We start from the raw sequence: 144,179 nt of genomic DNA on the forward strand, positions 1-144,179 counted from the left end.
GCAGGCCTCCCAAGTAAGCGGCGAGCAGCAACTCAAGCATTGAGACCTGGGGAGAAGGGCAGACGATCAGCCACACCAACAAGGAGGCCTACCATAGCGGAGAAGGCCTAGCGGCATTGATGGGGTCGGTGAGCGGGCCTAGGGCTTGCCTATGCCAGGGACTAAATATGCAAAACAGGGGAGAGAGCCCCCAGGGCACGCGACCTCAGGGATCACACCGGTAGAATGCAGAGCCCCGCAGGTGGGGAAGAAGGGTGAAGCAAGTGAAGCGGGCAAGCTAACTAGAGTGCGGCCTGAGAGCTTGAGGTGGAGCAAGCAATAACCTGAACAGTGCATAATGGTGCATAAGGCCAGAACACGGCGTAATCCGGAGACCCTTGGCAGACATTGAGGAGAGTGGACTCAGGCCCACACTGAGACTATAAAGTGCACTGGAAAGGCCTGGTGAAGAGTGGCGGGAACATTAGGCAGAAACAGATGCGACTAGCCTAAGTGCGAGTCGGACTACATAACCGAACTTGGAGCGCTCACCCGAAGAAGAGAACCCACGTGCAACGAGGACTACCTCGAGTGTCCTATGAGCACACGCTGCACCAGAAGCGCCACAGATCAAGAGGACACGATGGGGAAGATTCCCCAAAAAAAGGACAGATAAGAGGTCCCAACCGAAAAATCGATGGAGGAGAGGGGGAAGACCCAACCACAGGCGGAGCACTCTGGAGATCCTACGCTGCAGGACATTCTACAGGCCATCACCTCCTCGAAACCAAAATCGACTTGCTGGGTCTAGATTTGGGCCTGCTCAGAGACGATCACAAAACGTTGGCAGACCGCGTTAAGACAAACGAGGGCCAATTATCTGAGACTCTGCCGGACATAGTCATAATGAAGCAACGATTAGCGGCGCTTGCACATTGAAATTCAGAGCCTAAGACTCAGAATATACATCGCGAGGAAGCAACCTTAGAAATATAGGTCTACCGGAAAATATAGAAGGCCGCAACATGATAGCCTAATGGGAAAGATGGCTGCGAGAGGGAGTAGCGCCAGACAGCATATCGAGCTTCTTCGCCCTGGAGAGGGCGCATCGAGTCCCTGCGAAACCACCTGTACCAGGAGCGCCACCGCGGGTGGTGATAGCGCAGCTCCTCCATTACAGGGACAGGGACCACATCCTTGCCCAGGCACGCCTCAAAGGGGATAAAGCGGTGGGTAATGCAATGGTGTGAATCTTCCCAGATTTTTACCGGGAGGTACAAAGACAGAGAGGCTCCTACCGGGACGTGAAACAGAGGTTGCGGCAACTGAACTACAAATATGTAATGCAATGCCGGGCCACATTAGGAGTAACCACGGAGAATGGCACGGAGTTCTTCAAGACCTCGCAGGAGACATCAGACTGGCTGGAGAACACGAAGGGATGGCACCGCTATGGGATCCGGAGAGGAGAAGAAGAAGAGAGAAGAGCACCCGAGGCCGGCGAGCCTTGAGAGAGACTCTAGCCCTCATGCAAGAAGAGGCACAGCTTGCCGAAACGCGATCCACGTGGTGGCGTTGATCAGTGGTACAGGGAGCAGCCCAGCACCCCCTAGGAGCAGCGCGACTGCAGCAGATTCTGGTTCAGAGCAAGGGTCCAGTGACTCAGAGGCACAGAGTGTGGCACTCTCAGATATAATTCCGCAGACGGCGGACGATATCACCTAGATGAAGAAGGCTGAGACCCACTATGAGCAGGTCTGGAATAACACTGGATGCATATGACCCAACAATGAGGTACTGGGGTTGATGGAGGGGGAGCGCTCTGGGGTTCCTTTGGGACCACTGAACTGAAGGGCGGCTGCAGAGACTGGGAGAGCGGCGGACGAGCAGCCTTCACCCTTTGCAATTGACTGATAGAACTGCAAGCAGTCACTTGCGGACTTATAACCTTAGTTTGGATGGGGGGTGTTTTCCTGCTTATCCTGGGGAGTGGGATTTGGGGGAAATGTTTAAAGTTAATATGGGGTGGACACCTTGAGTTGCAGCAAAAGTGCTATATGGGATCGAGTGGAGAGAGGAGGCAGATGATGGTGCATGGGGAGGGTGGCTGGCTGGCCAAGAATCGTAACATCATCCAATGGCTGATGCACAAAAGTACAAATGCATGACTTGGAATGTTAGAGGTATGCACACAATGACGAAAAACCATAAAGTCCTCTTATACATTAGAAGGCGGGGAGCCCAGATATCCCTATTACAAGAGACACACTTAACACAGAAAGAGGGACAAGCCTTACAGAGGCAGTGGTGGGGCCAGCTCTTTTATATTACCTACTTGGATATGGATCCAAGCAAGGGTCCCATTCCAATTGACGGACTCACTGATAGACCCAGAGGGCCGCTTTGTAGCCATAGAAGGGTGATTAGAGGACAGAGAAATAAGTATAATTACCATATACGCCCCAATGCGGAACAACCAGCCTTCTTCGTGAGACTGAATCACTGCCTGATGCAATATCTGACTATTGTCTCAATTGCCTCACATACTGTAATACTAATTGTGACCTTCATGCTACAACCCAACCCTCTGCATCCAGGCAAAATGACATTTGGGAGCCTCTTAAAAACTGCTTACTGGCGATTAGTGCCACCCCTATTTCACAACAGCCTGCTGGGATAGTCCCCACTGGGGTGGGGTAATTCATGTTCCCAACTGCTTAATTGTTGTGTTTATTATGTCAAGGAAAGTGCAGGCCAGACAGTGAGGGAGAGCCCGCTGGTCTGGGTTGGTCAGATGTTGATATCACAATTTATGATATATATGCTACCCTGAGACATCGGTGCGTTGCGTGCTTGAGTACACTTGTTTTGCAAATTATACTTGTCTTTATCCTTACTAGATTTCCATGATCACAGTGAATGACCATGCAATGTTGTAAGCAATATGAAAATAATAAATAAACGTATAAAAAAAAAGCTGTCACTTTGTAAATCATCGCCTAGCAGTGTCTGGGAGATTTGTGGTCTCTTTCGTCAAGCAGTGCATGCCAGACATCTGTGACATGCTGTGGCATGTGGAAGGGGTGCAAGGTTTGCTATGAAAGAAATCCCTTAATTTGTGGAATGAGACTTTGGGAATGGTTGTGTAAGAAGAATAAATGCATGGGCCAAGTGCCAGAGTGAGAGAAAGGAAGGGCTCTTTGTTTATAAAATACAGAAAATCAAGTGTAGATTTGTGGCATGTAAAAAGAAAAGCAGCATAGAAACAGAAGAAGTACTCACCCTTTTTACATGACACAAAGGCTTTCAGCACTAACAATCTGTACAGAGCAGAGGGGACAGTGGTAGGTAACAGGGACTATGATTGTTTTATGACAAGGGTTCAAACCCCAGCTGGGGAAAATCGTTTATATTATTTTCTATTTTACCCAAATCGAAGATACCCTTTTGTAAATCACCCCTAGCAGTGTCTGGGAGATTTGTGGCCTTTTTAGTCAAGCCAGTGCATGTCAGACATTTGTGACATGCTGTGGCACGTGGAAGGGGGGCAAGGTGTGCTATGAAAAGAATCCCTTAATTTGTGGAATGAGACTTTGGGAATGGTTGTGTAAGAAAACTAAATGCATGGGCCAAGTGCCAGATTGAGAGGAAGGAAGGGATCTTTGTTTATAAATAACGAAAATCAAGGTTTCCTATGAAAAAAATCCCTTAATTTGTGGAATGAGACTTTGGGAATGGTTGTGTAAGAAAACTAAATGCATGGGCCAAGTGAGAGAAAGGACGGGCTCTTTGTTTATAAATAACGAAAATCAAGTGTAGATTTGTGGCATGTAAAAGGAAAAATGGCATGGAAACAGAAAAAGGACATCACCCTTTTTCCAAGACACAAAGGCTTTGGGCAAATAAACTCTATGTAGAACAGATGGTACAGTGGTAGATAACAGCGGCTATGAATGCTTTTTTGACAAGGGTTCAAACCCCAGCAGGGGAAAATCCATTTTTATATTCTTTTCTATTTTACCCAAATGAAAGATGCCCTTTTGTAAATCACCCCTAGCAGTGTCTGGGAGATTTGTGGCATTTTTAGTCAAGCCAGTGCATGTCAGACATTTGTGACATGCTGTGGCACGTGGAAGGGGGGCAAGGTTTGCTATGAAAAAAATCCCTTAATTTGTGGAATGAGACTTTGGGAATGGTTGTGTAAGAAAACTAAATGCATGGGCCATGTGCCAGAGTGAGAGGAAGGAAGGGCCCTTTGTTTAAAAATAACGAAAATTAAGTGTAGATTTGTGGAATGTAAAAGGAAAAACAGCATGGAAACAGAAGAAGGACATCACCTTTTTTCCAAGACACAAAGGCTTTGGGGGGGGGGGGGGGGGGACTCTGTGCAGAACAAATGGTACAGTGGTAGGTAACAGGGGCAATGAATGCTTTTTGACAAGGGTTCAAACCCCAGCTGGGGAAAATCGATTTTTATATTCTTTTCTATTTTACCCAAATGAAAGATCCCCTTTTGTAAATCACCCCTAGCAGTGTCTGGGCGATTTGTGGCCTTTTTCATGTCAGACATTTGTGACATACTGTGGCACGTGGAAGGGGGACAAGGTTTGCTATGAAAAAAACTCTCTTAATTTGTGGAATGAGACTTTGGGAATGGTTGTGTAAGAAAACTAAATGCATGGGCCAAGTGCCAGAGTGAGAGGAAGGAAGGGCGCTTTGTTTATAAATAACGAAAATCAAGTGTAGATTTGTGGCATGTAAAAGGAAAATCTGCATGGAAACAGAAGAAGGACATCCCCCTTTTTCCATGACTCAAAGGATTTGGGCAAACAAAATCAACACAGAATGGATGGTCTAGTGGTAGCTAACAGGGGCAATGAATGCTTTTTGACAAGGGTTCAAATCCCACCTGGGGAAATTCTTTTTAGGTCTCGCCTGGCGTAAGACTGCAGACATGCGCAGTCTTGCTGGCGAGATTTCATGTTTTGGTTAGATTTCTTTAGTGGGCTTTAAGCCCCACCCCTTCTTTCCATTGGCTGGCATCACCGTTTATGCTAAACGGTGGCCAGCCATTGGAAAGGAACGTCTCGTGACATACTTTTCGCTTTTAGAGCCGTCCCAGTTGGACTGGCTACCCTGACTTACTGCTGGCGTAAAAGGTTTTCTTATCTTTATGGGGCCAAACACATGGCCCCATAAAGATAAGAAACCAGTCATGCGAGTCAGTCCAACTGGGACGGCTCGCGAGCCAGTCCAACTGGGATGGCTTCTTTCCCCATTTGTTCATGTCTTTCTTAGCTTCCCTTTCTCATGGTTTGTACCCCTATTTCTCACGCAGCCCCTCTCTCTTTCTCCCCTCCCCTACTTCTCTCTACATGTCTAATCTTATCTCCCATTGAAATTCTCACCCCCTCTCTTTATCATCTCTTGTTCTGTTTCTCGCCCCGGTTTCCGCTGCTGTTGGCGGGGAGGTTGTGTTGTCTTTGGCTCCGGAAGTCGTTGCCGTGCTCCAGGCTCCCCCGCCTTTACCCGTTCTGAGTTTGTTTCATTCGGTGTGCAGTTAAGCGACGAAGAAAGGAGACCCGACTGCCGCCATGAGCTTCCTGTTGTGAGTGATGCACCTCTCGCTATTATTTTGAAGGGACGCGACCCCCCTCCTCACTCCAGCCCATATGTGCCCATCACTCCTCTGTCCGCGGGTGCATGGTCACCTGCACCAGTGCTAACTGTGTTAGAACCTCAGTGTGTGAACACCTTGGTGTGCTGTTTTGTGGGCTCTATGGTAACTCTTTGTATGGCAACCTTGGACAGCAGGGAAGTAGGAGGGGGTGGGAGCCAAATTGGGCATCTAGTGCCTACACTGGCATTGTGCAATTACTCTTACCACTCCATTTCTGTTAGGTTATTGGTTCTCTCTTATTTTGTCCTGTTTATGCCTTGAGGTGAATCATGATTTACGACAGTGTTATTTTTGGTGTTGGGCTTTAGTATTTAAACTATACTTACTGCCTTTGTTTACGAGGACTCTACTAAGGATCTTTACGTGGCATCGTTCTAGTATTTTAAAGACTTGAAGTTTGTAACTAGAAGTTTGTTATGGATTCGTACGTATATGTTATTGCTGTCTGTGACTAGTTTGAAACTATTGTTCCAGCAACGGATCCTGTCCTAAGAATGGTTCGCACAAAAAGCACATTTGTTTATTAACCTTTTCAGTCTGACAGCACTTTTAGCCTTTTAATAAAACATGCTGAAACTAGGTCTCGGGAAATCCTCTGAGTGACAGTCGCAAATGCAACAACGTTTTATCATCCCACCACATGACAAAGACACACACGTTAGAGATCACTAAGAGGCCTGAAAATAATAACTATCTCAGGACTAACCTACTGGGAATGCATCCAGTAATTCCAGGACTGAAATTACCTTCCACTTTCTCTGACTCCGGACGTATACAGTGAGGCAATTTTTAGGTCTCGGCTCGAAGGCTGCGCTTGCGCAGTCTCGATCCGAGATTTAATGACTTGGAGAAGAGGGGCTTGAACCCGCCCCTCTTCTCCCCTGTTCTCCATTGGCTGGCCTCTTCAATGCTGGCCAGCCATTGGAGAAGAGGTCCCGTCACTCCGATCAGGCCCCGTCCTTTTCGGATCGGGGGGCGTGTTTTTTGCAGAAAGTCTAATTATCTCCTCCAGCCAATGGCTGGAGGAGATAACAGCAAAACACGCCCCCGAATCCAAAAACGACACTGCGTTTCTCCGAGGCATTTCTGCTTCGCCTCGGAGAAAGGTGGCGGCGCTGGGACTGATTTCTTTAGGTTTTAATTTTTTTCTTAAAACAGGCATCCCCTCTCCTCGCTGCTTCCGTCCCTGGCCGCCCTCTCCGCCTCGGAGCCCGTCAGCCCGCAGAGGAGCCTGGTGTGGGGACATCGTCATGCCCGTCAGGTACTTCTTCGTCCAGGCCGTGAGCCCCGAGGGACGGAACCTGCCGAGCTCGCCCTCAGGTACCGATGCACGCGCATGCCCCTTTGTGACGCTGCTTGTCTTATAGCGCTGGTGGGACGCTGCTTGTTTGGTCATTCCAGCTGGTTAACTTTAAATTGAGCGCGGCGGTGTTTCACTGACACCGCGCTCGGATTATTTATAAATTTCTTAACTTTAGCACTGAGCGCAGTGCCTGCTTCACGGTCACCGAGCTCAGTGTGAAAGTTAAGAAATATAAAGAAACCGAGCAAGGTGTCTGTGAAGCGGCGCCGCGCTCAGTTCTAAACTTAAGCATTTGCAATGCAATCGGACCGATTACATTGCAAATGCTGGTTCCTTCTCTTTTCCAAATGGCTTGTGCGTGCTCTCTCCCCCTCCCCTCCTCACGAGTTTCTCGCCCATGGCCACGCACCATTTTCAGAGAAAGCGGAGGCATCGCTGGGTCAGTCACGTGATGGGGAGTGACGTCACTGAATGTTGTTGTCGGTACAGAGTGCGGGGGGTACAGTGGGAGTTGAGGCGATGGAGGAGCCGCGGAGGCCCGGGCAGCGCTGAAAGCAGGGAGGCACGGCCAGGAGAACGGTCCCCAGAGCTCGCTACAGCAGGTGAAGAAGGGACGACACCCGCCTTGGGAGGATGTTGGAAGGTTAGGGCAGAGTACGGAAGGAATCTAGAGCTTGGAAGGTGCAAAGGTACAGGGTATGTATGGGGAAGGCTAATGGTTCTCCTCTGGGGTAGAGGAGGAAGGTAGTGGGGATGGCTGTAAGAGGAGAGGGGCTGGTCGGAGTGGCTGGGAGAGGACAGGTAGTGGGGAGGAAAGCTGAGGTAGAAGTGAGGGCTGTTCAGAACATAGGCATGGACCAGGTGGGACGATGGAGAGCTGGTGTCAGGGTGTGTGTACAGCTACAAAGATGGGGCGAGGAAGCTTATGAGGAGAGTAGTAATGGACCAGAGATGCACTGAGTCGGGCAGAGAGTGGCGGGATTACTTAGGACAGTGAATATGAAGAGAACAGTGTGAGAGAGGGTCATGGGGAGGAGTGCGAGAGTTACTTGGAAAGGGCAGAGAGCAATATGGGTGCAAGTGGAGTGTCTGACAAACGGGAAGGCAGGTATCTGGGAAAGAGACAGTGACTGATAAGGAGCATGACTTGGACCAGAGAGAGAGCAACAAAGTAACAGTGATGATAGGAAGAAACTGGAGCGCCGATTTGTGGAGGAGAGTGACTAGGGCAAGACCTATAAGGGTGGCGTCTGAATACTGACGGAACAAACAACGAGAGAGGGGCAAACGTGCTGCAGGGGCTGTGAATGGTGAAGAAAATATTGAAGGCCAGAGGGTGAACGAGGAACCACGTTACGTGAGATGGGCAAATGATGGGACATGGCACTTACGAAGGACCATAGCACTTAGTGATCGGGAGAGTCAGGTTGGTCAGAGACTGAGGAAAGAATGGGAAAGTGACGGACATTAGAAATGACGGGTAGGGACCACGAAGGAGAACCTAGATGAGAAGAGTGGCTCAGTAATTGTCAGGCCATGGAAGGATCAGCGGAGTTAGGAGGATGGAGAGTAACCAATATAATATTGCAAATAAATAGTGTACACCACAAATAGAATTGTCTCTTGGTACCTAAATGATACATGTAAATGGACAGTGGAGTGCATGGAAGGAAATACTAGCGTGGCATGCATTGAAAAGAGAGGTAAAGGTGCCACTCGGAGACTGATCAGGGCAAGAACATGAAGTAGAACAAGGGGTTGGAGCTTGTCTTATCGGGAATTGCAGAGACCATGATGAGGACAGATAAATGTAGGACTACTGCTGAGTTTATGTTCGACAGACGCATCTCTCCCAAATACTTTCATCAATAGCTAATCACTATCATTTTACTTAATCACCAAAACACATCTGCTTTGTAAAGGGTTATTATGTCTTCTACTTTATTGACATATCATTACGCCTTTGGTTTTAAAGCATATGCAGTTTAAAAAATAAATGTTATTTCGATTTACACAGTTTTATCAGAAGAGCATGTACTACAAATGAACATGTCTCTTTTTCCCATACTTGTCGATCGTAAAACAGTTCTTAAAGATTCTCCCATATTCTTTTCACGCGGTTCCTTGACTTACTGATGCTATATGATCAGTATGCAGCCCGTGGTCGTTGGTGTTCATAATACCCTAGACAACATAAAACTACATCCCCCGACGTCCTATACGAGGGAGGCATGTCAAAGTAAGGGAAGGTAATGACTTTCGCGCAGGTTGACGGGAATTGGAGTCTTATTGGTTACTCAATTATGTTCAAATAAGCATTTTAAACGTGCAAAAAACCTACATATACCAATATGCACATGATGAAAGAAGCTCCGCAAATTCGGTGGGGCGTAGTTCTTTCAGGTTGAGATGTTCGGGAGTGCCTCGAGGTCCTTGAGTAGAGGTTCAGACGATCTATAAATTAAAACACGCATTTACAATGCAACGGTCTCGGCATTGTTAAAGTTAGAGCTATTGGCATTGCTCATGACAATGCCGTTTCTTTAAATGTTTTAAGAACAAACACATAAACAAAAATAATGTCATGAGCAATGCCAATAGCTCTAACTTTACCAATGCCGAGACCATTGCATTGTAAATGCTTGTTTGAAAAGTAAATATCCTCTTAGTGAAAGCAGTAAAGAACCGTGCCTGGGGCAGTCCTTGGGAAGACGCTGGCCAGTTAAAGCCATTTGCTGTGCTATATAATACCATCAGCAAAGCAAATGGCTTTAACTTAATAAAAGGCGAGGCCTATTGCATTTTCAATGCTTATTTTATATTGTTTTTCTTTTTTTTAATATTTTTTTTTATTTTAGCAGACTGAAAGTTAGTCCTTTGGAAATCATCAACTGATTATCATGACAGACCATGTCAAAAATCTGTGGCAGATGTCACATCAGCTGTGGCATATGCCACATGACAGAGTGACACGTGTCACATGCCAGAAATGGGCTCCAACCCTTACTGTTGCCAAGAGGTGATTGTCAGAGCACAACCTGCTGCAAGGTAGGAGTAGGACGGTCGCCTGCGTATGACGTGCGCTAGGGGCGTAGCGCTTCTTTCTTTCCAAGTTTGCTTCTTGTTAGGCGCTTGATGCCGGGCAGCGCTGCAAACATGCCGGGAGACTCGGGAACACGGTCCATCCAGGAGGGTCTCACCCACGAATATCAGCGCCTGCCTGCTGCCAACTATCCCGGAAAGAAGGGCCCCTGTACACCTGAGGAGCCACTCCAAGCCCCGGCGCCAAGAAACCCCTGCCTGCAGCGTAAGTACCTTCAGAGAAGCTCGTAGTTCGGAAGGGGGTCTTCATCCCGGGGACAGCACGTGACAATGCGGAGCTAAGGAGGCTGTTGATAGGGCGCGCGCCTTCCCCGTGCTCTGCTGGGATGCTAGCCCTAATACTTTGCATTCTGGGATTTGTAGGATCGCGTTTAAGGAGAATGCACAGTGCTGGAATTATTGGTGGGGAGAAGCTGTAACAATCCGGCACTGGGCCGCTAGCCAGGGATGTCAGCGCAGGAATCAGTTTCTCAAAGAGCTGTGTTTTTTAAGCACATTGTAAGAAGGACTACACACGACTTTAACTTGCCCCCTAGATGAGACGAATCCCGCTCTGGACGGGAAGATCATAGACTGCTTTACTTTTAGTGTGAACACTGGAAGCCATCGCCGGAAGTGACATTACGTGACTTCCAGTGTCTATCCAAGCACTCAAAGACAGTGAATGACTTGTCAACATATAGGAGTACATTAAGCTGCTGTAACATCCCTAATAGCTGCCAAGGTGTCAGATTGCTATGTGTGACATTTTCATAATTTCGGTCTAATTATGAGTGACATTTCAACAACTATGAGTAAGACACTCTCGCCAGCAATGAAGACGAGTGCGATGTACCACCCATTAACAGTGACCCTTAAGTCTCCTTAACCACGCTCTCTCACATGCTTTTTGTTTTTCTTTTTAGAGCTACTTGTACCATTTTAGGGTGTCGGAGAACTGTACATCAAACATGGAGACAATAAATCATACATGTGTAAAAGCAGTGTATATGAAATGTTGCAAAAGAGGTATAGGAAATGAGTCATACGTCATTCATACTGGGTATAGTTTAAGAGTGCTTGATGTGAAGAAGCAAAAACTCAGCATGTAAATGTCCTACCGTGGTTTGGGGTTGTCATTACTAATAACAATTGATTTCTACCCTACTGAAACCGTTTTGCAACATTAGGATAATGAAAGATTGGGGGAGATTTTAATTTGTAAATTGCAACTATTAAAAGGATCTCTCCGACAACAGCAGTAACCAAATAACCTAGTTACATCATATGCAATTCTGTGAGCTGCATGATACTCGTGCTTTGCAGCAGGCTCATTAACCTTCTGTGTTAAATTTCCTCTAGACAAACCTTGATCGATCCCCAGCGGCTCCCATTGGTCACCAGAGTTTTCTTGACAGTTTCATTGGTGCTGGAAACATACTGGAGGCAAGCAAACTGTCAGGTGCCATTGGAATGTGGCAGACACATTGGCAGGCGTGAGATACTGGCTGACGTGAGGTTAGTGGCCCTCACCAAGGCCAGTATATGTGCAAAAGGAGGTGGGTATACTACCACTGATCCAAGAGGAGGCCCTTGTGACCTGTGGGGATGTCTGGAAGGCCTTGAATTAAACTCTGTCAAGTCAAATGAAGCAGTCGGGTGAGCACGGAACAGCTGTGCACACTGGTCACGTCATGTGTTAAAACGTCGGTGCTCAAACCTGTTGCCATCTTTATCAAACAATGCTCCAAATAAGTAATTTGGACTCTGGGTTAGGGTTGTTTAAATGACACGACCCTGTGCACTACATTTGATGCTGCGGTTATGAACCGGTGCCCCATGAGCCCTTATACTTACAGTGAGTCAAGTGCCCCTCTCTGCCATCCCTGCTCTTTGGTGTACATCTGAAGGGCGCCGATTCGCTATTTCAAGGAATTACTCCTCATAGTCTTTATTCGAATTTAAAAATAATTCATACAAGACACAAACATATACATAAAACAGAATTATTACAAATCTCATTCCCTCTAAAATACATAAAATCATTCATTAAATACATAAAATTTGGGGTTTAATAAGAGAATTAAACATATCAATAGACTAGGGATGACATACACTGCGGAATATAGAAGAAAAAAGAAAAAAAAAAAAAAAGAAAATGATAACACTAAATTTGGATCTGGAGATTATATCCAGTGCCGTCAGTCCGTGGAGCCCTGCGAAAATGCTTTCGCAGTTTCCCTGAGAGCCTTGTGCCTTAGAGACCATGCCCAACCCAAATATTTAGCTAAGGCGATTGAATGGACTGGGCAAGTGCTTGTACTAAGAACTCTTAGGGCTACAGCAGAGCTCCTTGTGGCCAATAGTTTACACAGAGGGGAAAGCCACATTCGTCTAGGGTTAGCATATGTAGGGCAGACAAACAGGAAATGAGCAATTGATTCCTCTTTAGCACCACAGACGGGACAAGATCCTACACTAACCCCAAACCACCTGCTAGTTAGGGCCCTAAGTGGAAGGGAACCTGCTCTAAATTGGAAATAGAGTTTCCTATCTCTGGGAAGTGTGATCAAGTCCCAATAGGGTTCGAAAGTTGGGATCGCCTTTGCCTCTAAAAATCTGCTAGTCATTGTAGGGGAGGTTGAGTTACTCCACTCCCGGTGGTTTACCCGCTCCCAATAAAGCGTTTTCAAAAGCCTTTTAGCAGGAAACCCAGCAGCGACTGGGTTGCTCCAAAGCCCCTCCAAGCCCAGGTCTATCAAGATTTCCCGGAGGTTCCTAAGCCACCCGATCTTATGGAACGTATCAGCCTGCACAATGTCCATAATGCCCATTGCGTAAGGCTGGAGCTCCGGGGTGGTCCATAATCTCCTCCAGTATAAGACCGGGCGGAGTTTGGCTAGATCCTTAATGGCCTAGGTCATAACGTAGAGGTACTAGAGGCGTGCTCTGTGGGAGACCAACTATGCAGCGAAAAAATTTATTTTCGACGAGTGTCAGAGATGATAATACGTCGAAACCCCAAAGCTCAGCCCCATACAACGCTGAGCCTAGGGCCTTTGCCTCATATACTTGGAGCACGGGTTTAATAGGCTTAGTGTAGGATTTTTTATGCTCACTGATCAAAGTTCCCGTAATCTGGGTGAGTTTCAATTTGGACATTTCCAAGTGTCTATTCCACTTGTTATTCTGTGTCACATGCATGCCCAAATAGACAAAGTTTTTAACCTCCTCGAGTATTTGGCCATTCATTCTGAGTGTTCCTACTCTGTAACTTGGATGCGGGTTGAAGGTCATAAGTTTAGTCTTGGTCACATTGATCTCTAGACCATGATTTTTGCAAAAGTCTTCAAAGACTGAGAGAGCCCTTTGTAAGCCACTCGGGGTTTTAGATACTATAAGAGTATCGTCGGCAAACATCAATATTGGAGTGGATACTCCAGCCAGCTTAGGAGCGTCGGTGTTGACTCGGAGCATACAGTCGACTACTCCATTGATGTACAGGGAAAAGAGCGTGGGTGCCATGGCGCAGCCTTGGCGCACACCTCGCTCAACCGGAAACTCGGGGGTTGTATCCCCAGGGCCTCCCCACTGTATTTTTGCAAAATTAGGCTTGTGGAGCCGCCTAATCAGGGTCAACAATTCCAGGGAAAGCCCAAGTTTTTCAAGTACCCTCCAAAGTTGCTCCCTAGGGACAAGGTCAAAGGCAGCTCTTAGGTCCACAAAAACGATGTAGAGACTGCCTTTGCCTAATGTGACTACCTTCCAGAGCAATTGTACAAAGCGGAACACCTGGTCCACAGTGCTGGTAAATTTACGAAAACCAGCTTGGAAACTGGAGAGTATCCGTTTGTCTTCGATCCAAGCCAATAGCTCATTCAGTACCATCCTCCCAATGACCTTTTGAATCGTGTCGATTAGGCTGATGGGCCTATAGTTTCCTGGGAGGGTTTTACCTCCCTTTTTGAAGATAGGGATAATGATAGCCCCCCCCCAAGATTTAGGCACTGGGGCACCTTCAGCCACAGCATTAGCCACTAGGGCAAAGTACTTGCTCCAGGAAGGCTTGTTGTTAAGGAAGAGGTCGGATGGGACCCCGTCCAGACCGGGTTCCCGCCCAACAGCTACACAAGCCAAAGCTACTAAAACATCCTTAGGGGTAAAGGGACCACGTGAGTAAAAAACATATGGTGTCTGCCCCAAAGATTTGTAAAGAGGGTTGCATGCATATTGGGGTTTAAAGTACCCCAGCCACTCCTCTTGGGTGACATGGTTTGAAGGATTTTCGGGCAAGCCACCTCTGTTCCACTTGATCACGTTCCAGAACGTTCTAGTGTCCCGGGCATGACAAGCCTCCTTCAGGTCAAGCCAATATAATTCGTCCCATCTTTTTTTTGCTTGGGCGAGGCACTTCTTGTAGAAGTGTCTGGCTTGTTGTATGCATGTCTTATTCCCAGTAGAGAGTGCTTGTGTCAAATTTCCTCTGGCTCGTCTACACTCCCCGTTGTACCACCTCATACGCTTACAAGGAGGCTTGCTACCCTTGTTTATTGGTTTAAAAAAAAAAACACGTAGTCCTTCGAAGAAGGACTCATGTTAACTAGTTACTTGGACATTATTTTCTTTGACCCCCAGGACATCCTCCAATCTCGCGGTGGTTTTGGAAAGCTCGATATCAATGCTAGCGATAATCGTAGCCTTGGTCATTACCTGCGACCACTTAATTCTCCGCATATCGTTAGTAGGGACGCAGCCAGTGGTAGCCAATATTGTTACTTCACTCGCCAAACTGCGATCCCCCCACCAGCAATGGGTAACACAGATGGGGTTGTGGTCGCTCTCTATTCTTGGCTCAACCACCATATCGGAGATTTGCTGCCTCAACCTCAAGCAGCAAAGAGCATAGTCAATTCTGCTTGTTGAGCGGCCATTATCAAAGGTAGGTGCACCCATCTTATCCCCTGAGGTCCTGCCATTCAGGGCCCTTAAGCCTTTCTCATAGCAAAGTGCATTTACCTGCACTGCTGCCATAGACCACCTCTTGATAGGAGGAAGCGAAAGGGCTGGTATTCCCCATAGACGATCTTCTTCGGGGTCAAGGCCCCATTCTATTTCTGAGTCTAGCAGGGGTTCAAATGTAACATTAAAGTCACCTACAACAATCAGATCCCTGTTGCTAGATTTAGTTTCGATGAGACTAGTCAAAGTATCCAGTTCCCGTCACTTTTTCCCTTTTGTCCCACGAAGATATAAATTATAGATATCCAATGTACCCGTGTGACCATAAGATAGCCTCACCAGTTGGATATCAGGGGAACCCGTGTCAATCATGACAGCTCTTTTAAATAAATCCTGTCTGGCCCAGATGGTTAAACCACCCATGGGACGACCTTTCGGGCCTTGGATTGCTGGAACGTGGAAGTTTAGGTAACCCAGTATGGGGCGCCTCGTGGCCGCAGCGACTTCCGCCGCAAATGTCATCTGCTTTGGCATACTTCAGTAACTCTCAGAAAAGATGAGAGTTCCAGCAGCCGCCACGGTCGGTGGGTTTGGGATTGCTCCGGCCGCTCGCGGGGATCTGCATTTTCATTTGTTTTATTTCAATATTATTTACCACGAGCAGCTCTGCAATTACAAGTGAAGCCTCCCTCCCACAACCACCCGCTCGCGACGGAGCCAGTGTTGCCAGATTTTTAGACCTGTCCCAAGCCCAAAGCCGCTCAAATATAAGCCCAAAATAAGCCCAATCAGACCAGTTTCAGCCCAAAAACCAGCCCAAATTAGCAAGTCTCCAATTATGCACAAATTGTCATCAGAAACAACTTTAACGACACTGTGACTTCTAAGAGCCCCTGCAGCTCCACTCTGCCTATTACTTAAAGATTCAACCCCCCCCCCCCCCCGAAATCAGCTCCAGTTTGAGCGGCAAACCGTATGCGTCAGTGCGCACCTTGCCATCAGCAACGTGGTGAAGCACGGAGTGTCAGATCCATGCCAGGACAGTGGTAAATAGACGCACGCGGTGCTGCCAGCAGGTGCGTGCGAGGTTGGGTGGCCCCTGCACGACCGTTTTCGAAGCTGGGCTGGCCTACGAACAACCGATGTGGTCAGTTTTGGTTTGGGTGTTAAAACACTCTCTTTACCTACGTCAACTTCCTGGCATCTATCAATATTCATCGCTTCCTACAAATAGGGTGACCAACTGGCATGGGTGCAAATTCAGGACAGTGAGTGTAAAAATTCAGGACAAAGGGTCAAAATTCAGGACAAAAATTCAAGACGGGAGGTCAAAATTCAGGACAAAACTTCGGGACAAAAGGTACGTTTTACAGACACATCAAAGGAGGTCGCGTAATAGTGTATAAGTCCATCTATATCCCAACATTCATCCATTTGAAAACGTACGTATCTTTCCATCCATCATTTCACTCGTCCATCCCTCCATCCACACTTTCACTCATCCATTCATCCACCATTTCACCCTATCCATCCGTACACACATCCATCCACTCTTCCACCCACCCATCTACTCATCCATCGAGCCATTTATCCACTCACCCATCCAGCCATCCTTTCACTTACTCATCCATCCACCCAGTTACTCATCCTACCACCCAGTCCCCTTTTCAGTCATCCATTCATCCTCCCTTTCTCTCTTCATTGACCCTTTCACTTAGCCATCCTTCCTTTCTTCGATCCACCCATACTTCAACTCATCCACTCATGAATCCATCCATTGACCCTATCACTCATCCATCCACTCATCCATCCACCCATTCACTCACCGATCAGCCACCCTTTCACTCATCCATCCATCCTTTCGCTCATTATCCATCTATTCACCCTTCCATTCATCCATTCACCCTTTCACTAATCCATCCAGCCATCCCTTACTCACTCGCCCAACTTTTCCTCTTAATTGTGAGCTGAGCCTTTGTCTTCAGAGTTGCAGACAGAAGAGGCCCATCAAGAATTTCGCCCTTGCTGTCTTCCTAAAGCAAGGGGTGGGGTGGGGAAGGGTTCACTATGCACCTGCACATAGGCAATCTGAAAAAGTGGAAGTCATGAGTTATGCATAATGCACACTGCCAGGCCATGAGGTGATTGTGACATGGTGTTTAAAGGGCTTTAAACTGGATGAAAAAACTGGGGGTCTCTCCAAGGGGCGTGTCTGATGTAATTAATGGTGTTGCTTAAAACAACTAAGCTAAAAATCTGTGCTTAGCATTGTGTGTCACCGGACTGGTATTTTGCCTCTTCTGTCATTGCATCCAGATATATATCACAACAAGTAACGTTACACCTACAACAAACCAGAACCATTTGCTTTGTTAATAATGGTTAGTTTCATAAAATAAAAATGCAGCAACCATGGCTTAATTGAATATAATATTGAAACTGCACTTTTCTAAAATGATGAGACGGAAAGAATTCCCTGCCCCAATCTCCACTCTGTCTATTGCTTAAAGACTCAGCACCCCCCCTCGAAATTTTTTCTTACACCACCCCCCCCTGAAATTTGGCTCTAGTTGCGCCTCTGACTCATTCACCTGAGGTCGGGGCGGGCGTCGAAGTCCGGACTCAGCAACTGCGGGCGCCCTGCTGCTGTTCTGCGTGACTCCAGGCTGTGCTGTCAACTGGTGGTGGGCTCACTGGGCTGGCTAGCCTGCGCTGCTCAGAGAGAGCTGCCTGCGAGCACCACCCGCCGCCGCCTGTGGCCTGGGTGACCACCAGTGGACGGCAGCAGCAGGGACACACACCACGTGCATCCGACTCCAGTCTGACTCCTCGTCGCCGCCGAATCTGATAAAGAGAAAAAGCGGCGTGCGCATATGCCTTTGAAAGCACTGCGCGCCGCGGGGGCTTGCCAAGAATGATGCCCAGGGCCGTCATTGGTAGCGCTTTCTCGCGCTACAAGATTGACGGAACTGGGAACCCACAATTCAGCCCGCAACACACCACTGCTAAGTTAGGTGGTGGGTGTGTGTGTGCACTTACAAATACGTGATGTGCAGCGTCAGCGTGTATGTTTGGGGGGGAGGGACAACTCGGGTCCTCCTCCAATCATTTTAGCACTCGCCAGCACAGACGCGCCACTGTGATAGGCGCATGCCACGGTCGGCGCCGCCCAAGCCAGTATTTTGCGCACACTGGCTTTAATTCCGCCCAAAAAGTAGCCACCCGCCGGGTATGGGTTTTTCCCGAAATTGGGAAAAATGTCACCCAATTGTGCGGGAAATACCCCAATCTGGCAACATTGGACGGAGCGCTCTTACTGATGTCATCAATCAGGATTGCGGAGCCACGTGGTTAAATACTAGTGTTACATTGTAGCACTGCAGCTCAGCCACTTCCGAAGCCTTCCAGAAGCAGGGCGCATAGCACACTGCTAACTTTATCTTTAGGTTCAGTCTGCATTCAATATTGGTGCATGATTAGCAGCGCTAGGCCTGACAGCCGAGGAGGCACTATCCCATTTATGCGTGACTTTCCATTTTAGTGCGGTGATGCGGATCACCACACTGAAATGCGTTAGTGTCACGTCTGATGCGTGATGCTTGACAGGGCTGATCCCTACAGCTGCTTCGCATGTCCCAACGCTACATACAGCGAATAGGTGTGGCTTAAATCTTACTCCGTGGCTAAGATACAGCCTCATGCCTTCACAGCACCCTGGCTCTCGAGTTTCAAAGCTTCTTTACCAGTCGAGTTTTTTTCTACTTGAATCTATAATATATAATTGGTACGCATAACCAGAAGTACCAGAATCCAAAGAAAACAGCATTGGTAAAGCTTTATGGCTGACCTATTGGGTTTCTAGATTCTTGTTAACACTGGCATGTTTTAATACACACACGTACGCGTGCAGGTCGCACAAGATGAAGAGACACACCACACAGTAAGCTGGAAACCCTTGCACAGAAGAGGTTCCCACTTCCCAGCTCATGCGCGAGTCCTCTACGCCACTGGGCTCTAGTTAAACCTCCCTAGGCCAAGGGATGTGGCACCAGATAACTTCCATTATTCTTGTCATTTCCTATGAAAGGAAACCTGTTCCAAGAGAACCACTAAATATTTTGACGCATATGTACGCATGTGTCATGACATATGCAGCACATGCGTCATCGAACCTACAAAATCACAGAAGCCCATCTTGGAGCAGAAACTTAAAAATAATTATTAAATTAATGCAAAATCACATTTTAAATAAGGGGAGGAACATAGAGCACATTTCCGCCCTCGAAAATAAATAAAAACAAACGCGAGGGGTGGGAGAAAGTAAACCTTGCCAAGTGATAAGGTAGTGATCGCGCGATAAACGGAGGAGCAACGTTTAAAAAACAGAATTTGCAATGCCTAGGTCTCACATTTGTGAGAGTCAGAGCTAATGGTGTTGTAAATGATAATGTGTTTTACCTATGTGTGTTGGTTTGGAGTGTAGTTGATGTATGAAGAGACACATAGCTGCAGCACTGCCTAGAGGACTCTGTATGGGGAATTACCACTGGGAACATAGACAAAGCTGCAGCACTGCCTAGAGCACTTTGAAAGAAGGAGCTATAACGGGACCAGAGAAGCAGCTGCAGCACTGTCTAGGGGTTTAAGAATGAGGAATTACCACTTGGATGGAGACACAGCGGCAGTATTGCCTATATGACTTAGAATGGGAGAGTTAATGATGGTAAAAGAGAAGCAGCTAGTAGCAGTGCCTAGGGTACTAAGAAAGAGGAATTACCACTGGGAGCAGAGACACAAGTACAGCACTGCCTAGAGGACTTGGAATGAGGGAGTTACTGAAGGGACCAGAGACACCGCTGCAGCACTATATAAGGGACTATGAATGAGGACTTACCACTGGGAACAGAGACACAAGTGCAGCACTGCCTAGAGAACTTAGAATGGGGGAGTTACTGAAGGGACCAGAGACACCGCTGCAGCACTATATAAGGGACTATGAATGAGGACTTACCACTGGGAACAGAGACACAAGTGCAGCACTGCCTAGAGGACTTGGAATGAGGGAGTTACTGAAGGGCCCAGAGATGCAGCTAGCAGCACTGCCTAGAGGACTTAGAAAGAAGAATTACTGACAAGACCAGATAAGCAAGCAGCACTGTTAAGAGGACTTAAAATACAGGAATTTCAAACGGGACCAGCAACTCAGCTAGCAACACTGTCTAGAGACCTAAGAATGATGAATTACCACTGGGACAGAGATACAGCTGCAGCACTGCCTAGAGGACTTAGAATGGGGAAATTAATGATGGTACCAGAGAAGCAGCTAGCAGCACTGCCTAGGGTACAAAGAATGAGGAACTAACACTGGGAACAGACACGGATGCAGCACTGTCTAGAGGACTCAGAATAAGGAATTATCAATGAGACCAGATAAGCAGGTAGCAGCACTGTTTAGAGGACTTAGAATGAAGAATTGCCAACAGGACCAGAGAAGCAGCTAGCAGTACTGACTAGAGGAATTAGAGTGAGGAATTACCGATGAGATCAGAGAAGCATCTGCAGCACTGTCTAGAGGACTTAGGATGAGGAATCACTGACAGGACAAGAGAAGCAGCTAGCAGTACTATCTAGAGGACTTAGAATGAGGAATTTCCAGCGGGACCAGAGAAGCAGCTAGCAGCACTGTCTAGAGGACTTAGAATGAGGAATTACAACTGGAACCAGAGAAGCAGCTGCAGCACTGTCTAGAGGATTTAGAATGTGGTATTACTGATAAGACCAGAGAAGCAGGTAGCAGCGCTGTTTAGAGGACTTAGAATGTGTGATTTACCAATGAGACCAGAGAAGCAGCTGCAGCACTGCCTAGAGGACTTATAATGAGAAATTACCACTGGGACAATAACAGAGAACCTCTTCTTAACATTGAATTATAATTCGGGTAATACCTCCTTATTCAGAAAGAACATAGTCCCAGATGATTGTATTGATTGTTCATCTATTTATTTATCACAAAGCTTTTAGTTTTGTTTATATATATATTCACTTAAAAAACCATAGGATTCACACATGTTATAGTTAGCTGGACATTTCACTCGTAAAAAACCAATGAAATTCCCCCGTTATAGTTAGTTCAGATAACTATAACTCGCGCGCCCGCACTCCACTGCTCATGACGTCACATATTACATCACTCATGACATGGTCAGTGGCATCACTCATAACATCACTGATGACATCATCCTTGTGATCGAGTGGCGGTCGCGCGAGTTATAGTTATCTGAACTAACTATAACAGGGGAATTTCATTGGTTTTTTACGAGTGAAATGTCCAGCTAACTAGAACATGTGTGAAACCTATGGTTTTTTAAGTGAATTTGCAAGGTTTTTTAAATGCTAATTCCTAACTATACCATGTGTGAAACCTATGGTTTTTTAAGTGAATTTGTACGTTTTTTTAAATGCTAAGTTATGTATTTATAAAAATTTTTAAATTTTTTTCAAGGTTTTTCACCGTGCGCGAGCTTTGGGCGCACGGTGCGCTGCGTGCACCGTACGCGCACCCCGTGATTTAAAAAAAAAAATATAAAATGTTGTTTTCACCCTTGGGGGTCCTTCTGTGACCCCCTGACAAAGGCTAGGGGGTTAGGAACTCTCTTCCCTGCCCCCTTTTCACGTTTTTCCACCTTTTTTCCACCTTCCCTTTTGAGTGCGACAGACAAAATGGCGGCCAACACTTCCTGCTTTCGACCGATTCGAATGTTTACTGACCTCTATCAACCAATCAGAATTTCGCTCGCGCACAGCGCCGTGCGCGCACAGTGCGCGCACAGTGCGCGCGTATAAATATTTATATGCTTTTAAATGCTATTTTCTCAGGAAATACTGAACAGATTGACACAAGACCTGAAAAAGGCACTTCCCTGACCTGAGGACTACCTCTCTGCCCAATTTCAAGTAATTCTGTTCAGCCCTTCGGGCTGAACCTTCGACTAAAGGTCCTATGGAAAAATGCATGGGGAAAACGCGTTTTGGGACCCCCCTTTTTTCTCGGCCCCCCCTTGACGAATCACCCCGAGACTTTCAGGGTAGGAGCTGAGCGGAGCGCCCCATTAGTTTTGAAAATTTCGCGAGGATTCGTCAACCAGCGCCAAAGTTATTCAAAATAGAATTTTGAGATTTCCTATGGAAATATGATCCTAACTATAACTATCTACTGGCGACCGCCAGTAGATAATATATATATATATATCCAAAGAAAATGTGCTTATTCAAAAACGCGATACAGGCCACACCAACAGTGCCAGATAAAATTCTTTATTCCAAGAACAACAGGCATGACGCGTTTCGAGTCCCACGACTCTTAATCATATGCTGCTTGCTGTGGTCTCAGTGGGTTCGTTTAGATTTCAAATATAACGTAACTTAAATAACATTGAGAAAGGACAACCGTCAATACTTCCAGTTCTTAAAGGGGCAGTAATTGTTACCAATTTCTTAATTGTTTGTAATTATCACCGTTATTCAGAAGAGCAGCGAAAAATAGTACAAATACTTATTTTCAGGTTACAGTTTAACCCCCAAGTGGTATACACTTCAATATATCATGTTTTTTTCGTTGCATAGTTTCATTCGGTTTTTACTCGTGATTCAGGACTTCAAATCCCAGGATACATTGTAATTGCCCCTTCCATTTCCACTGGTTCTCAATATAGATTTTGGCAAAACTGCACAATGTTTCACCGTATATATATATATATACTTATGAATTTACAAAATATGGTACAAAGTCTCGACAATATATTAAATAAGCCCCAAAGAAGAAAAACAGAATAGATAGAATGTTTCATATGTGCACTCTAACAAGGTCAAACACACAACCAATCAATCATACCTCACCGACAATCATACTACACAACATAGTTTAACATATCAAAGCATGTTATGATTAATTTCATGAATATATACAATAAAAACAAGGGAAGGGAAAAAGCGCCGACGCGCTTTTCGGAGTGGAATTAGAGACCCACAATTCCTTTGTCAGGGCGCAGAAATATCAGTCATTCATGGGGATGGCTTGGCAGTTTGGGCTGGACTGTTCCCATGAGGCACAGGGTCAGACTGATTTGCATATGGCCATGTCTGAACTGGGGTGGCAGAGTGGGCTAAAGAACGGTGATGGATCAAACCCAGATCTGTTGACTGGGTGTGAGTAATTGATTGGTTCTGATGCTCCGTCCATCACCACCCCCTTTTGTACCGAATAATATTCCAGACCCATCCAAATAGAAGAAAAGAAACGATACCGATAGGACCTTTAAACCGCTTTACTGTGTGGAACTGTGTCTTGTTCACTTTCTGATATTGTAGGTTGCAGTTTTATCCATAATCCACCTCCTCATGCACATTTACTCGGGTGTTGGAAATTAGATCTATCTAAATTCACATTCTTTGTCATTTTTCATATCATTTGAAGCACAAATACTATTATCTTTTCACTCTATTCTCGAGTTTCTGCTAAAGCTCCTTTTCTAATGCGAAATGTATGTATATATATCAAATTATATAAATAAGTTCTTGTAGTGTTCTCATTGTTTCCACTGATTGTTTTTAAAGTCCCTAATTTCTGCTATATAGAGCCCTTGTCTGCACCACATATAAGAAAATCTATTTGGGTGGGTCTGGAATAATATTGCCCTCCCCATGAATGACTGCTGTTTCTTTTCCCTGACGAAGGATTTGTGGGTCTCTAATTCCACTCCGAAACGCGTGTTGGTGCTTTTTTTTTTAATGTAGGTTGCAGTTTTATCCATAATCCACCTCTACTCGTGCACATGTTCTCGGGTGTTGGAAATTAGATCTATCTAAATTCACATTCTTTGTCATTTTTCATATCACTTGAAGCACATATACTATTATCTTCTCACTCTGTTCTCTTGATTTTCTGCTAAAGCTCCTTGTCTAATGCGAAATATGTGTGTGTATATATATATATATATATATATATATATATATATATATATATACACTGAAAAAACCATAGGTTTCAGGGGTGTTATAGTTAGCTGGACTTTTCACTTGTACAAAACCATTGAAATTCCCCCGTTATAGTTAGTTCAGCTAACTATAACTCGCGCGCCCGCAATGCACTGCTGATGACGTCACATATTACATCACTCATGACATGGTCAGTGACATCACTCATGACATCACTGATGACATCTCAAATGACATCACTGATGACATCATCCAGTGAATGTGTGCTTTTCTGAAAATTATATATGTTTTATATATGTATATCTCAAGGTCGATGCAAGAATAAATGGGTATATAAATGTCTAAAGGGATGATTTGTTTTTGAAAAATTGATTGTATTACTGACTGATTAAGTGTATCTTAAGTGAGTAATGTTTAAATATGTAAATATCTGTATCAGTCTCTCACTTTGTGTATAAGTGGCTGCATGGGTTGGTGAGTAGCTACATGAGTGTCTATATAGGTTATTAGTTGATTTTTTGAGTATCAGTATGAGTGTCTGATGTCTATGGTTCGGTGGGGGGTATTACGTAGTGCATAGGTGCATGAATGTGTGACTCACTCTTTGTATGTGTTGAAGACAGCATGTGTGCAGGACTGTATGGGTGGATGAGTGTGTGCATGGGTGTGTTAGTGAGTGAATGACTGTCTCAATAGTGTCTCTATGAGTAACTACATATGTTTTAAACTAGTATATGTGACTATTGGTGTATATAAGTGAGTATATGTGAGAGATTGAAAGAGTTCCTGTATGAATAAGTATGTGTTTCTATAAGTGATTGTTTAAAATACTATGTATGTGTAAGTTTCTGTAGAAGTAAGTGTGGTGGTGTGTGTATAACTGAATATGCAGGTAAACGGATGTTTGATTCTTTATTAGCATGAGTGACTACATGTGTGAGTAACTTTATGGATGAGTGGCGTTGTGTAACAGAATGTATAGGTGTATGAATACATATGATGAGTGAGTGCATGTATGAGTGACTGTATAGGACTGTTGGTGAATGAGTGGATGTGTATGTGGATCTTACAATTACTGAATAGGTTGTTGTAACTGGTATTGGTATGTCCATTGTTTTGAAAATTTTAATTTCTATTTTTGAATGTGTGTATGAAAGGTTATATTAGGGGGAGAGGAGGTCTGCCACTCTATCACAAGGATGATGTCATCAGTGATGTCATGAGTGATGCCACTGACCATGTCATGAGTGATGTAATATGTGACGTCATCAGCAGTGCATTGCGGGGGCGCGAGTTATAGTTAGCTGAACTAACTATAACCGGTGAATTTCTAGGGTTTTGTACGAGGGAAATGTCCAGCTAACTATAACACCCCTGAAACCTTTTTTTTTTTTCAGTGAATTTCTAAGGTTTTTTAAATGCCAATTCCTAACTCTAACGCCCCTCAAACCTTTGGTTTCTTCAGTGAATATATATATATATATATATATATATATATATATATATATATATATATATAAATAATCTACTGGCGGTCGGCAGTAGATAGTTATAGTTGGGACCGAGTTCCCATAGGAAATCTGAAAATTCTATTTTGAATAACTTTGGCGCCGGTTGACGAATCCTCGCGAAATTTTCAAAACTAATGTAGTGCTCCGCTCAGCTCCTACCCTGAAAGTCTCGTGGTGATTCGTCAAGCGGGGGCTGAGAAAAAAGGGGGTCCCAAAACGCGTTTTCCCCATGCATTTTCCCATAGGACCTTTAGTCGAAGGTACAGCCCGAACGGCTGAACAGAATTACTTGAAATTTGGCAAAGCGGTAGTCCTCAGGTCAGGCATGTGCCTTTTGCACATATGGTGTCAATCTGTTCAGTAGTTCCTGAGAAAATTGCAGTTAAAAGTACATAAATATCTATATGCGCGCACGGTGCGCGCACCAAATGTCCGCGAGCGTAATTCTGATTGGTGGTTAGATGTCAGTCAACATTCGAATCGGTCGAAACCAGGAAGTGTCGCACGCCATTTTGTGTGTGACAGCGAAAAAGAAAGGTGGAGAATGTGAAAAGGGGGCAGGGTAGAGAGTTCCTGACCCCCTAGCCTTTGTCAGGGGGTCCCTGAAGGACCCCGAAGGGTGAAAAAAACATTTTATTTTTTTTCAAAAAATCGCAGGGTGCGCGCACCGTGCGCGCACCGTGAAAAACCCTTTAAGAAAAAAAAACATTTTAAACTGTTTATAAGTTTATAGAAGATATTAACTATGCTGTTCAACTTTATCCAAATTCAAAATAAAAGAGCTGAGCCATTCCATATTAAAGGATACAGTCAATCTATAACTATATACATAGGTAGTTTATTGTAAAATAAATATATAAAAAATATAATAATACATACATAAATTAGCATTTAAAAAACCTTACAAATTCACTAAAAAAACCATAGGTTTCACACACGGTATAGTTAGGAATGATCATTTAAAAAACCTTGCAAATTCACTGAAAAAACCATAGGTTTCACACATGTTATAGTTAGCTGGACATTTCACTCGTAAAAAGCCATTGAAATTCCCCCGTTATAGTTAGTTCCATCGACCTTGCGATATACATATATAAAACATATATATTTTCAGAAAAACACACATTCACTGGATGATGTCATCAGTGATGTCGTTTGAGATGTCATGAGTGATGTCATGAGTGATGTCACTGACCATGTCATGAGTGATGTAATATGTGACGTCATCAGCAGTGCATTGCGGGCACGCAAGGTATAGTTAGCTGAACTAACTATAACGGGGGAATTTTTATGGTTTTGTATGAGTGAAATGTCCAACTAACTATAACGCCCCTGAAACCTATGGCTTTTTCAGTGAATATATATATTTTTATTATACTATGTATACATGTGAAAATGTCTTGTTCCGCTTGTTTGCCTCGGTGGCACAGAAAAAATGGGTGGAACTTCCATCAGCACGCCAACGAGGTCCTCTTATGGCTCCGATGATGTCATACGGTGTTGCGAGCGGAGCCGTGCTATTATGATGTCCTCATCAACGTGGGAGAGCTAGGAAAGAATTTCCGTGGAATGCTGGTGCAGGGGATATTCACCTAAGTGTTCAGGCTAGTCCTTTGGGAGCAACTGTATATGTTGCCACTCAAGAAACCGAAATCAGTGCTCTGAGGGCAGAGGCCCTGCAGATGGCACACGAGGTGGGGTGCCCAGTCATGTGCACCAGCAGGGCAGCGAAGTGACAAGCACCACAACCCACAAAAAAGGTAACAAGGGCACTGAGTAACACATGATCTTCTCTTTGTATCTGACAGGAACAACAAAGTTAAACTGTCCTAGTACCAAAATGTAGAATTAGTGCTACAACGGTCTTCAAGAGGACCTGCGATGCCGCTTCTGCCTTGCGTACCCTGGAGGAGGCACATGGGTCATGCGGTACGGTCATACTGCGGTGGGACGCACACTTGTTGACCTCTCATGGCACTGCACCACACTTCAGGGAGGACGCTTTCCATTAGCTATGTTTTCAGATGACGTGTCGCACCGGCCCCATCGAACAAAAGAACTCCTTTAGATCCAAACAGACTCTTCCACTTTCTCACCAGAAGTGAAACCAGACCACGCGGACACTTTCACAATACAACAGCTGGGAATGCACATTTTGGTAAAAAAAAAACATTCCTTCCTCCTAATTAATCAAATAAACATCTCACCCAAGAACAGGGGCCAGCTTTGTTCGGTAAATAGCTGTTACAATTACTTTTTTACTTCGCGATACCATTACAATGCATGCATTACCACGCATGCATTGTACATCGCAAAGTCATTACTACACATTTTTTTAGAACGCATGGTCATTTACCACGCATGCCTTTACAACAAATTTTGTTGTAAAGGTATGTATGGTAAATGACCATGCGTTCTAAAAAACATGTAGCCGATCCACATTGTTGTAAGGAAACCGAGGCTGTTCCGTTTCCTCACAACTAACCCTGGGCGAAGCACTACGCTACGCTCGCGTAGTTTGCGCTACTTCGCACTATGCGAATTGCACGTAGCACAGTGCAAACACGTGTAGCGTAGCATCGCGGACATTTTTTGCTCGCTCGCGGTCCTCAACGTCAAGTTGGCAACCACGAGCGAACAAAATTACATCCCGGCGAGACTTTTTCCTCGTTCGTGATCAGCAAGCGTGGAAAATAAACCTCCCGGCGAGATTCTCAACACGGGGAGGTCAGGTTCCTCATTGCGAGTGGTCACGTATGCTCACGGCCGCTCGTGATGAGAAACTACCAGTCCGTGTTGAGAAAGCTGCTGCTCGAGTAGAAATCTACTCGAGTGGCAGAAAACGACCACTCGCACTGTGCAAGATGCTGTTTGCAATGCTTGCACAGTGTGGACAAGCATCCGGCACTGTGCAAGCATCGCAAACAGCATTTTGCACAGTGCACTACGCAGTTTGCGTAGCTACGTGTAGCTCGCATAGTGTGAAGTGCACTTCGCGTAGCTACGTGTAGCGCTACTATGCAAACTACGCCCAGGGTTACTCACAACGATGCGCACCGCCCCTCAGAGATGACGTAAATCAGGAACCACGAGGAGAGAGGAACCACGAGGAGTGAGAGGTAAGGGGGATTGGGCATGGGGTGTTTTTTTTTCTAGGGTTTAGGGTAGTGCAGTGGTGTTTGGGTAGTGTAGGTGGCCGTGCTTGGGTAGTGTTTTAGGGTTTAGGGTAGTGCAGTGGTGTTTGGGTAGTGTAGGGTGCCGTGCTGGGGTTAGCGTTTTAGGGTTTAGGGTAGTGCGCCCAACCAGCCACAATATCCATGGACAAAGGGGATCCTGACTCTTTTGAATGCTCCGCCAATTGAATAATTTGGGTCAAGGGCACTACCACGTCCAAGACTTATTAATTCCTTTCTTGGGATCCCTCATATACTTGGAGAAAAGGGTACATAGTTTCTTATCAATTTCAGGCGTGTGTGCCACCTTCCCCTTCAGTGATGCCTGGGCCATTCTCCCCTCATCCTTTTCCTGACCTCCCTTTCAAGGGGTTGATGGATTTTCCCCGCCACATACTCTGCCACTTTGGTGTCAGGGGTCCACTCCGCCGACCTAGGATGGTAAATTTGGGTAGGTTTGAACATGTCCGAGTGGACCCCGTCCCCAACCCGGGACTGAGAGGAGTGGGACTCTGGATGCCAGGGACGCCCCGAGTCCTTATCCTCTTCGGAGAAGAAATCGTCCTCCGATACACCCTCTCCCTCTAAGGGTAACCCGCCGTCGAGGTCTACAATAGTGGTGACAGCATCGCAATTTTCTCCGGACTTCTCCTCCCAGCAGGGTGCATATTTCAGCGTTCGCGCACTCTTGAGGAAGGTCTCCGTTAGTTTATCAAATCCTTCCAAGTGCCCCGCGTTATGCTTAATGGCCCTTTTATTCCCCATCTGGGAGCTACTGGGACCCACCACCACCAGATCTGGGTCACTGAACACCCCAGGGATGCTTTTCGCCAGCTTATCAACCTGATCCCTAAGAGGAGCCAGCGCCCTAGAAATAGCCAGAGAGGGGGCTTTGTCCACTGCTGGAGGGAAAAGTTGGGGGGCCATTCCTCCTCCACTTCCTGGTAGGAGGAGTACAAATAGTCTTCTGGAGAAGACATGATAGCAGACGGTGTGAGCACATAACAAATGCCCTTAAAATCATTAAGGCAGCCCCCTTGCCGGTGCTCCAACAGCTGGGCTTTCCCCGAAGCTGTTCTACGAATAGACTGAGGTGCAATAACAATTAACACCACTAGTTAGCGCTTGTCACTAACGTGGCTGTGTGGGGGAATCCCCGCGTAGCGGTGTCAAAATTAGGTGAGGGTTGGTCGGGAATCAAGCGGACACTAAAGGAGTGACCGGATTCCCAAACGTGCGTAAAGACCAGCGGGAGTTCTCGACGGAGCTGCCTCGCTCGACCAGATGCGCCTGACAGGATCTCACCGCACGCAGAGTGCACAGCAGGAGAAACTGCGAGGGGGAGAACGCTTTCGGGCAAGAGTCTGCTGCGCAGGGAATATGAAACCATAATAACATGCACAAGAAACCGCTATACAAACAGCAACAACGTCAGATTAAGCCAAGAGTGTAATGAAATGCAATTAACTGACGAGCAGTGAAGAAAGAGGAAGCGGAAGGGACGTCACAATATTATATGCGATGGACTGTGATATGATTGGACTGTAGTTGCCTTGGAGACTACCCCCCCCCCTTATGGTTCATGGGTTGGGTAGTCTTTTGTTTAATGATTGTTGTTACATTTTCTTTGAATTGCTATGCAAATAAAGTGAGTAAAGATATGCATAATCCTCGCCTCCGTCCTGCCATAGAATTCATTAAACTTTATTCGATCTGATTTAGAAACATAGATCATAAAAGTGTACATAAAAACTATAAATCCTCTTCCCTAATACAATACAGTGAGAATTAATTAAAACCAGTAGGTAAAAACGGGTGTTACAAGGCCCGGTTCAGAGCAACTTCAGGTTAACAGAATCATAAAGTTCAATGGTTCGCAAGATCAATCTCATGTACTTCGTGCAAGATATGCAATAAGGGGTCCAAGTAAGATATAACGCTCCAATACCTGATCAGTCTGCACTATATAAAACTGCAGAACAACTCAAAATAAAAAGTGTTTTGCACACTTCTGTCATTGGGCTATATGTGGGCTAAATCTGGGTGATATTTGTGCTACATTTGGGCTCTTTTTGTCTCTGGTGGTCATCTTGAGAGATTTATTTGTTATGAAGTTTCCTAATTTCCTCATTTACTGCAGTCTCCTCAGTAGGAAATGCTTTCAGTTTTTTACTTTGATTCCATCAAGAAGGCATTCAGATGTGTCACACATTTGCCATAAATTCAGAATGTTAGCACTCTAGTTGTTCATAAGATCACTGTGGTAAAGTTACTGTTAACCAGGGAGTTAACTGGAAGTCTAATGCTGGTATTGAAAGTGATTGTTTCAGTCTGCATGTCAGAATTTTCTAATGAAATAGAAGAGGATTTGAGATCTCGCTTAAAACATGTCCTTATTTTTCTTTCCATAGCACTAACCATAATTTCTATGACAAAATGAACCCCATTATTTTGTTCCTTTTTAAATTAAATGTTTTAAGTGTTACCAGTTTATTCCAATCAAGATGGCTTCAGGTGTGCCATACTTTTGTCATAAGTAAGGCTGTTAGCGCTCTAGTTGTTCTTTAGAACACTCTGGGAAGCTGCAGTAGAACACAAAGGAATCAACTGACAGTCTCTGCCCTTGTTGGATGTACATGATTTACTGAGAATGTCAGACTTCATTCTCACATGACTGAGAAAGATAATGTGAATTTACAGAAAATATGCTCTCATTTTAGCTTCAGTTTTCTCTCAAACATGATTCATGATATCCCAGCAGAAGGTTTTTCACGGGGTAAAATCACCTCAGAACACACCACAATTCCTGAAATTAGTATGGTACCATCAACAAATTAATTCTAATGTAACTAAAGTCTGTTATCACCCTTTATAGTTCTCCTTTTGGTAACCCTCAAAATCTTCGATTCACTGCAATGCATTTCAATAGTTTAATATCCCAAGATGGCTGCCAGCAATTCCAGGATGAAGTGCTGACAGCCAATCAGATCTCATGATGAGATGTGTCATTAAGCTCCGCCCAGATATTGAAACTTTTTCTTTTTCTAATTTCTCATGAAACATTTAACTGATTTACACCATTTAACAAAAAGGGATCTTTCTGAACCAAGGGCTACCTTTTCGCCAAGTTTGGTGTAATTGCGTTCAGCAGTTCGGGCTGTAGCCGGGTCTAAAGTTTCCTATGGGAATTAACATGGAGAAAACATGTTTTGGGACCCCATTTTTCTCGGTCCCTGCTTGCCGAATCACCCCGAAACTTTTTTTTTTTTTTTTTTTTTTTTTTGAAACCGTTTATTGCAATCTCAAATATATACAAGTATGGGCCTACAACCTTCCGGCCGGCCGCTAGAATGAAAGGAGCATATGACATACATGCAAAAAGGCACTTGGCTTTGCAGAGAAGCAAAATCAGTAGGTATCCACGACGTGGGCCACATGACTCAGAGCACACAATACGGTTTCATTTTATACAAACAACACAAAAAACCACCACACCCGCAAGGCAACCCGCAATCGAAAGTGACAGCACGTGCTCCTCAAATGGGGAACCCCAACCATCCACAAGAATCTAAAGAGGGGAAGGGGAACAGATCAAGGACCGGGGGAACCCTGTGTCCGGGGTCAACTAGGGGGACGGGGCTGGTGAGGCAGCAGGCAGCAGGGGTGGCTCGCAGATACCCCCGCGGTAGGCGTTCCAGGGGCCCCATACTTTCACCCACGCCCCAGGCTTACCCCTCGCCACATACACCACCTTTTCTCGGAACATGCACCAATCCATGTGTTCTTTCCAGGCCGACACCGCCGGGGGCCTCTGGGATCCCCACAATTGAGCGATGTCACGCTTAGCTATCATATATCCCAGAGTCACCCATCGCGTCTGCGGAACCGAGTAATCAGTTGGTTACCCCGAAACTTTTAAGATAGGATCTGACTGGAGCGCCCCACGAGTTTATAAAATTTAGCGAAGATTCGTCAACCGACGCCAAAGTTATTGGGAAAAGAATGTTACGATTTTCCTATGGATAATAGGTCCTAAATATAACTACCTACTGGCGACCGCCAGTAGGTTTTATTTATTTATTTATTTATTTATTTATTTATATATATATATATATATATATATATATATATATATCTCCAATAATCCAAATCACCACAGTGAAAAGATGACGACGCCATGTCTTGCTGAAATATCAAAATTTTATCGTCAGCTGCTGGACGCGTTTCGCCTGTCCTGCAGGCTTGTTCACCAACAGTATACAATAAAGTTCACCACCATTTTGAACACAGAAGAGGCATGTCAAATGACTAAAACTACCAACGCATTGTATTAGAAGACAGACTGGTAGTTTATACATTTAAAGATAAATAAATGCATTGAAAAACCGCCTAAAAATACTGCAAATGCAATAAAAATGAGATTTAAACTGATTATAATTCAGTAGCTATTTCCCCTGCTTTACCAGTTAACTCATTTTGTTCAAAAAATGAAAAAGCAGCGGTATCTTTTCAAATGCGCAAGTGATCAAAGTTGTAGACTTTGTTCTGCATATCGGATAAAGATTGTCGATGACACTCAGTGTATAGCCCCAATGGGCTTAACAATATAGGCGGGTAATTAACAATCAGTCTGTATATTTCATTCTATGTGACACTTCTAGTGAGTTCCACCCTATGTGATTTTATATATATATATATAATGCTCATACCATGCAAAAGCATTATGATACGAAAAATGAAAAAATGGTTAAAAACAAACAGAAAGGGAAGAAGCTAACGCACTTTAAAATATTTACAAATGTGTATGGAGATCCTCCTCAATATTCAAGCCAGCTGGTGCTTTACAATTTAGTTTGATTATATATGAGGATTCCATTTTCCTCAGTTTTTTCTCCCGGTTGCCGCCTCTCATATTGAACTTCACTGCATCAATTACATAATAAGACAACCCAGTTATATTTTTCTGATGGTGTCGCTCAAAGTGACGTGCTACTGGATAGGACTTGTCGCCATTTTTAATGGCTCTTAAATGTTGTAGCACACGCTTGTGCACAGGTAAGATCGTGCTGCCCACGTATCTCAATCCACAAGGGCATTGTAACACATATACAGCATGATCCGTTTTGCATGTATAATGCCCTCTGATCTTAAACTCTTTATCAGCCAAACCAGTTGTATACTTCGTAGTGTTAATACCATGCACACAAGCTTTACATTTCGTACATTTTACAAATCCTTCCTTTTTCACAAACCACGTTGTTGCTGCTGTTTGATAGCGGGAGTTTTCAATACATTACTGACCAACATTTGTTTGAAACTTGTGGCTCGTCTAAAAGTAAGCTGAGGTCTTTTTTGAACAATTTTACTTAATATTGGGTCACTTCGCACTAAATGCCAATGTTTAGACAAAATGCTTCTCACTTTTTTGTGTTGGGCATTATAAGTAGTTATCATTCTGCACTCATTATTGTTAGAACTTTCCTTTTTCTTTTTGGTGTTGCTTTTGTTAAAAAGAATGTCTTCCCTTGACCTCTTTTTTACTTTCAACATAGCTGCTTTAATGCATTGCTCAAAATAACCTCTTGCTTTAAACCGAGTCTGTAGTCTCAGTAATTCTTCCTCACAACTGTCTTGATTACTACAGTTGCGGATTGTTCTCAGACTCTCCCCATAAGGGATGCTTTTAATCAGGTTTTGAGGGTGGAAGCTTTTGGCATGTAACAATGTATTGCCCGCTGTTGGCTTGCAGTATAGGGCTGTTTCAAGTTTACCATCTTTAATAAAAATGGACAAATCTAAAAAGTTTATATTGGAGTTGCTGATTGTACTTGTGAATCTTAAATTCAAATTATTATTTTGTAATTTCATGATAAATTCACTTAGCGACTCCTCTGTGCCTTTCCATACCACAAATAAATCATCAATGAATCTACTCCATTGCATTACATTATTTTGCCATTCATCAGGATATAGCTTCTGGACCACCTGCTCCTCCCACCAGCCCATATGCAAATTCGCAAAGCTGGGGGCGAAGCAGGTTCCCATCGCTGTTCCGCATATTTGATGAAATAGTTCGCCATTAAAAAGGAAATAGTTGTTCTTGAGACAGAATGACGTCATCTCAATCAGCATTAGAGTGTGTGCCCAAAATTTGACAGGTCTGTTACCCAAGAAGTGCCTTATCGCTGACGCCAGTAGGTAGTTATAGTTAGGACCTATTATCCATAGGCAATCCGCAACATTCTATTTAGAATAACTTTTGCGCCGGTTGACGAATCTTCGCAAAATTTTCAAAACTCGTGGCCCGCTCCGGTGCGCTCCTATCCCGAAAGTCTTGGGTGATTCGTCAAGCGTGGACCGAGAAAAAAGGGGGGTCCCAAAACATGTTTCCCCATGCAATTTTCCATAGGGACCTTTAGTCGCAGCTACAGCCCGAACTGCTAAATGGAATTACACCAAATTTGGCAGAAAGGTAGCCCTTGGTTCAGAGTCGTGCCTTTTGCTTAAATGGTGTAAATCCGTTCAGTAGTTCCTGAGAAACTCAAAAGTAAAATCATAGATATATCTGGGCGGAGCCAAACCACACATCTCATTGTGAGTTCTGATTGGCTGTCGGCACTTCATCCAAGAAGTTTTGGCAGCCATCTTGGGACCAATATACATGATAGCACCCCATTAAAAAGCATTGCAGTTAATACAAGGTTTTAAGACTTTAGTTACATTATAAATCATTAGTTGATGGTACCGTACTCATTTTAGGAATTGTGGTATGTTCTAAGGTGATTTTACCATGTGATAAAGCCTTCTGCTGGGATATCATGAATCATGTTTGAGAAAAAACAATTTTCTCATGCTTTTCCTACAGAGGTTTGGAAGGTGATCTATAAGCTAAACTGAGAGCATATTTTCTGTAAATTCACATTCTCTTTCTCAGTCATGTGAGAATGAAGTCTGACATTCTCAGTAAAACATGTAACTCCAACAAGGGCAGAGACTGTCAGTTGAGTCCTTTGTATTCTACTGCAGCTTCCCAGAGTGTTCCAAAGAACAACTAGAGTGCTAACAGTCCTACTTATGACAAACGTATTGCACACCTGAAGCCATCTTGAATGGAATAAAGTGGTAACTCTTAAAACATGAGGGGGTTCATTTTGCCATAGAAAGTATGATTAGAGCTGCAGAAAGAAAAATTAGGGCACATCTTGAGTGACTTCTCAAATCCTCTTCTATTTCATTAAAATTCTGACATTGTAATGCCAAACTTAGATCTCCCCTGGACCAAGGTATGTACCGTCACTTTCCCAGGGAGAGAATATCAGTTCCAAACTTATGGAATATAACATATACATAGCACTTCCTAAGGTGGGCGAACTTTCAACACTCCCCCCAAAGGCAAGGCAAGGCAAGGCAAGGCAAGGCAAGAAAACAATATAACATATGAATCTACTCTAGACCAAGGTAACACACACAACACTTCTCTAGAGCGAGATGTAATTTACACATCACTTGCCAGGAGTAGAACAACTTCCTATAACACAATTACCTGCTAGAAGGGAATTAACCCATCCTTCTACAACATAATACTTGGCCAAGAAGAGTCCACACCCCCTGCTTCAAGGAAAAGACAAAATCAAACATATGGAATATATACATAAAAATGGATATTAGATCCACAGACCTAAATTATGTTCGGATATGCAGCAATAAACTATTGAGTTTCCCCATGTAATGGAGACACCTTTTTCGAATTCCTCGTTAGCATTGAGGGTTGTGAAAATGTAATATTAAGATAAGATTGGATTAAATAAATTAGCATGTGTTAAGGGACAGCAGTAGTGTCTAATTTCAGTGACAAAACCATGTCTAATTTAAACCAATTTGCTGTTGTCAAGATGATAGCTACCACCATTTTTTTTTATTGCTAATGTCAGATGAAAAACAAACCAAAAAAACATGAGAAGCATAGTCAAAGCTGTAATGGAACTTAGCACATATATGTGTCAAAAACTCAGCAGAACAGTAAAGTATGTGCTGCACGTAAAATAAATTACTCGTCAAAATTGAATGCTCATTTCAGTACTATACAGCATGAACTATAAATGTTATCTGGGATTTTCTAGCTTCGTGTTGGAGATATAATACTACCCGCAGAAAGCATGACTGCTCATACAGTTAGCATCCTTTAACTTGGTATATTAAAGTATGCACAAAACAAAAGGATTGGTAATGCTAAAGACTACACAGGAGACCACGCTTTTACTTTCAAAATTAATTTCAAAACAAAGCTGTTTTAAGAACCAGAAGTGCTTCTGAAGGTAAAGTGTTTACAAATAAATCAGGGCCTTCTCTCTCAGCACTCCTACTCAGTAACCCCTTTCCCTAATCTCGCAAACTTCAGCTTCCATGCCTAACTGGCACTCAAAAAATAAATCTATACATAAAAACCCTCAAATATTTACTGGACTCTATTTCAATAAAAATTTACTGGACTCTATTTCAATAAAAAACGAGAGTTGGAGCTATTGTGGAGAGGTGTGGTGCAGCGGCCAGGGCAGCTGACTTCGGAGCACAGGGCTCATGGTTCAATCCCCAGCTTCGGCGGCAGATCAGCTCAGGAACATGTGACTCTGGGAAATAGCTCACTTAATTTCCACAATGGCCCCCAGCGCCTTGAGACCCGAAAGGGTGAGTAGTTTGCGCTTTACAAATACTGGATTTAGATTAGCATTGTAAATGACAATCCCTTTTACCGATACCTTCAACAGGTTCCAGAGTGGGACAGATAGGCATGGGGGATGGGGGTCAATAAACTGCATTTGTAAGCTCTCCGAAGGGGAAGTTAACCGGACTGGAGACAATCACAGCTCACACACGGATGCCCCACATGTCACTCCACCATTTGTTATGAGCCAGGTCTCAAGAGATTTTCTGAAAGGATGATAGTTCAATGCATGTTTGTTCTGGCCAAAAATAGAGGCAGGAAGCTTAGGATGCAGAGCCCACACAATCTGGAGCAGCAGTGCTAAATCATTGATGCAAGGGACGCAGTGTTGTGTGTATAAACCGATGCCTCAGTAGCATGGAAGTTGCAGAAAAATACTAGATAATGTCTTTGGCAATTCATCGTGCTTGTCTCTTTCTGAAAGTAGGAGATGGTACTTGCATGTTTGCCTTCTATCAAATTTTCAAAATGCATGTGAGATAACACTTTGTCAGACCTAAACTTTTAGAGGCCAATCTTGAGGTGTGAGGTCTGAAAACAAAATGAATGCAATTAATTTGTAAAATTACTGAGCCTTTGGATAAAACTGATGCTGAGATGGAAATGGAAAATAATAAAAAAAGTTGTTACAAAAAAAAAAAAAAAATGGATAAAAGGATTTAAAGCAAAATAAATACACTTTTACGTGACATGAAAGCCTCTTCCTGAAACCACCACTTTTAAATCAGTCACAATATCTTACCTCTTCTGTAAACCACTTACTTGCTTGCTTTTAACCCTAGCACACTAAGGAGTATTTGGTAACAATGGGGAATATCAACAACAACTGGCGATAATTATCTCTAAGCGCACTTAAAAGCCCTTGTTGATATGCCCCAATGTGAGCACAACATTGGTCGCACAGTAGACCCTCATGCCTAGCTTTAAATTCAATAAGGAACGAGTGGCCACTTTCATGTTAACACCAGGTTTTGAAAGATACAAGGCAATTGCTGGGTTTCCAGGGCCTTTGTAGCAATACTGAATGCACCACCCGGAAGGTATGAATTCATGTGTGTCGACCAGAGTTGGGGGCAATCCTTGTCTCGTTAAGAGCTCCCGCGCAGGCTGATTTGTCCAAGAGAAGAGTTGACTTTTTTTCAGAAGGGAGCTGTTCACGGCTGCAGCCGGGGCATGTTATTGTGTGCCCTCCGAGCACACAAGGCAGGCGATGACAGTAGCATTCCTGCTCGGCTGTTCACAGACACCTAATTCCAGATGGTGGTGGGTGGGCCTCTGAAGAAGGCAAGGTTTTCTGGGTTAAGTAAAGAAACACAGGGCATCAGACCTAATACATTGCCGGGCAGCTCCAAACCGCGATTGGTTGTGAGTGAGCATCTTCTTGTAGAGGAAGAAACGCTCAAGTTTCCTTGTACTTTTAAAATGCTTCACATATCTGAGCTGATTAAATGAAAAGCCCTGTTTTCAATCTCACACACAATCAAAAGGCATAGGGGGCAGCTGTGCTGCCTTCCCGTGCCTGTTTACAGAAAGTCGGAGCACTGAAAAGATAACAAAATGCAGGCAGCTCTAGCGCTGACCCGGAAACGAAGAACAAAATAGTCCCCCAAAGAAAATATATACTACCAAAACGTGATGATACAGTACATTGGGGCATATCAGCAACAACTGGCGATAATTATCGCTGAGCGCTGTTAGCGTGAGGATAATTATCACCGGCCAGCGTGGATTTTTATCACTGAGATAGCGTGCTATTAGCAACGCTTATCTACTCGGCGATAAAAATCCTCACGCTAACTGCCTAACGTGAGATTATCGCAGGAAACCCAGCGATAATCTCACGCAATGTGGCGTTATCTTAATGATAGGGCCTCACAAACTTAGCCATGATATCCACCTTCCATAGGATATCATGGCTAAATCAGTCCTGACGCAGGCGTAATGAAAGTAGCGATAACAGGGGTTATCGCTACTTTTCTTGCCGCTATGCTTCATACCGTGGGGCTTGATGATAGGAGAAATGTCGCTTAGCGACATTTCTCCTGTCATGTCAGGTCAGGAACGCCCACTTTGCATCTCATTAGAGATGCAAAGCTGGGTGTTAAGAATCCCGGCGCTAAAGCAAGGTTTCACGCGTTAGCATGACCTTGCTAATTAGGCGATAAGATTATCGCCGCTTTACGGCCGAAAAAGCGGCGATAATATTTTATCGCCAGCCCCTAAGTCCCTGCTGCCTGGGAGGAATGAAAGAGAATAAGGAGGGGCAAAGAGGCAGGACTGACCACTAGCAAGCAAGGATTTTAAAAAGACACTAAAACAAACAAATGGAAAGAAGGGGATGACTTTAAGCCCTCAAGAAAAGTTACAACAGGTCTTGAATGCTCCACCTAAAAAAACAAAAAAAAACTGAGAGGGGTGGGGAAGCAGCTTAAGAGCTTGGGGAAGCATTACAAATTGAAGAGAGCAAAAAACGCACACCCGTTGACAGAGCAGTAAAAATAAAAAGGTAGCATTTGTAAAGCCAATAGCTCTCACCTTTGAGAACTATTGGCTATGTTTATGTTGTGAAGCATAGGGGAAGAAAGAAAAGATGAAATGAGGTTAGGTGCTCATATGCTTCACAAGAATACGTAATTCAGTAGGCATGCTTGATGACGTGCAAGCATACGTCACCACACATGAGTGCATTTTTTATTTTGTATATGCTGATTCAAGATGACGAATGCCACTCAGAGCAGTAAATAAAAAAAAATATATATCATTTTTACTTGCACAAAAACCTATTTCTTAAACCAGGGGGGCTTGGCAGCAAGTCAGAACTGCTGCACCTTCCAAAAGGCAGGACGCGAGGGAGAGAGGATGTGGAGGAAATGGGAAGCAATTCAGAGGGTAGCGGGTGTGTATTTTATGGGTAGACCGCACACATGGGAGAAAGCTAGAGATTGTGCACTCTCATGGAGTGCTGAAATAAGTAGTAAAAAAAAGTAGCTACTTAAATGTGAGCAGAGGAAGGATACACTTCAGCCAAGTAGAAGGATTGTGAATCTGATGTTCTCCAGGGGAGGGACAAACATAAGAAGCGGAAGGCACATTATGAAATAAAAACCAAGCAACTGAGAGTGACAATAAAGCCGACCAATGATAAGCAATGGGTGTGTCGTAGGCTCGCTTCAAATTTTTGGTAGGGTTCACAAAATGCTTTCACCCACAGACCGCTAAAAGCTGTCGGATACGCAAGACCAAAACAGCAATGTTTTTTTCCACTGCAAAGCTCTTTTGTTTACTTTGACGCAAAACAAATGAATTGCTTTGAAATCTTTCAAAAACATATTTAGCTGTGGGGCTACTGATAGGTTTTCGCGCATTCAGCACCTTCCCAGCTACTCGAACTAGGATGATGCTAGAATATGAATTCAACTCACCCTGCAAATTTGGTAAATTTGATTGCTTTCATAGATAATTTAGACCATACTTCTTACGTTTGTCAATGTATGTTTAAATTTCTAGTCTGTTATCAGGTTAGGGTCTTTTTTAAGATCAAACCTTAGCTTAGTCCTGGGTGGCCGTGGCACAGAGCAGTCAGGCTTAACTCGAAGAAAAACAAGTGTAAAGCATTTATCAGTAGCAAAACAGTGACTAAGTAAGAAGCACAATCCAATAAAAATCCCACTCCAGTTAATAAAAAAAAGTGCACATTTTTATCTTTAAACACCATAATGATCGAAATCTGAAGAAGGGTACCAAAGTTATTATTTTTCCAATGTTTTAATAAATCACTGCAATACACTCCAAAAAGGTTTGTGAATTACAGCTTTTCACACTTAGCGGCAGTCTATGGGCAAGTCAAAGTTTCAGGATGACCGTGATAGAGCACGGGTCCGATGCAGGCGCCGGGTTAATCCCAGTCAAACATTTACCTTCACACTTAAAAACTTTTCTGGTTCTATTTCTTGGTGAGGAGCTCTTCGTCGAGGTCCTCTGCAGATTGCGTCCCGTGTTGGAGTTCGATGTCAGTAGACGGAGGAAGTCCAGAAGTCCAATGAAAGCCTCAGCATTCATGGCTACCAACAAATTGGTAGTGTATAAAACTTATCTCCCCGACATTTTTTCCCTTTTGCTTTAGGCTTACAAGTTGCAGCTCTGTGGGGAGAAGGAGTACACTCTAGCGCCACTTGAGGGCTGGGACGCCATCTCAAGGGCTGCACCAGTGGAGTCCATGGCAAGTCCCGTGGCAGATGGTCAGCTGGGCTCTGTGGAGGTGCCAGGCTTCTTTAGCTTTTGTACCTGAAGCTTAACAGGAGGCTGGCCAACTAGCCCCTGGCATCCCCTTACTGGTCCTCGGCACAAGTGGGAGCTAGTCCAGCCCTTATGGTCTCTCGCTACAGGTTCAACAGCAGGGCTAGCCCTTCTCGTTTTGAAATCCTGGCTCAGCAGGTTTAGTCTTCCTTGACTCAGCTTTTCTTTCCGATATCCACAGGTTCAGCAGGTGCAGTCCTTCTTCTGCTCTTCAGAGTCTAGTAGTGTTGTCCGGTTGGGCTAGTGAAACTCCATCTTAGCCGATTGGAATATCTGGCTTGCTTCAGTGAAAACAACAGTTGTGAGTTTTCACTGTCAGGTCAGGTAGAACTTAAAATAAACTTGTCCTTCTTTGTAATATCTGTCACCCGGCATTATTGGCTCCTGAGGCCTTCCCTAGGGGTGACTTATAACAGCTGCATAAGTCCAAAATGTTGGGGTGAGTACCTAAAGTGGGAGACATTGTTCGAAACTGTTTTATTTCTCCTAACATTTCACACATTGTATGCATGCCGCACTGTACATCACTCATCCAGGGTGTGAAAAGTTTTAAAGTCAGTCTAAGCATAGTGAGTTGTTCTTTACTTATAGGGAACCCTACCAGTACAAACCTATGAAAGACATCACACATATGCCTTTGCACTGTGGTTCAAAGGTGTGTGTGCATGGCTCTCGGCAGCCTGTTTGTGTCCCAGCACTGGGGAAAAGAGAGAGTGGCATATGATAGTAGTCATGGCCCGGTGCAGCTCCCTCCCTCCCTCGAGAGCAACGCAGCACTTTGGTTCTTGAACTTATTTGTGCTATTTCTAAGTAAATCCCCCAGTATGTCTAGCTAAATTAGAAGCAATTCGACTCAAATTGTCCCCTGAAAAGAGTGCCAGGAGGAAGTACCCATACACAGCACCATGAGCAGTATGCCCATAATCAAATGCCCCGCTAACACACCCTGAGAAAAGACCTGTGTAGATATATCTGTGGCCATTTAAATGTTTGTGCCCTACAGTTACAAAAGTCACAGTTTTTTGTACTTTACATGCTCATTTGCTACTTCTTTCTCTCTGTAAAGCTGCCCAGATAGTGGGAAAAAATACTGGTAGTTCAAATTAAATATAACCTATGTTCGGTTGTTACCAAAAATAAAGAGCATCTTTTGAACCTCGAAGTCACTCTGACTATTAAAAAGAACATGAAGTAGTTTTACCCCCAAGATGCTGTAGAGTGGTCTGTGCCCCCCCCCACCCCCCACGCGGACAAACCCCATGGTCAGCTGCTACTCTGAGATAATCACAGGATGAAGCACAGCCACTCCAGATCAGACAAAGACCCCTCTTTGACACTGTCCTGGGCAGTGATGTGGAATAAACACTCCACCCTGAACCATAACCCACGCGCCCTCAACACTTCTAAGGATCTGTGGCGTAATCAGTCTCGGGCATTACTGTGCATTAATGACCCCTTGGGCTCAGCATCCCTAGGTCAGGCACTAGTTGGTGATAAACAGCACATATTGCAGTATGATGTCCGGTTATTGCTTCTTGCAGCTGGTGCTTCACTATCTCCTTACAGTTAGTTTGACAAGCATAAGTACTGGAAAAAGTGGGTGTCCATGTGTGGAAGGGGTGCCTATGTAGTGTTCTTCACTCATAGCCTATTTGGATAACCGATTTTTACTCAAATTACAACCTGAATAGCTCTCTTTACAAGAGTTTCCTGAGATGGAGGAGGCTGGGGTTTGCCCTCATCCAAGGGTTGGGTTAATTCCATAGACCGGGACCTTGCCTTGAAAGAGGCCTGTGTCCATGCTCCATTCTTCTGACGCCCTGTTGTTTAGTAAGATGCAGTGATTGATAGGTGGGTGCTGATGCGGTGCCGGTTCTTTACAAGGCCCATACCTGCGCCACATCATTCCTAGAACACAACCTAGTTTGATTGGCATATGAATGGTCCCTGCCTGGGACTGGAATAGTGAAAAAGGATGGAGCTACCTAGTAATCCTGGGAGCTTGGGTATAGTAAAGATGTCAATGAGAGCAATATAGCCCCTTAGGTTCACTTTGTAGTCAGTTTTTTAATTTCAGAAAGTTTTATTAGTTTTGAAAAATTCTCAGTCTGTTTGTACTTGAGGGATAACAAATTGTGCAACTGAACTTAAAAAGCTTTCTCTGTATCTGCAAACTGCATAATGCTTCCTGCTCTGAAAGAATAGTACCTAAATAGGGGATTCATGTTGTGCAGTGTCTGTATGTATAAACTAGAAAATGCCAGTGTGGCTAGCTCTACACCTCCTTGAACACAAACCCTTGCTAGTTCTGTGGCATACAATTATAACACTTAACAGCTTGTTTTTAAATGAACATTTTTAAAGATATTTATTTCTTACTTTAAGGATATGTTAACTATAAGCTTAAGAAATGTATTGTATATTCTATGGTTCTAATTGCTTATTTTATTGTCTTCTATGCTGCTTAGTGTATACTTTTATGGTTGTAAAAAAACGAATACAGTTTTATTGATGATGAGGATGATGATGACAGTAAGCAGTTGAAAAAACGTGCATTTAAATTGGTCATGTGTCTGAATTAGACATAGACATAGAAATTAGGCCTGGGCAAAATTTCCGTTCCGTTCGCGGAATTTGCGATAATTTGGCATTTCCGCGTTCCGCGGAGAGCGCGGAAATGTCAAAATTTCCGCATTCCGCAGCTTTGCGATAATTTGGTTCTTGCTCGCGCTGTAAAATAATACATTCTCGCGCGCGCGATCGCCTTACCTGAATCCCCGCGTTCGCCGACAAGTTTTCCCGATCCGGTCGCGTTCTCCATGAGATGTTGTATTGTTTTAGCCATTTGCGCTGTCTCGCGACAGTTCGCGTCCGCAGTGACGTCATGCGTCGCGCGATCACGTCTTTTTTCTCGCGATCATGCACCGCGAGACAACTGAAAACAAGATGGCCGCGCCCGCAAGCAACCACATGGGTAAGTTGGCGACCCGCAACCATGCAGAAAATCTCGCGAACATGCCGGAAAAAAACTTCCGCATCTTCGCGATATTTCCGCTTGTTTGCGGAGATTTTTAACATTTTCGCGATAATTTTCGGAAGTCGCTTTCGCAAATTCCGCCCACCCCTAGGGGAAATTCACCATAACCTATTATTTTTTTTGGTAACAAAACGTAGGCCTTACAGTTGATCACCATCATTCTGTTGTATCTTATTACTCTACAGGGGCCTTTTTCCAAACATCTTTCTTTAATAACGCTTCCACTCCCTTGTAGGGAAAATACAAAGCAACACACAGAATCCGGCCTCCTGGATTCCGGCTTCTCTTCCGCTCAATTGAAAAAAAAAAAATGTTTACGTTTAAAAAAACGTTTATTGATTTTAAGAACAAAATAACATTACAGTTGAGGGGGGCGCTAGAGAGCCCACAGCGGAATGGCTGCCTCGTGAGACAGCTCCGCCGATCAGGCACAAACAACGGCGTGATCTGGGACGTGGCGGAGTTGTGTCCCCCTGCAATCCACACGACCTGATGTCGGAAGATCTGGGCTAAACGTGGAGTGACCTGCGAAGTACCATAAAGCGCTCCTGTTCGGATAATCGTCCTCCGAAGAAGTAGCGAAGACTCCGGCATACAGCGCATTCAAAATGGCGGCGCCCTGCGGCCGCAGTATCGCCGGTGTGTGGCAGCTGGGGAGCGGGTCGTGGCGGCTTGGCTCTGACGGGTTGAGCTTCGGAGCCCGGAGGGCCGAGTAGCGGTGGAGACTCGGATGTTGGGGCTGGTCTGGCAGACCCGACTGACCCGAGATATAGAACGCACGATACATGGAAGATTTCACGGTGCGCAGCGATCTGGCATGGCGGAGCTGGCTGACGGCAGAGCGGAGGACTGTCCATGTCGTGCACATCGGCCACGATTGCGGAGGTCTGGACATGTAATGCCCCTTGCCTGCTTTGACTGGTGTGCTACGGGTGCAATTTGAGGGTAAGACTGCGCACGTAAACTGCGGTGGGGACGGTCCCCTGAGTGCTACCTGCGGACTAACGAAGTATATGGATGTCTCTCCCACGTTGCGCTATTGTGGCAGGTGACTGGGCGCTGGGAGCTAGATCCGGCTGGTGGCAGTCGCGCCGCATGTTCGCGTTGACTGCCTGTGGGGGTGATTTCGGAGGACAGCGGGGAGTGCATTTCGTTGTGGGCATCCGTGTGAGGGCCACCCCGCGCATGTACCCTGCTATTTGGCATGATCGGCGAGCTACCAGCCCCAGGTGGTGGATGGCATGTAATGGACACTGAGGGATCATCCTGTATGCACGCAATGCGCACATGTGACCCATTTGTCGGAGGCGCTCCAACTCTTCTGCTGTAACTTATCGTTGCCGCATTTGTGATTCCTTGCTCTCTGTAAATCAGCCTGGTGATGGTCGACCGTCCTTCATGCGTGCCAACCTGTAACTTTTGAGGGCTTCTTTACTGCGGAACCGACCTGGGAGGTGTCCTTCTCGGCGTTGTGCATACCTGGTAGCCTGAGTCTGGTGCGAGGCCTGGGGCCTGTCAACTGCTGCGGGGGGTGATATCTACGCGGCATAGTGATGGGGAAACCGGACAAGACACAGTCAAAGCTGCCGTTTGACACCAAAAAGACCACGAAGGAAGCGGCGACGCCCCCGGTGACGGATCCTGTGCCACCCATAGAGGCGTCTGCGGGTATGGAGGGAGTGTTGCAGGCCATACAGCGCAGTCTGCAGGACATTAATGGCAAATTAGACACCATAACCTTACGGGTGGACAACATGTCGGCTAAGCTGGACGACCATGGAGAGCGACTGGAGGAGGCGGAGTCCCGTATATCGACGGTGGAGGACGAGGCGCATGGTACAGCGCAGAAGTGCGCGGAGATGGAGAAGCTACTTGAAGTTGTCAGGAACAAGGCGAAGGATTTGGAAGCGCGATCGAGGCGTAATAACATTCGAATCGCGGGAATTCCGGAATCCACAAACACGGGCAGAATGGAAACATATATCGAGGAGCTGGTCAGAAATGTGTTCGGAGTGGAAAATCTCTCTGCTATTTTTGTGGTGGAGCGTGCCCACAGGACTCTTGCCCCGCGTCCGAAGCCAGGCGCTGCTCCCCGAGTGATTGTTGCCCGTGTTCTGAACTATCGAGCCCGGGATACCATCTTAAGGCTGGCTCATGAGAAACGGCAAGTCACCTACCAGGGTAACGCACTGGAGTTCTTCCCGGACTTCACGATGGCGGTTCAAGTGGCGCGCAAGGAATTCAACTCTGCTAAGAAGAGATTACGTGACTTGAATATTGAATACGCCATGCTCTATCCGGCGAGACTCCGAGTGACACATGAGGGCCGGCAGACCATTCTCCCAACACCGAAAGCGGCGCAGGAATTCATCAAGAAGCTCGGAGGGAAACGCAGGGAGCGGCGACAGGTGGAGCAGCGCCGGGACTCCGATCCGAATACTGAACTGGGCTGAGGTGGCTGTTGCACACTGGTTGACCTGTGCCGGTAAGATCTATACATGCTCTATTGTGGAGGATTGGTCCGCTTGGGTGCGCTGTGCCTTAGCGGGGATTGGACATGGGTGGCGCAAAATGACACTGGTGTACATGGAGGATGTGGCCGGGGCTGTGCCGGGCCCTCCTGTATTGGACTCACCGAAATGCAAATGTTGGGCTGGGGATAACTGTCATGTGGACTGTGTTCGGAGGGTGGGCGCTTGGGCAATGGAGGTGATCGTTGCTATGTACCACAGTAATGATTGCCAGAATGTCTGGTTTGGAGACTGGATTTGATTGGAAAAGATAAATTGTGGGAAGGACCTTGCTGCCAGGGTGGCGCGGGCTGATGGCACGCCATTGAATTACATTAGCGATTTACACTGGCTGACCCTATGTGAGGAGATAACGGCGTTTGACTCCAGGCAGAGACTTGTTGAGATTTATTATCCTCCTGGCATACCGGGTGGGTATGGTGGGTTGTGGTTGGGATGCCTCGCATAGATCATGATTGCCTGATCACATCCATTTTAATGGATGGAGTGGTGAGCTCTCGGTGGATCCCCGAAGCGGGTGCTCCCCACTTTCTGTTACACTATGTTGTTATATAGGGGTGGGGTATGGCTTTGGCATGGTTGGGTTGCTGAAGTGGGCGGGGGGTGGGTTCACAACTGTTGGGGACTGTTAAGCAGGTTATGGTGCATGAGAAACATGGCTGAACCCCAGTATTGCATACGGTTGTACAAGTTGATGCTGCTGTTTATTTCGGACTACTATGGTGTAATTGAATATCCGTCCGAAACTTGGTGGTTGCACTGTGTCCGATGGCTGAGATGAAATCCCGTGCTACTCCCTTGAAATTGCTGACCTGGAATGTGAGAGGACTTAACAACCCTAGAAAAATCAGGCAGGTATTTGCATACTTAGACAGGCATCACATTGAAATTGCCCTATTGCAGGAAACACATCTGTCACCGGCCTCCCCTGTTCACATAGGGAAAAGGTGGGCGGAGGTCATAAAAAGCTCCTCATATTCTTCCTATTCCAGAGGAGTCATGATCCTGATTAGAAAGGGTGTACAGTTCAATGTAGAAGACACTGTCGCGGACGAAGCCGGGAGATTTGTTCTTATAAAGGGTATGGTAAGGGGTCAGAGAATAGCGTTACTGAACACGTATGGTCCGAATGTAGACGACCCTGACTTTTATCATACAATCTGGCGTACACTGAGTAACTCCCCTGATATTCCTCTGCTCTGGGGGGGAGATTTTAATCTCGCACTCAATGATAAGCTTGTCAGATCGGATGGGTCGGCTGAACCACACAAAAAGGCCTTGGGTAAGCTGAGGGATGTCATGGTTGTCAGACATTTAACGGATATTTGGAGAGTCCGGCACGCTGTGCTTAGGGAAGCCACGCACATCTCGGCTGCACATGGTAGCTGGTCCCGTCTGGATTATTGGGTAGGTTCGGATGAGGTGCTGTCGTGGACGAGTTCCATTGCCCATCTCCCCAGAACTCTATCAGACCACAGCCCTGTGCTTTTGTCTTTAAATATACCACACTACGCACCACCACCATATAGCTGGAGGTTCAATGCCAAGGCGCTGTTGGATTCTGTCTATACGGATACAGTGCATCACGCACGACACGAAAATCCTGGGCACCATTATGGAAGTATTGTCTGAGTATCAATCCTATGCTGAAGATGAGCTTAAATACGTAACCAAGCGTACAACGGCGCGTCAATATGGTGAGGGTGGCAGACCCGGTAGGTGTTTGGCAGCTAAGATCTGTTCCGGTTCTCGGACACACACTGTGCATGCGGTAAAAGATGCCGCGGGGTCACTAAAGCACGACACACAGGGTATTCTGCGGGAGTTCATGACTACATATGAAACTCTGTATGCATCACGCCCTACAGAGCCACCTGAGGTGATAATGGACTACTTAGAGGATGTTGCAATAGCATGGATGTCGGACAGACAGAGGGAATATTTGTCACTTCCAGTCACGGTGGAGGAGGTGATCAAATCCCTGCCTAATGGGAAAGCCTCGGGCCCCGATGGATTTACATGTGAATTCTACAAGGCATTTGTGGACCAGCTGGCGCCGCATTTAGTTGCAATGTATGGGGATGCCCATGAAAGGCAACGACTGCCGCCGACACTGCGTGAGGCCATGCTGATTGCATTGTTAAAACCAAATAAAGACCCTGAGCAGTGCGATTCGTATCGCCCGTTGTCCCTACTCAATGTGGACACCAAGATCCTGGCTAGGCTTCTGGCCATTCGGCTGCAGCCACTGATGCCTAAATTGATATTACCGGATCAGTCGGGGTTTATCCCCTCCAGGTCTACTACCCACAACACTAGGACAATTTTCGCCCTCTCGCATTACCTGCTTCCTCAAACTAAGGCGGCGGCGGTATTACTGGATGCTGCCAAAGCATTTGATTCGATTGAGTGGCCTTACTTATATACCATCATGCAACGTATGGGCTTCCCCCCGCTTTTCCTGCAATGGGTGACTCTCCTTTACACGGAACCGACGGCGAGGATAAAGGTTAATAGATACATCTCCGACCCGATCAAAATCGCGAGAGGCACGAGGCAGGGATGCCCGCTGTCTCCATTATTATTCGCAATTGCACTGGAGCCATTGGCCTGCAAAATTAGACAAAAACACCATCACTCGGCGCTCCAGTTTCCTCAAAGACCACTGCACATCTCGCTATATGCAGATGACATGCCACTCTATATGCGCGATCCTGAGACGAACTTGAATTCGTTATTGCGTGAATATATAAAATTCGGGCAACATTCTGGTCTTACTATTAACTGGTAATCAGTGATCATACCCTTGACGGACACCACTGTCCCCTGTGCAGTGGACTTCCCACTGGAGTGGCAGTCGGAGCCTGTGAGATACTTGGGCGTCTGGTACCATCGAGACCCTGAAGTGGTGATACGCACAAACTATGGGCGGGTGATCGAGACACTGGAAGATAAAATAGGGCGCTGGATCCAGCTGCCACTGTCACTGGCCGATCGCATAGCCATAGTCAAGATGGTTATTCTTCCAAAGCTGTTGTACCTTTTTAACAACATTCCGATACAGCCCCCATCGGAGGTATTTCGCAGGATATCAGCCATGACCCTCCGCCTTATATGGGCGGGGAAGCATGCTAGGATAGAATTGCGTTCTCTCACATTACCGTACATGCAGGGTGGTTTCAGGATTCCGGATTTCTTACTCTACTATTTATGCGCACAGGCGCAATATGTGCATTTTTGGTACCATCCGGTCCCATTCCTTACGCATGCTGCAATTGAAGAGGGTGATGCACACCCTATCCCGCTGAATGCTATTATAACGCATAAGAGACCTCCGCTGCATAGTCGGGACATAAATACTATTAACGCGACAAATAGAGCCTGGCAAATTATGGGTGGGAAAGCGCACAAACTTCCACTGTATGCTCCGGCGCTGCAGCTACAGCATCACCCTGAGCTCTCCGTTACTCAGGAGAAGGTTGATATGGATTTGCTCAAGCAGATAGGCCTGGTTACCATGGGGGACTTGTATGAAGGCGGATCGTTCAAATCATGCGAGGAACTGGCGTTCATTAGTAACCCAACGTTATTATTTCAGTTCACACACTATAGGCTACAGAGAGCGTTGCAGAAATTATACCCGACGCATCTTGCGGAACCTCCCCAATTGTCTGCTTTGCAGTTGCAGATCACAACCCCTACTGCGAAAAAGTTAGTGTCCAGACTATATGCAGCGCTGCAGACAGACATTGCTGATACAACGCACAAGGCAATGGAGCGGTGGAACTGTAGCCTGCCGGCCCCCTTGACGGAGGAGGACTGGGTTCTGGCCTGTTCAATCACTGGTATGTTGACACCGAATGGGAACTTACGTATGCTGCACTATAAATACCTCCATCAGACATATTACACTCCTGCACGGCTTTATAAATTTGGGTTGAGGTCGGACGCTAAGTGCCGCCGCTGCGGGACAGACCCGGCAGATTTTATACATCTGGCGTGGCACTGTGGAGCGGTGGCGGAATACTGGCAAAGGGTGGTACATGTATTGGGTGAAATGGTGGATACAGAACTTGAATGCACTGCTCGGACATGCCTGTTGGGCTTACTGCCCGGGATTAGAGCAAACAAACGTAAATTTTGTCTGATTGCATTGTTATTTGCCAAGAGAAGAGTGTCATTGTGTTGGGGGGGCGGCGTGGTGCCCAGGGTCAAACACTGGATTCAGGATCTGACTTATTGCAGGGACGCGTTGTAAACCTATGAAGAGGAGCTGCCCACGGGGTCCAAGCCTAGGGACTACTGGAAATATTTAATTCAATATTTACAAACACACCAAGTTGCCTAATCATATTTAGCAACAAACACCAGGTATGATGTAATGTCACTGCACTTGCATGTTGTTGCATGCTGGACGAAGGATGTTGTTGTGCCATGACCTGTAAGTTGTTCACATGTTGCCATTGTATGTTTTGCCTACTTTTTGTTAAAACATGCTAATAAAACTAATAAAAAAAAAATAAAAAAAAAAATAACATTACAGTTTAGTAACTTGCCCCATTCCCCCACACCCCTAAACATGTAGAGAGATTAGAGTGCCACCTTGTGAAAATAGATATATTGAAAATCAATTTGAAATGACGAATGAGAGAGGCTTTCCTTTAATGAGGGGTTATATTTTGCATTCTAGTCCCACTTGCCTACGCTGTCCTTTGCCCGAGAGCAGTACTTACAGAGGAGCTTAGAAATTCTGCCACACTCCATAATTTCAGACAAGGTAAACACGAACATTTAAAGGGACACACTGCCCTACACACACACACACACACACACACACACACACACACACACACACACACACCACACCACACCACACCACACCACACCACACCACACCACACCACACCACACCACACCACACCACACCACACCACACCACACCACACCACACCACACCACACCACACCACACCACACCACACCACACACCTGCTGCCACATTGGCAGCATCCTCTGGGATAAGTCTTCCATCGGTGCTACTCAGAGGGTGTCCCGGTGGTTCATGCATAATCCTCTCACTATGTGGACCAACTCTCAACTTCAGCATCACCTTTTTCTGTTACTTTCTACAATTTCACTTCCAACTAAGGGGCTAATTAGGATGTCAGCTCAGGTATCTCATTGCCCAAAGTGTTCAGGTATCTTCAACAAGGACTTGTTGAGATGCAAATGTGGTGAACTAGAGAGGTTCTAGGTGTGAACCAACACTGACACTCCTGAGAGCAGGAGGTCTGGCTGGAGGGATGGAGTGGGGTCCAATTACTCCTTCAATCAACAGTGTTTGTTGTGTAGATGGAAAGAAAGATGATGCTTTTGTCTCTTCTCTCTTAGGCTTAACATCAAACAAAAAGACCGCTGCTGCTGTGGTCGGGCTGATAATTTTATGTCTTCTCTTGACTCCATTATACTTCTCTCGTGAGTATTTTATGTAAACTGAATATTATTAATCAATGTTACGTCATTTGGCTCTGCTGATGATATTTAGTTAGACTTGATTCTAATTGCATAGATAATCTGTAGATGTGGGGTCTTGAACAAAAGCAATTCCTTTGCTCATTCTTTACTGCAGTAACTACTTTCTCCATCACTTCTACATCTGCTTTTTTATGTTCTGCTTCTCCAAAGACTTCAGCCGTATAGACTACAGGCCTTTCACAGTATCTTTTGTTTGTAATATATAAGTCCGCATTAGACAGTGTATTATGACAATACATGTTGTATAGTAAATGAGATTCATCTTCCACTTAACTCCTTTCGCTCTTTGCTTGTTCGTCTTTGTCCCCTCAAACTAAGGGGAATATTATCAGGCACAGAGTTAAAATTATCGCCGCTTTAGCGGCAGAAAAATAACACTAAAGCGGCGATAATGGGCTTGATAATATGCCGCAGAGAATTCCAATAGAAGCCCATGTTGACACCAGAACATGGGCTTCTATTGGAATTCTCTGCGGCATATTATCAAGCCCATTATCGCCGCTTTAGCGGCAGTTTTCTGGCGCTAAATCAGCGATAATTTTAACTCCGTTTCTTGATAATATGCCCATATGTGTGTATTTTTTTTCTTGTCCTTCTGTCTAAAGGGTTGCAAAGGTGTAACTTTAGGAGTGTTTTATTAAAAAAAAAAAGCAAAAAAACCTTTCCAATCTTGGTAAATTTCACAAAATATATAGTACTACCAGATAGTTTCAGCTCAAATAAGGCGTGAGGTTGAAAAATGTAGTAGAACATTTTTTTGCGGTCGTGTGATATTGCTATAGGTAGAAAGTCCTCTCAAGTTATTTCACGTTAATATTTTTGGGATGGAAATATTTTATACCTGCAAAGTTAAAAATCTGAAGAAACTTGGCCAATTACCTGAAGTGCAGATTGTGCCACCATCAAAATACGTCCCACCCCTATTTCGGTAATTCCGTGTTACCTTACGATGCAGAACTACCAATCATAACATGATTACACACAAAATGCATGCGTGTGTCCATTTTGGATGCAAGGGTGCATTTTGCACTAAGAAATTAGCACTAAACGCTGGGAGTAACTTGGAGGAAAATCCTACCTAAGTACATTTAGCAAGCGTGAGCTGCTGCTAACACTCGGTATTCATGTCCTGTTGCATTTAGCACTATTTCTTAGCACAAAATGAACCCTTGTGTCCATTCTGGATGCAAGGGTGCATTTTTGTCGTAAGACACTAGCACTAAATGCCATAATCTTGCTGAATTTTTAGGTAATTCCACATGATTACGCTACACTGAATTATGTCAATTATGCCTAACCCTAGTCTCGATAAGCACTGTTTACTTGGGACTGGGACTTAAGCCTCCTGCTCTGTAACTTAAAGAAAATCAGCAGTACAAACCACTCTATTAGAAATGAATAAAAAAAGAAAAATTATACACATTTTAAATAACTTTTTGCCAGCGTTTATTAGTGTGAATGCATGAAAAGTGATGCCTTTGGAAAAAAACGGTGTCAAAGAAACAAGGGCGACTCTACTCAGAGGCAACCAGGGCATAGAGTATATATAGAAAGACAGTGGTTTATGTGGACAAGGTAAGAATACTTAATAATAAACAATCACAATGGCCAATTAAACTGAAATTGGATGTCGAAATGTTGCGTTAATACAGAACGCAATAAAGAGACTGATTACTGTTTTGCACAAAACAGAATCTGTATTGAAAAAGCATGTAGATTGTGCTCAGTGTCCAAGGGCATAGGAAGGGGGGTGTCCCTCAGTGATGACACTTGTCACCCCGGCATGACAAAATGGCAAAAATGTGTTTTAAACACACATTTTTGCCATTTTGTCAAGCCGGGGTGACAAGAAAGTTTCCGCACCGGGTACCACCTGACCTTGCTACGCCACTGTGGGTGTCGCAAACAAACAAACGAGCCTTGGTGGCTGTTGAACTTTACCTTTAATTTTATTTTTAAAACAGAATCGATCCGTATACACTTTGCACGCATGTATCCCTAGCTTAATGCATGGACACTTAAGAGGTTTGAAGAGATCACCTAAATTATGATCTACAATCCGCTTTAGTCGATTATACTCATATGTAAAGCTACATTTTTTCCTATTATTTATGACTTGAGAATTACAGCCAGATGTCTTCATTTACAAGTATACGGCACATCACTCCTCATCAGCCAGGCTAGCTTCACTGCCTACCTAGGGCAAACAAAGCAAACACTTGGAGATGATGGACGGAGAGCTCAAACTTTTCAGACCCTCACCCCCAGTTACTATTAGATCTGGGTTGAATACATCATCGTTCTTTAGCTACCTTCGCCACCCAAGTTCAGACCCAGCCATATGCAAATCAGTCTTGACCCTGTACCTCATGGAGACAGTACAGACCGAACTGCCAAGCAAGGTCTTCCCTGGACCAGAAACAAGCATCCAATTAGCACCAGTTGAACATACTTACATGTGAAGCAACTATCGCATTTATAATTTATTATTAGGGAATAATGCACCTTTGTTTCCCCATAAAATCATACAAAGCACACTATCTTGGGAAAATAAAGGCTACCTAATTTAATATATCTCTCTGTAAGCGTGTGACTCCAGGGGTGTGCCTCCCTCTTGACTCGCATGATTCCTGAATAACCCAAAATTAGGGTAAGGGGTATATTGAATACTTCCAAGACTAAACAGAAGCATGCATGGTCACAAAGTGTAGAGAATATTTGTAGTGGTCTGCCGCGACACACCTCAATACACTATAATTCCCTATGTGAATGTTCTTATCAACAATTAGGTATCCGTTGGGGGTCAGCTTTGTCTGTTAAATGAGGGTTGCTTTGATTTATGAACCTTTTGGATGTACCATGGTGGGGATAGGCCTCGTTAGTGTAGCATGCCATGATACATAGTGGGTGAGGCATCTACTCCAAAATCTTTGGATTTCTTATGGGACTGACATCATAATCCTAACTAAGTTGCCTATATGTGATTTGGGCTCTTTCAAGGCTCTGCCCAATACCTTCTTCAAGCAGCATTTCAGCAGGACTTCCAAATCTGCTCTTGAGCTGGTGAAGAGACTGGCAATCTGAGATCCCACCTTTGATGTCCTCAGATGTTGTCTCACATACCATTGTGGGTTGCTAATGCTGATCTGATCCTGGGATTTCCTGGCACGCTCACTTGGGAAATCCACCCCACAGTTATAATGTGTAGCAAACTACGATGTGTATTCCCCCAGTTGGTTCTCTTTTAATAACATCTGGTCAGCTAAATTCCTTTACTGTTCAGATTTGTGAGACATAGCATAAAACTACAGGTCTTTCACCACCTGCCATTCCACAAAGCTTTCTACAGCATTATCCAGGAGAAGAATGGGCTGAGGTTTTACCCATGCTTCAAAGGTGCCTCTGTCTTCCTCCTTCCTTGGTCCTCTTCAAAGAGCTTTAGAAATGTTGTGGGGGAATCTTGCAGTTCATGTCCCTGTTCAGCAGGCTGCCTCCTTGCTTCTCTTCGTGTGCCATCTCCAAAGAGAAGATATAAAATGTATTCTAGTCTTCCCCATAGTCACATCCTACACACACACACACACACACTTCATGCTCTCTCTGCCACATCTTTATCGTACAAATGCACGGGTGCCATCCATGTCCCACATGGACTGAACGGAGAACCCAGTTGAAAGAAAACTGGTAGACTCTTTTTAACAGAGGAGAGAGATCAGTGTCCTCTGTCCCACTGAAAGCCAATTAGCAAAATGTTCTGCTACTAAAACTGTTTCTCTGATACCACTGTGAGTTTCACTCAGCTGGTGAGAGGACAGTAGTCACTGTCAGAAAAGAGGGGTGCGCTTTATCTGCCCGCCCAGATCACAGATACTTGTTCTCAGCTCAAGCAGTATCAAACAGCCATCAGCATACAGGCTAATTTCTTTTGACCGCTGAGGACAAAATCGAGAAGACACAGATAAACAGAGCTGGGTACACACTCCACTGAGCAATCGAGAGTGACATTCCTGTCCTGACAATAGAGCAGTAAATCTCGAATCTGGGGAACCGGGTCTCAGCAAGGACGCTCAACATCCTGTAATTCTGGCCAAATCACTTAATCTCCCCCTGCCTAACAAAACCAGCATGTGCAATGCAATAGGTCTCGCATTTACACGAGTTTAAGCTATTGGCATTGTAAATGACAATGCCTTTTAGTTATGTTAAAAAAACAAAAATAAAAGGCATTGTCATTTGCAATGTCAATAGCTCAAACTCGCGTAAATGCGAGACCTATTGCATTGCAAATGCTTGTTTACAGTGTGTATGTAAAGCGCTCTGATACTTTCAGGTCAAGCTAGCGCTATATAAAACTTTTAAAATAAAAATAAAATAAATACATGGTGAAAAGGAAAGTGGTGGTGAAACCTGGGGATTTGCAGTGTTTAAAGGCAGTCACTGATGCACTCAATATGTACAGCTGTGTCTAAAACTAACGCTCGCTGCGGGAGTCAGAGGGCTCAGCCAAGCGCGAAAAGCACTGAGGACACGGGAGGGTGGAGGGGCAGAGGGAGGGAGCCTGGCAGAGAGGGCGAGCAGACTGGGAGTGGGAGAGAGATTACAGTATCCATAGGGGACGGACGAAAGTCATTAAGGATTTAGGTGAGGTCTGGAGACAAGGGAAGCCTGGAGAGAGAGAGGGTGGGGAGAGAACATGCTGGCAGGGGGAAGAGGCGGATATAAGGGCACTAGCAAGGAAAGGGAGGCGTCGGCGGGGGAAGCAGATCCTCAGAGAGGCATACAGGACATAGAAGAGGCAGCGGTCACAGCAAGAGGTACAAGAGGCCAGAAAAGGAAGGTGACGTAACGGCCAGGACTGCCGACTGTGGCGCTGGGAAGTACAGAAAATAAAGTGAAAAAGAGTTGATAATATATTTGTAAACAACTCGATATAACTTTAGTTCTCCGATTACATTTGTCTCCGTGCATATGTTCGTAAATCTTGTAAATGAACACGTTGTATAAACAAAGGTCGTCTGCTTTTTTTAAATTTCACTTTCAAAGAACTTCTGTTAGTTGCATTATTTTAGAGCGCCTTTAACAGTGCAGTTATGCAATCTATCCTTTTCAATGAGATTAAAAAAAAAAATATATTTGATGTTTGATGTGCACTTTCGTATTTTCATAGCCTAAACTAAACATTATAATCGTTGAAAAAAAATAAACACCAGTGCTCTGTGCTAAAGAAACAGTGCCACTTCTGTACCAAGGGTTTTCACGACGAAACACATATAGTACAAAAAGTGTAAACATTCTCATTTGGACTCTTCCTTTCACATCAGCATTTACAACATTCTTGGATTAAACACGTGGAAACTTGCAGATATCTTTGCAGACAGTATTTCATTTTTTTTTATTTGTAATCCCTCTTCATAGTGGGTGTTGTGACAACTGTTGCATCTAGCTAGTGCTGTGAAGCCCGGCCATTATGAGCTAAGAGACAGCGATCTATAACAAGACAAGCAGGAAGTGGGATAAGGGAGGGGGTGGCAAATGGCGTGTACATTTCGCGGGCGCTTTGATGTTCGCAGTGGCCGCGCGGCTCACTGAGAACATCAAAGCGCCCGCGAAATGTACACGCAGGCTGCCAAATGGTGCGCGCGCCCGGCGCACATTCACTGTGTGAAAGTGATCGCGGTCGCGATCACACATCAAAGCGGCCGTGCGTCTGCGAAAGTGAAAGCAAACGAGTGCTTTCAGGCCTCCAATGGTGCGCGCGCCCGGCGAACATGCACTGTATTTGGAGGCCTGAAAGCACTCGTTTGCACTTCCAGATCCCCCATTTACTAAAGCTCTCGCGAGAGCAGCGCTAAAGCGCTGTCTCAGGCGAGACCTAAAAAATGAATGTGTCCATCTGTAATGCAACTGCTGCTCATGTAAATCGCTCTGATATCTTCGGGTCGAGTCTGCGCTATATAAAACTCTCCCTCCCACCCCCCAAAAAAAAAAAATGCCAAAACGAGTCAGTCTTGGGTCTCACTGGCAAGGGGCAGAGGGGCATATGTATCAAATCCCGTTATTGCAATTCTCAAATTGCGATTTTTAGAGAATCGCTATTTGAGAATCGCAAAACGAGATGTAATAAAAAAATCGCAAATATTTTGCGATTCCTTGGCATTCCTTAATTGAGATTAGCAAATTGCGAATAGCAATTAAGGAATACCTTCCAATTCATTCCTATGGGCTAGGAGGCCCATAGGAATGAATGGGAAGACATTCTCAATTTGCGATTCGCAATTAGAGAATCGCAAATTGAGAATGCAATTCCAAGGGTGCCAGGGTGTCAAAAGGACACCCTGTTGCACCCCTGAAATATATATGCGTGCACATGTGGCGCACATACATGCCATAAGGGCATGTATGTGCACCACATGGCACTTTGAAAAATGCAAAAAAGTTTATTTTTCAAAGAAATTGCAAATTACCACCAACTTGAAGTTGGTGATGATTTGCGATTCCTTAATGCCAAATCACACTTTTTCTGTGCTTCACACATTGCATTTAATCAATCGCAATTTGCGATTCCTTAAATGCAATCACAAAATAGAGAATCGCAAATTTTGCGATTCTCTAATTTGCGATGCCCTTTTGGGATGATACATCCCAGAAGGCCTTTTCCCGTTCGCAAACGGGCCGATTCTGAGAATCGGCCCGTTTGCGAACGGGAAAAGGGCTTGATACATATGCCCCAAAGTGAATAATAGAGACATTTTGAGTATAGGCTAATGTAACAAGCATTTGCAATGCAACAGGTCTCACATTCACTCGAGTTTGAGCTTTTGACATTGTAAATGACAATGCCTTTTATCTATGTTTTGGTTTTTGAAACCTAAATAAAACGCATTTTCGCTTACCATGTCAATGCTTAAAACTCACATAAATGTGAGACCTATTGCATTGCAAATGCATGTTTCAGTTAAGAACATGCATGCTCGGATTTTGTAGTCTACCCTTATACTGACACAAATTAAACTTCAAATACCATGATGCATGCAGCTATACAGTGATGACTAGAGCGCCAGAAGTCAGAGTCACATAGCTTTTTGACTGCTGAAACAAAAGCCCATCCGTGGGTGACTTGTGGCTCCGTCTCCAACAGTGAAGCTTGTTGCAATCACAGCAGACACCGCTGGCTGCAGCCTGACTGCACCTCTCTGCCCTGAGCTCTGCTCTCTGAGTGGACTCAAGCAGGCACCGCTGGCTGCAGCCTGACTTCACCTCTCTGCCCTGAGCTCTGCTCTCTGAGTGGACTCAAGCAGGCACCGCTGGCTGCAGACTGACTTCACCTCTCTGCCCTGAGCTCTGCTCTCTGAGTGGACTCCAGGAGACACCGCTGGCTGCAGCCTGACTGCACCTCTCTGCCCTGAGCTCTGCTCTCTGAGTGGACTCAAGGAGACACCGCTGGCTGCAGCCTGACTGCACCTCTCTGCCCTGAGCTCTGCTCTCTGAGTGGACTCAAGCAGGCAGCGCTGGCTGCAGCCTGACTGCACCTCTCTGCCCTGAGCTCTGCTCTCTGAGTGGACTCCAGGAGACACCGCTGGCTGCAGCCTGACTGCACCTCTCTGCCCTGAGCTCTGCTCTCTGAGTGGACTCAAGGAGGCACCGCTGGCTGCAGCCTGACTGCACCTCTCTGCCCTGAGCTCTGCTCTCTGAGTGGACTCCAGGAGACACCACTGGATGCAGCCTGACTTCACCTCTCTTCCCTGAGCTCTGCCCTCTGAGATGAGTCAAGCAGGCACCGCTGGCTGCAGCCTGACTTCACCTCTCTGCCCTGAGCTCTGCTCTCTGAGTGGACTCAAGGAGACACCGCTGGCTGCAGCCTGACTGCACCTCTCTGCCCTGAGCTCTGCTCTCTGAGTGGACTCAAGGAGACACCGCTGGCTGCAGCCTGACTGCACCTCTCTGCCCTGAGCTCTGCTCTCTGAGTGGACTCAAGCAGGCAGCGCTGGCTGCAGACTGACTTCACCTCTCTGCCCTGAGCTCTGCTCTCTGAGTGGACTCAAGGAGACACCGCTGGCTGCAGCCTGACTGCACCTCTCTGCCCTGAGCTCTGCTCTCTGAGTGGACTCAAGGAGACACCGCTGGCTGCAGCCTGACTTCACCTCTCTGCCCTGAGCTCTGCTCTCTGAGTGGACTCAAGCAGGCACCGCTGGCTGCAGACTGACTTCACCTCTCTGCCCTGAGCTCTGCTCTCTGAGTGGACTCAAGGAGACACCGCTGGCTGCAGCCTGACTGCACCTCTCTGCCCTGAGCTCTGCTCTCTGAGTGGACTCAAGGAGACACCGCTGGCTGCAGCCTGACTGCACCTCTCTGCCCTGAGCTCTGCTCTCTGAGTGGACTCAAGCAGGCACCGCTGGCTGCAGCCTGACTTCACCTCTCTGCCCTGAGCTCTGCCCTCTAAGTAGAGTCAAGCAGGCACCGCTGGCTGCAGCCTGACTTCACCTCTCTGCCCTGAACTCTGCTCCACTGAGTGGACTCAAGGAGGCACCGCTGGCTGCAGCCTGACTGCACCTCTCTGCCCTGAGCTCTGCTCTCTGAGTGGACTCAAGCAGGCACCGCTGGCTGCAGACTGACTTCACCTCTCTGCCCTGAACTCGGCTCCACTGAGTGGACTCAAGCAGGCACCGCTGGCTGCAGCCTGACTTCACCTCTCTGCCCTGAGCTCTGCTCTCTGAGTGGACTCAAGGAGGCACCGCTGGCTGCAGTCTGACTTCACCTCTCTACCCTGAACTCTGCTCCACTGAGTGGACTCAAACAGACACCACTGGATGCAGCCTGACTTCACCTCTCTGCCCTGAGCTCTGCCCTCTGAGTAGAGTCAAGCAGGCACCGGTGGCTGCAGCCTGACTTCACCTCTCTTCCCTGAGCTCTGCCCTCTGAGATGAGTCAAGCAGGCACCGCTGGCTGCAGCCTGACTTCACCTCTCTGCCCTGAGCTCTGCTCTCTGAGTGGACTCAAGGAGATACCGCTGGCTGCAGCCTGACTGCACCTCTCTGCCCTGAGCTCTGCTCTCTGAGTGGACTCAAGCAGGCACCGCTGGCTGCAGACTGACTTCAGCTCTCTGCCCTGAACTCTGCTCCACTGAGTGGACTCAAGCAGGCACCGCTGGCTGCAGCCTGACTTCACCTCTCTGCCCTGAGCTCTGCTGTCTGAGTGGACTCAAGGAGGCACCGCTGGCTGCAGCCTGACTGCACCTCTCTGCCCTGAGCTCTGCTCTCTGAGTGGACTCAAGCAGGCACCGCTGGCTGCAGACTGACTTCACCTCTCTGCCCTGAGCTCTGCTCCACTGAGTGGACTCAAGCAGGCACCGCTGGCTGCAGCCTGACTTCACCTCTCTGCCCTGAGCTCTGCTCTCTGAGTAGAGTCAAGCAGGCACCGCTGGCTGCAGCCTGACTTCACCTCTCTGCCCTGAGCTCTGCCCTCTAAGTAGAGTCAAGCAGGCACCGCTGGCTGCAGCCTGACTTCACCTCTCTGCCCTGAACTCTGCTCCACTGAGTGGACTTAAGCTGGCACCGCTGGCCGCAGCCTGACTTCACCTCTCTGCCCTGAGCTCTGCTCTCTGAGTGGACTCAAGCAGGCACCGCTGGCTGCAGCCTGACTTCACCTCTCTGCCCTGAGCTCTGCTCTCTGAGTGGACTCAAGGAGGCACCTCTGGCTGCAGTCTGACTTCGCCTCTCTGCCCTGAACTCTGCTCCACTGAGTGGACTCGAGCAGGCACCGCTGGCTGCAGCCTGACGTCACCTCTCTGCCCTGAACTCTGCTCCACTGAGTGGATCAAGCAGGCACCGCTGGCTGCAGCCTGACTTCACCTCTCTGCCCTGAGCTCTGCTCTCTGAGTGGACTCAAGCAGGCACCGCTGGATGCAACCTGACTTCACCTCTGCCCTGAGCTGGCTAGCAGAGGGAGGATACTCGTTGCCACCAATGGAATGGAGTGCACGCTTGTGATCTACTCGGGCCTTTAAGTGGCCCAGTTCCCAGACCCGGTAGTAATTTACACCTCAAATACACAAAAGGTGATGTAAGGAATGCCTGAAATTTGTCTAACCACTGGCAGTCGCTCAGGTAACACTCCAACCCATAGTTCTTTTGCTCACCATGCTACCTGAATTTTGACCCAGCCATATGCAAATCAGCCTTGACCCTGCTCCTCATGGGAACAGTCCAGCTCGAACTGCCAAGCCAGGTCCTCACAGAACCGGAACACAAGCAACCTAGAACTGGCTTCGCCCTGAAAGGGCTCACCAGCCAGGTATAGCTAGGTTCCAGTGGCACAATAATATTATAGGTTAAATTAATGGTAAATTAAACCTGACCTTGAAATAGGTCCCTTTCCGGCCTTGTATTCTTGTCCTTAACTTTTCATTTAAAAATACTTACTGATTACTTAAACAACAAGAGTAAAAAAAAGTTCAAGTACTCCATGTTGTTCCTGCTTATGTTTCACATGCTTTACTTTATCTTGCATTCCCTAGGAGTATTTGCTTTTTCCAAGTGTAAAGCTGCGTTTTTTTCAAGCAGCAAATTACTCTTGTCTAGTGCATAATTTGAAGTGAGTCGCAGCCAGATGTCTATAATGTGGCTTAAGGAGGGGCGAGTTTCTCTCAGTGGGATAAAAATATTTCAAAATGCTTGGTCATCCAATCCTTTGCCTCTCTGCAAAGCGCAGCGAACACTGGTCACGTATACAGCTGCAGCTCTATTTCTATAGCGAATGACTGTGCGTATATTTAAGGCATGCCCTTATTCAGGGCACAAATCCTAAAAAAAGAAGTGGGGGGACTAACCAAAATAATCCGTATGCACGTGGCATCATGGCGTGTGACATCGCAGCAAGAAGTGAGGGGACTAACCTAAATAATCCGTATGCACGTGGCATCACGGCGTGTGACATCGCAGCGCGTGAGGCGCAAGTGGCATCACAAGAAGTGACATCAGATATTAAGCCCTCATATATATGTTTAACAGGTCCATCATGAGTACATTTGAGCACATTTCGAGAATACAGGAAAACTCCCTTGATTTAGGCACAAGATTCACACTTTTGTAAGTCACACATAAAACAATGTTGCATTTGTCAGGGTGAACTTTCTCTACCCATGGTGATTTAAAAGAAAAAATAGTGATATTTAAATTATTACAATGCCTCCTCGGGGGTAGTACGCACTATATAAATGCTATTTATTTTGTGCAAATATTGGGAAAGATCAACACATCTGCCGTTCTTACAGTGCATGCATATCTCCTAAACAGAGCCTGAACAAAGTGAAAAGCTGCCTCTCTTAAGTATGTGTGAAGTGCTAACAAGGTGTAAGCCTTTGTTTTCCCTCTGCTTGCTGCTTTTGCATTTCAAGGACCCACCCCCCTCCCCCACACTTTTTTTCATCCCACTTAAAGCTACCTGCTGGAAAACAGGTTATGGGGAATGTTTTGAGAGTTTAATAACGAACAGAATTATCTATATAGCATCCTATACTTATGGTTTCGGATGCCCCGTTTCTGGTGTATGTGAAGTAACAATGTATGCCAAACTACCGTTAAATAGGAGTGCAGAACCAATGTGCTACTTTCCACCCAGTGTAAAAGGGGTTAATTTGCCCCAATTTTCAGAGAGGCGCAGCAGGGAGCTGTCTGACTTAATTTGATCAACCTTTAATGTACCTCAGCATAACTGGTAGCACCACATCGACCCCCTGCCCTCCCATCGCAATGACCCCATCAAGCCCCACCCTACTCCCACCTTCCTCGCACAGCAATGACCACATCAACCTTCTGCCCTCCTCCTATCTGCCTCACACCACATCACCGACAAACACTACATTTTATTTCCACCCAGGGCGCTGATCGGGTCAATCTGACTTGTGGCCGGCCCGATTCTAACTGTGCTGTGTAGGCTCCACACACCTCTGCAGAAGGTACTTAACCACAGGGGTTACCTTCCTGAAACTCCTTACACACAGATCTCTGCAGGAGACACTGAACACCAGTCAACTTCGGCCCTTTGAACCTGTGAACTTCAAGTTTCCCACAATGTATGCATTAAAAAACAATGTTTAGTGTGTCCTACGCCACCCACAGCCACTGGTATGGATTCATCTCAAACTCCTCTCTCAAAAAGAGGCGCTCAATGAAACCCGGCGCTATGGGTCGAACAGCCAAGGAGGCAACAGGGGCGTGTGGCCCGAAATTAAGAGCACTTGTACCAGACTCCACTGGGGCAAACAGTTACAGACTCAGTCTGGCCAGGTAATCAATCAATCAATCATGGAACTTATATCGCGCACTACTCACCCGTAAGGGTCTCAAGGCGCTTGGGGAAGGGGGTCTGCTACTGCTCGAACAGCCAGGTCTTGAGCTGTTTCCTGAAGGCCAGGTGGTCCTGTGTCATCCGCAGGTGGACGGGTAGGGAGTTCCAAGTCTTAGCTGCCAGGTAGGAGAATGACCTTCCTCCAGCGGTGGCTCTCTGGATGCGAGGGACGACGGCGAGGGCGAGGTTAGCGGAACGTAGCTGGCGGGTGGGCGTGTAGAAGGTGAGGCGGCTGTTGAGGTACCCTGGGCCTAGGTCGTGGAGGGACTTGTGTGCGTGGGTGAGGAGTCTGAACGTGATCCTCTTGTTGACAGGGAGCCAGTGCAGGTCTCTCAGGTGGCACGAGATGTGGCTGCGTCGGGGGACGTCCAGGATGAGTCGGGCGGAGGCGTTCTGGATACTGTGGTAAATATTCTTTTTTTACCTTGACTGAATTTCAGACAGAATCTAAATTAAAGTAAAATAGCTCAGAATAACAAGAGGCAGAATCCGTGGTATAAGAGATTTTCTGAATGGGCTTTATTCCAAAATGGCCGACTCGAGTGGCGGCCTTCAGGTTCCGTCACCACGAGGGTTCAGGAAGTGAAGTACAATACTTTATTGACAAGAAGTAACTTTTATAGTTCATACATTACAATGAAATGAATGCAAAAGGCGTAACAATTGATAAGAGAAATGACATATTGGTGCGTAATCGAAACTAGGCGTAATAAGGAGCAGAAAGAAACATGATTGGCTCTGATTATCATGCATAGGTGGATCTATAAGATAATACTTAACATAGATGCGCGCGCAACAGCATGACGTGTGATTGACGTGCAACTAGGGGGTGAAGGGGACTTGACATTTAGCTCTACATGTGGAGACGAGAAGTCTGGGGGGTCAAGTCAACCTAATCCCAAATCATATCTAACATCCTATGTTTAGAGAACTATGTTATCCACAAGAAAAGACTCTCGGACAGAATCTATTCTATACTGACTGTGTGTGCGTGTACAAGCGTCTAAGTGTCTATATGAGATGCGAGGGGCAAAAAACTTTCCATGGCAACAGGGCTATGAATTACTTGCAGGAGGACGGAAAGGCCGAGTCCTTTGCTTGTGAGCTTAGAGGAAATGTTTACCTAAATCACTGAACAGGAATGCATCGGCTGAAGAGCAAAGTAGATAATTCGAAGGTGAAATACAGCTTCTTGGCAGGCAGGCAAAAACTGGCCGAGGCAGGCACCGTTAGCTGCACAGGGAGTAGGACAAAGTTCATGGATACAGATGCGAGCTCAAGCTGAAGCTGTCAGAGACAGAGAGCAGGGAAGGCTTTAAGGACAGGATCGGGCCTACTTGCCTGAACTGTAAAAATGGAGTAACTTAGCCATATAAAGTCGGTGGCCTTTCATACTTAGGAATCGAATATCCAGCCCATTGATGGCGGATCTGACAGAGAACATGTTGACGGTGGACGCACATATGTTTGCGTTTTGGAAACTGGAACTGGAGGGAACATACATGTACTTGTGACATGCACATAGAACCGTTGGGGTCCAAGATAGGGGACATAACTGACCAGGAAAATCCACATTTCCACATTCCCTCCTTGTCCCCTACTTGCCCTTCAAGAGATATCAATCTTCATCATTCCATCGATTTGCTCATGGAGCATCATTTCTTCTTCCTTCTTCTTCCGGCATTTTGAACGAGAACCTTGATATGGAATGCATGATGTGGCACACAGACCACAAATCGCTGGTCCACATTGCAGGCATAAACAACAACTGAAGAGCATAAGAAGGCCAATACCTAGGAAGGATAGAACTCTCCATCCCCAGGCTGATATCACACTCCAAAACCACCCGGACCACGTCCAAGTGCCTGGATTTTCGTGTATCTGGCTCACAATCTTATGAAGGCGTGTTATAGCTTTATATACAGATGGCGAATTTTCTGGTATGAATATGCAGCAGCTGGATCCGATGACCCTGCAAGCTCCGCCCCTATCGGCCAGGATGACGTCAAGGACAAGACGATTCTGGAGAACAACAATTCTCATTACTGATTGTTCCTCTGTCAGATTGCCTAGGGCGGCTATAGTCTCGTTTACTACAGCTTCGAGAGTCTTGGTTAGTTTACGTATCAGCTTACTATTTGATATTGTACCTATATAGGGAAAGATACCTTTATTGAAATCTACATACTTGTCCCATGCCGTCTCAGTATAATCGACAACTGGGAGATCTCTTCGCTCTCTATTGTGTACTAAATGAACATTTCGATGATAATCAGGGGGAGCTAGGAAAACAGGTGGCAGAAGGAATGCTATGTAACAGGTACCATCCCAATCTAGAGGCAGACGCATATATGCCGTCTGACCACATATAAAGTAAGAATGGCGAGAAGCTCTAAATGAAGATTTACCTTGATCACTATATTCTACTGTAGTAACGCATTGGCTATGGCCCATATGTATGGAACCAACTTTTCTTACACATAATTCACCCTTAACTGAAAATACTGACATAGTGGGCAGAATTAGTTCAACTTCGGATTTGACATTCAGAATCATAAGATTAGGTGTAAAATTACCTAATTTATACACTTCATTTTCTAGATCAGTTCCTGTTCTACTGGGGCGACCCTCCTTATTAGGATGACAGACTTTGAATAAAACTAGATTCAGATTTCCCCATATCCAATGTTGTTGATAAACTGCTGTGTCTGGTCTATGGAGTTTAGTAAACTAAACCATGCTCCACAGGAGCCATTGTGTGTGAACGGATGTGGAAAGAAAGGCAGAACTCCTTTGTTATTCTGATAGGGAGGGAGTCGGCCACACACCCAACAATTGGTGGCATTACTAGTCTGATGGGAATGATGTAACATACTAATGAAAGTGTTATTGCGCAGCGCAAGTCTATAAGATAATTCATGTGGCGGTAGGTCACTAAAAGAATGTTCAGCAGCAACATTATAAACATGTCTAGAAATAGGATGATATATGTGCAAAATCACACTCGTAATAATTACTAAAACACTCAATAAAAACAAAATTAATAATGTCCTCATACAGTAGCTACGCAGTGATTTACAATACGCCTGTCGTTTCAACATTTCTCGGGTATTTTCTCTACTCAGGTCCAAGGGATACATGTCGGAGACAATTCAACCGCTTCACCTTGGAGAGGACTTAAACAATCAAATTGCTCGACTGTTTGGGCCTAAGCTTTAATTTATAGCACTGAGAGTCATTCTGTTCAACAAAAGGAAGTTTTGAATCAGTCTGTGAGGGAGTGCAGGGCACAGTGTCTATATCCGAGGATAGTCCATGAAATTTCTTAATGTTGCTGGAATGTATCCAGCCCTTGCTGCCCTCAACTTTCACGGCTGTTCTTGTGGTCAGCAGGACTAGCTTCGGTGCTTTCCACCTGGGCTCCAACTGGGTCTTCCGATCAAAATTTCTCACAAACACCAGATCCCCCGGAGCAACGTCATGGGGTTTCACCTCAGTGTTGTCAGGAAAAGCTGCAGTTACCTGTGAACGACAAGATTGTAGTGCAGACATCAAGGAAGCCAAGTAATCTGTCAGCATATTACAATTAACATCAGTTATTTTACGTGGTATAGGCGTCCCCCACATATTTGGTGGTCTTCCGAAGATCACCTCATACGGGGATAGCCCTGTTCGAGAGTGTGCTACCATTCTTATGTAAAATAGTGCAACTGGTAATGCTACTATCCAGTCAACACCCTTCTCCTTACATATTTTAGACAATCTGATTTTCAAAATTTGATTATGTCGTTCCACGAGACCTGCTGCCTCGGGGTGTCGGACACAGTGGAATTTCCACTGATATCCCAACAAAAGTGAGACATGTTTCATTAATTCGGATGAGAAAGGCTGGCCGTTATCTGAATATACAACACGTGGTAAACCGTACCGCGGGAAGAATTCTCGAACTAACTGTTTGGCAGTAGTCGGGGCCGTGTAATCTGATACTGGGTACGCCTCAGTCCATCGGGAGAGAGCGCAGACAACTACCAGAACATATTTGAATCCTCGACATCGTTCCATCTGGATATAATCCATTTGGAGCACTTCAAAAGGATGATCAGGAGTCTGGAATCCACCCTGTTCTACGGGAACACTTTTTCCTGGGTTGAACTGACAACATATCATACAGGTACGGACTTTTTGTTTAGCTGCTGCTCGTAAATGTTTGTTGAACCAAATGTGTTGAATGCTATCTAGCATAGCTTTCTCTCCTAAATGCGCTGGGCTGTGAATTGTAGCTATAATGGCCTGGACCATAGAGTCAGGAAGAAACCATACAGATTTCTCCGTCATCCATCCCTGATCTGTCTGGATCCCTCCTAGTTCAGTCCATTTCTTTAATTCCTCTGCAGTAGCATGTGTCTGTATGTCAATTACGTCAAGTGCGGGATCCTTAATTGTCATACACTGTGTTGGTGTCTGAACTATTGGCTTTGTCATGTCTAATGTGCGATTCTGAGCAGTCTGTTTAGCTGTTCTGTCAGCTAAATCATTGCCTTGAGAAATGATATCAGTAACCTTCGTGTGTGCTTTACATTTCATAATCGATATGGCAGTTGGTAGATGTATTGCGTCTAACAAGGCATGAATGAGGGTTCCGTGCTGAATGTGGGCACCATGGGAGGTTAAATAACCTCTCTCTCGCCACAGCACGCCGAAGTCGTGTACAACTCCGAATGCATAACGTGAGTCAGTGTATACATTAACTTTCTTATTTGTGGCTTGAATACAGGCTTGTGTTAGAGCAATAAGTTCTGCTGCTTGGGCTGACAAAGTATCTATACAATTTGTCTCAATAACTTCAGTGTCTGTTGTGACTGCATACGCGGCCACTAAGTCTCCTGTACTTGCTCTCATGCACGATCCATCTACATACAACGTCAGGTCTGGATCTAACAATGGAACGTCTGTCAAGTCTTGTCTAGGTTTCGTCTTTATTTCAATAATTTCAACACAATCATGAGCTAGTGGGTCTGTTCCAATTACAGGTAATAGTGTAGCAGGATTCAATGTATTACACCGTCGGATCTCTATGTGTGGCTGAAACAATGTCAGTTCATAACCGGTAAGTCTTGCTATGGTCAAGTGTTGTGTTTGTGTTCGGTTCACAAGAACTTCTACTGCATGTGGTACTTGTACTGTCAATGGATGTCCTAACACTATGGCATCGCTTTGTCTGATTGCTAAAGCTGTTGCTGCCACTGATTTCAGGCATGCGGGCAAAGCCTGAGCTACGGGATCTAATGTACTGGAAAAATAAGCACATGGCTTGCGTGATCCTGCTTGTTCCTGTGTGAGTACTGACAAAGCAGTACCTTCGCGTTCTGTGACAAAGAGTGTAAAATGTTTGCTATAACATGGTGTTGCTAAAACAGGTGCTTGACATAAAGCTTCCTTTAGGCTTTCAAAAGCTTGTGTATGTTCCTGAGTCCAAGGGAGAACAGTCGATGTGGCTGCCTCCTGTGTGGTTAACTGAATGAGTGGTTTTGCTAGAAATGCGTACTGAGGGATCCACTGCCTACAATATGAAGTGAGGCCTATGAAAGCCCGCACCTCCTTTTGTGTCTGGGGTATTGACATGTTAGCAATTAACTGGATGCGATCTGGTGTAAGCTGCCTTCCCTCCTTGGACAGCGAGTGACCAAGATAAATAACTCGCTGGGCACAGAATTGCAGCTTAGAGGGAGACACTTTGTGCCCCTTGTCGGCTAGAAAATGTAAAACTGTCAGAGAAGCCTTTTCACATTCAGGTTCGCTTCTCGCGGTGATCAGCAGATCATCGACATATTGAAGCAGTGCAGTATTGACTGGCATGTGGATACTGTCAAGTTCTAGTTTCAGTGCTTGGCTGTAGATGCTGGGGCTTTCTGTGAATCCTTGGGGAGCGCGTGAGAATTTAAAGCTGCGCCCATTTAAACTGAATCCGAACAAATATTGGCTTTCCGGATCTATTGGGACGCTAAAAAAGGCATTCTTGAGATCAATTACAGTAAAGAATGTTGCTTCGGAATCAATTGCTGTCAATAATGATGATATATCGGGGACCACAGGAAATTGTGGCACAATGCACTTGTTTAGTTCCCGCAAATCAATAACCAATCGGTATACTGGCGGAGCAGTAGGGTCAGTTCGTTTAAGAATCGGAATTATCGGTGAATTACATACATTGGAGTCTGTTTCTACAACTACTCCTTGGGCAATTAACTCATCAATGATTTTCAGCAAAGCCACTACAGCATCTTGCGGTAACTTGTATTGTCGCATTCGTGGTAATACCACTCCTGCCTTGAGTGTAACTCGGTATGGTGTAATGTTCATGCAACCAACATCAGTAGGGCCTTGTGCCCATAGATGTGCTGGTAAAGTCTGTAGTCGGGGATCCATGTCTCTAGACACATAGTGACCTTTAAAATCACGTAAAAACAACCTTATTCCTTCCGGAGAACAACATATTATGGCTCCTAGGGCTTTCAGAGTTTTAATTCCTAACAAATTTTCTGGGCATGATTTAGTAAGCAATAAATCTGTAGTTCGTGTCAGAGGTCCTATCGTAAGTGGAAGAGGCTGTGATACTTCGTTAACAATAGGTTTTCCTGAAAAACCAAGGGAAACATTTTGAGAGCCTGAGAGGGGTGCCCCTGGAACTTCACTACGTTTTATAGTTGTACGACTTGCCCCTGTATCGAGTAAGAATTTTCTATCTTGACCTAATAATTCACTATGTACATAAGGTCCTTCTTGATCTACAGGAATCTCGATAAGCGGTAAGTCAACTTCCCTCTCTAGGCTGGTTCATGCGTAACGCTGATACTCAGGATATTCATACTGTGCAGTCTGATACATTTGTCGTGTGGTGGTTTGTGTGGCAGTAACAGGCAACGGTGGTGCAGCTGGCACAAACTGTATTGGCTGTTGTGCGGCTGGCATGGCCTGGGAATGTGGCATAGCTCCTTGTTCATTCTGATCTTGTCTGAGTGGCCGTGATCTTTCTTGTGTTTTACCTATGGCGATATTGTGTTTTAAAACTGGACAATCGTGTACGTAATGACCTGGCTTTTTGCAATAATTGCATGTCCCTTTTACCGGTCCTGCTGAATCGGACTGTGTCATACCCTTTTTATGTCCTTCAGCCGGTACTGTCTGAGACACTAGCATTTTCATTTTTGTATCTTTCATACGTCTTTGTTCGTGTTCTTGTTCATCTCTAATTCTATTGTGATGATACTGTAACATTTGTAGCATTTGTGACGGAGTGTTACTTTGCCAGGTACTCTCGAATTTCAATATTCTATTCTTTACTGGAGGTAATGCATTTTCTACTAATTTTGTCACAAATAAATGTGGATACGACTCACTACTTGTTTTTATACCACTATTTATTCCAAAACATTTTTCAAATCGGGCATAGTAGTCACTTGTGTCTTCATCATGCTTTTGTTTACAGGCCGTGATTGCACCCCAATCTTCCTTTTTCGTAGTTAACAAACGTGGCAGTACTTGTACTAGTAAACCTGGTAATGCTTTGACTTTATCCCCGAGCCCTGAACCTGCAGCTCGGGCCTTTTCTTCCGTTTCTAATGCTGTCCAATCTATCTTTTGGTCTCCCACTTCCCACTCTTTTTCTTTCAGTTTTTCATAAATACCAGCAGGTAAGAGCACCTTTAATATCGTCATAATATCAGGATAGGTATACTCTCCCATCAGCAACATGTCCTTAATTTCTCGGTGGAAACCCGCTGGGTCTTTGTCATGACTTGGTACTACTTTCTTCATTTCTAACAATTCAATTTTTGATATGGGTGTGTATACAAATACACGGTGAAACTCATTGTCTTCGCCTTTTATTGGGTGCACTTCTCGTAAGGGATTTTGTCTATCCATATAATACGGCGTTCTTTCTCTGCGGGGCAGCGGGAAAGAATCCGGATTTACAAAAAGGACATACTGTTTACGTGATACTAATATTTCTTTAATCAACTTGTTACTAGAACCTCTCCATCTGTTCGTGAGTAGTTCCGTTAATATATCAGGTAAAGGACCAGGGTCAGCATGTTGGCTCTTATATAATATAAGGAGTTGCTGAATCATATAGATTCCAGCTAAACGTTGTTCATCTGCACTAAGGTTAAAAAAACGTGTGTGCTACGGTCTCATCACCGTATTTTTCAGGACTGTCAATCCAGTGAACGGCTGATCTGGCCAATTCTTGCTCATCCATGGAATCGAGGAGGTGGTAACCCCTTCGTTCTCGTAGTAGTTTGTCTGCGGCTTGGAACAGATGTTCAGGAGACTTTAAATTTATTACAGGCGTCGGATACGTTCTGCTATTATTTGGACATACAGAGTGTATGGGATCAGAAAAACATCTAGTATTATCACAGGATCTTCCTCTGCCTACGTATGCTATGGTTTCTGACTGTCTTGCGGAATTCCCTGATTCGGAGACTTCATCTTGCTCGAACTCGTCTATTTCCAATCTTTCTTCGTGAATGCGTTCTATTTCTCTACGGATTTTTCGGCACATGGCTATTATACAGTTTTTCTTATCGTGTCTCCCTTCTGATATATTCTGGCTCCATCTTGTAAGAATAAGCATTGTATTCGGGTCTACCCCCGGACGGTCTTGATTTCTGATCACACAGTTTATGAGGAAACGTAACAGTTCCCCCTGTATCTCTACTTTCTGGAATTCCATAGCTCTGTTAATACATTCCGGGTCTCGCCCTGTTTGGACAAAATGATATATATTATCTAGATGCGTAGTCATTCCTGGTAACCTCGCTAAATACTCTGCGGCTCGTCTGATACGTAATGATGCCAGGACCATTTCGTCCTCTTTACCGACCACCGGGTCATATCTACAATCTATAAGGAGTTCCTTAAGCGTACGTTCACTTACGAATTTGGGTGTACGTGAATGCGCTGATTCTTGAAAAATAAGTTTATTTATTCTAGGTGGCGTAAAAGTATTGCTTGCACCTCCCGTGGCCCCTTCAGGGGCGTCGGGTGTGAATGGATTCGTCGAACGTGACACAGCAACTATAGGTGTCGATACCACTGTAGAATCGATTACGGGAACAGATGCGGAAACAGACGTGCTTGCCGGAGCTCGCGTCGGGACTTGCTGTTGCACGGGGACAGATACCTGATCCTGACGTTGAACCCCTCCGCCAGACGGTCTATGTGGTGTGGGGTTAGCATACTCGGGAGCTGCGTCATCTAGATATGAGGAAAGAAAAACATCTTCTGCGGTTCTGGGATGCCCTTTTGGATGTACCTTAATTGGAAATAATGGGGGTGGCAAGTCTTTTGGCATCTCTGGAACAGCCTTAGGTAGTCCTTCGGCTAGGAGGGGATACATACCACTCATAAGAGCGTTTCTTTGTCTATCTACTTGTTCTGATTTTACTCGGATACCTTCCTCAATTAATATATTTTCTTGAACTTCCTTTGAACTCTCTTTACTCCTCTCTTCCTGTCTACGTGCTTTTTCTGTACGTCTATGAGATTCTTTACGCCATAACTCAACAGCGTCTTTCTGTGACTGTCTGACTTTTCTTTTCCATAACTCTTCCTCCACTTTCATGATGCACTCTGCATCCCAGGTTCCCGCTGCGGGCCACCTTTGACTTTCCGGCAATCCCTTGGTATAATCTACCCATAGATCAAGAAACAATATGGCATCTAAGCCATGCTTATGATACATAAAATGCCCTGGGGTGTCCCTAGGAGGAATAGGAACTGCTTCTTCAAGCACCCCTTTTCTAGTAGTAATCTGTCTTAACTTCGAGAAGAGCGGCATCTCGACAACTGATCTGATACTTACTCTTGAATTCACTTAATACGGAAAACACAATAATGAACGGTGAACAATGAACAATCATTCATACCACAATATGCAAGACATTTGAACACTTTAAACATTTAACATTAAACATTTTAACCTTTAAAAATGACCAACAATGATGACAGTCTGCATAACTAATCACCAAGCAGAATTCTTGACAATAACTAGATACTTCGGAATACTTGATATACTGCTAAACAGTACATATACACTGCTAAACAGTGCAGACCGGATTTGTGTACCCAAATCCGTCTTGACCGGCACAACCTATGTGCTGTCAACACGCCTCCCCGGCGATGGTACTCACCGAGTAGCTCCTTGAAACGGAAGGCCTCAGAGAATGAACGGGACTCGATGACTGCGGACAGCGGACCCTCTGGACATCGGGATTTCGACAACCTGGTGGGCCTCTGTATACCTCGGATCTTGCTCTCTCAGCTAGGCTCTGGTCGGGATACTTCGCACTTCTCACCGCCTCGTCTGGGTTGATCGCAGCCTCAGTCGCCCCCGCTTGACCGGAGGGAGCTTACAGGAAATCCTGCTGGTACGCGTTTATGGTCCGTCCAGCTGTGGCAGGAGACCGGGCCTGCAACGCACCGCCGGCGCGTGAGATGAGAAAGTGTCCCTGTTCGGGCGCCATTATGTGGTAAATATTCTTTTTTTACCTTGACTGAATTTCAGACAGAATCTAAATTAAAGTAAAATAGCTCAGAATAACAAGAGGCAGAATCCGTGGTATAAGAGATTTTCTGAATGGGCTTTATTCCAAAATGGCCGACTCGAGTGGCGGCCTTCAGGTTCCGTCACCACGAGGGTTCAGGAAGTGAAGTACAATACTTTATTGACAAGAAGTAACTTTTATAGTTCATACATTACAATGAAATGAATGCAAAAGGCGTAACAATTGATAAGAGAAATGACATATTGGTGCGTAATCGAAACTAGGCGTAATAAGGAGCAGAAAGAAACATGATTGGCTCTGATTATCATGCATAGGTGGATCTATAAGATAATACTTAACATAGATGCGCGCGCAACAGCATGACGTGTGATTGACGTGCAACTAGGGGGTGAAGGGGACTTGACATTTAGCTCTACATGTGGAGACGAGAAGTCTGGGGGGTCAAGTCAACCTAATCCCAAATCATATCTAACATCCTATGTTTAGAGAACTATGTTATCCACAAGAAAAGACTCTCGGACAGAATCTATTCTATACTGACTGTGTGTGCGTGTACAAGCGTCTAAGTGTCTATATGAGATGCGAGGGGCAGAAAACTTTCCATGGCAACAGGGCTATGAATTACTTGCAGGAGGACGGAAAGGCCGAGTCCTTTGCTTGTGAGCTTAGAGGAAATGTTTACCTAAATCACTGAACAGGAATGCATCGGCTGAAGAGCAAAGTAGATAATTCGAAGGTGAAATACAGCTTCTTGGCAGGCAGGCAAAAACTGGCCGAGGCAGGCACCGTTAGCTGCACAGGGAGTAGGACAAAGTTCATGGATACAGATGCGAGCTCAAGCTGAAGCTGTCAGAGACAGAGAGCAGGGAAGGCTTTAAGGACAGGATCGGGCCTACTTGCCTGAACTGTAAAAATGGAGTAACTTAGCCATATAAAGTCGGTGGCCTTTCATACTTAGGAATCGAATATCCAGCCCATTGATGGCGGATCTGACAGAGAACATGTTGACGGTGGACGCACATATGTTTGCGTTTTGGAAACTGGAACTGGAGGGAACATACATGTACTTGTGACATGCACATAGAACCGTTGGGGTCCAAGATAGGGGACATAACTGACCAGGAAAATCCACATTTCCACAATACGCTGAAGTCTTTTCTGAAGTTTGGCTGTAGTACCGGCGTAGAGGGTGTTTCCGTAGTCTAGTCTGCTGGTGACGAGAGCCTGGGTGACCGTCTTTCTGGTCTCGGTCGGGATCCATCGGAAGATCTTTCGGAGCATGCGGAGCTTGTGGAAGCAAGCTGAGGAGACGGCGTTGACTTGTCTGGTCATCGATAGGGAGGAGTCCAGTATGACGCCCAAGTTGCGTGCGTGGTCCGTCGGTTCAGGTGCGGTGCCTAGTGTTGGGGGCCACCAGGAGTCGTCCCATGCGGAGGGTGATGGTCCCAGGATGAGGACTTCTGTCTTGTCCGTGTTCAGTTTCAGGCGGCTGATGTTCATCCATTCAGCGACGTCTGTCATCCCTTCGTGCAGGCTGGCTTTGGCGGTGTCGGGGTCTCTGGAGAGGGAGAGAATCAGCTGGGTGTCATCGGCGTAGGAGATGATGTTGAGGTTGTGTTGGCGTGCGATGGCAGCGAGGGGTTTCATGTAGATGTTGAAGAGAGTGGGGCTCAGCGGCGATCCTTGCGGGACGCCGCAGATGACTTCGGTGGCCTCGGAGCGGAACGGAGGGAGGCGTACTCTCTGTGTTCTGCCGGAGAGGTATGAGATGATCCATTCCAGAGCCTTCCCTTGGATGCCGGTGTCGTTGAGGCGTTGGACTAGTGTGCGGTGGCAGACAGTGTCAAATGCTGCGGAGAGGTCTAGGAGGATGAGTGCCGCTGTTTCGCCGTTGTCGAGCAGGGCTCGGATGTCGTCGGTGGCTGCGATGAGGGCGGTCTCGGTGCTGTGGTTGGCTCTGAATCCGGACTGTGATGGGTCGAGGGATCCGTTCGCCTCAAGGAAGGCTGCCAGTTGCTTGTTGACGACCTTCTCGATGACTTTGGCGGGGAAAGGAAGGAGCGAGATGGGGCGGAAGTTCTTGAGGTCGGTCGGGTCCACTGTTGGTTTCTTCAGCAGAGCGCTGAGTTCGGCGTGCTTCCAGCTCTCCGGGAAGGTTGCTGTGTTGAAGGAGGTGTTGATGATGTCTCGGAGGTGGGGTGCGATGGTAGAGGCTGCCTTGTTGAAGACATGATGGGGGCACGGGTCGGTCGGAGATCCCGAGTGGATGGTGTTCATCATGCGTGACGTGTCTTCGGGGGTCACCTCGGTCCATGTCTGGAGGGTGGCGGCGAGGTGCGAAGGTTCGACCGATGGGTGCGGGGGTGAAATGTCGAAGCTGTTGTGGATGTCGGCGATCTTGCGGTGGAAGTACGAGGCGATGGAGTCGCAGAGGTCCTGTGAGGGAGTGATGTCGTTGTTGCCGGTGCTGGGGTTGGAGAACTCCTTGACGATGTTGAAGAGCTCCTTGCTGTCATGGGCGTTCTTGTCCAGTCGTTCCCGCAGAGATTTCTTCTTGGTGGTGCGGATGAGCTGGTGATGTCTGCGAGTGGCGAGTTTGAGTGCTGTTCTGTTGTCGGCGGTCTTGTTGAGGAGCCAGGCCTTCTCGAGGGTGTGGCAGGCCTTCTTGGAGTCCTTAAGTTCGTCGGTGAACCAGGGGGCCTTCTTGCTTCTGGGCCTGGTGAGGGGGTTCTTCAGTGGGGCGAGGTCGTCGGCACAGGAGGTCAGCCACCGCGTGAGGTCGAGGGCAGCTGTGTTAGGGTCCGTAGTCCTGACAGGTGGGCTCTGGCTGAGGGAGGTGGCGAGCTGGTCGGCGGTGATCTTGCTCCAGTTTCTGTGGGGAGCCTGCTTCGGGTGATGGTGGACCGTGTTCTTTCTGAAGCTGAAGTGGACGCAGCTGTGGTCGGTCCAGTGAAGTCCGGTGGAGTGGCTGAAGGTGACGTGCTTGCTGGACGAGAAGAGTGGGTCGAGCGTGTGGCCGGCGTAGTGGTTGGGGGTGTTGACCAGTTGCTGAAGTCCGAGGTTGGCGAGGTTATCCAGCAGGGCGGTGGTGTTGCGGTCATTGTTGTTCTCCAGGTGGAAGTTGAGGTCCCCGAGGAGGATGTAGTCAGCGGAGGGGAGGGCGTGAGGGCTGATGAAGTCTGCGATGTCCTCGCAGAATTCTGCGCGTGGTCCCGGGGGTCTGTAGACGAGGGTGCCTCTGAGGGTAGTCTTGGGGTCGGTGTGGATCTGGAAGTGCAGGTATTCGGCGGCGTTGAATGCGTCGATGGAGTCAGTCGAGATGCGAATGGTGCTCTTGTGTACGATGGCGATGCCTCCTCCGGTCTGGTTGACGCGATCCTTCCTGATGATCTTGTAGCCGTCCGGGATGGCTATGGCGATGTCGGGGGCTGAAGAGTCGTTCATCCAGGTTTCCGTGAGGAAGGCGACGTCTGGAGATGCTGTGTCAAGGAGGTTCCAGAGTTCCACGGCGTAGGGCTTGACCTGAGGCAGTGTGGCTCGGTGGGATGTGTGCCTGCAGTAGTGTAGCTTGGGTGGGCTGTGCGCCTGCGCCTGCAGTTGTGTATCTTGGTGGGCCCTGCGCCTGCAGTAGTGTAGCTCTGTGAACGTGCGCCTTCAGTAGTGTGGCTCAGTGGGGCGTGCCCCTGCAGTAGTGTAGCCTGGTGGGCCACGGGCCATGTGCCTGTGCCTGCAGTACTGTAGCTCGGTGGGATGTGCACCTGCAGTAGTGTGGCTCGGTGGGGTGGGCGCCTGCAGTAGTGTAGCTCGGCGGGACGTTTACTTGCAGTAGTGTGGCTCGGCGGGATGTGCGCCTGAAGTAGTGTAGCTCGGCGGTACGTGCGCCTGCAGTAGTGTGACTCGGTGGGTTGTGCACCTGCTGTACAGCCCCACACCTCTGAGTAAACTGCCAGATCCCCAATATCACATTTACCAATGGCAGTGGGCCCTCCGCATTATTTCAGAATAGAGAGGGCAGCAGATGCCGCTCACACACCAGCAGGACAAGCCTTACGCTGTTTATCTTGCCTCCGGGCTGTGGGTACACAGGGGTACATAAACATTATAGCATGAAGAGTCCCACCCAGCACGAGTGGGTGGGGTCGGGGCAGAAAAAGTCCTTTGATGGTTTAGCTCAGATGTACTGGCCTGGCCTCCGGTGCCCTCCCAACCCCTCCTGTCGGCCAGGGCTGCCCGGGAGCGGCGCATTGCTACAGGGCCGCACTTACAGGTGTTGACAAAGGCACAGACAAAGGGAATGCAGGCGGGGGAGGAGAGAGAAGGCACGGACAATGGGAGTGCAGGTGGGGGGAGGGGGGCATAAGGCACAGACAAAGGGAGTGCAGGATGGGGAGGAGGGAGAAGGGGGCGAGAAGGCAAGGACATCGGGGTGTGGGTGGGAAAATGAGAAAGCATGGACAATGGGAGGGAGGGGAGAGTAGAGAAGGCAGTAGGAGAACCTCATTAAAGAAAATAGTGCTCACAGTTTAAATAACATGTACCATGTAACACTCGAAGTAAAGGGTCCAGTATCCATGGGAGAGTACAAAAGATGACATGGCCGTCATAGGAGGGACAAACACGCCTATAAACCAATCCGAAGGCAGTATTTACGAAGGACAAAGATACAAGCCAATGAAAAATATGGGAGGGAGAGTGGGCGGGGATTCCCTCATGTACTGAACTACAGCAGATCTTCACCAGAGCAGCGCTTCCACGCTGACTCTAGGCCTGAACTAAAAATTATATAACTTTATTTCAATGTTAATGTATCCTTCAGTTAAACTTAATCCTACTATTTTATAGTTTGTTTTGAAAATACACAGGTGATTCTGAGGGCTAAAGTAGCATATGTTTTCCTCCTCAATGATTAATAAGCCACCTAAATAAATATTTGTTGTTGAATAAAGTTTATTCAGGGGCTAAATTTAGGGGTGGACAAAACTGGAGTAATTCTCTCTAGCATAAGTACCACAGAATTACTCGTAATTATACGTAATTGGGTGAGCAGCATAATCCAGCATTTAGTGCTATTTTCTTAGTACGATATGCACCCTTGTATCTAAAATGTGCCTAAGGATGCATTTTCCACTAAGATTAAATGCCACAGGACATGAACAGAAGGAGACGCCAGCAGCCCGCTCTCTTTTAGTTTATTGCACCTGTGCTCCTGCGGTAGGATTTTGCCCCAAATTACTCTTAATTATGTGGCGTAATTTCACTGAATTCACATCACAAGAGTAATATGCAATTACTGAAATTATTCTGATTTCCCCAGCATGATAAAAGTTTCCTCCAGGTCTACCAAAAACAACCTTGAATGGAGTACATCTTGAGTGGTTGCTAATACATAAGAATTAGTATAAAAATCAATTAAGTGCAGTGAAAATGATGAACATTTTTTTTTGTGTGTTTTTCAGAGTGGTTCCCATTTGTCCGCCAAAGTCATCAGGAAATATCTTGTCCTGTCCGACCTCGCTGTCCCGACTACTCTGTCCATTTCAAAGAGAGGTGCTACTACCTAAATGAAACACGAGAGGACTGGCACACCAGTAACCACTCCTGCTCCCTCCACAACGGCTCTCTCGCTGTGTTCGAGACACCAAAGGACTTGGTAATAATTCATCTTTTTCTTTTCTAAACTAGGAAATGGAAGGGTTTAGTAGAGAACACAGTTCTTTTCTAATCAGCAAGGAATCACTGCTCAATTTCAGGGTATTTCAAGTCACCTTCTCTGGTCCTATAGTCAGTTATATCTCTCAGCATCATTTGAGGTTTTGTCCATTTTAAAATCCATATTGGCCAACATGTCCCCCATGTAATATATTCTATATACGTCCGTCAGACCTAACTGCAGTATGGTACTGTATCATTTATATAGTTCTTCATACTGCCATCATGGCCTCTAAGTGTTTCAATTATCAAAACCTTTCTGGAACTATGTGAGAATCACATCTGCAGTGTTCTGTCAGCGCACCTCAGTCGACAAGTCCAAGATGCATTCGTATTTTTGTATGTATTAAGCATCTTCATGAGACAAGCTGCACATGGATTCCCAGTGTATTGTTAACATAAGGCTGCACATTTAGAGTGTTTAAAGGTCCTAGAACAGTGGTAGGTAAAAGAGAGGGAGAATAGTGGACAAGCCAATGGCAGGCTACATATGAGACACTGAACCCCTTAAAAGGAAAAACCAGAAGCACCTCTGATTGTCCCCTATGTGCACTCACCAAAATTAGTACCTGCTACAACTTAAGAGGGCTATTTGTGCAATGATTGTGAGGAATGCTTGATTACAAGTGCACACCTGGTGCAGCAGAAAGCTTGTCCAGTGATCAAAAAACAATCGCTCGCCATTCCCTTCCATATGCAGTCTAAGTGCATATGTTGCATTGTGTGTCCCTGTGTGCTGGGCTGTAGGAGTTTTGCATGCTTGTGTTAATGACTGTGGCTCTGTGATGTAGGGTGAAGGATCACATGCACTCACGTAGTAGTGGAAACCTCCATTCTGGGAAGCCTGCCATGGTCAGAACTAATCACACAGAACCACAGTAACTGATCTAGTCCCCCCAGACACCCTCCTTAATATAGTCCCTTAGTGGACTAAATAGGGAAAGGACCCTTCATTTCGGTCTCATCTTAGCACACTGTAGTCAGCAGTGATACATTTGTAAAATAATGAGTTCCGGTGCCCTCCACCTGCAACCTCAAGCTCCAATAAAGCACAGTGTGGTCTAGTCACTAAAACCCATTCCGCTCTGTAATGAGTAGGAAAAGGTGGTGGTGCTGTGGTAGAGTGATACGCAGACTGATGTAGGACTAAAGCGTAAAACATCTGAGACAAGATTGTATCTATGTCGTAGTGTCCATCGCCTTCTCCTATCGCAGAACCACTGTTAGACTTCGCTTCCTTGGTATGACTGTCCCCTTAACTTTTTGCCTTCGATCCTACTGGTTTGCTGACTTTGGTTTTGCATGTCCTTAGTACTCTGCACACTTTACCATTGCTAACCAGTGCTAAAATGCTTGTGCTCCCTCCTTAAAACATGGTAAGATTGGGTTATACCCAATTGGCATATTCATTTTACTTGTAAGTCCCTAGTAAGGTGGCACTACCTATGCCCAGGGCGTGTAAGGTAAATACTATTAGTGGGTCTGCAGTACTGATTGTGCCACCCTCGTCAGTAGCACTTTAAACATGTTTCAGGCCTTCTATTGCAGCTTGTGTGTGCATTTTACACTGCCAAATCAACCTGGCAAAATAAACCTTTTGCAAGGAGCAAACCTTCCTTGTAATACATGTAATTATTCACACCTCAGGTAGACCTAGACAGCCCAGACACAAAGGTGTAGTATATTTAAAAAGTTGGACATATATTTTTCAGTTTTACATGTCCTGGTAATGAAAAACATTGCAACTGCAGGGTCTACCTCTGCCATAGGATAATATTCGGGCTACATTATAACATTTAATAAGCTGTAACTTCCCAATGTGAAGAGGTAACTCATTCATGTGTGGTGTCTTTGGAATTGTGATGAAAAGTCCTAATGTATGGTAAAGTTGGATTTTATATTACAAATTTGAAAATGCCCCTTTTAGAAAGTTGATATTTTCCTGCCTTAGCCGTTTGGTGCCTGCAGCCTGTCTGTGGGTCACATGACTCGGTGTAGTATGAAGATGGGCTTTGTATATTCCTCCTACACAGCCACATACAATATGGAGCTTGGGTGTTCCTGGATGGGCTATCACTGGCAGTATGGGAAGGAGGAGATGGGCACAGCCCCACTTACGCTTGAATAAGCTGTGTCCTGTTTCCACACAAAGAGCTGTATACCCCCTGTAGTTAGTCTGGAGCCAGTGCAGGAAAGGCAGGGTACCTGCGCACTTCAAAGGCATGCCTCTAGAAGCTTCTCCCTCAGGCAGACCTAGGTATAAATATTGGACCTTAGACATCAGCTCTTCAGGACACTTCTGGACCTGTGGACAGTCTGCTAGAAAGATGGACTGCTTTGTTGCTGAATGGACTGCAACTCTGCTGGACTGCTGCTCTGAATGACTTCTTCAGTGCTGTGCTGACCTGCTTTTTACTGCCTTCTTGCTTGGGTGAGAAGGGCTGGAGCTGCATGTGTAAAACCAGGACCCCAGAGTGACTCCGAGTGCTAGTTGACTGTCCTCCTGACTTGAGCCTCAGGGACAGAAGACTCTTAACAACCTCAACCAAGGCACCCGGATTCTGCCCTCTGTGAGTCTAATCTACCAAGTGGTGCCACCCCAGGTTTGGACCCTTGGAAGTGGCCCTAAGGTGTTCTGCAGCCTTTGTGGATCCAGCAGAACCGACACATCTCCTCTGCGGCATGGTGAAACCCCGAGCAGAGCTGGCACACTTCCACTATAATATGGATCTCCGCCATTGGAAAGACCTGCATCGCAGCCCACCACTTCTTTGGAACCACCACTGTGCAACGCATCCTCCGTGCAGGTTCTTGCATCCCTCATTGACGGAAGCCTTGACGATGACGTTAGACTCTGCATCGCAGCCTATTGGTACCGATGCATTGCCCAGACTGCGCGCACATCCTCAACCCCAGACTTCGCATCGCAAGCCCTCATTGATGGGATCCTTGACAACGATCCATTACCTCGTTCACACAGCCGTGTTGCATCTCGAAACCGACGCATCGCTTCGGCTGCATGACACATCTTCGACTCGGACCCTCTTAACGCTCTGCATATCAGTATGTAATATACTTTGATCAGCGGGCCTGACTGGGTCCCATTAGCCAGCCCATGCTCTATCGTGGCCGGCCTGAAGTTCTGACTTTGTCCCAGGTCGGAGCGACCAAACATCTACAGTTGCCACTTTGTGCTTTTTGGCACTATTTTCACTGAAATCTTCAAACTTGCATATCTCCATTTCTACTGATTTTAATGTTTGTTTGTTTTAGTCTTGTTTTATTTATAAAAAAATCACTCTGTTTCTTATTTGGTGTGATATCCTTTCTGAGTGGTGTTCTCAGTTTTTTGCTGTTTGAATTATTGCACAAATACTTAATGCATTGCCTCTAAGTTAAGCCTGACTGCTCTGTGCCAAGCTACCAGAAGGTTGAGCAAAGTTAATTTAGGGTTGGCTTTAGCCTCACCCTGACAAGGATTGTGGTTGCTGCACGACCAGGGTTCACACCCTACTAAACCTGCAACCCAACTTCTTACTGCCACTATAGATACCAGCACCATCACCAACCTTACAAGGTTTGCATATGCACAGTTGTGCTCTTGGGAAACCAAATGTGAGAAGTTGGCCTGATGTATAATGTCACTAGTTCTAGTGTACACCTTATATCAGTCCAAACAACCCTTATGGTGATTGGTTGCAAAGTCAACCTTATAGACCAGCTATCCTAGTGGTAGCATGGACAAGAGCAGTCTTAGGCTAAACTCTGAATGGCATGTGAAGCCAGCTGTGATACCATATATAATCCCTTGAATACCAAATGAAAGGACACCACAACAGGTATATATATAAAATAAAGTGTATTTATTCTAGTCAAACCCTCAGCACTCTTTATGAGATTCGAGGTAAGTACAACACAGTCTTATTCAAGCATACATTAAGTCACACAGGTAAGTAATACAGTTAGGCCCTAGGGGCCACGCAAACCATATACTAAAGAAGTGGTATAAGGACCACTGGCACGGAAATAGAATAGGCCTAGGCCTAGGGAATCACTGGGGCTACACTACACTACCAACAGTTAGGAAGTGGGAGGCCCACGGGATTCAGGTGCAGAGTGGAAACACTCACGCGTAATGCGTAAAAGTCGATAGAATCACTAGCAGTTAGAAATAAGCAGTATTAGGACACTTCTGGTATAGCTAGAAAGTCGAGACTCGGAAACTAGACCCTAGGATAGTCAATACCCTTGTGAGCACCGAAGTACCCAAGTTACCTAGCCCACGGGCTGCGGGTGCATAGGTGTGAACTTGCGGCGGGTTTCGTCGTGGACTTCTATGGATGCCTGAAGGAAAGTTGCTGACAGGCAGTCAGTGAAGAGTGTCCGGTGGATCCCAAGGCTGGGATCAAGAAGGAAGGATACCTGCAAGCAGAAGGGACAGAGTCTGGGTCACTAGCCAGTGACCACGTGGAACCAGGAAGGAACCAGGCGATGTCGCGAAGATGCAGGTGAAGAGGTGAAGCTTGTCGCAGCAGCCACGGGTACCAGGAGATGTCGAGGACGACCAGGACCAGGAGGCAAGCTGTCCCACAAAGGCTCTTGCTGTCGGCGGCGTCGAAGTCGAACTAGAACTCACCAAGCCTTGGCAAGCGGAACCCACGAAGAATGGAGGACTTGCTTCTGGTGCAGACCAGGAAGGTCTGGGGTGCTTCTCTTTTGCAGAGGAGCAGGAGCCAGTCTGGAGGAGCCAAACCAGCAGTGAAGTTTCAAAGGTGTGTCGTCGCAAAGGCCGCTAGCCAACGGGCAAGCAACCGGACAGACGCGGCAAGCAGGAAAATGCAGAAGGGCCCCACGCAGGACTCGTGGAGTGTGGGGGGCTGATCTTCGGTGCAGATGGTGCTTGGGGTTGGGGCATCTCAATCCCCGGTGCACAACTTCGAGGGTGCCTCAGAAGCTGCGCTGGAAGATACTCGCCACTTTTCCCAGGTAGCCCGTCCCACGTCTCTCGTCGCCTCCACGGATCTCAGCTCGGCTGTGGATGTGGATCAGGGTCGGAGAAGTCTAGAAGTCAAGGCTCTGGTCGGGCTCTGCAGTCGGTCCCTGGTAGAACTTCAGCAAAGCAAAGGGTAAGTCTCTTGATGGTGCCTGTTTGCACAGGGTAGCCACTCCTTGGCCACAAGGGAGATTCTTCAGTCTTCTTCTTTCGTCGAATGTCGAAGGTCCAGAGTTTCTGTTCAAGTTGCAGGTTCAGGATAATCTAATCTCCTGGGGCCCAGCTACCACACTTATACTAATCTGGGGGGCTGGGTTACCTGCTAGGTCACGCCTTATGGGTGGGACCTGGGAGGGGGGTGGTTACACCCCCTTCCCTTTGTCCAGTTTCACGCCAGGACTGGGGCTGGAGTGCCCCAGCACCGATTTGAACTGGACTATGCATGGGACACCTTGTGTGCCCCAGGCAGTGTCTCGTTTCTTTCATCCCTCCCTGCCCCAATACACTAAGGCCTGTCTGGGGTGGTGCTCGCACCTCCCAAGGCAGGAAACCTATTGTCCAAGCCTCCCGTGCCGGGATCACTCCCAGCAGCAGTAGGTCAGACTTGTGTCGTGGCAGCAGCATCCATTTTGTGATGCTGGGGCTCTGGTTAACTTTAACCGGGTAAGTAGGTTTCAACATGTCTTCTCCCTCTAGAAGGGAGGGATAATATCCTCATCCCCAGAAATGGGATGGGGGTATTATTCCAAAGTGTTAGACACCTTACACGACATGTTTTGATAAAGCCAAACCATAGTTACCATAACCATTTAAGATTATGAGGCACTTTAAGAGTATATGGTAGGCTATATCATAGAACAGCTATAAGGACATGGTTCCAAAAGCTGCAGACAGGCTCAGCTCATGCTAGAGCACCATCTCACATGTTACCAAGCACTCTGCCTCCAGGATTGTTAAGGCATGCCATAGGAGTGGCTGATACGTACACATGTGTCTATATATATAGATAGGTATAGGAATACTACACCTAAGCAAGGGGTGATTACACGACCTTGCCCCAGCTGAGTGATCAGCCAGTTGTGTCATAATAGAAGGCCAGGCCAGGGGTGGCATAATACATGCTGCAGCCCCTGGTAGGCCTAGGGTACACCCTAATGTACACTGTACAGGGGCCAATAAGGTGATCCTATCCAAATGGGTTATGCAGCTAAAGTACATAGTATTAATTTAGAGAGAGAACAGCAGGGCTGTGGGTCTGATTAGCAGGTCCACAGCCACATCTAAGTCGAAAACCAGTAAAGCAAAAGCAAAAGTGGGGGTGAACATAGAAAGCAGACCCTACTCTCCTACACAACCCCCCCCCCCCAAACTTAGGGACATTAAACTAACCCTGACCAGTTGAGTCTTCATGTTCTAAGAGGAAATATCTGGAGAGTCCATCTGCATTGGCATGGTCAGTCCCAGGTCTATGTTCCACTGTGAAGTCCATCCCCTGTAGGGAAATGGACCACCTAAGAAGTTGGGGATTTTCACCCTTCATCTGATTTAGCCACAAGAGGGGCTTATGGTCTGTCTGAATCTTGAAGTGAGTGCCAAACAAGTATGGCCTCAGCTTCTTCAGGGGCCAAACCACAGCAAAGTCCTCCCTCTCAATAGCTGACCAACGTTTCTCTCTAGGGGTCAGCCTTCTACTTATAAAAGCAATGGGCTGGTCTTGACCATCTATATTAAGTTGTGAAAGAACAGCTCCCACACCCAACTCAGAAGCATCTGTCTGGACCATAAACTCTTTGGAGTAGTCTGGACTTTTCAGAATAGGTGCACTGCACATGGCCTGCTTCAGGTCATCAAATGCTTTTTGACAGCTTACTGTCCACTGAACTTTCTTTGGCATTTTCTTGGAGGTCAAGTCATTAAGTGGTGTCACAATGGACCCATAGTTCTTAACAAACTTTCTGTAGTACCCAGTCAGGCCCAAGAAAGCTCCGACCTGAGTCTGGGTAGTTGGAGGAGTCCAGTCCTTTATGGTCTGGATCTTGCTCTCCAGTGGTTGAACCTGACCCCCACCAACTAGGTGGCCCAGGTATACAACCTTGCTCTGCCCTATCTGGCACTTAGTGGCCTTGATAGTGAGGCCTGCCTTTTGCAGGGCCTCTAAAACATTCCTCAGGTGGACCAGGTGATCCTCCCAGGTGGAGCTAAAGACAGCAATATCATCAAGATAAGCTGCACAGTAATCATCCAACCTAGTAAGGACTTGATTCACCAACCTTTGGAAAGTGGCAGGTGCATTCTTCAAACCAAAGGGCATTACCACAAATTGATATTGTCCTCCTGGGGTTGAGAAAGCAGTTTTGGCCTTTGCATCCTCAGCTAGTCTGATTTGCCAGTAGCCTGCTGTCAGGTCAAATGTGCTCAAAAACTTAGCAGCTGCCAGTCTGTCAATGAGCTCATCTGCCCTAGGTATTGGGTGGGCATCTGTCCTAGTGACAGCATTGAGACCTCTGTAATCCACGCAAAACCTCATCTCTCTCTTACCATCTTGGGTGTGAGGTTTTGGCACAAGAACTACAGGACTAGCCCAAGGGCTCTCTGAAGGTTCAATGACTCCCAGCTCCAACATCTTTTGTACCTCAACTTTTATGCAGTCCCTGACATTTCCAGGTTGCCGGTAGAGTTTACTCTTCACAGGCAGACTGTCACCAGTGTCCACCTCATGGGTGCACCAGTTTGTCTGACTTGGGGTCAGAGAGAACATATGTCTGTAGGATTGCAGAACTTGCCTGCAGTCCTGTTGCTGATGGACAGTGAGGCTGTCAGAAAAGACCACACCATCAACTGAGCCATCATCAGGGTTCTGAGTCAACAGGTCTGGGAGAGGGTCACTCTCTTCCTCCTGCCCCTCATCTGTAGCCATGAGTAAGCCCATGTCTGCCCTGTCAACATATGCCTTCAATCTGTTGACATGAAGCACCCTGTGGGGCCTTCTGGGAGTCCCAAGGTCCACCAAGTAGGTGACTTCTCCCTTTTTCTCAACAATAGTGTGGGGTCCAGACCATTTGTCTTGGAGTGCTGCTGGGGCCACTGGCTCCAACACCCACACTTTCTGCCCTGGCTGGTAAACAGTCAGCACAGCCTTTTGGTCATGCCAAGCTTTTTGGAGTTCTTGGCTTGCCTCAAGGTTTTTAGAAGCCTTCTTCATATACTCTGCCATCCTGGAGCGGAGACCAAGTACATAATCCACTATATCAAGTTTGGGTTGTCTGAGAGGTCTCTCCCATCCTTCCCTTACTAAACATAGGGGTCCTCTTACAGGATGCCCAAACAAAAGCTCAAAAGGGCTGTAGCCAACCCCCTTTTGTTGGACCTCTCTGTAAGCAAACAGAAGGCAGGGTAAAAGGATGTCCCATCTTCGCCTAAGCTTGTCTGGTAACCCTTTTATCATTCCCTTTAGGGTCTTGTTGAATCTCTCAACAAGCCCATTGCACTGTGGGTGATAGGGTGTGGTGAACTTGTAGTTCACACCACACTCCTTCCACATTGCAGTCAAATATCCTGACATGAAGTTGGCACCTCTGTCAGAAATGACCTCCTTTGGAAAGCCCACTCTGGAGAATACTCCAAGTAGGGCCCTTGCCACAACAGGAGCTGTTGTGGTCCTCGGGGGAATAGCTTCTGGATAGCTGGTGGCATGGTCCACTATCACCAGTATGAATCTGTGCCCAGATGCTGTTTGTGGGTCCATTGGTCCTACAATATCTATGCCCACTCTTTCAAAGGGAACCCCCACCACAGGTAGTGGTATGAGGGGGGCCTTTGTAGTGCCACCTGATTTGCCACTGGCTTGGCAGGTGACACAGGAGCAACAAAACTCCTTGGTATCTTCTGACATATGAGGCCAGTGAAAGTGAGGGACAAGCCTGTCCCAAGTCTTGTTCTGGCCTAAGTGTCCTGCAAGGGGAATATCATGGGCCAAGGTAAGAAGGAAGCCTCTGAACTTCAGTGGTATGATCAGCCTCCTGGATGCACCAGGCTTGGGGTCTCTAGCCTCTGAACACAGCAGCCCTTCATCCCAATCAATCAATCAATCAATCATAGGCATTTATAGAGCGCTCTACTTACCCGGAGGGTCTCAAGGCGCTGGGGGGGGGGGGGGGGGGTGCTGCTACTACCCGAACAGCCAGGTCTTGAGCTTCTTCCTGAAGGCGAGGTGGTCTTGGGTCAGGCGCAGGTCGGTCGGGAGGGAGTTCCAGGTCTTGGCGGCCTGGTAGGAGAAGGACCTTCCTCCTGTTGTCGTTCTTTGGATGCGGGGGACGGCGGCGAGGCCGTGACTGGCTGATCGGAGGTGTCGTTTGGGAGCGTAGAAGTTGATGCGGTTGTTGAGGTAGCTCGGGCCTTGGTCGTGAAGAGCTTTGTGTGCATGGGTGAGGAGACGGAAGGTGATTCTCTTGTTGACCGGGAGCCAGTGCAGGTCTCTTAGGTGTCCGGAGATGTGGCTGTGTCGTGGGATGTCGAGGATGAGTCTGGCTGAGGCGTTCTGGATCCGTTGGAGTCTCTTCTGGAGCTTGGCGGTGGTTCCGGCGTAGAGGGCGTTGCCGTAGTCCAGTCGGCTGGTGACGAGTGCCTGGGTGACATTCTTCCTGGTCTCGGTGGGGATCCACCGGAAGATCTTCCGTAGCAAGGTACCCAATACACTCTATGGGTACCTTGAGCATTCCCTGCAGCCTCAGCAGCAGCCTGCTGTCTGAGGGGTTCAAGAGAGGGGCAGTCTAATTGTGCCTGCCTCAGATCTGCCCTTGAAGGTCCCCCTGTCCCAAGAAACTCAACCTGATCAGGTTCAAGTTCTTCTAGGACAGTTCCTTCAGGGCTCTCAGAATCATCCTCCTGTGAGGGCTGATCCACTACCTGAGGCAGGGGGGAAGGCACAGCCTTTACCCTACTGCTCTTTCTCTTGGGTTGTGACTGGTCCATAGTTCCAGGATCCAGCACTTGTTCAGTGGTGCACTTTTTGGCCTGTGACCTGGTCACAGCAAGGACATGTGCATCTATCCCCAGCATTTCTGCATGGGTCCTATACTCCACTTCAGACCAAACTGAAGTTTCAAGATCGTTGCCCAGTAAACACTCTACAGGAAGGTCTGAACTAACAACAACTTTCTTGAGGCCAGTTACCCCTCCCCAGGAGAAGTTAACAATTGCCACACTATGGGAAGTAGTGGCATTGCTAGCGTTGGTCACTAGGTAATTCTCACCTAGTATGATCTGTCCAGGGTCCACAAAGGCAGGTGTCACCATTGTGACACTAGCCCCAGTGTCCCTGTAGGCCTGAGCCATTCTTTGGTTGATAAAAGGAGTCTGTCTGTACTTGCCCAGGTTACTGGGGCCTACAGTAGAGGACAAAGCTAGGTCCCCATCACAGATCAGAACAGCCTGAGTAGGTATTCTGACTAGGCCAGAATCCTCCTCAGTTCCCAGGGTTAACCCTACTACACCCTTTTGCTGGGAACCACCACTTACAGCTGAACTAGGGGGTACAGTTGCCTTAGGGGCAATGGTGGCTGGGGGCTTATCCTTTTTGGTGCACTCACTAAACCAATGTGAGTTGGACTTACAATAGTTGCAACAAACAAATGATGGACGGAATGCTGACAATGCAGACATTCTCCCCCAGTCAAGAGATCTGGTTAAATCCATCGTTCTTTTGCCCACTTCACCACCCCAGTTTAGACATGGCCATATGCAAATCAGTCTTGACCCTGTACCTGATGGGAACAGTCCAGCCCGAACTGCCAAGCCATGTCTTCCCTGGACCGGAATCAAGCATCCTAGGACCGGTTTACAATAGTTGCACCATGGTTTCTTTTGGCCATCTTTCTTTTTATCCTTTTTGGGACCACCCTCCCCCTGAGCCTTTTGGGGGCCTGGTGAAGACTTCTGGTCTTTTTGTTTCTGATCATTACCCTTCTGGTCTGCCTTTTTCTGATCACCACCCTGGTTCTGGTTTTTCTGCTTAACTCTAGTCCTGACCCATCTATCTGCCTTCTTTCCCAATTCTTGGGGAGAAGTCAGATCAGAATCAATCAGGTGTTGATGCAGTAGCTGGTTTTGACAGTTGTTAAGGATTTGTTCTCTCATGATCAAATTATACAATCCTGTATAGTCCTTAACCTTACTTCCCACTAGCCAGCCTTCCAGAGCCTTAGTGGCACAATCTACAATGTCAGTCCAGTCCTGAGTCTGTGTCTTCTGGGTATCTCTGCACAACAACCTGTATTGTTCAGTGGTTAGGCCAAACCCATCAATTAGAGCACTCTTCAGGACAGTGTAATTGTCTGCATCCTCATCACTAACTGTGAGGAGCTTGTCTCTACCTTTCTCAGAGAAGGAGAGCCACAAGATAGCTGCCCACTGACTTTGGGGTACCTGCTGTACTTTGCAAGCCCTCTCCAAAGCAGTTATCCATTTGTGGATGTCATCCCCACACTTGTAGGGAGGGACAATCTTGCTCAGGTTTCTATTATCATAGTTCCTGTCTCTATCCTTAGGGATATTGCTGCCACCAGTGGGTTCTAACCCACTTAACTTTTGCTCTCTAGCCAGAGCAAGCTTCTCCTTGGCAAGGGCAAGTTCTTCCCTCTCAATCCTTAGATTAGCTTCCCTCATTCTGGCTTCATGCTCTTTTCTCTGGGGGGAAGTCATTCCCCTGTGAGAAGAGGCATTAGAGATGCTAGAGACATGGGAGTGGATGGATTCCCTTGAAGGGGATCTGTCTCACCTGCTTCTCTGGTTAAGCCCACTTGGGGGTCTGTATGGGGGGACCCCATGCAAACTCCCATGTAAGCTTAGGTTAGCCTGGCTAAGTCTTCCTACTTGGCCCTGGCTGTCTACCTCCTCATCTGAAGTCCCATCTGACTCATCTGTAGTGGGTAGACCCTCCCCTGTACCTAGGGTACCAGCCTGTGAGGCCCTAAGAGCATCATATTCCTCTAGGATCTGTACTAGCTGAAGGAGGGTAGGGTTTGCACCCTGTTTTAACTTTCTGGAGGTACACAATTGTCTCATCTCCTGAAAAGTTAGGGTATCATATCTAGAGGGGATCTTTCTCAGACCTGCCCCTCCTGAGAGAGAATCTCCTTGATCTCCTCCCAGAGACATGATCTAGTGAGGGTGTTGTGTGTGCACCTACCTACACTAGTTGTTTCTACTAAACCTCTCTAGTAGTTGTAGTCAGGGTGTGCTAGGCCCTTCAACCTACAACAACTAAGTCCAGTAGGACTTAAGTATTATAATCTATGTTATATGTACCTAAACAATATCTGTGTGATCTTTCAATTTAGTATCTCAAGATTACAATGGTATTACAACAGCAAGCTCAGATCCCAACCGCTGCTCACCAATGTGAGAAGTTGGCCTGATGTATGATTTCACTAGTTCTAGTGTACACCTTATATCAGTCCAAACAACCCTTATGGTGATTGGTTGTAAAGTCAACCTTATAGACCAGCTATCCTAGTGGTAGCATGGACAAGAGCAGTCTTAGGCTAAACTCTGAATGGCATGTGAAGCCAGCTGTGATACCATATATAATCCCTTGAATACCAAATGAAAGGACACCACAACAGGTATATATATAAAATAAAGTGTATTTATTCTAGTCAAACCCTCAGCACTCTTTATGAAATTCGAGGTAAGTACAACACAGCCTTATTCAAGCATACATTAAGTCACACAGGTAAGTAATACAGTTAGGCCCTAGGGGCCACGCAAACCATATACTAAAGAAGTGGTATAAGGACCACTGTCACGGAAATAGAATAGGCCTAGGCCTAGGGAATCGCTGGGGCTACACTACACTACCAACAGTTAGGAAGTGGGAGGCCCACGGGATTCAGGTGCAGAGTGGAAACACTCACGCGTAATGCGTAACAGTCGATAGAATCACTAGCAGTTAGAAAAAAGCAGTTTTAGGACACTTCTGGTATAGCTAGAAAGTCGAGACTCGGAAACTAGACCCTAGGATAGTCAATACCCTTGTGAGCACCGAAGTACCCAAGTTAGTCGGGTTTCGTCGTGGACTTCTATGGATATCTGAAGGAAAGTTGCTGTCAGGCAGTCAGTGAAGAGTGTCCGGTGGATCCCAAGGCTGGGATCAAGAAGGAAGGATACCTGCAAGCAGAAGGGACACAGTCTGGGTTACTAGCCAGTGACCACGTGGAACCAGGAAGGAACTAGGCGATGTCGCGAAGATGCAGGTGAAGAGGTGAAGCTTGTCGCAGCAGTCACGGGTACCAGGAGACATCGAGGACGACCAGGAGGTGAGCTGTCCCATGAAGGCTCTTGCTGTCGGCGGCGTCGAAGTCGAACTAGGACTCACCAAGCCTTGGCAAGCGGAACCCACGAAGAATGGAGGACTTGCTTCTGGTGCAGACCAGGAAGGTCTGGGGTGCTTCTCTTTTGCAGAGGAGCAGGAGCCAGTCTGGAGGAGCCAAACCAGTAGTGAAGATTCAAAGGTGTGTAGTCGCAAAGGCCGCTAGCCAACGGGCAAGCAACCGGACAGACGCGGCAAGCAGGAAAATGCAGCAGGACTCGTGGAGTGTGGGGTGCTGATCTTCGGTGCAGATGGTGCTTGGGGTTGGGGCTTCTCAATCCCCGGTGCACAACTTCGAGGGTGCCACAGGAGCTGCGCTGGAAGATACTCGCCACTTTTCCCAGGTAGCCGGTCCCACGTCTCTCGTCGCCTCCACGGATCTCAGCTCGGATGTGGATCAGGGTCGGAGAAGTCTGGAAGTCAAGGCTCTGGTCGGGCTCTGCAGTCGTTCCCTCGTAGAACTTCAGCAAAGGGTAAGTCTCTTGATGGTGCCTGTGTGCACAGGGTAGCCACTCCTTGGCCACAAGGGAGATTCTTCAGTCTTCTTCTTTCGTCGAATGTCGAAGGTCCAGAGTTTCTGTTCAAGTTGCAGGTTCAGGATAATCTAATCTCCTGGGGCCCAGCTACCACACTTATACTACTCTGAGGGGCTGGGTTACCTGCTAGGTCACGCCTTATGGGTGGGACCTGGGAGGGGGGTGGTTACACCCCCTTCCCTTTGTCCAGTTTCGCACCAGGACTGGGGCTGGAGTGCCCCAGCACCGGTTTGAACTGGACTATGCATGGGACACCTTGTGTGCCCCAGGCAGTGTCTCGTTTCTTTCATCCCTCCCTGCCCCAATACACTAAGGCCTGTCTGGGGTGGTGCTCGCACCTCCCAAGGCAGGAAACCTATTGTCCAAGCCTCCCGTGCCGGGATCACTCCCAGCAGCAGGAGGTCAGACTCGTGTCTGTGGCAGCAGCATCCATTTTGTGATGCTGGGGCTCTGGTTAACTTTAACCCGGTAAGTAGGTTACAACATGTCTTCTCCCTCTAGAAGGGAGGGATAATATCCTCATCCCCAGAAATGGGATGGGGGTATTATTCCAAAGTGTTAGACACCTTACACGACATGTTTTGATAAAGCCAAACCATAGTTACCATAACCATTTAAGATTATGAGGCACTTTAAGAGTATATGGTAGGCTATATCATAGAACAGCTATAAGGACATGGTTCCAAAAGCTGCAGACAGGCTCAGCTCATGCTAGAGCACCATCTCACATGTTACCAAGCACTCTGCCTCCAGGATTGTTAAGGCCTGCCATAGGAGTGGCTAATAGGTACACATATATATATATATAGATAGGTATAGATAGGTATAGGAATACTACACCTAAGCAAGGGGTGATTACACGTCCTTGCCCCAGCTGAGTGATCAGCCAGTTGTGTCATAATGGAAGGCCAGGCCAGGGGTGGCATAATACATGCTGTAGCCCCTGGTAGGCCTAGGGTACACCTTTGCCCTGGGTACCTAAGGTACACTGTACAGGGGCCAATAAGGTGATCCTATCCAAATGGGTTATGCACCTAAAGTACATAGTATTAATTTAGAGAGAGAACAGCAGGGCTGTGGGTCTGATTAACAGGCCCACAGCCACATCTAAGTCGAAAACCAGTAAAGCAAAAGCAAAAGTGGGGGTGAACATAGAAAGCAGACCCTACTCTCCTACACCAAAAGTGTCTGGCTGCCTGACCTTTGTGTAAAGATTCACAAGTTGGTGACATGTTTCTATTAATCTCTTACAATACGTCACTCCAGAGAGGAGAAAGTACTATAACTATGTACTGGTGTTAAGACGCTTTGTTTGACCTAAGTATGAGTTTATATGTATATAGATGTAAATATTATTAGTTGTATGTGTATATAACACTAAATGGTATATTTGGTTTATAGGTGGAATTGAGAATTTATGCATTTGACTGCCCTAAGTCCTGAAGAGGCCTAAAACTATATAGGCTGAAACGCGTCGACATTTATTTTGGAGACACTCAGATGAAATCTAACTGTGACGAAACAGACAAAAAGAACATTTAATAATGTCTTTGTGAAAAAAACAATCCATTATGTTGCTTTGATAGAGTGATTTTCATTTAAGGAATGTAATTTAAATCATTGCAAACATCCTTATTGATTAGTAGGGCAAAGAGACAATTGCACATTGTGATTAAGAAACTAAGATGTATATATGTATTGAAAGAATGAGAAGAGAAACGTACTATAAAAAAACCATATAAATATATTTTATTTACTATACATTCGTCTATAATTTGTTTTTGGGGGATTGGGACTCATTGGATTCTGGATTGATTTTACAAAATATACATAGATTCTTTCGATTAAAATGAAGTACTTTCGATAGAGATAACTAAACTATTTCTATATATAATTAAGTTTATATCCATCCCTAGGCACTATATATTTTTCATATGTTGTGTATTTACCCAGGTGCCAGAGGGTTAAAATGGGTAAACCCCTTTTCTTACATAAAGCTTTGTGTAGAGTAAGCATTTGTCAGTTAGGCACAAAAAAAAGAGGATGTAAATTGGGTCTGAGCAGAGCAATAATGCATCCATTCTGTCACTGTATTGTTGTATTGCCTCTTTCAGAAGACCAGAGGGCACGTTGAGGGAGTAAATTAGTGAAGGTTCCTTCATGTGAAGTCACCATTTATGACTTGTAGCAACACTGCTTTTTCAAAACAATATCTTCAAACAGTCCTGTCTAATGGCCTCCTTCCGCACCGGCACCCTTGCAGCAGTGGCCAAAATTGCCAAATTGAACACAGTTCTGACAGCCAAATACAGCTGTATCTCCTGCCATCCTTCTAGAATCTTCTCACACTATTACCAAATTCTCCAGTCGACAGTGACCAGTTTTGCCCATTCAAGATCTGTGAGGTGTAGAAAAATATGTTATTCTTTAAAGTCATAGATTTAGCTGTCATTAGAAACAATAGCTAACCCTAGCCCTAAAATGGTGCAATATTACGATATTTTACATATTTTTCTTGTAAAGGAATTTTTGGTGGCGACATTTGCTCATGCTGTGCCATGGATCGGCCTGTACAATGAGAGTGGCGTGTACCTGTGGGTGGACAGCCAAGCCTTTGACCAGAGCACGTAAGTTTTCATTAATTTTGTTAAGAAACAAAGATAATCATAATATTCTGAGGTTCTCAAAATGTTTTCAAATTCTCAACATGTTACATCATTTCACTGTTACTACAGGTCTATGCACTGGTGGTACACATCACGGACTACTGCTAGTCTGTTCATCATGCCTTTTATTGCATGTGTGTTGTAGTACTGTACATGGGTATCGGTGACAGAATATCAGAAATATCGTGTGGGCAGAATATTGTGTCAAAAATATCGAGGACAAGAATATCGAGAAGGTAAGTGCAAATAGGTTACTATAAATCTACTATTCTTAACTCCAGATCTGCGTACCTTGAAGATATATATATAAATATATATCATCAAGGTACATATATGTGGAGTTATATGTAGTAAAACTTTACCTACCCATAGAAAATTACCTACTTGACATTCTTGTCGTTAATCTTTTTGACACCATATTCTGTCCCACAATATATGTATTTCCGATATTTTGTCCAAATACCGCACATAGCCCTTCCTGCACCTTTGAGTGACTCTTTTATGGCAGCTTTCATTTTTAATAATTTGAAATCCTCTGTGTGTTCATGGCCCCTGATCCATGAGTGCAAAGGAGCTTGAAAAGCCTACTTTCAAAGAGAAGTGGATGGATATCTGCCCATGCTCCTCGTTGTCAATGTTGCCCATTACAACAGTGGCGGCTGGTGGATTTTGAAAGTGGTAAGACGAAAAGTTGTATGCTAGTACAACAAGCGAGCGAGGGAAAGCGAGCGAGCCCGAACTGAAAAAGGAGGGTTTTCCCCCGCAAGATAATTTTGCAAAAAAGTTGATTAAAATGGTGGCTTTTACACCATATATGAACTGCAAATTGTTGCAAAAACAGGATCCAAACATAGCATTTTAAAGCACAAGTGTGAAGAAAACATTATAAACATATCATCAATATCCACTGTCTCAGTTTTTTCTTATATGTGGGAAACTCTGTGTCATTTATTACACAGCAGGGATGCAGGACCCCAGGATCTCTGGTTCTTGGGATTTACTTCACTTCTCACTTCAGGATTACATTTCTACTCCTGCCCTCAACTCTAAAACCCAATTATTCAAGTAGATGAAGGGCCTATTCAGCAGACGACTGCCTTTCACAACATTCGTGGAATAAAGACTTTACCCCTTTATGCCCCCAGCCACCTCACCAGCCTCGGCAGGTGCAGCTCCAATATGTCCTGTCGTCTCTTGCCCCTCCGTGCAAAGCTGCCTCAGCCCTCTCCCTCCCTGCCCTTCCCAGTTAAAGCTCTTTGACCCCTTCTTCTAACCCCGCATCTGCCCTGAACTCTCTTGCCTGGGGCCACCGTTGCAGAGAGCTGCTGGTTGCATTTCTCCAATCCCAGACCCCTGATGGCCTTGCACAATGTGGCTTTGCTTTGGTGGAATTGCAGCTCCTCTCTAGTGACTGACTCCCACACTTACTTCCTGCACTCTGGGAGCCAATGACACCCTATGGTATTTTCATGATCTACACAGAAACACTGCAAATCCTGTGTCAGCACAGCCACTTTCCAGTTAAGTTGAGTGGACGACAGGTCTTGTGTGCATGTGTGAATATGTGTGTGTGTCAGAAGGCAGGATGACATGAGGCCATGTCAAAGAAAGACAGCAAGATTACAGGATGGAAGAGAAGCAATTATATGCAGGGCCATCCTACATTAAGGCTAGGGTAAAATAACACACTAAAGTCAGTTAAAATGGTGGTGGTCGGAGGTCATCATAGGGTGCCAGACTACAAGAGTGGCTCTTTCACTACATACCACCCCATGACCTTCGACTATCACCATTCACATATATCAAAAACTGAACCTCTTAACTAAAGACACCACCACTAGTGAAAGCACAAAAACGACATTCCTTAATTGGAAACACAACTATAAGTGAAAAACCTCATTTCATAACTGAAAGACACAAATATAAAAATGCATGTGATAAGCACTACTGGAAAGCAAGTTGTAACTGAAAACATAGCCATGAATGAAGAACTGCATTTCAGAACTGAAGAAAAACAACTAAAACTGAAAAAACTGCATTTCAGAACACAACTGTGAGTAAAGAACATTGGGGCATATCAACAACAACCGGTGATAATTATCGCTCAGCGCTCTTAGCGTGAGGATAATTATCGCCGGCTAGCGTGAATTTTTATCGCTGAGATAGCGTGCTATTAGCAACGCTTATCTCAATAGCGATAAAAATCCTGGTGCTAAGTGGCTAACGTGAGATTATCGCTGGAAACCCAGCGATAATCTCACGTTAGCTTGTTGATAGGGACAGGCAAACGTAGCCATGATATCCTCCTTCCATAGGATATCATGGCTAAGTCAGAAAAATACCAGACGTAAAAAAGCAGCGTTAACCGCGGTTAGCGCTGCTTTTTTTGTCTCTAACAGGGTTAGCGATATTCTTGATAATAGGAGAAATGTCGCTTAGTGACATTTCTCCTATTATTTTACTCTGGAACGCCCCCTTTGCATCTCATTAGAGATGCAAGGTGAAGCGTAGAGTAAATGGGTGCTAACATGCAAATTTGCGTGTTAGCACCCTGTTGTTGATAGGGCGCTAGTTTTATCTCTCCTTTTTTGGCTTTTAAAGCCAAAAAAGCAGAGATAAAGCCCTTGTTGATATGCCCCTACATTTCCTAAATACATGTTGAGACAGCAACTTATGTGCTGAACTGAAAGCACAGAAATAGCTCATGCACATCTGGATACATGTTTGATGGATACACAAAATAAATGAATCAAGCTTTGGAACTCAATCTCCTAATGTCTCTAATGGTTAATATTAGAACTTCTACTGCTAGAGCAGCCAAACTGATATATATATATATATATATATATATATTTTGCTAAAAGCAACAGCAACAGGTTTTTTTTCCATTCTCTAGCTCAGAAAACATCTACTCAAATTGTAGCACAACGTCTCTGCTGTTCTCCTTCTCTAAAAAAAAAAAAAGTTCTTCTTTGTGAAAAACACACAGCCTTGATGCATTTAAAGTCAACCTCATGTGAAGAAAACAGTTCCAATTGTAACACGTTCAGTTGTTCCCTCGTCACTTGAAAAAGCAGTCTTTCTGTGTAGGACACACCTTTCTGGCATCTATCTTCATCTCCATCGCAACAGTTCATTCGGTTCAACAAAGGAGGACCCTATCCGGTCCGGTCAGCAAAGGAGGACCCCATCCGGTCCGGTCAGCAAAGGAGGACCCCATCCGGTCCGGTTAGTCACAGGACTTCAGCTTCCACTGTCCAGCGATTACTCGAGGCTTGGGGGGGGGGGGGGGGGGGAGGGAAGGGGAAGGGGAAGGAGAAGGAGGGGAAAGGGGGGATCCCACTCATACGGGGTTTGGGCACCACGCACACCAAGGCGCCGCAGTACGATGATCTGAAAAAAGAAACAAACATCACTTTTCTTGCAAAAAACATTTTTCAAAAGCACACGTTTTTTCCTGTCCCCATCTTGAAAGTACAAAATTTTCAAGTCAATTTAGCTTTATTCGACAATTGTCATAAAAGCGTACAAAAATTAATATAAGTACAGAATAGAAAAACATGTTAAAATAGGGTAAAACAATAAATAAGAGGTATTTGCAAAGAGATTGACATTTCAGAGTTAGGAATGATTTACCCAGCCAACAATTTACTCCTAATCACCCAAGCCCTTCCAAGAAATTTAGCAACAGATATGTAAATGAATGGGATTTCAGTGGAACGCAGAATTCTCACTGCCACCTTGGCATTCCTCGTGCCCAGCTGTCGGCACATTGGTTTTAACCAGGCCCGTCGCGTGATTACATAAGATGGGCACTGAAGTAAAAGATGGTTAACAGATTCAATAGGTGTGGTACAACCCGGGCAATTAAGCGTGTTGTTCGAGGCCCACCTAGATGAAAACTCTCTAACTGGAAGACTGTCAACTCTGAATTGGAAGTAAAGCTTCCTATCCAGAGGATTTGTGATGTCATCCCAGAAAGTTGCCAGGGAGATCGTGTCCTTAAAGTTGAAAAATAGACCTGTTAATGAGAGCGGGGCTGTACTTCTATAGACGCGAATAGCCACCAGTTCCCAATACAAGGCCTTCAATGCTTTCTTAGGCGGGAACCTAGCATTTAGTGGATGCTCCCACAAGTCTTTTAAGCCCAAGTCGTTAAGCGACTCATATATCCTATGGAGCCACTTTACTTTGTGGAAGGTATCCAACTTAATAATATCCATAAGACCAAGAGCGAAAAGCCTAAGTTCTGGAGTGACCCATAAGCGCCGCCAATATAATATTGGACGAAACGAGGCAATTAATGCTATTGGTCTCACTCCTAAGTCATAAAACAGAGGGCACAAAGGAGTACTCTGAGGTAGTTTGGTGAGATTGCGTAAAAACCTATTTTCAGAAGTAGACATTTTGTGTAAGTTTTCAAATCCCCATAACTCAACTCCATAGAGCGCCGCACCAACCACTTTGCCATCGTACAGACGAAGTGCAGGGTCAATTGGTTTAGTCAGAGATTGGATATGTTCTTTACTCAGCACACCAGAGAGTTGGGAATGTTTGAGGGTTGCCAAATCTATTTGCTTCTTCCATCCCAGATCGTGTTGGATACAAATACCTAGATAATGAACCTGGTCCAATGGCAAATTATTCATATATATTTTGCCCTTGAAAGATTTGGACTGGTTAAAAGTCATGAATTTTGATTTTAAAACATTTATTTCAAGCCCTCGAGCTGAGCAGAAATCCTCGAAAATACCTAAGGATTTCTGTAAACCACTCGGGGTTTTGGCTATAATAAGACGATCGTCGGCAAACATTAAAATAGGAATTTTAGCACCTGCCAATGTGGGGGCATCTACGTTTGCATCAATTAATAAATTGGCCACATCATTAATATACATAGAAAATAAGGTTGGCGCAAGAACACAGCCTTGCCTAACCCCCTTCTGTATAGGGAATTGGCTAGTCACTTGTCCTACACCACCCCACCTAATCTGTGCAAAATTATCCACATGAAGTCTAGCAATTAGGGAAAGTAGAGCAGGTGGCATACCCATTTTGTCTAAGACATCCCATAGAGATGCCCGAGGGACAAGGTCAAATGCTGCCCTAAGATCAATAAAGGCAGCATATAGACTACCCCCCCCTAGGAATACCACCTTCCAATGGAGCATAGCGAAGTGCAGCACCTGGTCAATGGTGCTTATTCGGGCTCTGAATCCTGCTTGTAGATGAGAGAGGATTGAATTTTCAGAAGCCCAATCCAACACTTTGTTCAAAATCAGCCTGCCTATAATTTTTTGTATGGTATCAATCAGGCTGATTGGTCGATAGTTAGCGGGGAGGGACTTGTCCCCTTTCTTGAACACCGGGATAATTTTGGCGCCTTTCCAGGAGGTGGGAATCGGTGCACCTCTAGCGATCAAGTTAGCTAAAATTAGAATGTAGTTTCCCCAGGATTCCCCATTACACAAGAAAATATCAGCAGGTACTCCATCCATCCCGGGCGCCCTTCCTGGAACCACAAGTTTTAGGGCGTTAACAACATCGCGCAAAGTGAAGGCTTCTTCCTTATAAAAGGTAAGTTGTATCTCAGGGGTAACACACAATTCCGCTCCTTTAGCATAGAGGGACTCAAAATGCTCAACCCATGCTTCTTGCGAAACCCAGTTTTGGGGTTTGTCAGGATTACCCCCACTCCCCCACTTGAGGACAGACCAAAAACGTCTCATGTCCTTTTGGGCACCTGCTTCCCTAAGATCCTGCCATCTTTGATAGTCCCATGCTCGCTTAGATTTTAGAATTGCTTGCTTGTAGGCGTATCTTGCAGAGCGAACTTTGAGACTATCACCAGTTTTCAGGGTGATACCCAGGTTCGCGCAAGCATCTCTACACTCTGCAGTGTACCATCGTGGGGAAGGATCATGCTTGATCTTAGACAGTTTGCATGGCCTCACAAAAATGTCTCTTAAGTTCTAAAAAGAAAGAATCGTGGATCGTTATTCCAGACATGCAAGGTGGTTCCTGGGCGCTCTGTTTGTACTCTGCCCCTAGATCCCGACTTGCATGCTTTAAACTACTAAAAATACGAGTAAGACTTTCTTGACTTTGAGCTACCTTGGGCCACTTACCGTGGCGCATATCATTTGCTATAACTACATCTTGATAAGTCTGAGAGGAATCAAGGGGGACAGTAGGGTTCTCCCAAAACGAGATTAACAAAGAAAGAGGGTTGTGGTCACTCTCCAATCTATCGATGACCACCATACCTCTCAAAACATCCCATAGATCAAGCGATAGCAAAATATAATCAATTCTACTAGCACGTGAGCCACTCTTAAAAGTATTGGACCCTAGTTTGTCATGCTCAGACCTGCCATTTGTTGCACGGAGCCCTTTGTTCAAACAAAGGGCATTGATCTGGATTGCCAGTTCAGACCAACGGGTGACAGGTTCAAGATCTAATTTTGGAACACCCCATAAACTATCTTCTTCCTCCGGAACACTCCAGTCAGCACCAAGTAAGGGTTCAAAGGTAATATTAAAATCTCCTCCTATAATTACATAGGAGTGCTGAGAATAAAGGAACATGAGTTTGTCCAGGCAAGCTATTGTATCAGACTTCTTACCACCAGTGCTTCTAGCATAGACATTATAGATATCCAGCGATTTTCTGTTTTTAAACTTGACGTTAAGAAGCTGGATATCCGAATGTAGAGTAGAATGCTCCTTGACAGTAGTGCCAAGGTCCTGCTTAACCCAGACAGTAAGACCGCCGGAAGGGCGCCCTTTTTTACCCTTAACTGCCAGAACATTGAAGTTCAGAAAGCCTGAAAAATACTGAGGCTCAAGGAGCCAGGTCTCCTGGAATAGACAAACATCAAAAGAATTAATAAACAATGCCCAGTTAGGGTCCTTTATCTTAGATTTTAGACCTGCAATGTTCCAGGATAAAAGCGTCCCAAACTCTGAGTGGATTTCGCTACCCTCCTGGGGGACCTCCGACATACTACTCGTTTGGGTTATCCTCTCCAATTCTGCGGAAAGACCATGGATTTCAGTGCTCTCAGCAATACCCAGCTCAGATTCAGTATTTTGGGTTTTGCTAGACAGCAAAGGACAAACTGTGGGGACACCAACAGCGATTTTGTTGCGCAGTCAATCATTTTGTTCTAAACATGACTCTCCCACAAGCTGACTGCAAAGGTCGTCCGGGCATGATAACCGGAGGGGAGAGGACCTCATTTGGATTGCAGAGCAATCCGGGGAACTGCTTCTGAACTCGAGATTGATTAAATTCCCTGCAGTGGTAGGATCAATAAAGCCAACCTCTATATAATCCACCTCGCTTCCACCCTGGGGAAACCTTCTCACTCCAGCAATGTCAGTTCTAATCACTGAGCGGCAGCCCCTCACATGTCTAATCCAGTGAATGACCTTGTTAATCAAGGATTCAGTGCTTTCGTAGTCAGACCCAGGAGACAGTCTAGGGACATTCACCATGTATATTTAATATGAGTGAGGCGTGTGGGTATGTGATGGGTATTTATGGACTCCTAGATAAGTGTTACCCCTAGGGTTAGTACCAAGTCTCGCGTTTTCAGAAGGAGTACCTCTCACATGCATCTTAGCCTGATAGTTACCAGTAGGTGCTCTAATAACTCGTCCACCATTTATCGGGGTGCAAACAGGAGATTGCTCAACCCTTGGTAAGTTTGGGAATCTAGACTGTTTACTCAACAAATGACGGTCTTGAGATAAATTGTTCCCACTGGTGTTAGGGAGCACACTGTGCCTAGCTGCCATTATTGGGAGGGCCATGTTTTAACCCCCTTTGAGCGTAGATGGTTCAGGTTTATGATAAGTACCAGGGCCCGAGTTAGATTCCTCGAGCTACTTAACAGTAACCGTTAGAGTTTCAATTTTCGTTTGCATGGACTCTATCAGGGAGCAAAGATTTTTCACTACCACCAGTAGAGATTTCATGTCAGTGTTACTTGATACTACATCAGGAGAGCCTTCAATGACATTAGTGGTACAACTACCCTCAGAAGCAGATGTATCCACATTTGAGACTGGGGAGACAGAGGGAGGCAGGGCAGAATTATAAGTATCGGTGTCAATTTCTCCCAAAATAGAAAACCTGTTATTGCAAACAATATTTAGCAATTGGTTAGAAACAGGTGAGATCTCAAGTAGGGAAACATGCCCTTTGTCCGACAAAGCATCAGGAGCACTACAGATGGGCTCTTTACTTGACCCCCCATTATTCTGTTCCTCTCCACTTTTTTATAGAAGAAACATGTCCGGAACAACAGGACCTCTAGTAACCTCCCTCCTCCCACCTACAACAGACGTAGGGGGGGATTAAGCAACTCCCCACACTCTTCGATAATGTTATCAATGCAATCCATTACGCAGTTTCCCCCGCATGCGGGCGCTTTTTCTTAGCTTTGATCTTCCTCATCTTGCTCTTGGCTGGTAATATGCTAGAGAGCTCAGACTCGCCCTCGAGGTTTTTCCTCTTGCCCATATCTCAGGAAATTAATCTGGGAAAAAGCACAGTACCTTATATTTCCGTGATCACGATGTCAGAGGGTAGGCCGACCCAACCCCTATCGACCCCTGACGGCCACAGACGGCCCGCCCTTTGTCCGGGCTTCGTCCTGGGCATCCCGTGCGCGTCCCGCACTGCGGAGGTTAGATTTATTTATAGAGGCGGAATCCAGTAGGCAGGTGGGCGGACCTCCGAGCAGGTGTGATCACGCACGGGCTCCTGGAAGCTGGGGTCCCGTGCGCAGCTCTTCCCCGACCACAGTAGCGGTAGCAACAGCAGCAGATCCTGACTTCAACCCCTCCAGGGGTGACAGGCAGCACAACACGTTCCTGGCCTCACGGGCGAAGCGAGACCCGCGCCAGCGGGTTCCGCGAGGTATTATCAAGGGTTGTAGGCAGGTGGGCGGACCTCCGAGCAGGTGTGATCACGCACGGGCTCCTGGAAGCTGGAGTCCCGTACGCAGCTCTTCCCCGACCACAGTAGCGGTAGCAACGGCAGCAGACCCTGTCTTCAACCCCTCCAGGGGTGACAGGCAGCACAACACGTTCCTGGCCTCATGGGCGAAGCGGGACCCGCGCCAGCGGGTTCCACGAGGTATTATCAAGGGTTGTAGGCAGGTTGGCGGACCTCCGAGCAGGTGTGATCACGCACGGGCTCCTGGAAGCTGGAGTCCCGTGCGCAGCTCTTCCCCGACCACAGTAGCGGTAGCAATGGCAGCAGACCCTGACTTCAACCCCTCCAGGGGTGACAGGCAGCACAACACGTTCCTGGCCTCACGGGCGAAGCGGGTACAATATTTTCATTCTTGTCTGCATAACTCTCCGCTGGCTTTGGAGAATTGTCTGAGAATTCTACCCACGCTTTAATCTCTGAATCCTTGGTATGAGAATGAAACTCTCTTTTTCCCTGCACAGCAAGAAGGGCTGGGGCAGTCTACTTCCTGACTATTTTTTCACTCACTGCTGAATACGTGCTCCCTTTATCAATTGGCAGCAGCCCAAGGCACTTCATCTGCTCCGGTAATTTTCCTTTCCTCAACCGGCATTTCACCTCCTATGAGATTTGTCTGGCTTCTGTATTCTGACACATAAGAATCACAAATCTGAGAAAATCTAGGGGGATATACATCCCTTCATTCTCTGCCCACCTGTGTGGATGGTCTTTATCTCCTAGGTGCTCAAATTTAATCATGCACTCCAAATTTGAATCCTGTATCACCACCTCTGTTAGCCTTTTCATCTGTAAGGAAATGAAATGCTCTGTCATGCACAGTAGCTGTGCTCTGGGGAATCCTATATCTCAATTTCCACCACTGGACTTTTCATAAGGACCTGAGAAATCACATTGTATATTTTCCTTTCCCTGTTCATTACAAAAACTATTAAGAACACACTGCACATTCCTGAATTGACTACATTTCAGTTTCTAAAATAACATTCCTCCCTGTAAAGCAAAATGTATTGTTCACCAACATGTGTAAGTTATACCTAAGAACAGCGATCGTTAAATCTAAAATTAAAAAAAATCTGGTCTATTCATTTTCCTCACATTTTCTAAACTCACATTTTTTCACATCTGACTCATCCTAGCTGGTCAAAACAAATGGCTAGAGTACATGTTTAATTCTCCCCTCAGAAAGACTAACTTGTTTTCAAATTGATTTAAAAATACATCTCTTCATCTAATGTTCACATCTGTTAAAAGGATGGCAAAAGGTAATTTTAACTCCTATTATTTGTACCTCTTTCCTACTTCATATGTTTTTCAAACTATCAGAAGCTGCTCTCTGTGTGTCTCTCAATCCTCCTTAAGTGCTGCCCCTCCTTTGTAAGCCTTCCACGGAACCTAGCTGGTCCAATGCCAAAAATAACAAGCAGAGCCTTCTTTCTCTGCTGCCTCTAGCTCCCACCTTATCTCCAAGGCCGAAGTGCCATGCACTCCTGCCAACTTTCGTCTGCTCCTATCTGCTCTGCGACTCTCCTGATGGGGGAGGGGGAGAAAGGAAACCTGCGCCTTTGCAAGCCTCCCAAACCTCTATCTCAAAGAAGCTGTCTCTGTCTACTGGGGCGAGGAGCTGGGATGACCCCTCCGGTAGGAATTCCTCCTCAGTCTTCACAGAAAGCCTGACCTCTTCTCAGCGTTGCTTGATGATCTCACTGCAAGCCTCCCAAACATCTATCTCAAAGACGCAAGCACTTCACCATCACTGACTGTGTATTTCATTTCTCCTCTTGCACCAGATTTTTACGTGCCATCCACTCCCAGGACGCATTTCATGTCTGAGACGGAAAACAGCCTCACATTTCTTTTTTTTTTTTTTCTCAACCCTTTCACCTCTTGTCAGAACGAAACAGAATTCACAAGCTAAACATTTTATTCAACACTAATACACAATTGTCTCCCTTTCTTCTGTTCTTATCTCAAAGCTATAAACTGCCCACTATCAGACCATGAGTCTGTATTTCACTTGTCCTAGTGCACATTTAAAATGCGTGTCTGTGCAGCACAAATTCACACTTGCCTGAGCAGTCATAGAACTGCCTTTGATTTAAACGCACATTTCTTTTTCCTAAAATTTTTCTCATGTTAAATCACTTCCTCTGTTAAAATAATGTATACATTCTAATACTTCTAATCAAACCATATTTTTTACATTTGTTACATTTTACAAATTAAGAACAACCAGGACAACAAGAAACTCATTCCAGGCATTTTCAGAAAAGGACCAAATTCATTAGTTTGCCTGGGAAAGCAATTGCAAATGCTCCTTTTATTTTATCATGTTCTCAAAGAAACCAAACCATTTCAAGCGCTTTTTCCAAAGATGTCAAACAAAGAACATCCCACATTTTAAGGTTCCAGTCAATTCCAACCTTTAAACACACTGTTCTCCTATTAACCCTTCCTTCTGGTTTTCCTATACTTATTTTGCATGATACAAACCATATCCTTTTTCTACCACAGTTTGGTCGGTTTCCCACTTATATTTGCAATAATTTATTCTGAAAGGTTAACTTTGCAGAGGTATTTTTGGCTCCACAAACCGTGTCTCTCATGTCTCAAATTCACACTGCAGCTGAACATGTTTTGTATGCATTTCTTAATAAACACTTGAAAGGGATACAGCCCTTTCTGCTTAACGTAGCAAATTATGTATAAGCACTTTTTACAAAACACACTTAAACACACATTCCAATTCTCACTCAGCCCAACACAATTAGCTCACTCTCGGGCTAGCACACCATATGGGCTACCTCTCATCCTAATATATACATATGTCAATTGGTATCTGAGAGTCTGCTTTTAATTTCTAGCAAACATGTTTCTTCCCCTTTTAAACCACGTTCACATCCTGCAACCGACTACGCCAAAATGTTTTGAATGTGGCTTCTCACCAATACGCCACTCCCAATCCCTGCACTCCCACCTGGGAGGCAAATATACCACTGCACCTTTGAATAATATACACTTTTGAGCATGTCTTACCACTCCTAGCACAACAAGACTTCAACACAAAACAAACAGCACCTTTTGAAAAGGGGTTTTATTTAACAAACTGCAAAGACTCTATCACTTTTAGAATAAGGCTTGGGGTTTATTACATAATATTCTCTAAACAAAGGCTATCTCAGATACCAAATGCATAAGATTCAAATATATGTAGCAAACTTATAATCTAAAGGCACAAATCAATAACTGAGCAAACTTTAATACTGATTAATAATCAAGCAATAACTGATATAAGAGAAGACACACTGGACATCCTGCAAGAGATCAGAAAGATATATATATATATATATATATATATATATATTACCTACTGGCGGTCGCCAGTAGGTAGTTATAGTTAGGACCACGTTTCCATAGGAAAACCTCAACATTCTATTTTGAATAACTTTGGCGCCGGTCGACGAATCCTCGCGAATTTCTCAAAATAGGTGGGGCGCTACGCTCCGCTCCTACCCTGAAAGTCTCGGGGGGATTCGTCAAGCGGGGGCTGAGATAAAAGGGGGGTCCCAAAACGCGTTTTTCCCATGCATTTTTCCATAGGACCTTTAGAACGAGCTACAGCCCGAACGGCTGAACAGAATTACTAGAAATTTGGCAGAGAGGTAGTCCCTAGGTCAAGGAAGTGCCTTTTGTAGGTTTGGTGTAAATCTGTTCAGTAGATTCTGAGAAAATAGCCTTTAAATCAATATATATATCTGAGCCCGCTTACGGTACGCTTACCGTACGCTTACCGTACGCTTACCGTAAGCTTACGGTGGCGTGCGCGAGCGCGATTCTGATTGGCTCTTAGATCTTAGTAAACATTCGAATCGGCCGAAACCAGGAAGCGGCGTCCGCCATTTTGTCTCTCGCACTGAGTGTTGTTTATCAAACATGATGGCCAAAAACATGTTACGGGGCTGTTTTGACAACTCCCTCCCACATAGTCATGTTGAGGGAGTCCCCAAACATCCCCCAAGAGCAAAAACGGTTTTATTTTTTTTTCGGCAATTTCGCGGGGTACGCTTACCGTACGCTTACCGTAAGCTTACCGTACGCTTACGGTAAAAAAATAAAAATAAAAAAAACACTATCCACACTTACCCCACCCCCTGTGCTTTTGGTGGCCGCAGGCCACCAAATGTGCAGGGCTTATTAATAGAGAAAAAAAACGTAATTTTGGCAACATGAAATTATAAAATCGAAATAAAAAAAACACTATCCACATTGACCTCACCCCCTGTGCTTTTGGTGGCCGAAGGCCACCAAATGTACAGGGCTTATTAAAGTTGATAAAAACCGTGCACGGAACGAACTGCGTTAAGTGGGCGCGCACGCCACAAATGGCGTAAAGTAACTTAGCATTTAAAAAACCGTACAAATTCACTGAAAAAAACATAGGTTTCACACACGTTATAGTTAGGAAATAGCATTTAAAAAACCTTGCTAATTCACTGAAAAAACCATAGGTTTCACACATGTTATAGTTAGCTGGACATTTTACTGATAAAAAACCAATGAAATTCCCCCGTTATAGTTACTGTAGGCAACTATAACTCACGCGACCGTAATCCTCTGCTGATGACATATGTGTCTTTATGAAAAAAAAATATTTGTAATATATGTATAGCTAAAATTTAATGGAAGAAGATATGGGCAAATAAGTGTCTAAATACAGTATTAGCATCAGCAGAGGATTGCGGTCGCGTGAGTTATAGTTGCCTACAGTAACTATAACGGGGGAATTTCATTGGTTTTTTATCAGTAAAATGTCCAGCTAACTATAACATGTGTGAAACCTATGGTTTTTTCAGTGAATTATATATATATATATATATATATATATATATATATATATATATATATATATATATATATATATATATATATATATATATGCCAAGGTGTATTGAAGAATGAGTGGGTGTCTAAGTGTCTGATTGGATGATTTAGTAGGTGCGTGACTGACTATATAAGTGAGTTATTAAATGTGTCTTACTGAATGGATGGGTTAGTGACTGATACAATCAAAAAAGGGGGGAGATGGAGGTACTGGTTTGGTTCACCCTCCAATGTACATGTAGTTCACAAAAAATCTGTAAATGTTAGATCAGATGCGGTCCGCCCGGGTGCCAGTAGGTGTTATTAGACGGAGGTGTGCTTTGACGAGGGTATGACTAAAAGCCCCTCTTCTCCGGCAGACCATGAGACATAGTATTACCATAGCATAAATACTACGAGTCAAAGACTAATCGTATGTATTTTGAATCGGTGCTCACACATTAGGTGTGCATCCGCACTTTATTATAGGTTTTCACAAGGAGTGGCACGCATGGGGCTGGTCTCCGTGTGGTCCTGAAGAAGAGGTTTATGGGATACCTTGAAACATGTCGACTGAATATTAGGGACTGTATACACATAATAGTTATATCTTTTCCCTACTATTTAACCCCGTTTTTATCCATACCACCTAGGAGCGGGAATAAAATATTAGCTCACTAGCTAGGTATTTTTAACATCACTTTCACCACTCCATGAACACTGCACTACACATTTCTTCACAAAAAAGTGCTCCTACGTAGTTCCGCAAGTCGCAGCACGCCCCAAGCAGCAGCTGTTTGGGATGGCCCCAATGATGAAGCATGTCACCTAGGGGCAACCCTGGGTGAGTGAGGGGACACAAGAAAATAATTTTCTTTTCTGTGGACCGGAGTCTTGTTTTTTTCGCGCATTCAGTGGAATCCCCATTCCCTTGGTTAGGTTTTTTGGATCTGACATTTACAGATTTTTTGTGAACTTAGTGACTGATACAAACATTCACACAGTTTAGTTTGTCAGTTGGCGTGTAAGCAGTTGCATGGGTTGGTGAGTAGCTAAATGAGTGTCTGTATGGGTTATTGATTGGTTGTCTGAGTATCTGTATGGGTGCCTGAGTGTCTGTGTGGGTGGGTGGGGGTTGTCTGACTTTGTGCATAGATGTATGAGTGGGTGATTCACTGGGTGTATGGGTTCAAGAGTACATCTGTGAAGGGCTGTATGGGTGGATGAGTGGATGTTTGGGTGTGTTGGTGAGTGTTTAGATGCCTCAGTGGTACATGTGTGAGTAACTACATATGTAAAGGCAGTATATGTGAGTGTTGGAGTATATAAATGACTATATGTGAGAGTGAGTGATTGTGAGAGTGGCTGTATGGATGAGTGTGTGCTTGTATTAGTTATTGTATAAGAGTGTAAGTATGTGTTAGTATATGTTTGAATAAGTGAGGTGGTGTGTGTATATAACTATATAGGTGAGTAAATGGGAGTGTGATTGATTCTTTGCAAGACTGACTAGGTGTGTGAGTAACCCCATGGATGAGTGGCGGTGTGTGAGTGTCTGTATATGTATGTGAGTGCATATGATAGTGCCGTGTAGATGGTTGACTGCATGTATGAGTAACTGTATGGGTGAATGAGTGGATGTGTGTGTAGACCTAGAAATCAGTGAGTGGGTATGTACTAACTGGTATTGGTGTGTCTATGGTTATTAAAATGATAGTCTGTATTTTAGAGTGAGTGTATCAAAGGTTATATTAGGGTATGAGGAGGTGCATCAGAATATCACGTGGATGAGGTCATCAGTGATGTCATTTGAGATGTCATTAATGATGTAATATGTGACGTCATTAACAGTGCATTGTGGGGGCGTGAGTTATAGTAAGCTGAACTAACTATAACGGCCGAATTTCTCAGGTTTTGTAAGAGTGAAATGTCCAACTAACTATAACGTCCCTGAAACCTATGTTTTTTTCTGTGAATATATATATATATATATAATACACACACAGTAGAGGATCACTCTGGATGTGCACCTCCCACACCACAAAGAAAACACCTCAAACGATCACAGTCACTGGCTCACATCACAATGGCAATAACCACAAAACTCAATACATCACCTGATGCATACACTGCCCACTTCTGGCCGGGAGAATTACAGCTGGGGATGAGAGCTCAGCAAGGCAGGGTTCAATCCAAGATGGACACGTCTGCCCTCGCTCGGAATCCAAACTCCCAGTTTCTCAGCCTGCAACCCTCAGCTTTAAACACACTAGAAGATTCGTGAAAGACCTCCTCCCACCGCCAAAAGAATTTTACCAGATCTGGCCAAGTTCCAAGCAAGCATCCTCATGACAGTAAGGAGCTCTCAAGTCTCTTCCTCCATTCGCACTTCTTCCAGCCTCTGTCTTGCTGAAGCTCTCACAAGGCCTTCCACAGTACACTAAACAAAAACAATCTCTCAAAAAAACAGCAAGACCTTGAATGTGAATAACCCAAACAACTTGCAAGCACTGCTGTACACGCAACAGCAAGGCAGAGTCAGACATGAGGCCCTGTCAAAGGCAATAGTCAGCACCTATAATTCTCATCCACACAACTTACAAGCACCACTATGCACACAGAAAAGTTTGAAGCAAGGTAAAGTCAGAAAGCAGGATGACATGAGGCCATGTCAAAGAAAGACCGCAAGAATACAGGACGGAAGAGAAGCAAGTATATGCAGGACCATCCTACATTAAGGATAGGTTAAAATAACACACTAAAGTCAGTTAAAATGGTGGTGGTCGGAGATCATCATAGGGTGCCAGACTACAAGAGTGGCTCTTTCACTACACAAGTGAAAAACAGTCATTAAATATAAACTAGATGACAGCCTACAAATCTATCAGGATACTATACAATTGTCAAATTGTTTCGAGCCTTCAAAGTGACTAGGTGCGCTTGGGGTTTCTTTAAGACAATACATTAAGAACATAAGAATGCCAAATGTACTCATTATGAAAAAGTGAAAATCAAATAATTCTTTGTAGTCAGAGAAGGATATTAAATTACCAGTTGGCGAAAGCCACAGTGAATAGCCATCAGCATTGACAATAATAAACTCCATAATTAAACTTTCTGTTTGAACCCTTACTTTTGTTTTAGTGTGTTGATAAGAGTGTTTTTAGAAGACTTGCCGTTGAAACGGTCTATGGGATGTATGTTTACGGGTTAAAGCGCTGCCATTATACGTTGCATGATTTTATTTGGACAGCTATATGCCAATTTTATATAATGCAAAGATATCTTGTGTGTTTCAATAATGTCTGTGATTTCACGGCACTGTTGAATAGCATGGTTTAATTTACACAACACAGGGTTTAGAAAAAGGAACATTCTTTAATTATTGCGCGTGCTTTCATTGTTTCATTTTTCTTTTAAATGCTACACAATGTTAGTCATTCTTGTGATATAAAAAAAAATGTGTGCAAGACAAATATATGTCCCTGCACGTTCCTCTTCTAGAGAGTCATTATCAGAATAAACAACTTGACAGAATAATACCCAGTGAGGCTGCTGTTGGCCTGTGAGAGGGTCTACAAGAGAGTTTACGTCCTCTTCACGCCATGTGCCCACCTTAAGAAGTTCAGTCACACATCTGGTTGTTGGCCTGCGAGAGGGTCTACAGCCTCTGTACACCATGTGCCCACCTTAAGAAAGAAGTTCAGTCACACATCTGGTTGTTGGCTTGCGAGAGGGTCTATGCCCTCTGCACACCATGTGCCCACCGTAAGAAATTCAGTCAGACATCTGATTGTTGGCCTGTGGGAGGGTCTACAGCATCTGCACACCCTGTGCCCACCTTAAGAAGTTTAATGAGACACCTGACCGAGCAGCTTAGGTGAACCTGGTTGACAAAGAACATGTCTGAGTTTTCCCTTTATGTCCACGAAGCTGTCAGAATCAACCAGAACATCTCACATATTGTGAGTTCACATATTTCTTTGTGAAACAAAATTAAATCAGTAAACGCCTGGCAATGCACTTCACGTGATAAGTTGCCCACATTGGAATTGTAATCAGAAGTAAAGGGGCAACTGATCAGTCTGGGGTACAGACACCTTCCATTGTCTTGTTTGTGTTACTTTGATCTCCTCCCTGGTGGCTCTCTTCTCAGGAAGTGTCTCCCTTGTCTTTCAGTTTCCAGTTAGTGAGTCGAGAGGACTGTGCCTATATCGATGGCAACTCGATCACCACAACATCCTGTCACCTTGAGAGGGCTTTCATCTGCATGAAGAAGATGTAAAGGAGGGAGCACGCTGGAACCTACTGAGAAGGGCGCGGGAGAGAACAGAGCATGCAGGCCTGAAACCACCTGACGAGAACAGGTTTATTAATCTCCTTCTTCGATGACGGTTGTTATTCCCTTCCTGGCACGGTCGCACTGGACTACAGGGCAGTTTGGCAGTGCTGGACTAACGTGTGTGTTTGTAAAGGGCACCTTCACCCGAGAGTATCTTTGCGCTGAATAACAGATGTTTATTGTTACCCAACTCAATGGTACTCATGTTCTCGACGTCAGAAGGATGAAAGGCTGAGTGGACCAGCCTGGATTTGAACCTGTGACCATGAGGTCGAACACAGGCCCCTACAATGGATGTTCACTAAGCCTCCAGACCAGTCCAACAGGTCAATGTGAGGGACGTTTTCTGTCTGTTTGTCGGTCTGTTTTGTGGGTTGGTGGGCTGGATTTTACTGTTGAGTTCCCTGACATTACCACAAACATTGCCTGCAGCAAATACAAATGCATACAGCCTCCTCTACTTTGCAAAACACTTCTGTAGCGTGTCTTTGCAAATCCAAAACTGCCTGGATTTGCAAATGTGGGCCACTTGTTTTATCTTCTGGTTCGCTAATGGGTACGTACCAGTTTTATTTTGGTGACCATTTTATTTTCTGTCCTAACTCTCCCTTGTTTCTTGTCCCAGTCGCCAGTTTACTAAGTAATGTTTATCAACCATACGACTGCACCAAACTCTAAAATGAACCCCCCTCACCTGGCACGGATACTGAAGAGGAGGTTATATTCAACTCATAGCCATGCAAAGTTCTACCAAATATGCAATGTATTCAGACCGTATATTTCAATTTGCACTAATGTGAAATGACCGGCACGTAGTAGAGAAAGGGGTTAAGAGATGCGATAAAGGGCAGTATTTATTTTTATACACGTTTTTGTTATTTTGAAAGCAAACCTCATATAGTGCTTGAAATAAGGTGATGAGGAAGTTGCGTCGATTAATCGTGCATCCGGAGCCCCAATCAGTGTGAGCAGTATTAAATGTGCGGTGTGCCCGAGTCCGGCCACTTGATGGTGCTGTTGTCCCAGAGTTGAGATGCTGATTTTAAACAGATGCAGAGTCAGAGCCCTTTAAACACCAGTGTGACCCACAGGCACGAGCACAATGTCTCTGGCACGATCCCACTTTGGGATTATGAAGTGTTGTGGCTCTATAGTGAGAGGGAAGCATGGGCAGAAGTGTGTACGTGTGTACGTGTATGAGTACAATATTATGATGTGATGTGTATAGACTGCGCCTGGCAGAGTGGGAGTCCAGGAGTATTGCATTTGTATATTATATATCCCTTGACATACCTTTTCTGCTGCTTTCAGCATGGTGCATCAGCCCACCGCCATCCGCTCAAACATGGATTGAACCTGTGGGGAGGGGGCTTTCAAAGAAAGGGCTTTGATTGGATCGCATTGTTTCTGTTAGGTGTGGTCATACCCCAAACAACCCTATCGGATGTACACTTGCTCTGCTGTATCTCGGGGCTGCACAATAACACCACTGTTCTTTAATGCACACCTCAGCTGTCTTCACTTAGCCAACACCTCTTGGCAGCCCCGATTAGGTCAGCTGAGCCCATGGTGGAGGGCACCAGATAATGCAGAGATTCTTGCCCGGCAGGATGGGATCTCTGAGGCTGCAGCTGGAGGAGATGAACTCTACCAAGCTGTCCCCCTCCCTCAACAGTGCCATAAATACCGTATTACACAGCGCGGATCTGCATTTTGTATTTCATCCATTAAGCTGTAGCAACATGCCCTCTGTGGGCAATCCGTGGGGCATGAAGCAGTGTCTTCACGTGCCAGTCAGACTCTGCAGTATTAGTAACATCCCCCCTAACCTGTGCACTGTTTCCATGCCGAGAAGAGTTTGTCCATCTGTAGAACGATCATCTCATTTCACTGATTATTGACCCTAGTCTTCTTAATGTTTAATTATTATTGTTTTATAAACTGACCTTCTAAATTTCCAGCCCCAGAATTTACAAAGATTGCAAAGCTCATACATAAGCTATGCCTGAACTTGATAACACGCACACCCCCATCTCTCGTGCCACGAGCACCTTATCTGACTGCCTCTTGGCGAAGGAACAAGATCATGGCTTACATATTACCCATAACGCACTGCGAGTCTAATTAAGCTAGATCACCCCAAAAGCAGCTTGAGTTTTGCGAATGCGTCACACCTCTGTCTCTGCAGCACCGCCAACACAGAGGAGAACCCAATAAACTGTTGAAGAAAACGCAAACATCCTGTATTAGGATGACTCTTCGAAAGTTATTTACAATAAAACTGACATTATTTTCAAAAGTTAAATTTTTAAAAAAAGTAGCAGCGAGCACAGCGTAATTGTGCAAAGGAGCTCCCCGGGTGAAAACCACCCACATTTATACCCATCTCGAAAAGCGCCTTGAGCAAGTCATGCGAGGGCTGGGTTTGTTCTAAAAGTGCAAGTGGTAAGTGATGGGGAAACCGAGAAAGTGTCCATCAAAAGTATATAAACACGAGCGAGGGTTTTACACACAGCAATTTTCCAAATCCGTGCCATTCATACCAACTCTGCAAAACATTCCCAGACAATAAAACTCACTTTTTAGGGATGCTTTCAAATCAGCACAACCTCAAGGGACCACACTTTCAAACCCCAGGCACCAGGACCTAATCTTCCATGATATACCCAACCCTCAGACTTCTCTCACTTTCGCAGGGGGATTGATTCACAGTGTCCAATGGGCTTTCACGTTGCACTGCGTCTTCCTGATTGGTTCACATGTACTCTGACATTGCACCCACCAGACTGTACCCATCACCACATAGCACCCTGAAGTGGCCAGACATGTAACTGCTACATAAAAAAAACTCCTCAATTGAATGAGTAACAATAAAGACATTTTTAGGTCTCGCCTGACCCAGCGCATGCACTGGTCTGGCGAGACTTTTTGAGAGGGCTCCAAAAAGTGCTACCAGGCCAGCCTAGAGCTACAGTGCATGTGCACGGGCGCTGCGCTTTTCTGTGATTACTTTCACTTTCGCGGCCCTGCGGCCGCAAAAGGGATCACGATCGCGATCAAACATCAAAGCGGCCGCTTGGCATAGCCAATAGGTCTCGCTTTTGGGTCATTATAAGTATTTAGTTATGCAACTGTTGCATGGCTAAACACTTATAAGGTCCCAAAGGCGAGACCTATTGGCAATGCCAATGCTTGATTAAAATGTACTTTAACTACAATGTGGATTTCCTATTTATATCCCGCATAAGATGACAAGCGTCTAGGTTCAGAGCACAATAATTACAAATAGAAAACTGAAGCAACGAAAACATATACTTCTGCCCCAGTAGGCGTCAGGCACTCTAATTCTGCTCAAAATATCACAAGTATTAAACATTGACATTTCTGTCAGAATTTTGTTTTTGTTTTTTGCTACGTTAATATTATGAAACCTTTTTTTTAAAAAACATTCAATCACAGTCGAGCAATATAAAGTGAAGCACCTCAAAGGGTGATGTCTCTCTAAAGAGAACATGGACCTGCCCAGGCATAGCTGTCAGAACTCTGCCTTTTCACACAGAACAGTGACATCTAGCAAACCGATCTAGCCATCTCACCCAAGATAAGTTGAACATGTGACATGAAATATTTATTTAAAACACGGCACAGCGCATTTCAGGTAATAATTAGCAACATTGCTTACTTTGTTGCCTACAATGTACACTACATGCAAGAAACTACTGACACCAGATAACCATTTTTTGGGGGTCGAGCAATATATAGGAAACAAAACATGCATGTAGTTGAAGAACACGCTACAAATCTCACCTTTCGACATGAAACCAAGTAGCCTCACATGCATTTGTAGTTCCTGACTCACCCTCCAACCTATTACTCAGAAATGTGGGGAAATTAACAGAATGATTGGACTACTTTGAAAACACATGGACAGGGCACTTAAGCACCTTGAGAAAGTATTAAACGCATAAGAAATCACCACTCACTAGAAAACAGACAAAGTACTGTGAGAACCATTGTAACTTTTTATAAAACACATTGGGTACATTTACACAACAGTTATGCCTTAAACACAATTCAGTGCCAAAAACACACATCTCCACAAAAGACACCTACATTTCCAAGAAAAATCCATATATGTGATCCTCTTGATCGAAGGCGTGAAAAATAAGAGGATACACCCCCTTACAGGTGTCATGGGTGATTCCTACCCAAAACACCTTCTTTGAAACTAGCACCATCATTTACAGAAAAAAAATGTGTCCCAAATACAATTCAGACTGGAAAACGCACTTGTAGCGCTTGAAAATTATCCAAGGAAATTCCTTGTGATAAATCCTTCTTTTCAAAGGCCCATGAAATACGAATACAAAAGTGAGAAAGAAACTTTTTTTAAATGAACATGAAGCTAAAAATAATTATCTCTAAATGCACCAACAATGACCAAAATGTAAGATAAAATTGTAGAAAATCAAGACCAGACTCTCTCACATGCAAGAAAAATGCTCCAATACAAACCAACTCAAATTCCAAAAATAAAGGATTCACATTGTTACTAACTTCTAGAAAAAATGCAATTGCAAATCTAAGGCACAACTTGCAATAGTAAAAACATGTAACACGTTGCTAACCAAAGTAACCGAATAAAAATATTATAAAATGCAGTTTAAGATTGTTTGTACCACCTAAGCACTTCCAAGCTCCTGAGCCCACCTGCATAAAAGTAAAGATAACTCTGAAATAAGAAAAGATTTTTAGAACAAAAAAACGTTGCTACAAAATCACTTCCACTGCCCTATCCTACTCCAATCCATTAATCAATTAGTTTTAAGTAAATCTATAAGAATGAAATAAAATACATGTCTTACCTAGCGCAGTATTCTGTGTGTGAGTTCTTCCTCCGTTGACTGTGTCCTAGAAATGATGGGCACATATCTTGATCCACGTTTAGCCAACAACTGCGGAAAAAAAAAAATTGGGAGACTTAATTTAAAATCAATATGAAGTGGAACAATTTTACCAAGAAATCATGAAATGTCTTCTTTTTTATAATATTAATATAGGTTTAAAAAGGTTTTTCATTTTTACAATTTGCAAAAAAGGTCTGTATTAATTTCAAAAATATTAGTCAAATTTCCTACATTTTAAAGCTTTATTTTATGTGTTGTTTTTTGTTTCCAAATCTCCTATCCATAATGTATGCATTAATTTTAACTGTATACATCAATAAATGTATTCGTATGATTCTAAATTAAAATGATAACTGCATTTTGTTCTGTGCTGACTGATATTTAAAAACTACATAAACTTTTTTTGTATATCTTTAACGCTTTCCTGATTGATATGAATCGTCTGAAATCCATGCATCTTCATTTGTGAATTTAATGGTAGAAATCAAAGATGAATTAAATGATGGATCTGAGATAAACATATGACACACATGAAGGATGTGGTAGACACAGCACTCAGCTGCTAGAGTCAATGTACCCTGCTCCACGAATGTACGGTGAGAGGCCAGAAGGAGGGAGGACCTTACTAATATATGTCAAACAAATATTTTTCAACTCCCATGTCTCAAAATGTCTAGGAAAACTTCTAGAAAGTGAGCAGTGGATTCATTTTATTTTCCAAACATGGAGCAACCAACCAGAAGGTATAGAGTCCACCCAAACTCACTGCTGCATCAGCTTGGGAGATGAAGAAGCTGGGCAGAGAACACTGCCATAGGGTGATGGGGAGATCTTAAATCTACACACGTGCTGTGATGAAGCTTCAGCCCCATTGGGAAGGTCCAAGTGAAGGAAGGCCTGTGGAAACTCATAACAATAAGAGGCCATGTAAAGTAGTATCCCCAGCACCAGATACTACATCACTTAGCAGAACCGTAGTAGTCTGTGTTTCCAAACAGACAGTAGAGATGGGAATCTGAACCCAGGGCCATGTGAATTAGTTTTGTTTTTTCATTTTTTGATGTCCTCATCACCACTGCTCACACAATGCACTGGCTGTTCATAATAGCACCCATCTCTTCATACTACCCCACCGATATACAACATGTATCAGCATTGCATCGATGATACAGAAAGGAAACCCCTGACTGAGACAGAGCGATACGCGGAATTGTGGGATAATCATCGGGCTTCATGGGATGTACTAGTTACTCCAGCCACTCAGTTAACTGCTGGCAGTACTCCACTCGTCTAGTCGAGAAATAGGTAATAACTTTCCATAATGCCTTTGGCCAATCCTTAATGTTTGGCTGTGTCTCTTCCACCAGTTCTTTAACATGTGGTATATCAGGCTAACACCATTGAATAAGACAGCAACATCCTCTCCTTTACTGATCATTTCTCCAAGGTCTCCATGTCCATACCAAGCAGTAGGGTAACTGGGCTTAACCCCAGACTTTGGACAAACACTTCAGATGTGATCTTACTGACAGCTCCCCAAAACGAAGACCGTTCTATACAGGTGGTGAGGTTATGAATGCCAGCCGCAACTGGCTCACCACATTTCCCACAGCTGGACCCCCTGCCTTTCACCCACTTCTCCGTCCTCTTTGGAGTCCAATGCACACTGTGAAGACTAAAGAAGTGATTCCTTTTTAGGGCAGCTGGGCTAACTGTAGTATAAAGAGTGTTTAAAGCTACTTGCAATAACAATTGTAGCTCCACCGTATACACAATATAAGGCAAGTCTCTCCATGTCCACTGTGTCACGCAAGTGGCCGTACCTCCTTGCCACCTCCTTCTTGAGCTCTCTGAACTGGGGGTCTTCCAAGAGAGCCCCTTTTTACCTTTGCTCTTGTTTAGTGCCACCAACCTTGAGGAGATCTGATTGTATTTGGACTAGGACAGATTCCCCCGGTTTCTGTGTTTAAGGTATCCTAAGATAGTAGACCATCAAAATTGATCACACCGCCCCATTGATTGTTATTGGCATCCCGCAGCGGCTACCTCGATGCATCCACAAGGCACTCGAGTAGCAGGTGGATCCCAACTCATAGCCTGAGTCATTATAATAGGAGATCCTGCATCAATGCCTGACCCTCACCCAAACTCTGTCGCCTGCAAAACTTTTAAACCTTATTTTTCTCAATAAATTCAGAGAACCAAAATTGTGAAAAAAACACTGTCCACCTTCAGAAAAGAGGTTATAGCCTTATACAGTTTTTCCCTGTCCGACTGACCAGTTGGCCAAATAAAACCCTGAATGCCTTAAGTTGATGAGCCCAAGAGTGATTTTACAGGCCAAGGAGTTAAAGCCACCTTTCTTTAACTTGCACCTCTATTTCTTCAATGAGATTCTGGGGGATTTTGAAGCCCATAAAAAACTATGTATACCTGATTGGAACCTCTTAACTGCCTTCAAATTAAAACGTAATTGTATGTTATTAAATACAATGGCAATTTTACTCAGAATGCACATATTCACAATATTTACTAGGTTATTCATTTTTCCAAGAGTTTTCCATCCTTATTCACTACCCTGGCTAAATACTCTAAGGGAATTAAGGTCAAATCAGAGTAAAGTTGAATACCCAAGTATCCCTTTTTAACCATGGTCCTGACACCCTCAATACCTCCATCTGTATTCCAGTCCATTTTAATAGAGTAGCCAGAAAACTCCCCAGAGCAAACTGCTATTTTTTCTAGCTTCTGAATTTTTGTATAATGACATTTAGCGAATAACAGTAGGTCATCCGCATATAATGCTACCATCTTTGGCAACAATAACCCTTCAGAGGCAGAACTGTGTTCTCAAGTGAGTTTCTCCACTAGGAGTTCCATATATAGATCGAAATGTATAGGTAATATGGGGCAACCCTGCCGTGTTCCCCTCCTTATCAACACTCTCTGAGAAAGGCAGTTATTGCAGTGGGGTTGTTGTATAAATCCTTTAAGGTGATAAGGATAAATTGGAGGGATACCAATCTACCACAGACAGATCCCAGGTGTTCCCAACACACCTGACCAAATGCTTTCACAGTGTCTACTGCCACATCTGCCAGTGGGAGAGACTGAGAGACCGCTATATCAATTATGCCAATGCCTCAATCTGACTACCCTGGACGAAACATTTTTGGTCACCACTAACCAACTTTCCAACTACCGATGACAACCTCCTTGCAAATATTCCAGCAAAGAACTTGTAGTCAACATTTACCAATGACATGGGCCAAGAAGAAGACATTTTGTTTGGCTTTAAAATAACTACTACATTGGAATCGCCCCAGGAAGCCAGTGAATCCTGTCTATTGATCAGAATGTTATTAAATTGCTCATTCCAAATAGGAAGGCGTTATTCTACCAACAATTTGTAAACCTCTCTGGATACACCATCCAACCCTGCTGCTTCCCCCTTCGCGAGCTTCTTGATAGCTGATCTTCTTGTTCTCATCTTCATTCACCTCCTCGCTCAAGAGAAGCCTGGTCATCTAGAATAAGTGAGGGAGCTGGACAGTATCCAACCACCTCTGGATTACCTTGCTAGCAGGATCCAGAGCGCATCTATAACTTAACTGAAAAAAATCAAAACGCCTTCCCATGCTCTCATTACTGTACATCATCAGTCTCTCTGAAGCACTTTCTACCTTAGAGACTAAGGGGCAGATTTATGGTGCACTTGCGCCACTTTTGCGCCGCCGTTGCGTCACTTTTGTGACGCAGCAGCGGCGCAAATCCTGCGCCATGGTGCGGGGTATTTACAACGTGACGCATCTGGTAGATGCATCACGTTGTAAAGCCCTGCGCCACATGTAGGCGTTCCAGGGCAGGTGGGGGCGTTCCGGAGCAGGAACGCCTCCTAAAAGTGGCTGAGTGAAATCTACAAGATTTCACTCAGTCACTTTTAGGCCCATGCTGCGTCAAAACCCTGCGCCTGCTTGAAGCAGGCGTAAGGATTGACGCAGCATTGTACAGATAGGGCCCCCCAGAACATTGCTGGAGCTGCGTCGCGCTTGCGACGCAACTCCAGCAATGCGCCACTTGTACGGCACAGATGCATCACGCATCTGTGCCGTTTTTGCCCCATGGTGCGCCGCATTATAAATGCGGCGCATCCATGGTGGTGCAGCTGTGGCGCATAATAATTGGCGCATCCCTGCTGATATGCAGGGATGCGCCAGTTGACATAAATCTGCCCCTAAGAGGTCTATTAGGATGGACGTCGAAAAATCACTCTGAAAACACCACCCGCTAAGACCGCGGCATTACCGCCGGTCCAATTAGTATGCCCCGCAGTCGAAATCCGACCTCGGCGGTAAGATCGTGGCATTTAACATTGAGGCGGTTGCTGCTGCCAGCAGCACCACTGCGATGTTCAGAAAAGCATGTACTGCATATCCCTGTACTGTGTGGCAGGCACTGCACAGTGCCTGCCACCTGGTACAGAGAGATGTAGAAGGGTACCATGGGTACCCCCCCAGTACACCCAAAGCCCCCCAAACATATTGTGGGCCCACAATGGGCCCCGTAGACATGGCGGTTCCACCGCCGCGGAAAGGCTGGTTCCTGACCCTGTACCGGCCCCATTTTAGCGGTCCAGCTCCGCTCGCCAGGCAAGCGTGCGGACTGTTGCCAGCGGAAAAATGGCGGGTGGAAAATCTCACTGCCGCGGTTATCACCGCCATGCTAATGGGACCGGCGGTTTTCTGGGTTGCGATCGCAGGCGGATGACCGCCACCAGCCCGGTGGTTGCCACCGCCGGCCCGGCAGCGGCTATCCGACTGCCATCCTGATAAACCCCTAAACTTCTGGTGTGCTATGTTTTTTGCTTCCACTCTGATGCCTTCCCTGGCTTCTGCCAATATTCATGCAACGTAAATTCCTATCACGCGATTATTCCCAGATCTAACTTCGCACTTGCTTCAGACTTGTATTTTTCCAGGTTTGCTCTAATAGAGCAATAATTCTGGGCATTAACTGGGATGGTGAGCTGCTTCTCCAACCTGCGGATCTCCCTTTGCCCCCTGCCTAATGAATTGTGCAGTCCAGGAAGCTACCATGCCTCTCATGTACGCACTTTACGAATCCCTAACTATAGATATTGATGTACTGGCAAAATTCTCTTTAAAAAAGACTCGCGTTTGCATCTGCAGAAATTAAGACATAGCGTATTGCATATTTTTTTTGTAAACCTTATTTTCAGTTTTTTACACAATTAACAACCCATAGGATAATGACAAACCTATATCTCATACTGTGCTGCATAACAGACTACAAGTATTTTCTTCGCATCTCATCAATTGTACACCTATTGCTAAAATGAGCTAATGTGGGTAACGTAACTGTGTAGTGACCGTGGAACTTTGGCGATGTAAGTGTGTTTTGCTAAGCCACTGGTTCGGCTTGTGGTCTAAATCATTTTGTGTTTCCAGGAGGTATGCGTGGAGGGGCTGCCATATGTCTCGGGGGCGCAAGGTGGGCGGCTGAAGCTGGCCATAAATATCAGTATTACTGCTACAGAATGTTAAGCTGGCATTCCAGCCCTTCAACGTTGGTGATGATGGAGAGCACGGGACCCACGCCTGGGCATAACCGTCCCACTAGAGGTGACAAATGCAAAAGGAACAATTGATGAAGAGAATGCAGAACAATGTCATACATTCAGCAAGTACAGGGATCTGGGATTAAATCCATCGTTTTTTTACTCACCATGCCATTCGGCTTTGGACCCTGTTATATGCAAATCAGTCTTGACCCTGTGCCTAATGGGAACAGTCCAGCCCGAACGGCCAGGACAGGTCCTCCCTGGACTGGAAACAAACATCCTAGGATCGGTTTCAGGCGTTCAGCCCTCATCAGCCAAGATATCTTGACTCCAGTGGCATGGAGAGCACGGGACCCACGTCTGGGCATATCCGTCCCTCTCGGGGTGACAAATGCAAAAAGAACAATTGATGGACAGAATGCAGAACAATGTCATACATTCACCCCAGTCCAGAGATCTGGGCCTAAATCCATCGTTTTTGCTCACCGTGCCATTCCAGTTTGGACCCAGCCATATGCGAATCTGTCTTGACCCTGTGACTCATGGGAACAGTCCATCCCGAACTGCCAGGCCAGGTCCTCCCTGGAGTGGAAACAAGCATCCTAGGACCGGTTTTGGGGTTTCCCCCCTCTTCAGCCAGGATAGTTTGATTCCAGTGGCATGGAGAGCACAGGACAAATGCAAAACAAGCATTGGCATAGCCAATAGGTCTCGCCTTTGGGACCTTCTACGTTTAGCCATGCAGCAGATTAGCCCCTATTAGCATGCCCACACAGCCAACATTTTCGAATAATCTTTCACGTTCTATCTAAAGTTGATATGAAATGAGCCAAGATGCATTGGAGATGAATGGGCAGCATGCCACGAGTATGGGTGCCAAGGCGGGACGTGGCTGGTGTAATGGTGACGAGCACGCATGTGTGCCTATTTTCCTTGGCAGCATTATTATGATATGATATTGAGAGGGTGACTGTATAAAAGGGGGGTGCTGTGTTAATGCCGTTGCAGCGTGAACACACGTTTCACTTGTTTGCTGGTGCGGGGAGAGGGCGAGGGCTTGGTAGAGAACAACATTAGTAGAATTGCGGGCAGCCATAATATAAGCCCCGTGTTTTATAGTGTAAAGACACAAAATGTACAATTAACAGTGTCATATAAAAAAAGAAAATGCACACGAGACCACTAAAAACAAACAAATGCAAACAGCCTGTTGTGCTTTTTTTAAAAACCTGAATAGACATGCCACCGTAATAAAATATAAACCGCGGTGTATTTCTTTAAAAAAATATATATAAATACGCCCATGGTTATACCGAGCCCGATCAAATTGCAGTAAAAATGTAGCCTTGGAGATAATTCAAATGTTAACGTGCTACAAAAAGAGAGATTTGACCAGAAATACACGTGTCACAAACGCTAACACAACAAAAAAATAACACAAAGCAACAAGTGCAGCTGTAAGATGAGGGTTGTGTATATTCGTTCAGCTGAATCGACTTGAGGTGAACAACATTTACTGCTTTGGGGCATGAAGAGAAGCAGCGGCTGCGTCAGGCCTGCTGCTGGTATGGGGGAGCGGAGTGAGGGTATGCTGTGCCAGGGTTTTGTGAAGCCTTCGGGGTCATGTTTGGCATCAACAATACAGTAAATAAAACTGGTCTAACGAGAGCTAATGGTGAAGTTCCTGACAAGTGTAATTCTCCGTCAATATACCGAGGGTGTTTTGTATTATAATTTTTTTTTTTAACTATACTGGATAAAACCACTAGATGGCAGGCATGTGCTAAGCAATTCAATCGACAGTGAGTTAATGCTGCAAAAGGATATTTACGTAACTTTTTTCAGAATTAGAAGTCAAAAACAGATTCACCAAAACAACGGACACAAGAATAATAGAAACAAGCATTGGCATAGCCAATAGGTCTTGCTTTTGGGACCTTATAAGTATTTAGTTATGCTGCACAATATCCTTGGTGCAACAACATCAACTGTTACATGGCTAAAACACTTATAAGGTCCCAATGGTGAGACCTATTGGCTATGCCAATGCTTGTTGAGATTTTTTTCCCATTACAATAGATTTCGCAAGCACACCACAAGCGAAACCTAAAAAGGATGCAAATTTGGAGTGAATTCCTGATGTAGAAAAAACGCTATGGAGGTGTAACGATGAACTACACCAAGTATCCAAAAAAGTGTTCAGCACCGGGGTGGAAAAGTCATGGTAGTTAAGGGGTTAAGTGTCTCCCCTTAGCTTAGGGCTAGAACTGTCTGATCTGACGAGGATCAGTTTCCTAGAAGAAAATATTCTCAGTCGAGCATCTCAGCACTGGTCCTCGTGAAATGCATCATCCCGAGCAAACATGGCGCTCTTTACTGAGTTTGTGCAAATGAGAATTTGCCAGTCAAGATGGCGCCCGCGGCTGAAATGTACATGCGCGCGGGAGATTATGTCACCGCCGGCGAAATGCTTCGTCATCGGAATCTTGTCTTCTCAGATTGGCGCTTTAAATGAAAAAATGGGAAGGGACGGGTGACTGCTTGAGGCGGGTCTTACTGCCACGTCTACTGAAAGGAGGAAGGCAAATTTTTCGGCGCCTCCCCGGCATAGCACAGAGAAAACCGGCAGAAGCAATCAGGGAAGGACGGATGCTAGGTGAGTGTTTCGTGTCCCTGTCGCGTCATGTTCTAAGTGACCACACGACGCAGCCTGTTTTTGGTGTGCAGGAAGTGGGTACTTGGATAAATTCATTTAGGACCACTCACCTGTGTTTATGTCAGTCACGTCTGGTAGGAGTCATACGTCTCATGTTACCCCAGCAATTTGTAACATGGCCCATATCACAGCGAGGCTTTAGAATAAACTCACACGCCAGCGGAGCTGACCGAACACTTCCGATCCAGTGACCCAAGGCAATTCCTGGTCTTTAAGGGTACCCAAGTTTAAAATATCCGCGCCCTGGCACTAATATGGATTAGAGGCAAGGGAAAGTTAAAGGTTCGTCCCCCCACAACCATAGAACAACTCCACTCACCTACAATAAGTTGGGCAAATGCGGGAGTATATGCTGTGATGTTACACTTGCAGTAACCTCTCGACAATTGTTACGAACGTGGCAATACTTCTTTTTTAATTTATTGGTTTACCTATAACAAAGAAGCATTGGCAGCGCGGCCCGCGAAAGTGACTCAGCCGCGCGGCCCGCAAAAGTGACACAGCAGCGCGGCCCTCGAAAGAGATCGCAATCGCGATCAAGCGCAGCGAGTTAAGCGATCTGTGGTGAGGGATGGGGAGAAGCAATTAAGGAAGGAAAGACAGATGGTGGCTGTGCGCGTGCACGCTCACATGCACGCAAGCTTTAGGCCACCAAAAGCCTGTGGCAGTACTTCGAAATCCCACCTACTAAATGTCTCGCAGGGTAGCGCATGCGCTGCCTCAGGCGAGACCTAACAAAAAATAAGTCAAAGAATTTCTATCCGTTCTCTGTGCTGCAAATCAAGTGAAAAGTGGCAGTTTCGATAATTGGCCTTCAGGGCTAAAATATTTAAACTGTGTCAATATTACGCTCACAAGCTTGCCTGCAACTAAAAAAGACAAGCATTGGCATAGTCAATAGGTCTCGCCTTTTGGACCTTATAAGAGTGTAGCTATGCAGCACATTTTCCTGGGTTGGCAAAATGTTTCAAGGTAAGACGAGTATGCAAAATCTCAAATAAACTACTGAGGAGCTCAGCGCCGATCATTTCAGCTGAACGACCCCAGCATTAATTGGACTGAATGGAGTAAAGAACGGTGGTGCAGATCTGTGGCTCAAAGCAACACACTTCTGAGCAGCAGCTCCATTTACTGCTCCAGGAGCATACTTCTATGCGCCAAGAAGTGTTCTGGGGCAATTAAGTTGAACAACACTAACAATTCATTCACTACACTCCAAAGCCCCATTGCCACCTTGCAGGTATCCTGGAGTTATGGTGGATGCAAAGGTTATCTTACTTCCCAAACTGACTTGTTGATTAGGAATCCTGGCACCCATTTCAACAAAGTTGATGCTTTATAGCACGTATTCTCTTGAGGACAGATGCCAGAGCGTGTGCACAGCCCGTGCATCTCGTCTCGCAACCAGAACACTTTGCTTTGACCTTTTCCAATTTTCAGAAAATTGCAATCAAAACAAAAAATGTCAGTCCCGTTGCTCTAGGGGAATCAAATCATACAGTCCCATATCCAGTGGTGATTAAGGCATCCACTGTCAACAGGTTGTGGAACAAAATAGCAAAGTTTTAGTTTACAGAGTAGCTAAGCTGTAAGATTCATTACCTCCTCGTTAGTCTTCCTCGCCACATGACTAACAAAGTGAGCTTCACCTCCACACCAGAACCCTCCAAAGCAAAAAAAGTCAGCCTACCATGCCTCCCATCCCTTCCCAATATGGCCAACCCATACACTCCATGACCACTATAAGAGGCGGGCCTGCCCAACCCCAAAGCCTGATTTTTTAGTTCTGCGCACGTCTCTCCAGATGTGTCAGGTAAGTGGTGCCTGCAGTAGCAGGTTTGTGGGTTTCGGGTTGGAGGTCCTGCTCTAGCGGGCCCTAGGATCTTGGACTCTCTATTCACCCCTTTCCCCTGGTATGTTCTTTATGTGGCCGGTTAGGCTCTGATCCAGCGGGCCGAGGGTTTCCAAGGGGGTGTGGGGGGGCTGGGTACTGTTTGGGACGGAGTCCGGCGCCCTGCCGTGCCTCCGCTGTGTTTTTGTTTGTCCCTTTACCCTATGCCCGGTTTTGTCACCGCCCGCCTGCCTTTCATGGCGCTGCGGCAGGCGGCGGCTGTGCGTGTTTCAGTGAGCGAGGGGAGGCAATGTGTCTGATGGTGCAAGCCACCTTTCATGACGTCACTTCCTGTTGTGACATCAGAGTCCCTCCACTTCTTTTTTAGGCCTCGCTGAGTCAGCGCATGCACTGCTCTGCGAGATATTTTGTAAACAGGTTTTAAAAGTGTGGCTAGCAAAGACTTGGCCACCAGCTTGAGATTACGCGCACAAGGGTGCGCGCCTCACTCCGCCTCTCCAATGCAGATTGCTGTGACTCATGCTGGTTTGCTCGCACTCCCCACTCCTTCCTCCCCCTCTGTTTTCGTCACTTTTATCACTCCCCCCACCCTTCTCGTAACCTCTGCTTGCATTACCTCCTCCTTTGCCCCACCTTCTCATCAGCTTTTTAAAAAAAATTGCTGTGACTCACAGTTCCTGCCACACAACCGGTGTACCCATGAAGCTACCTCCTATCCTCCCCTGGAATGCATTAGATTTTCCCACTTACTAACGAATGGTTTTCGCCCCTAGTCACTCTGGCTGAATTAATATAAGCGAGTCCTCGCTACACGGCAGCATTTGTTACTTTATGCATACGTCCTGATTTACGTCAGCCTTTTTATGTCAGAGCTGCAGATGCCAGGTTACACAGCCCTCGGAGGTCAGCAAACTGAACGCAGCCAAAACCAGGCAATACTAACCACAGTGCTTAGAAACGGCTGTGAAGCGCAATACACATACACAAATTTATTGTTCAGGAAACAGATTAAACCGGTTCTTTTCTCTGCTTCGTTTCAACTAAATCCCTATTACACTTACAGTCTAGTCAAGATAGCACCAAGACAACCGGGTCCTGAGTAACAGTGCGCTATGGAAATACTAAAACAATTCACATCAATACTGACGTCTGTTTGATGTCGTCTCACTGGCTTAATATCTGGTTGCATCTTGTCCCTTTCCTCCTTCACCTTTTCTCCTACTTGTGCCCTCTGTTGCTCGTCGGCTCTGTTTATTCCCAGGGTGTGCTTCTCTCTTTGTTACTCTTCCCTGTGTCTCTCATTTGTCACCACAGTCTCCCAGCCGCTTTGTCACACTTGTCTGTCTTCATCTATCTTCTGAACGCTTTCTTGACACCTCTCGTTGTCTCTATCTCTGTGTTGTCACTTCTCTTGACATTGCTCACTGTCTCTTTCTTTCTTTCCCTGCTCTCTTGACATAGTTCATTTTTTTCAATCGCTGTCTCTACCCGCGCTCTGCTCTAGTTTCCTCTTAGCGTCTTTCACTCCCTAGCGCTGTGTCTGTTGGAACATTTATCTGGCTGTCTCTATCACTTTCGCTCTTTCTCACTATCCTAACTTACTGAGTGCCTGTCATTGATTTCATCACTCCCTTGGCGGTCTCTTTATCTCTTCTCTTTTCTCCTTCTTCGTTTCCATCCTATCTGGAGGAGGTGGTGGTCTAGCGCCTAGAGCTGCCCGCCATGGAACAGGCAACATCTTGAGATTTAGGGCAAACCACTCAATCTCCCCGTGCCTACAAGGGGGAAAAATATACGTACTCTGGTCCTATTGGAAAGTGCTCTAAAGCCCTCGAGCTTAGTTGGCGCTATGAAAACAAGCATTGGCATAGCCAATAGGTCTCGCCTTTGGCACCTTATAAGTGTTATCCAGCACAATATCCTTGGTGCAACTACATTAACTGTTGCATGGCTAAACACTTATAAGGTCCCAAAGGCGAGACCTATTGGCTATGCCAATGCTTGTTTAGGACTTGTGCCCTGCTTGTACTCCGTGACTGTCTCCCTGGTGTATGTGTCCTTGGCCTGTTGTGAGTTCTCGCTTCGGCTTGGCTCTTCTGCTGCTGTCCCGTTTTTGCCGCTGTCTGGTACGGGTCTGGGATTACTGTACTCGCTTGGTTACTGGTTTCTTCCTTATTTTCTAGTTTATGGCGCAGGGTGTCGGGGCGGCTTCCGGATTTGGCACTTCGTCCTCCGCATACTGCCATGGTTGCAATGTTGTTACATTTTTGTATTATTCCCTACTGGTCATGTCTTTCTGTTTCGATGATGCAGTTTCTGCTTCCTTGGATCCGGCATCGAGGAGTCGTTCATATGCCCTTCCGTGCTCTGCATAACCCTGCATTGGGGCCCTCCAGGTGTTTTCCCACTCTGGTTTTAATCTATGTTAGCCTCGGCGGGTCCCAATGGGTTGTTCTATCTGCTTTTTCGCGGGGTTCTCTGATTGCCTTGGGTAACATTGATACGTTCTGTTATTCGCATCATGTGGCCTTAGGTTGCAGGGCCTCAGCTTCATTGTTTGCTGTGTTGTCCCTGTCTCCATCCTCCCTTACGGGCTTTGGGCCTGCGGTCCTTTTGTCCTGTGGACTCCTGTTACCGCCGTTGTTGTGCTGTCCCAGTCAGTTCCTTGGTGGCCGTCCTCCGGGGGCTCCAGGGGCTGTGGACTGCGGCGTGTCCGATGAGGGCAGGCTGCGGTTGGGGCCTGTCCGTCCATCTCTGGGCTGTATCGGTCGTCGCCTGGTGTTTCCTTGCTGGCTGTTTCTGCTCCTGGCGGGCTCGCTGTCTCAGCGGGCAGCTTCTGCGCCCCTTTCCTAATGGCTTCCTGCTGTCACCATGCTTCTCCTTGCCTCCTGGGGGTCGGGGTTTTGTTGTGGTCCTTCTGTCGCCTCTCGTCTCATCCTGGGTGGCACGGTTCCTTGGCTCCTGCCCTCTGCCTGTCAGCTCTAGTTGTCGGTTATTGGTCTCCCCTGCTCCTGTCCATGGTGCTGTGGCTCTTTGGTTGCTCTGCTTCCTTTGGGTGGTGCCTGCTTGGTCGGGCCGGGGCGTCGGCGCCCGCCTCTGGTGGGGTGTGCGTTCTACCCTTTTTGTTGCGGGGTCGCTTTTGGCGGTCTCGCTGGTCCTTCTATGATGGGTCCTATTCGTCGGGTTTCATTTGGCCCCCCGGTTGCTCCAGTTGGGGTTGTCTGCTTTGGTAGGGGCCTTCCTCGGGACCTGTTTTGGGTCTTGTTGACTGGCGGTGTTTTCACCCCTGTCTGTCCTGTGCAGATCCTCCCCTTCCTGTTGGTCTCGGTGCCTCCGGCCCTTCCTTGGGGGTGTTGGCATCATTGGCCTTCCTAGGGGGCATGCTTGGGTTCCCGATCTGTGCTGGGTCGGTAGGTTTCCCTGAGGGCGGTTTTCCCGTTGGGCTTCTGTTTGCCGTTCATTGGCTTCTCTGGGGTTTTCCCCTGCCTTGCTGGGTCTTCAAGTTGCCATTCTGGTGGGTTTGTCCCCTTCTTCGTGCTCCGGGGTGTTTACGGGGTTTGCCCCTGTTGGCTTTTTGGGCACATTGGTGCTGTCCTTTCCTGGGTCGTTTTTGGCTCCGGGCGTTCCGCCCTGACGACTCAAGTTCTCATCGGCTCTCGTTCAGTGAATTGTGGGTCGGTCCTCTTTCATGCCTGAATGGGAGTTCTCTGTGTGCATCTCTATTGGCGTCTGCTGCTGCGGTGGTTGTCTTGGGCCCTGTTGCTCATTGGTCTATATTATACCTATGTGGGCATGGGTTTTGTGTCCTGCCCCTGCTTTCTCTTTCCCTTGCTGGTTTTGTCTCCGGTAGTGCCGTTGGGTGTCTGGGGGTGCTTCTCCTGGTTCTCATTTCCATGGTAGGGCCCTGCGCTTCCGGTGGGGATTGTATTCTCATTTTTTGTCCCTGGTTTTGGGGTCCCGGGCCTGTTGGCTCTGGTGGCTCCCTGGGAGTCTGTACATGGCTCGGGCTCGTTTTCGCCCTGCCCTTCTGTCCTTCTCACCTTTTGTGTGTTTCTGCCTGTGCCTTTTTCTCCCTGTGCGCTCCTGTCCCAGTTGGTTCTTTGTTGTTGGGCTGGGCAGGGCCTGCATGTTGGCTGGCTGACTGTATGGCCACCTGTGTGTTCGCTTCGGCGGCACGCTTCCTTCTTGTGGTACGTTCCTGGGACGGGTTGCTTGATCCCTGTGCGGGGCGGTCTCGGACCGCTGTGCTGCATTTCCCTTCCTTTCGAATGTGGGTGGCCCTGTGGGTTTTCCGCTTTTCGCTGTTGGCCGGTTGGGTTCCCTTGGTGGCCGGGTCTCTTCAGTTTTGTTTCCGGCGCTTTCCTGGGTCCTTTTTGCTTTGTGCCTGCTGGGGTCTCTCCTTGTGGTCCCTTTCGGGGGGTTCTTTGAGTGGCTGGGGTATGTCCCCCACCTGTTTCTCTTCTGCTCCCCCTTCCATTCTTGCAGCTCTTGCCAGTCTGTTTGATTGCGTCTGGTTCCGCTGCCCCATTCCTCTGGTGGTTTTGGCTAGCTCGCGGGGGGTGCTCGCCCTTGCGGTGTTGCTGTGTTTGTTGGACTGCGTCTCTCTTTCTGCTCTGGCTTTTTTGTTGGGTCACTGTGGTGGGGATGCCCTCTGTTCATTCAGTTCCTCTCTCTCTGGACTTTTGCTTCCCTCTCGCTTTTGGCTGTCCGCTGGGCAGTCCTGGGGTGTTTGGTCCGGCTTGCTCTTTTCTGTACTGGGCCCTGTTTGCTGTTGCTTTTGGCTCCGTGTGGTCTTCTTCCGTGCCTTTCTCTGTCCTTCCTCGGCTTTTGCATGGGCGGATTTTCTGGCGGCACTTCGTGTCTCCGGGGTCCGGATTTTCGGCCTTCCCGGTGTCTTTTGGTCCCGGGCTGGTTCTTCCTGCTCGTGGTTGCCTCTCTCCTGGGTGGTCCTTCCACTCGTACTGGTCTGTTGGGTTTGGCCTCTTTTGTGGGTGTCCCATTCTGGTCTGTTGGTTTCTTGTGAGTTTCCATGAAGCCACCTGGCTGTGGTATGTGCTCACTTTGTTAGTCATGTGGCGAGGAAGACTAACAAGGAGGTAATGCCCCGATTACTCACCGGGAATCTTCATTACTCCAAGTTCGTCTTCCTTGCCACATGAGTTCCCATCCCTCCCTCCCTGTCTGGCTATCGGCTTCATGTTTGGGATTGGTAGTTTCAGGCTTTGGGATTGGGCTGGCCCGCCTCTTATAGTGGTCATGGAGTGTAATGGGTCGGCCATATGGGAAGGGATGGGAGGCATGGGAGGCTGACGTTTTTTGCTTTGGAGGGTTCTGGTGAGGAGCTGAAGCTCACTTTGCTAGTCATTTGGCGAGGAAGACTAACTTGGAGTTATGAAGATTACCGGTAAGTAATCGGGGCATTAATACCGGCCCTCATATCTGTACCCCTCTAACATTACTCAGTAATGAGAGACCAGATTACACTATTACGCAAGAGTGGAATGAAGGCGCTAGGTAGGTCCAATGACTTGAAAGTGCCTACCACCGCTCTTATAAGTATCAACAAATGCCACCTTTATGAAACCCCTGATGGCTTTACCCTTCCTTTAATGAACTCTGGTTGGGCTTCTGGACCTAGAAGCAATCTCGATAGCTTGGTATGCACAAGTGTGTAGGTTCTATCAATCAACATTAATGATCCTTAACCGAGCCCTCCATTTCACTTGATGGTAAGATGAAGCACGCAGAATCCACTATTAAATTCAGTGGAACTCTCAAACTTCAAGTAAAGTGTCAAACAAAGGAAGTGGGTGTATAAATAAATGGCCGATCATGCAGACCTTCCTCTCCCAGCCATACTTCTTTAATTTTGATACAAGTTGTTCTCTCAGATTCCATGCTCCCTTTCTATAAACACTTTCTTCCAATTGATTCAATGTACACATAATTTAACTCACAGCGTTCAAATATAGCTTATCTCCAGAATATGTGTAAGGCCATATCACGCCCAAATTGCATCCACTTATGAAAAAAACCTGCAAATAAAAAGTGTATGTCAAACTGCAGGCACATGACGTGTGTAGCAAAGTAAACAAGTGCCATTTGTTTGCTTAGAAAGGCGAAAGCACAGTTTACATTTACAAAATCCAGTTCCTCACACTGCAAGCAAACGAAACAGCACTCACGTGCACAGAGAAAGCAACCCACAATGTGGCCCGAAATGACTGCAATCTCGAAACCATGAAGATACCAGTCACAACAAGGCGGGTGTTGTGATTAAAAGGCAAAATTGTTTTCCAACACTTCAACTGCAGACAAGAAAAGCAGTGATAAAAAAGGGATTTATTTTTTATTCATTGCTTTCGGTCATTGGGTCTCCGTGTTTATCAATTTGCGTGTGGGAGTAAATTGTATAGTCCAGGTTACTTTGCATTGCACATACAATTGGATAAACCGTACTGAAAATGACAAAATGAAAAGATAACTCGGGCACGATAAACTGCTCAGACATAAAGACAGTAACATTCTAGAAGATCAGAAGAGGAGAAGCCCCTCCGTTCAGGAGGGACAGTGGAGCCATTCAGTAATGGAGTTGGGGGAAGATGAGCCCCCAAACTCTTAAAGGTGTGGGTAACTCATCCAGGCTATGTGATTCTGTGATTTAGATGGGGAAGAGGAAATCATAATGCATAATGAGAATGCAAGAAAAATATCAACGTACGAGCCAGTAAAAAAACACTCACTTATAACAGACACAGAAGACAATGATGCGCCATCCCTTGCTTCTTAAAGTCAGGCAGAGGCTGGCGTTTCCAGCTCCTGCCAGTCAGTCAGCCGCTGCTTCGAGGCCTGTGTTTCTGCTCCCACCTTCGGACGGTCGAAGCCCTCGGTGTCTGAGGCAGCAGTTCCCCTCTGGGGTTGACACGAAACAGGAGGAGGCGGGAGGAGGGGCCAGCGCCGTTTCAACGCTGACGGCCGGGCACGGAGGAGGAAGTGAGTTTAAAATAACATGCATCTGCTGTCTGGCGGATTCAAACACTCTAAACTTTAAGACATGGATAAAAATAACAAGCATACGCGAGCCTCGCGCTGAAGTAAAAAAAAAACAAGTTTCACGAGGAGAGGAGGAAGCAGCAGAGGAAGGGGAGAGAGGAGGGGACCTGCGCCTGTTTCCCTTGCAGGAGCGAGCAAGAACTGTCTGGTAATTACAAACAGATGCTTTCAAAGCTCGCTCCCGCAAGGGAATCGCCAAACATGCACGCGTTGCCATTGAAAGCAATGCAACGCATGCACGTTTTTGACCCAAAAAGCAAATCGATATCAAGAGGTCTCCTCCTATGCAGTGCATGCGCGCTGCGTAAGCGAGACCTAAAAACATGCTCACGCGTTGGAAGTCTGGCAGTATGACGCGTCTGCATCGAAGTTAAACAAGCTTAAAAGACAGCTGCGAGTGGTGTGCGCACACGCGCGCAAGAAAACAAGAGGAAGATCAAAGGCAAGGGAAAGAGAAAATAAGCAGCAGCTAAACACCCGAGTGGTGTGTGCCGCGCGCGCTGCACTAATTAACAAGCAGCAGCTGTTTTCAGGAGTGATGCATGCGTGCACAGTCTTCACTTTTCAAGCACTGCACTCGTGCTTGTGGCGCACCGCTGCTCGCTCTCACAAGGTGGATGCCACCACAAGCACGAGTGTGTACTTGAACATTAGCAGAGCGATGGCTAAAGGCCCTCCTATGCAGCGCATGCGCGCTGCGAAGGTGAGACCTAAACAACAGTTGATGGACAGAATGCAGAACAATGTCATACATTCACCCCAGTACAGAGATCTGGGCTTAAATACATAGTTTTTTTGCTCACCATGCCATTCCAGTTTGAACCCAGCCATATGCAAATCAGTCTGGACCCTGTGCCTCATGGGAACAGTCAAGCCCGAACAGCCCGTACAGTGTCTTTTGCTTTCTCGCACTAAGTGTGTCAGGTATACCCAGACGTGGGTCCTGGGCTTACTGTGCCACTAGAATCGACCTATCCTGGCTGAAGAGGGGTGAAACCCCGAAACCGGTCCTAGGATGCTTGTTTCCAGTCCAGGGAGGTCCTGGCTTGGCAGTTTGGGCTGGAGTGTTCCCATGTGGCACAGGGTCAAGACTGATTTGCATATGGCCAGGTCTAAACTGGGGTGGCATGGTGAGCAAAAGAATGATGGATTTAGCCAAAATCTCTTGTTTGGGGGTGAATATTTTGAATTGTTCTGCATTCCGTCCATCAATTGTGTGTCTTTTGCTTTCTCACCCTAAGTGGGCCAGGTATGCCCCGACGTGGGTCCTGGGCTCACTGTGCCACTGGAACAAGCTATCTTGGCTGAAGAGGGGTGAAACCCTGAAGCCAGTCCTAGGATGCTTGTTTCCGGTCCAGGGAGGACTTGGCTTGGTAGTTTAGGCTGTACTGTTCCCATGAGGCACAGGGTCAAGACTGATTTGCATATGGCCAGGTATAAACTGGGGTGGCATGGTGAGCAAAATAATGATGGATTTAACCCAGATCTCTTGACTGGGGAAGAATGTTTTGATTTGTTCTGCATTCCGTCCATCAATTGTGTGTCTTCAGCTAGTTGTAGAGACTGTTTGAATGTCCTGTGGGTCATGTTTCAACCCTTCTGGTAAAATACAGTTAGTGTCAAAGTATCCCATCTGATCCTAGGCTGTTTTTTGCCCCATACCAAACGCAGAGGGGATGTACAAAGTGTTGTGAAAAAAGAGGAGATCAGCGGTATCCGTATGTAGGGGAACAGGTAGAGAAATTTTGGAAGCACTTCCATTTGAATTATGGCAATCCTGTCTGCCATCGCTATGGGCAGCTTTAACCAGCGCTCAACTTGATTGGTTAAGTGGTCAAGTGGGGCTCCGTAGTTTAATCGCACAATCTGCTCAGTGTCTCTGTGGATGTCTATTCACAAATATTTTACAGATTCTGCACATCTGCACATCTCACCAGTGGGTATTCAGTATCAATTACCCTGTTACAGGGTGTCAAGGATAGTATCTCAGATTTACCCCAGTTTATCTGAAGACCAGACAGTGCCCCGAATGTGCCCATCTCTCTAAGTATGGGGTCGAGATTGTCACTGGGTTGTGTAACATATAGAACAATGTCATCTGCATATAACGTGAGAAGCAGTGGGCCAGTTTTCAGTTGTATCCCTCGGTGAATATGTCTTTCTTGTAAATGACATACTCGCGGGTTCAATGCTATAACAAACAATAAAGGTGATAGCGGGCACCCCTGTATGGTCCCCCGTGTTGGATGGAATGGCTTAGATAGCATTCCGTTGAGCCAGATATGGGCAGTGGGTTTAGTGTACAGTAGGCGGATGATAGAGGTGAACGACCCTGGAATGCCCATTTGTTGGAACGTGGGTAATAAGAAGCACCATTCCAGTGAATCAAATGCCTTCTCAGCGTCTAGTAGTACAGCTGCAGTTGGGATAGTATGAGATAATCTATGGCGGACAGCAAATAATGTGCGGATGTTCGAAGCTGTGGATTTGTGTGGAAGAAATCCGGATTGCGCCGGTGAGATGATCTGGTCTAATATAAGGGAGAGCCTGGTGGCTAATATTTTGGCAAGTATTCTGTTATCAAAATTTATTAGGGACAACAGATGGTGGGACCAGTAAAGTAAAGGGTCTTTTCCTGGTTTGGGGATTATTATCACTGCTTCTCGAAGGGTGGGGGGCATAATGCGTTTTTCCAATGCTTCCTGGTAAACGTATAGAAGATAGGGGGCAAGAAAGTGTTTGTACGTTTTTTAAAAACAGCCCAAAAAACCATCAAGCCCCGGTGCTTTGGAACTGTCTGTGGCATCTATTGCTTGGGTGACTTCTTCCTCTGTAAAGGGTTTGCTCAAAAATTGGCAATGCGCATTGTCGAGCCATACCTGGGTCAGGTCTTTCCTTGCGGGAAGATCTCAAGCTGTTAAATTGGGCCCTTTCAGAGCCACCAGCGTCCCGTCACCCTGCGGTGTCCCCCAAGGTTCTTCTCTGTCACCTCTCCCTTTCAATTTGTATCTTCAACCCCTCATCCATTCTCTGGGTAAGTGGGATGTCACCGTGTTTAACTACGCGGATGACTTACAAATTGTCTTTCCCCTTACTACCCCTGATGCTATTAGTAATTTCCAGGCAGTCGTGATACACATCCAGCAGTGGATGAATCAAAACCATCTAAAGCTTAATCCTGGGAAAACTGAGCTCCTCCTTCCTGGGAGGAGCGCCTCCCTCTGGGGCCCTCAGTTCTGGCCCCCTGAGCTCGGCCCTTCGCCCCTTCCAGCTGACCGTGTAAAGAGTCTGGGGGTCATTATCGACTCTGAGCTCAGTCTCAAGGCCCAGGTGAGCGCCGTAACTTCCACTTGTATGTTCCAGCTCTACAGAATACGGAAAGTTGCCCACCTTTTGACCTCGGAAGCCTTACTACAGGTCATAATAGCACTGGTGATGTCCCGTCTGGATTTTTCCAATTCCCTTTACCTTGGCCTCCCAAAATCCTTACTGTCCAGGCTACAGCTTATTCAAAACCAGGCCGCTAGACTTGCCTTCAAGATTCCAAGATGGCAGTCGGCCAGACCTCTGCTCCATCAATTACACTGGCTGCCTATCAGTGAAAGAGTAGCCTTCAAGATCTGCTGTCTGGTTTTCAAAGCCCAGACTGGTTCCTCTCCGGCTTTCGTAAAGTCCTTGGTTACTTCTTACTGTCCCCCGCGTACCCTGAGGTCCACTCATCTCCAGCTTCTGGCTATCCCCCGTGTCAAATTTTCTAGGTTAGGTGGACGCAGTTTCTCCCACCTGGCACCTAAGCTGTGGAATTCTCTCCCACTTTCCCTTAAGACTGAGTCTCGCCTTCTGCCTTTCAGGAAATCTTTGAAAACTCTGCTCTTTTCACATCCCCGCTAAGTCTTCCCTGCTCTGCCTTGGTAGTCTATCAGCGCCAGGAAACCTATGGTGTCAGTGCGCTCAATAAATTCTCCTTAACATTAACATTAACATTAACATACCATGATCTATTTCGTTTAGATAACTGTCACATTCTGTTGTGTCGTCAGAGGAGCGGGATGTGTATAATTCAGTGTAGTAATTGAGCACAGTGTCTTGAATCAGGCTCAAGTCTGTTGCTCTGGTGCCGTTGGGACATTGAAGTGATGAAATGTATGGCTGACCTCTTATGGGTTGTAGTGTGCGTGCTAGCGTGCACCCTGGATGCTCACCCTCCATGTACCTTCTCACAGTCACATTGTTCCTTCGGTAGTGTGCCTCTCTGTCTGTGGCCTCATGGAAGTCCGACATCAGCTTGATGCGGAGTGTCGTGCTCATAGATTGTGGGTGCGAAATTTGTGCCCAATCCATATCCTGTAGCTGCTGTTCTAACTTAGAAAGAGTATGTCGGAGGTCCCTGAATAAGCCAGCATGTTTGGATATGCAATTTCCCTAGAACAGGCATTGAAGGCCTCCCACAGGATGGCCCATTAGGATACCGTACCTTCGTTTAGCTCAAAGTACTCTACTATAGCTTGCCGCACCTCTGCCTTAAATACATCGGGGCAGATTTACAAGCCCCTTGCGAGACATTTACGCCGCCGTTGCGTCACTTCTGTGATGCAGCCGCGGCGTAAACCATGCGCCATGTTGTGCCTTATTTACAACGTGACGCATCTAGGGAGATGCGGCACGTTGTAAAGCCCTGCGCTACATTAAACCTGCACCAGGTTTAATGTATGCAGAGTGGGCGTTCCATTGGAAAAAGCCTTGGAAAAGTGACGCAGTGAAATCTACAAGATTTCACTGAGTCACTTTTTGGACGCTGCTGCGTCAAAACCCTGCGCCTGCTTGAAGCAGGCGTAAGGCATGACGCAGCATGTTAGGTAAGGGCAGCCCCTGATCATTGCTGGAATTGTGTCGTGCTTGAGACACGACTCCAGCAATGCGCCGCCCTTATGCCATCAGATGCGTCACGCATCTGTTTATCCTTTCGCCACGATGCCCTGCATTGTAAATGCGGCGCATCTGTGGTGGTGCAAGGGTAATCTTGCCTGACGCATCTTTCCTGGCGCATCCCTGCTAATTTGCAGAGATTCACCAGGAAACATAAATCTGCCCCATCGTCCCTAAAGGCCCTGTCGGGAAATTTCCATTCTCGTTCTGCGCCACCCTCATGAGATACATGCATTTGTAGTAGTACTGGTGAATGATCCAATAATGTGTGTGGTAGTTGCAGCATGTGGACTTTTCTATTTATTAAACTGGGTGATAATAGCCAATAAACGAGGCGGGTCCATGTGTTGTGTTATGCCGAGTAATGTGTATAGGCTGCTGCAGTGGATACAAATGGTGCCAGGCGTTTTCCAAGTTATATTCCTGTTGCAGAACTGTAAGCGCGCATCGAGCTCTAGGTTTTGTGTCCGGGGAGTTTGATGTGCCATCTCAAGTGGGGTCTAGTAATATATTCAAATTGCCCCCAAGCATACATTTGTTGTCTCCATATGGTCAATTTGGGTCTATAGGTCTAAGTAAAAGTCAGGGTCGTCTATGTTGGGTGAGAAAACGTTCACTAATGAAATGATATGCCCCAGCAAATGATCATTGGCATTACCATTAAATATTGCCCCTCTCTGTCACTTTTCACTTCTAGTGGGCTGAATGGGACCCGTTTGTGAAACAAGATGGATACCCCTCTAGCATAAGTAGTGATGTGGGACCCAATTCCTGGCAAGGGAGTTGGAGAGTAAAGGGATAGATGCGTTTCCTGTAGGAATGCAATATATATCTGGTGCCGCTGTAAGTGTTGAGTTACCTGTTTGCCCTTACGAGTAGTGTTAAGCCCTCGGACGTTCCACGACATTAATGTGAGAGTTGCGAACGGGTGAGTTCTACCTTCAGCAAAC

At 45.9% G+C, this 144,179-nt stretch overlaps 1 protein-coding gene across 1 annotated transcript; it reads left to right on the forward strand.

Annotated features, from left to right (window-relative positions):
* Positions 1-9,991: 9,991 nt before the first annotated feature.
* Positions 9,992-121,459, forward strand: LOC146813328 (C-type lectin domain family 2 member L-like). Its single transcript, XM_085620142.1, has 5 exons — positions 9,992-10,269; positions 52,657-52,740; positions 81,173-81,366; positions 97,846-97,949; positions 116,032-121,459. Exons 1-5 carry the CDS (start codon positions 10,098-10,100, stop codon positions 116,135-116,137), a joined length of 660 nt encoding a protein of 219 aa, XP_085476268.1. The 5' UTR covers positions 9,992-10,097; the 3' UTR covers positions 116,138-121,459.
* The last annotated feature ends 22,720 nt before the right edge of the window (positions 121,460-144,179 follow it).

Source organism: Triturus cristatus, chromosome 7 (assembly GCF_964204655.1).
Source record: "Triturus cristatus chromosome 7, aTriCri1.1, whole genome shotgun sequence".
Classification (NCBI taxonomy): domain Eukaryota; kingdom Metazoa; phylum Chordata; class Amphibia; order Caudata; family Salamandridae; genus Triturus; species Triturus cristatus.

Bases quoted from the DNA above. Each gene is read 5' to 3' on its own strand.
- LOC146813328 (XM_085620142.1), top strand. From the start codon at position 10,098: ATGCCGGGCAGCGCTGCAAACATGCCGGGAGACTCGGGAACACGGTCC. The intron at 10,270-52,656 runs GTAAGTACCTTC...CTTCTCTCTTAG, and splicing joins AAGAAACCCCTGCCTGCAGC to GCTTAACATCAAACAAAAAG. The intron at 97,950-116,031 runs GTAAGTTTTCAT...CTTGTCTTTCAG, and splicing joins CAAGCCTTTGACCAGAGCAC to TTTCCAGTTAGTGAGTCGAG.